General features: G+C 40.0%; 5 protein-coding genes and 1 pseudogene across 9 annotated transcripts; 2 read left to right on the forward strand and 4 right to left on the reverse strand.

Annotated features, from left to right (window-relative positions):
- Positions 1-5,651: 5,651 nt before the first annotated feature.
- On the reverse strand, positions 5,652-65,242 carry LOC139944587 (dynein beta chain, ciliary). 2 transcript variants are annotated; one of them, XM_071941638.1, is made up of 68 exons: positions 64,671-65,242; positions 63,717-63,910; positions 63,038-63,227; positions 61,773-61,872; positions 61,416-61,627; positions 60,832-61,065; positions 60,054-60,221; positions 59,673-59,789; positions 58,642-58,910; positions 57,138-57,152; positions 53,507-53,575; positions 52,778-52,904; positions 51,845-52,345; positions 51,512-51,694; positions 50,835-50,981; positions 50,133-50,387; positions 49,291-49,460; positions 48,425-48,647; positions 47,631-47,747; positions 47,321-47,407; positions 46,670-46,833; positions 46,252-46,489; positions 45,627-45,872; positions 44,681-44,905; positions 43,353-43,444; positions 42,685-42,811; positions 42,179-42,331; positions 41,465-41,698; positions 40,866-40,997; positions 39,748-39,908; positions 38,869-39,025; positions 38,272-38,376; positions 37,735-37,892; positions 37,383-37,521; positions 36,602-36,967; positions 35,766-35,898; positions 35,161-35,288; positions 34,597-34,745; positions 33,736-33,869; positions 33,059-33,207; positions 32,206-32,379; positions 31,405-31,609; positions 30,269-30,537; positions 29,501-29,740; positions 28,732-28,893; positions 27,964-28,157; positions 27,485-27,647; positions 26,855-27,121; positions 26,307-26,468; positions 25,235-25,468; positions 24,393-24,653; positions 23,657-23,800; positions 22,877-23,158; positions 21,948-22,143; positions 21,047-21,159; positions 20,162-20,520; positions 19,546-19,750; positions 18,603-18,908; positions 17,586-17,756; positions 16,552-16,674; positions 15,614-15,807; positions 14,349-14,625; positions 13,727-13,864; positions 12,947-13,228; positions 10,548-10,667; positions 9,515-9,757; positions 8,511-8,693; positions 5,652-7,534 (listed from the first exon to the last, which is right to left on the reverse strand). In XM_071941638.1, the coding sequence occupies exons 1-68, from the start codon at positions 65,016-65,018 to the stop codon at positions 6,917-6,919; spliced, it is 13,401 nt and encodes a 4,466-aa protein (XP_071797739.1). In that variant the 5' UTR covers positions 65,019-65,242; the 3' UTR covers positions 5,652-6,916. The 2 variants fall into 2 exon arrangements, with proteins under 2 accessions (XP_071797739.1, XP_071797740.1); XM_071941639.1 differs by lacking the exon at positions 57,138-57,152.
- Positions 65,243-69,417: 4,175 nt separating this feature from the next.
- Positions 69,418-80,254, reverse strand: LOC139943791 (NACHT, LRR and PYD domains-containing protein 3-like). 4 transcript variants are annotated; one of them, XM_071940601.1, is made up of 5 exons: positions 80,143-80,251; positions 78,461-78,741; positions 74,976-75,263; positions 71,520-74,361; positions 69,418-70,905 (listed from the first exon to the last, which is right to left on the reverse strand). In XM_071940601.1, the coding sequence occupies exons 3-5, from the start codon at positions 75,250-75,252 to the stop codon at positions 70,818-70,820; spliced, it is 3,207 nt and encodes a 1,068-aa protein (XP_071796702.1). In that variant the 5' UTR covers positions 75,253-75,263; positions 78,461-78,741; positions 80,143-80,251; the 3' UTR covers positions 69,418-70,817. The 4 variants fall into 4 exon arrangements, with proteins under 4 accessions (XP_071796702.1, XP_071796705.1, XP_071796704.1 ...); XM_071940604.1 differs by having other exon boundaries at positions 74,976-75,292; XM_071940603.1 differs by lacking the exon at positions 78,461-78,741 and having other exon boundaries at positions 80,143-80,254.
- Positions 80,021-83,668, forward strand: LOC139943792 (4-diphosphocytidyl-2-C-methyl-D-erythritol kinase-like). Its single transcript, XM_071940606.1, has one exon. The coding sequence runs from the start codon at positions 80,035-80,037 to the stop codon at positions 80,911-80,913; it is 879 nt and encodes a 292-aa protein (XP_071796707.1). The 5' UTR covers positions 80,021-80,034; the 3' UTR covers positions 80,914-83,668.
- A 132-nt stretch (positions 83,669-83,800) lies between these two features.
- Positions 83,801-102,015, reverse strand: LOC139943790 (uncharacterized). The gene is made up of 7 exons (XM_071940600.1): positions 101,850-102,015; positions 99,756-100,555; positions 98,288-98,360; positions 92,350-92,494; positions 88,217-88,513; positions 84,627-87,471; positions 83,801-84,152 (listed from the first exon to the last, which is right to left on the reverse strand). Exons 2-7 carry the CDS (start codon positions 100,511-100,513, stop codon positions 84,065-84,067), a joined length of 4,206 nt encoding a protein of 1,401 aa, XP_071796701.1. The 5' UTR covers positions 100,514-100,555; positions 101,850-102,015; the 3' UTR covers positions 83,801-84,064.
- A 1,500-nt stretch (positions 102,016-103,515) lies between these two features.
- On the reverse strand, positions 103,516-112,407 carry LOC139944162 (N-acylneuraminate cytidylyltransferase-like). Its single transcript, XM_071941126.1, has 7 exons — positions 112,242-112,407; positions 109,046-109,204; positions 108,406-108,559; positions 107,250-107,443; positions 105,636-105,722; positions 104,409-104,549; positions 103,516-103,730 (listed from the first exon to the last, which is right to left on the reverse strand). Exons 1-7 carry the CDS (start codon positions 112,405-112,407, stop codon positions 103,516-103,518), a joined length of 1,116 nt encoding a protein of 371 aa, XP_071797227.1.
- Positions 112,408-113,675: 1,268 nt separating this feature from the next.
- LOC139944163 (uncharacterized) lies at positions 113,676-117,262 on the forward strand (annotated as a pseudogene).
- Positions 117,263-118,115: the final 853 nt, after the last annotated feature.

Raw genomic sequence — 118,115 nt, forward strand, 5'->3', positions numbered from 1 at the left:
AAGGAAGTCTCCGGCAAAGAGGCGTGTTCACCCTTGCAGCAATACCGGGTCGGCGAGCCGATGGAACGAGTGGCTCTGGACTTGCTGGGGCCACTGCCACGAAGTGACAGTGGCAAACACAGACGGCTCTTCCCCAGGGACAGTGTCCGAATCTTCGTCCAAGAGCGCTGCTCCCGAGCCAGGCCAAGACAATGGCGAGGACTCCGTGGATCCGCCGGAGGTACCAGCCAGACGGACCCGGTTTGCCCGTGTCGAGGAAACGCTCTGCCGAAAGACCTACCTGGGAGACACGTTGGTCGACGTCGAGAACATCACTCGCGTATTTCTCAAACCAGTGGACCCTTCCCGCTACACTTTGGACCCCTAGAGACGAGCAGTGAACTTACGACTAAATTATCATTATCTTGCCGGCATAACATTTTGTGAAAAATCAGTGCAGTACTTTTGTCAAATTTATATTTTGATTATTATAAAATTTTAAGATAAATCACAGTGTTCTTGTTTAAGTGTTGAGGCCGCTAACTTTTGTATTTTTTGTATTGCTAAGGTTAAGAAACCTAAGGCATTTAATAATTGTTGTATAAATATATGTGATTAATGTACATGCTCTGATTAAGGTGGATTCGATAATGGTGTAGATCAAGACGCTAATTCATAGTAAAATTAATATTTCTATTGTGTAATCCAGACAGTGACCTCACTGGAGGTGTGGGTTACTGTTTGTTCTGTATGACTTGTAATGTAAAATTTTGTATAGGAGTTGGATAAACCTCACCACTGTGAGGATGACTTTTTATCTTTTTGGTTAAATTAGAACAGTAGTTGTGAGGTTGAGGTAGGCCTCATATGACTTTCTTGTGTTAACGAGAAGGCATGGATCTGTGGTGACCAGTACATGTGTTGAGGATGTATAAATGAGTAGATGTGAGGGTTAGTAAACCTCGCATGTTTCTATGGTATAAGAGGTTTTTAATGTTTAAGTTTAGTGTTTAATATTATGCCTGTTCCTGAGGTTTGTTTGTTTTAAGCTGTTTGGACCGGGACGGCCCAAGCTTAGCTGGGGCCTGTGTGGCGGAACAGGGTGTAAGTTGAGTGTAGTTGGTGGACTGTGGCCAGTCTACTGCGCCTTTTCTGCGTCGCGTGGGGTCTGCGCGTTGGCTATAAAACAGGCGGCGCTGAAGGCATGCTCTCTCTCTCTCTGCGGCGTGCTGTGTTATCTGATCTCGAAGTTTATCTCTCCACGTGTTGCTCTTGGGCTAGTCTAGCATTTAGGGAGTGAGGTTACGTGTTGCTGTGTTGTCGATGGATCGAGGATTGAACCGCCGACCGTATAGATAGAAGAGCGAGGTAACTAATAAGCTTGTGTACCGGAAATTTGGGAACGGGAGCGTGTGTTGTGTTTCCTTACGTGGGAACTGCGAATACTGAGGTTGTGTGAGGGCGAATAACCGCATCTCGGGTAGAGAAAACGGTTGAGTGTAGCCCGGGGAATTCACGACTTGTATGTGGTTCGGTGAGGCACATTGTTTATCGCTGGAAGGTTCCTGGGGAATTTCCCTCCTGCTTAGCTTTTGTGGGTTAGAAGTTACGCCGTGTGAGGCATAGTCTGTATTTGAGAAGATTGTGTAACTTGTATGAGGTGTGAGGTTCACCTGTCACTTGGGCCCACTTGTGTATAACTTTTGTATGAGGTTTAGTGCATTTATTGATTGCATTGACTAAGGGCCTGATATTATTATAAGGCGAGGTTATTGGGTTGTGTTGTGATTATAAACCTGTGAATTATCTATTGATTATTGTACTTGAAATAAACCATTTAATTGTGCCTTGGAACCTATGAATCCTCGTGAGGTTATTTGAGGTTTCCTAACTGCTCGTTTATAATTTGAGGTTAATCTAAGTCTAGGTGGTGGTAAATCTCCACCAAACGAACCGCCCGCAGGCTTTAGCCGCCGCTCGTTATTAGTCCCCCCCTGGTGTTTGGGTAGCCGCTCACCTGAGCACCAGGGCTCATAAATATATTTTGGGGTGTGATAATTAACCCGGGAGTCGGTGTCCCCGTCGAACGAGACCAGACCTTTTGGCCCCAACCCCCGGTCCCGCCACAGTATGTTCCCTGGACCCCCACAAACTGAAATGATTAAAGCATTCTGAAAATTTACACACTATGTGAAGATTAAATGTGTTCAAAATCAAAGGATAACATGTTTTTCTTTGCACATTATAGAGTCAGAAGGATCTGTTTGTGCATGTTCGGGTCCCAAAAAAAAGGAGATGAAGAACTCAACGTCTCAGAAATTGTGGTTCAATAACTAGACGACAATCACATTGTGTAGCTCTAGACTATTTTCTAGCATGTCTAGAAATGAATTAGACCCAGTAACTGGGAGCTGAACTACTTTTTTTCGAAATCCCTCATTATCGGTCATGTCTAGTTGCAATATTAACCCTCCTCCCAACGGTGAAGCCTCGGCTATGCCGTCGGGGGGAGGGTTACATTTTTTTTTTAAAGCGCAACCAGGTCATGTCCGTACTACACTAACACTGCGACCAATATTGACAAATTTTGAAACGAGCCTTTCTCATACAGCTAACAACAATGGCTTCATTATAGTCTAGCCATGGAGGAATTGGTATAGCTAGTCTAGTTATAAATAAGTTATTTCTACGAGTAGACTAAGATTAAGAAGAGATTAGAATTAAGATTAAACAACTACTACAACAACCCAAGAATAGAACAACAATTTGCAAATAAAACTATAGTTGCGATAACGTAATCCTCCTCCCGCAAGCTTCAGGCTTCGCCGTCGGGGTTACGTTATAAAAAAAACTAAATTAATGTAATGGTAATGTATACTATTGTCCACACAAACAGCAATCAATGAGGAGACTGAGACTGGAACAACATGTCTACTTACTCCCTCAGTCTCACTCATTAGATCTTAGAGTAGGTGATACCCGTAGGTGACTGATAGTGATAGTGACCACCACCAATACTCCGAAAATAATATATTGTACTTAAGCTTTACAGGCTAGACTTACTGTGTTCTCAAAGAATCGAATGGCTCCCGCTTAGACCATTAATTTTTCGACATTTATGTGAACAATGTGACTCATGGCAACTACTGCACTGCTGGTAACTGCATGGCATGTTGTAGATGATACAAACAAACCACGCCTCAATACTACAAAAAAAGTACAACAGCGCCCTCTCTCTGTTTTCATTTTAGAGGAATCAATATTGTCCTGTTTTCATAATCTTTGCAAATATTAAAGCAAAAGTTTGTATGGTGATTATAAACCAATACAGTAAAATTTATTACAATTCATAATATTTCAAATCATGACAAGGGGTAGGTCCAGCATTTTAATCAAATTTGGGCCAAATTAAAAAATCTTAAGAGGTCCAGCATTTTACAGAATTTTGGTTAAAGATTTTGGTATGGTCAGCTTTTTTTTAAAAATCAAATCCAATTTTAATAGAGTTTCTGTTAATTAAATATTGAAAAACTCACAAGTTAGTCCAGTATTTTTATCCAAATTATGATCAAATATTGAACAAAATCAAAATGTGTACCGTTAAAAGTCTAAATGCTAACAAAAGATGAAAATCTAGTTGTTGACTTAAATATTTAAAACCCAAATTAGTCCAGCATTTTTGTATTGCATTTGGGTCAAAATTCAAACAAATCACAAGGGGTAAGTCCAGAATTTTATCAAATTCGGGTCAAATTGTTATTGAATGATCGCTCCAGCATTTTTTTTTTCAACTTTTTGTCAAATATGGAATATTCACAAGGAGCAAGTCCAGCATTTGAATCAAATAAGGGCCATTCTTGAAATTGCGATATTATGCTCTTAGATATTGCAGAATATGCTTTACTGATGCGTTTTTAGTTTTAAGGATATCAGCTTTATTCTGGGGAAATATTGATCTTTTTGGTTATGTTTTTGAAAAGCCTTTCTGAATGGTACCAGAGTTCAAGTCAAACGAAATGGCTTCTTTTTGTTTTGGGGGCATATTAAAGGCACTGGACACTATTGGTAATTACTCAAAACAGTTTTGTATCAACGAGCAGTTGAGAGCTGTTGATGGTATAACAGATTGTGAGAAACGGCTCCCTCTGAAGTAATGTAGTTTTTTTTATAAAGAATTAATTTCTCACTAAAATATTTGAAGTGAATTCGAGACCTCAGCTGAGGTCTCAAAGTTCAAGGCTTCAGAAAGAATACAAGGTCGTTTTTCCTTCCATTCTCTCGCAACTTGGACGACCAATGAATGTTCAAATTTTCACAAGTTTGTTATTTTATGCATTTAATGAGATACACCAAGTGACTGGTCTTTGACAAATGTCCAGTGCATTTAAGTATGGTGAAATAAATCCAACAATAGTATTTTTTTTTAAATAACACATTTTAATAGACACATTTTATATCTTCAAACAAAACATTCTCTAAACATTATACACAGAATTTGCTAAACAACTGCTCAGCAACAGATGGTTGTGCATTTTTGAAAATATAAAATATATAGAAAAAATATGGAATGAATAAGAATCAGTCATTCCTGCAGAAAACTGGAAGAGTGTATTTTTATTTCTAACTGGACGGATCAAAAAATTACTCTGAAAACCAACAAGAAGTTTTTATTATTTTAACGTTTGAACGGACGGATTGTCTTAAAATACATTAATTTTTATTAAAATATGTTTGGAAAATGCGCTGAGAACAGCTCTTTGGAAGAAAAAAATCACAAAAATGTAGTTTGCTGTGTGCCCTAAAGAAGGTTTGGAGTTATAGCAACCTTTTCTGTTGAACAAAAAGTACAACTCCATACACCAAAAAAAGCTTTTTTGAAAAGGGGAGTAAAAACACCCCAAAACAGTAGAGCGTGATTATTGGTTTTTGTTGCTAGAATTACTCCTGAGAAATAATTTTTTCCATTCCCATGCAAAATTTAACTTTCCTGATGACATTATAAACAAAGATACTTTATTCATACTCGTTTTTAAGGAAACACAGTTTTGAAGAGCAACAAACGGTAATTATTATTCAGGGCACACAACGATATTGTGATTATTGATTTATAAGTTGTATAACATGTACGAAACTGAAACCAACTTAAAAAGATTATGTATGAAATTCATACTGAATGAGCAAAATGATTAAGCATATGGACGGCATTTCTAACACAGAACAAATTAGGCATCAACTAAAAGAAGATAACCTTTTAAACGCAAATATTCAATTTGTACAATGAATGGTCCAAGTTTGTCCTTCAATATATATTTTTTTATGATTTCAACAAAGACAAAAAGTTAGCTCGAATAAACCACAAATATGGATGGAGTTTTCAAATGACTGCATCTTGAACACATTTAAGATTTTCTTTATTTTTTTACAAATATAAAACACGCAAAAAAGTACCCATACATTTCTGGTAAAGAACTGCTACTGAAACCTGTGTAAACATGGCCGCCTTTCTTAATACCCCAACCACCTCACCCCTTCAAAATCTTACTGCATGTTTTGTTTGATTTAGTTGGACTGATGAGGATTGCACTTCCTAAACTGACACATAATTACAAGGCATACCAACCACCTTATAGTTAGAGTTGAACAGTTTGGGTGTTTAGTTTACCATATTGATGTTGGGTTTTATTAAAGAGCTACAAAGGATCCCAGTAAATGGCTCAAACCTAGGGTTAATTATTGCTTTTCAAATTTTCAAAATCGTGGACTCGACATACATTCTCAGGTGTAAAAAAATTCATTGTTAAAAATTTTAAAGGCACAACTGGGGTGCTAGAATGAAGATACAGTATCATTAGGCAAGTTTATTCATGTACAAGAGAAAGGACACTTTTTGATAGAAAACATTGCAATTTAAATTCAGAAATTTGGAATGATTTTTTAAAAATGTTTTCGGATTGAAGTCAGGGCTATAACCCTGCTGGCAGAATCACCTTAATTAGTTTAAAAAAAAAACCATGTGCATATAAGTCACAAATTTTACATTTTTGAATTGTTTTAGTGTAGCGACAAACTTAACATTTCATCCCAAAACTGCGATATGGAAACTTGTTAAACTCAAGAGCATTTGGAATATTTACATCAACAAATATATACATATAACCAAAGAAGTTCTAGAATTCATTGAATGTTTTAAAATGTTTTAACATTTTTATTTACCCTTTACATGGGTAAGAATGACGTGTATCTCTGTTTTTTCAATAATGCTGTCATCAAGCACCCCAAGATAGGCTGCTTGGAAGAGAGTTTTGCTGAATTTGGTCACACAAAATGTTTCACAACAATCTTCTGAAGGTGATACCTGTGTTGGTCCTTCTCAGGTTATAGCGTAAACTTGGGTAAACTACAACTATATAAACAAAGACTACCAACATAGGGCTAGATAGTTTGGTTGGTAGAGCACAGGGGTAGATTTCAAAAAGAGTTAGGACTAGTCCTAACTTAGGACTAGTCCTAGGAGATATACAAATTGCATGGATAGTCCTAAGTTAGGACGAGTAACTGGTCCTAACTCGAGATAAGAGTAGTCCTAACTCTTTGTGAAATCCACCCCAGGCCTGTTAATCTGGAGGTCAATGTATCCCTTCATAGTCAATTATTCCCTTGGTCACCTAAAAGTTAACATCAAAATGTTAAAACTTGCTAGTTACAAATCCTCCAGTGATTGTGAAAAATCTGATTCAAGAATTTAGTTTGTATTTTTCCTGTATGTCTAAATTTTGTTGTGTTTGTTTGTATTTGTTTTATGGCAAAGTTGGAAGTAAACATGGCCATCCCCTCTGTAAAGTAGTTTTTCGTTAATATGCTAATATATCAAAGAGTTTATTTATTTTGTACCTCCAAATTTAACATAGCTTTTGAGAAGTAATGATTCCATTTCTCTCTAGACTTGGAGCAGAAGAGCTACACCGGCTAGAGTCCACTTAGCTGGCTTCTCCTTGGACTTGAGATTAAAGGTCCAGACGAACGTGGGCCCACGCTGTTTTGTCTTGTAAACCGGGCACTCGTAGATGTTACGCGTCTCCTGTTTGTCGACCGATATACCGCGAATGAAGGTGACGGGCATACTAGGGGCTAGCTCCTTAAGGCGCGCATCGGCGATCATGCCGATCTGGGTGTCCCATCTTGCGCCCTCCATGAAGAGTCCGTGAACGTAGGCCCCCTCGCGGGGTGGGCTGCTGAAGTCTTCCTTGTTCTTCTTGGTGACGTCGCACTGCAGACACATCTTATCCAGGGGCCACTCGTTCTTGCGAGCCATGGACTGCATGATAGCGGTCAGGAAGCTCTGAGGGTTGAAGAAGCCGCCGAGCCAGACGACGGTGGGGAGGGCAAAGTCGGCCGTCCAACTTTCCAGCTCCTTGATTCGCAGCAGGAGGTCGGCGTACCAGGCCGACAGACCCAACATGCTTGGGTAAGCACGCTTATTCCAGGTCTCTGGTACCTGGTCCAGGAACAGCGCATTGCTCAAATCTTCCATGTCCGATGTAATAGTGAGCTCGCCCTGTAGATTAGAAATATAAAAAACGTGCACAATAAACACAGGCATAATGTACAGCTTTAGACATCATTCACTTCATCAAACCCCCCAAAATGTTCAAGATTTTTATGTACTTCATATTGTTGTCTAAACATAAATACAACAAACTCTCCTCTCTGGCTCACTATAAACGCATGAACAACATGTGTACATTTTACCTTGAACATAAATATTGCTGTGCATAAAGTTTAATCCATGCTAGATACATATTTTTTATACCTGATATTCTAAATTAATATTTTCATCTGTCTGTTAATTGTAAAATAATTTTAAGCGTTTTGTTCTGTACTGTTTGAATCATGGCCTGTTTTAATTTCCCCAGTGTGGGATAATAAAGTTATTATCTTATCTAATCATATCTTAACCTTGTAACCAAACAGGGGCACATCCCCAAGTGATGTCTCATTATCCCCTGGGACATCTCATCAGAAAACGGTTGTAATAGAAAGGGAGGGGTAACAGGAAGGACTGCACCTTTAAAGCCATTATACACTTTCGGCCACACTTCCTGTATCACAACTTATATATAAAATACCAAACCTGTGAGAATTTAGGCTCAATCGGTCATCGGAGTCGGGAGAAAATTAACGGGGGAAACCCACTCTTGTTTCCGCGCGTTTCGCCATGTCATGACATGTGTTTGAAATAAATCCGTAATTCTCGCTATCGAGAATTGATATTGTTTTAATGTTCTCTCAAAAGGTGAAGCATTTCATGGAACAATACTTCAAGAGAAGTCTTTCACCATTACCTCCTGTAAACCCTGTAAATTATGTGTAAATCTGTGATTTTTTTTTTCCCTGTACCGAAAGTGTATAATGGCTTTAACCCAATGTCAAGCTCTATGAGTGTGCATCTTATGTTTGGGGTGAGAACATCCATAGGTCAATATTGAGACAGAGGTTGTAAAGCAATGGGGGGGGGGGGAGGAGGAACTCACCTTCAACCCGAGGTCCAGCTCTTTGAGCGAGCGCCTCATGTCAGAGGTCAGCATGTTCATACGTTCACATTCCTGGAAGGCCACCACGATGTACGGGGTTCGCTCCTCTACCTTGCCCATGATCTCCAACATGTTGAACTCATCCGGCAGCTTCTCCGTCATCTCGTCCAGCAGGGATTTGATCTGTTTATAGGTAATAAGAATAATAATAATAATAATAATAATAATAATAATAATAATAATAATAATAATAATAATAATAATAATAATAATAATAATAAAAATAATAATAATAATAAAAACATTTATATAGGGCCAAAACCATTTAAAAGATAAACATTCACAGGCTCTGAACAAGAATTTTAAGTACAGGATCAGCCAAATAAAAAATATAATAGAACCAAAAGTCTAGACCAGCCAGTTTAAAACTTCATTAAAAAGCATTTACAAAGTAAGTAAAAACAGGCATACATTAATAAACAATTAGTAAAGAAATCAATAAACCAACCAAACAATTGATAAATCAATCAATGCATCAACCAAACCTATCAATCAACTGATTAAGCGAGCAACAGCATTCAATAACCCATCAACAGAATCAAGGTTTAGGTAGAATTTCAAAGGAAGGTTTGATTACTGAACAGTTTATCCAAATCCCACCAAAACGCTCACACAGTACATGAGATTGTTTTAAATTTGTCTAGGCTACAAAGGTTTACTTCCGACTTCATGGACAAGAGATCAATTGCAATGTCCCTTAATTTTGACTGCCTGAGCATACTGCAAGGTTAGGATTAATCCCATCTCAAGTTTAGGAAGAGTAACCCGTCTTAACTCTCGTCCTAGCTTAGGATTGGTTCAAATGCGTCCTACGCCTTTGGATACAGAACTTAACTCGTCCTAAGTCCTAAGATTAATCCTAAGTAAGGAAGAGTTTGGTGAAACCGACGGCAGGTCTTTAACCAAGCATGTTTTCAAGATGAAATGGCAGAAAAGAACCTCACCTTCTCCTCTCTACTGCTTCCACCGCCTGCTCCAGCACCGCTGTCTCGAGGCTGCATCTCCAACACCACCTTGAAGAGATTGTCTGAGGTGGTGGTCAAGAAGCCGATCTCAGCATTGGGATGAAGCCCGTAGAGGTAGGGGCTCTCGGGTGGGAGTATCTCATCTATGTACTGATGGTAGCCGACGTAGTCCGAGTTGGGTGGGATGGGAAAGCCTGGTGCCAGGTATACTTCACCGTCGAGCTGTGGTTTGAGGTCAGAGTGGAAACTTGTTATTCTATTCGTACAAAGTATTTGTTATTTTGTATTTATATGTAAAATTGCCTAATAATTAATTATAAGTTTATTTCTGGTTTTTGGGGGGATGAGAGATGGCCCCCCCAAAAAAAAAAAAAAATCCACGGATGGTCACTACAAGGAAAGGGTGACACTTAACTGAGTTGGGCTATCACTCCAAACCAAAAGCCACCAGGGGCATGTTGCCACCTACTCCTGGGGTTGAATAAGGGTTACTCCTTTTCACAGCTTACAGGGATGTAGACATGGGTATTACCAACTAGGAGCCTGGCTGGTAGAGCAGAAAGCACTACCTTCAAAACTTTTTTCAAAGCAATTATGGTTAAGTAATTGTGAGTGTGGGTTCAAATCCCGGTCGTGATACTTGTGTCCTTGAGCAAGATACTTTACTATAATTGCTTCTCTTCACCCAGGGGAATAAATGGGTACCTGCGAGGGTAGAGGTTGATATTGTGAATGAAAAAGCCCTTGGAGCGATATAAACTGTTGCCCAGGTTGTATACTCACAAGGGAGCTGAGAAACATTAAAAAGGGATGTTATTGGCCCTATGACCAGGGCACTAATGTAAAGCGCTTAGAGAATGAAGTGTTAGTTATTAGGCGTTATATAAATCAAAAGTTATTATTACTATTAAGTACCTTACTCAAGTTGGTAGAGTGCCGACATGTTAATCAAGAGATCATTCTGGTAAATTTGTCTTTGTTCAACCCCAACTATGTAAAATGAATTACTTACCATGTCCGGTTGCATGTATTCCTCAAGGTAGGTTCTACACAGTCTTCTGTCCCAGTCATCGGTGATATGACCTCCGTACATGATCTCACCAAACAGATAACGAAGATCCTCCCATGGCACCTAAAAGTACAGTGAAGAGAATACACAACCACGGGGATAAATATCTTGTGGAATTACCAACGTGTACCAAATTGGGAGCAATTCTCGAATTAACCCAAGGTTTATCTTAAGTGCCCCTTGGCTTCACCACAACGCTCTTCGTATTGGTCAAATGGAAACCAAAGGATCTTGGTTTAGCTTTACGATTGCATCTCTCACAGAGAACTTGTACGTATCGGTGGCATTGGTACAAAAGGAGATTCTGAAATAGTTTGGGTGACAGAAACATAATTTCTTGCACTGAAATATTTTTTTTATTTTTTTTTCAAGCGGAAAAAGGCCTGGTGGAGTTTAATGCTTGACTGCTCTACTCCTCACCTCTCCACAGAGCAAAAAAATAATAATGTGACCCGACAAGATTGGTTCTTTATACAAGTATTTTATTCACAAGCACAAAAGATAAAAAAAAAAGGTTGATGCGTAAGTATAACAAGGATGGGAATAACTCTGAAAACTGGAATAGCTCTGAGACTCTTGGAAGATGACTTGTACACACAATGATAACTTGAAATGGAATGACTTAGTTGCACAATAGCTACACTATACCTGGGGTAGAGCTGGGGCTGACCACACTGACCATGCCCTGGGAAATAAGACCCTCAGCAGGTGGGCTGCTGCTAAGTCAACAATTAGTTAACTTAAGAGGGGGCAGTCACTTAAAGTGCCTGGTCACAATAAAAAAATATAATAATAATAATAATAAGACTTGTAATGCGCACATATCCACCCTGCTGGGTGTTCAAGGCGCAGTAAAACCAAAAACAAAAGAAAAACAAAACACAACACAAAGAAAAACAGACACAACAAAATTAGTCATTGAAAACCTGTGACATAAGGTAAGTTTTGAGAAGAGACTTGAATTTTGCAGTACAAAGACAAGATCGAAGATTAAGTGGTAGAGAGTTCCAGATGCGTGGCGCGGCTGAAGAAAAAGACCTGTCACCCCATGAGTGTCGAGACTTGGGTTCAATGAGGAGAAGCATAGAACTTGATCGAAGATTCCTTGATGGAGTGTAAACTTGAAGCAGTTCAGAAATATAGTGGGGAGCCTTGCCATTAAGAGCTTTGTGGACAATGAGCATCAGCTTGAAGATGATTCGTTGAGAGATAGGGAGCCAGTGTAGTTGTTTCAGAACGGGGGTGATAGAACAGGATTTTCTAGACAGTGTCACAATGCGGGCAGCAGTATTTTGGAGCCGTTGAAGTCGGGAAATCTGGTTGTTAGGAAGACTGTAGAGAAGAGCATTGCCGTTGTCAAGACGAGAAGTAACAAATGCGTGAATGACCTTTTCAGTGGCACTTTTGTCCAAGTACTTGCGAATCTTACCTATATTCCTGATGTGATATGATGATAAACGAACAATGTTGTTGATGTGTGGCTGAAGTGTCATCGATGAATCAAAAATAACACCTAAGTTCCGAGCTTTCAGCGAGGGAGCTATCCGAGCATCACCGATGGAGATGTATGGCACTGAAACCTTAGTTAACTGTTGACGTGACCCAAATAGAAGGAACTCTGTCTTATCATCATTTAACTTCAGGAAGTTTTGTTGTGTCCAACGTCGAATCTCTTGGATGCATTTCTCAAGTCTTGCAATAGATGCATTGGCGTTTTCTTGAGAAGATTTAAACGTGATGTATAGCTGAGTGTCGTCTGCGTACACATGGTAATTCAGATTAAATTTCAGGATGATGTCACGAATCGGTAAAGTGTATAGCGTAAACCACTGCGGGCCGAGTACCGACCCCTGTGGCACAGAGTAGTTCAAAACAACAGGGTCGGATATTGCGGTGCCAATACATACATGCTGAGTTCTATTGTAGAGATACGATTTGCACCATGCTAGGGCTGTGTCCTCTATGCCAAGGTGATTCTGGAGCCGAGAGAGAAGGATGTTGTGATCGACAGTGTCAAAAGCAGCACTCAAGTCTAGTAGGACTAGTGCTGTTAGGTTACCATTGTCCATTGCAGAGAGAATAATGAAAATCCTCAATTAGGTGAGGTTTGTAGCAGCACCATGTGTAAATCTCTTTTGAGTAATGTTGGTTCTGAAAAAAAAACCAGGTTGTTGACAACTTAACATTTTGACGATCAGAGCAAACTGATCGAAACTTTAAGTTATCAACCACCGATTCTTCTCAGAACCAACACTTCTATAAAGAGATTTAACACACGGTGCTACCTAATTATACTCCCACCATGCAAAGTTTCAAAACCTCAAGATAAAAAAGCCACAAACCTTAGAGTTAGCCTCCAAGTAGTTGTAGAGCACGTTGACCGAGATCGTCAGATCACCGGTGTTGAACGGGTACACTCTGTTCCAGCCCTGGGGGCCGAACTTACGCCTCTCTGCCACCACGGCGTGGAAGTAACACAGAGAGAAGAGGATGGCTTTGAACTCTGCCTCACGGGCACACATCTCTAGAGTGTCCTGGTCAAAGTTATAGAGGGCCTTGTGGAGGTTGGCGAACATACCGGTCGGAGGCTCGTTGGTGATCTTAATAGAGGCTTGAAGGATACCCTGAAATCAAGATACAAAAATAGTCAGTTAGAGTTTTTCTTCATACAATTTTATATTAGATTCAGTGTGCCTTTACAAATGATGTGAAATTTATACTATTATTATTAATATGATTGTTAAACTCCAATTCAATCTAGTTTTATACTTTTATAGGAGAAGTTTTAATGTCAGTATTGCATTATTGTTGCATTTTCCTGAGTATTCAACCTGAATATAGCTTTCACTTTTTAATATAATTATTGTATGTATTTTCTTGTGGAAATATTTTTTTTCTTTTGCATTGGATTTGCCATTTTTACCATATTAAAATCATGTTATTTTTTTAATTACAACTCAGTGCAATGGCGTCTAAATAAAGTTCACCATTATTACAACCAGAGCCATATTTAACAGTACTTCATACATAAGACCTTGAAGTAGCGTTTGTAGACAACCGCAATTTAGACCAGATTCCACCCACTGCTACACTAGACATAACGGGTGTGACTAGGTACGAACCTGTGGAATGATATGGCTTTCTGGGGTGCCAGCGGGCTCAGCGCTCATGAAGACACGGTAGTCAGGGTGGCTTCCCTCACCGGTAGCTTCCAGCTTCTTCTCAAGGGTACTCAACCACTTGGCCACCAAGTGAATGTTCTGCAAGAAATAAAAACAGAATTTAATATCAAATTTTCTAATTTGGTTTTTCTCTCTTTTTGCATGAAAGTTCTCATCCAGAAAACAAGTGAAACGGCAGAGGCCAGTTTTACAGTAAATCAGGATGACACAGCAAATTGGACATGATTAAAAGTTGCACACTTTGCAAGTTATTATTTAAACCAAATATAAAGGTTTGCAACTGTATTTTTTTACTATAACAAAGGAGGCTACATGTACTTCCTAAAAGTGGCCGTGTGCGAATTGGCGGCTAAAGCTAATATAAGGCTGGGTCACTGCCAAGCAGATATGAGCTAGTTACCAATCGCAAATGGTACATATAACATGGTAGTTTGGCTTATAACCTTATTCTGATAAGCATAATTTTGTTGTGTTTAGTATTTTTGTTGTGCTTAAAAGCAGCACTATGAGATTGGGTCCTTGTTTTTATCAAAAAATTGAAACAAAATGCGATTAAACTGACCTGGAGGATGACCCAATGACCCTCCTTAGCGGCGAGGTCCATGCTCTGCTCTGCAACAATTTCCTGGCCCTGTCCAAGTGACACATTATGGAAGTTCTTGTTGTCGAACGTCCAGCCGATCTTCTTGCCGAGAGCTTCTACGTCCTTCAGCGGGTCCACACCCGGAGAGAGGATGAAGAATACGGGAGTGGCCGGTCCGGTCTCCTCAAAGGATTTGGAGAATTCCACGGCGCGATTCTCAACGTACTTAGGGCCGAGCTTCTCCTCAATGAAATTCCTGAAAATCAGGAGGAAACAGAAAAAACACAAACCACATGAACAAAAAGATCAAAATAATAATTTGGGGGGCTAATCATCCTTACTCGCAGCAAAGAGCTGAATTGCGAAGGACGCGGCTACAACGTGTTCGAGAAGCAGGCATACAAGGGCGCATTCAGCTGCCAGCCACATCAACCCATTATGACCACGGAGCACAGCCAAGATCGAAAGTGTTTGATTTTTTCCTGAGGGAGGAAAGCCGGATAGTCTGGAAAACCCTCATGGCACAGCAGAGAACCAACGCACAACTCAACTCAAATATGGCCCCGACCGGGAATCGAACCAGGGTCACCTTGGTGAGAGGCGAGCGCTTTACGCACAAGCCAACCGTGCCAAAGAAGGATTAAAATCTGCAACCATTGGATTAACATTGGTACTGTACCAATTGAAACCTTGAAACAACAAACGCATGGTAACATAACAAAATTTGACTGGGAATGTGCCATTAGTACTGTAAAATACTCAACAGTCGTGCACTATTTAACATACACTATTTTGTTCTCATAGAACCCTAAAGACTAAAAGCCTTTGAATACTGACATCATCACACTGATATCTTAGAGATACAAAACTTGTTTTTTTTCCTGTTTATTCATGTGCCTTGAATGCCTTATGGTAAATACTTGTGGTACTTCGAGTTACCGCTTGTTTAACCTTTTTATGTATCATTTATATCAGTGATAAACTGATCATATGTAGTGCGTAGACACTAACTGTTTACCCCCCCCCCCCCTCAAAAAAAAACCTCACAAAAACCCATGCCACAACGCACAACGGGAGTCCTCTTTCAAATTCTGAAAGTTGTGTGGCCATACGATTTATTATTTTCATGTTACAACTGTTTTTTTTTTTTAAGGGATTATAAATTGTTCCCTAGCGACCGATCAACTTGTGGAAGAGTTAACTTCTCCCTGACAAAGACACGATGAGGGTTCAATGTTTTGTACCTGACGGCATATGACATTCTGTCCGAGCGCAGAGCTCTCATCATGCACAACTTCTGCAGGGACGACTTGTTCTTCCACTCCTGGGGGAACTTCTCCTTCTCTGGGCATTCACTCTCCACGAACTTCTTCCATCGTTTGGCCGAGCCTTCGATGTCACGATCCAAATTACGGAACTCTTCCATTGCAGCTAGCGACTATCATGGACAAAGTGAGATTAGGATACTTTGAGTCACAAAGATATTAGTATTATTCTATTTCACGTTTTGTGCTTTGTTTAAAGGGTCAGAGTACATTTTGTTTGACACAAAACACAACGTCAACAGATTTACATTTTAATTACACGGTTTAAAGATTATGATGGTAGAGAGCTTCCCTTAAAATATTATCTACTAACGTGCTGTATTTCTTTTTAGAAATGATTGAAACAATTTTACAACCAAAACAATTGTCTCAGATGGATTGACTCTCCTGAAAACATTGCTCCGTGATTTACACTTTTGTTTTCTCAAAAACTTGACAACTATGAGGCTGACACTTCTACCATGTCTACAGGTACATTATATGACATACATATTCATTCACAGTGAGTAGGGATACATTTCATGACCAAAAACTTGATCTACAAAGGTACCAACATTCTTTAAGGGGGAAATAAATACTATGCCAAAGAAACTGACACAATTATGTCAAGTTCTTCTAATTCTACACTTAGTTTAAAAACAACAACATTCATGCAGTCGATGAGGAGCAGGGAATAATGGCCCTCCAAACCAATGGTCTTCCATTGCTGTACGCAGCTCCTCCTGTTACAGGCCAGAGTCCCGGTACACGGTGTCCACAGGTGGTTTGTGGTCTGCCACGGGAACAGTGCCCTGAGTAAGGACCCGTAGCACCAGCCTGAAAACAACAACACCCTCTCGGATATATGTTTGGCTTACCTTGATAGCACCCCAGGCTGGGTTGGAGAGGAAGTCCACTGGACTAGTGACGTTGACTTGAGACGGGAAACGAAGCAGGAAGTCCAGCTCAATAGGGTTGATCTCTTTCTTCATCAGAAGAATCTAAAAAAGGCAAAAGTTCAAAAAAATATAACCAAGGTTTTAAAAACCCATCTTAGATAAAGTTCAGGTGGGGAAAAGGGTAATAGTATTCTTTGAAACTTATGTTATCGCATGTTTTGGTTGCCCAGGATGAAAGGACTTTTCATTGGTTGTTGGGGCGCCAGCGCCCTGATTAAACTGCGATACGCATTAAATTTATTTGTTAAATTGCATATTGCGTAGATTCACAAAAGGGGTTTCTTAACAAGTTAAGAGCAAGTAAATATCTTTGTCCCAGAGTTTTAATTGGGTTTCAATAATAATCAACAAGTTATTTGTACTTCAATATATAAGCTGTAACTCATTTTAAAAGAATTGTAATGAGTATTATTATTTTTTACATTTCTTCATAGGTATAATTATTTTGTTTAAACCATTTGATTTCCAGAAAAAATATGTTCATGAAAAATAGTTGTAAAGGGACAAATTAAGATTGCATAGCCACTCAGTTTTAAGAATGTGAAACAGGACTTTTTAAGATGCTACATTGTATTGTGAGCTGTTTCTGAAAGGGTATCTATGTGCAAAAGGAGCAATTGCACAATTAATGTCTAACTTCCCAGGTCAAAATTCCAGTTGAACCTAGTTAACTGGGGTCAACTGGTTCAACTGGAAAGTGACCAAACTCGTCCATTTTCCATATTAACCAACTGGTTTGGACTAGGTTTAACTGTGTTCAACTAGGTTGAAATTATAAACCAGTTGGTTTCTGTCCATTTTCCATATTAAACCAACTGGTTTTAACTGTGTTTAACTAGTTTATCAACTGGTTTCAACTAGTTCCAGTTAAACCCAGTTTTACTAGGTTCAACTGGAATTTCGACCTGGGTTATGATTACTCAAATAAATTGTGCATGAGAGGGTTAACTTACTTGGAGAGCCACTTGCGTTGTGAAGATGAGCTTGTCTTGTTCAAACAGACCTCTTGTGGTGTAGATGAAGACTGAGTAGGTGATGAAGTCAATAAGATTCATCACACGTTCCTTGACTTCATCCGATGGTTCTGCTCTCTCAATAGCCTTGGAAAATACTACGTTGAAAGCCTGTAAAGGTTGGAGTAGCAGAAAAAGAATTAAACATTGGTGTAAGGGTAGAGCAAAAATTAATATTCCTCACCCCCCGATGCAAACTTAACATCTGTATAAATCATTTCGGTACCCGCTGCAAAAGTAAAGGATTCAAACTGCCTCTAGCTACTGGGCAATCTCAGTGGTCTAAATGATAAGACACCGCTCTAGAATTGCAAAGGTTGTGGGTTTGAATCCCACCAGAGTAACATGCCTGTTATTTTTATGTTTTTTTTTTTACATAACTCAGGAAAGTACACAGGGAGTATACATTGCTAGCAAACATTAGTGTAAATGAACCAAACATTAAGATGCTTTATCCCGTTGAAAATTTAACATTTCTAAAGAATTAAGCGCACAACTCTAAAACTACCCGAGGTGTATCACACTATCATCCACGTAGTGCACAGAGCTGCCAACAACTGCATCTTACAGTCAGGGAGATTTCTTATAACAATCAGAGAGATATGTAGAGTTACATTCAACAAAACAGGGACAAAGTTTACATAATTAGAAGTTTTTCAAATTTGCTGGTAATCTTATATTTGCTCAGCATAATTTTGTTGTGCTAAGCTACTTTTTGTAATTAAGCATCTCTATGAAAATGGGCCACGATTTAGGAAGAAACTATCAGTAAATAGAAAACTTGCGGGTACAACCGTGTGTAAATCTCTTTTGTGCGAGTGTTGGCTCTACAAAGAGCCGGTTTTGTATTGACGTTTCGTCTGGGCAAGATTTGTTTACCCCTTTACTAACAGCACAGGTATGGACCGCATCTTTCCACAAGTTGGTTTCTTAGATCAGAAAAAAACAAACACCCACCTTGAGCGAGAACTGGTAGATGGGATTGATCATGTTCAAATCGTTCAGGATAAAGTACATGAGGGATGCCCTGGCGGCGGCTGGACGATACAGCTCTCTCGCCTCGTTGATCTTCACCTCCGTGATCTTGGCCTCATCTACTTTGACCTCGATCTCGGCGGCGGTGCGCTTTGTCGTCTCCAGATTCTCAACGAGGGCGGTATCACCCAGGAAGTTGCCCTCGGCCGAGGAGAGACGGGAGAGGAGATTGTCTTCCAGCTCCTTCAGGATGATCTTGAAATCATTCTGCTGCTTGGTCAGGTCCAACTGATTGGGAAGAGAATGAGAATTTTCTTAAATCCAAATGAGAGAACAGTCAAAACTTGATATGTGGTTGAGAATTTGTTCAATGTTTAAACTGCACATGTAATTTATTTGCAAAGTATTGTATACCTAGCTTTGTGATAAATTATTTGGTTTTGCCTTTTGATTTGTTACTTGCTTGGCTTTTAATTCATTATTGATTTATACATTTTATTACACACCCAAGCCCCTGTGCCAATAAACGAAATGATAAACTTTAAAGAAATTATCTGCTTCAGATTTGGGAGGAAATCAAGGAAAACCCAAGTGATCAAATATGGAATGAAAATCCACTAGCAAGGCTGCACAAGGAAGGACTTAAACTGGGGTCCAACAAGGTAACCCAAAAAACGGAGAAAAACCACCGAGCTAACCTGGAGCCATCTCAAACCTCAGCTTTGCCCCGTCGCCTGCTTGGGTTTCGCACGCTATGTATGCAGCGGAAGCCCAGCGAGTATAAATGAATCGACCTTGTCAGGATTGTCAAATTCCCTGAAAATAATTATTATTACTTTTTTGGGGGTGGGGGTTAAAAAAAAATAAAAAAAGATTTCCGGTTAAAACACATAGAAATCACATCACTGTAAAGTTGGTTTTGTACCTTAAGTTTCTCCAGATCAGGTCTTTCTTGGGCCACCACGTTAGCGAGGAGCTGATCCTCGAGGCCGTCCCGGGTGACAGTGAAATTGATGAGTGTCGTCTGGGCCTGCATCTCTGGTTTGTAATGAGGGTTGGCCAGCTTGGTGTGAAGGATCAGACGGAACAGAGGGTTGTATTCAACCTCTTTGTCACCAATCTTGATGTATCTGCGAGAAAAAAAGCAAAGCCAAAATGGATTGGAAGTGTCATGGATTGTGTACCTTGTGCAGGATAGCTTGAAGACAGTTTTGGACACTATTGGTAAATGTCAAAGACCAGTCTTCTCACTTGGTGTATCTCAACATGTATGCATAAAATAACAAACCTGTGAAAATTTGGTGCGCTAGACCGCTCAGCCACGACATTCTACAGGGTGACAAAGACAATTCTCAAATGGTTCATGCACATAGTGAAATTACCATTCCTGAATACTGGAAAAATCTACTCTGCGGCAGTAGAATATATAGCAGGACAGTTCTCTAAAGAACATAATCTATCCAGCAAGTAGTGTTACCGCAAAGCAAATATACATTGATAACTCACAACGCAATGCCTCAAATCCCACATTAAGTACTCGCCTTCCTTTCTTGATGGTGTTACGTCCCAGTACCGGATCCAACACCGGATCAACCGATTCCTCCATGTTCTCAATCAGTACTGTGTCTCCGTTGGCGATCGCTCTCTCGATCACGTCCAGGTAACCACGCGTCCCGAGACGGACGGTCCTCAGATCCTCCCCGTATTTGGTCTTGATCCATTTGACACCCTGGAGTTGGGGATCGATCATCAGCGGCCAGCGTTCACAGCTGGACAGGATGGTGGCGTTCTCTGTGGACATACGATCGCTGGGTAGACTCTCGTTATTCCAGCTGGCGATGGTGGCGTCGTCCGTCAGCAAGCTGAGTGGGTCAAGGCCCTCGGTGGTGGGAATCGGAGTCTACGGGAAAAAAGTGGAAAGAGAGGGTGGTTAAAGGAAGTGTACCTCACTGGAATTGTTATATGAGGGAAATTTTTGGGGGGTTTTATGTTCTCTAACACAACCAATAAAAAAAAACCCAGAGCTTTGAAAAACACAACACCGTTCAAACAAACTTGAAAAGATGGAAAAAGAGGGTGGTTTGATGAAGTGGATTTAACTGGAAATGCACATGAGGGAAATTTCTGGGATTTTTTGTTCTCCTAAATTTTCTTTAACAGAGTGATACAAATGCACTACAAAAATGTAGTGAAAAAAAAAAAAAGCTGTCAAATAAATCTTGAACAGAGGAAAAAAAAGTGTGATTTGACAAAGTGAACTTATTTGGGGATGCACAAAAATGCTATCAGAATAACAGCGAAGACCCTTAAATTTTGTCTGGGGATGCTCACATTCTCTCGATCACCCCCATAAAACTACAAATACAAAAGATTTGAGGAGAAAGACAAAGTTGCTGTCAAAAGTAAATGAATTCCTTGCAACTTACCTTTTGTGTTTTGATGAACGGCAGCCACATCTTGTCCATCAGTTCCAGACGGAAGCTCTTAGTGAAGCATCCCATGTAGGAAACAAAGGCAGTAATCAGAAGCACATCACCAGCTGAATATTACAACAAAAACATTTAACAGATGACTAAAGGGAAGGTAAACATTTCAAAATCACTCTTAAAATGAATGGCAATAAAACCTTTGGTTAGAAGCGTTACAGAAGCCATCGACAGCATGAGAATTTTGAGAATTATTTCACTCTAAAGTTATATGGTTATGTAAAAAGGTTTAAATTTTTATGCCCAAACATTTTAATTGGAGAAGCGTTACTGAAGTCTCCTGAATTCTGAAAAATCTACACTGCAGTAGTTGAATATATAAAGCAAGACAAATTCTCAAAAGAACATAATGTACCCGGCAAGTAGATACACAATCTGTGCTACCACAAACCAAATATAGTGCGCAGTTGACTTTATGTCACCATTGGGGCTCAAGCAAGGGTATAGTGCACAGTCGACTAAAGTTGCCGTTGGGGCTCAAGCTGGTTTAAGTGTCTTGCTCAAGGACACAAGTGCCATAATCTGAACCCAGGACTAGTGTCTCGAAACAAAGACCCACACTAGCAAAACCAGTCCAGTCCAGTGCACTAGACCACTCTAAGCCACGACACTCCCAATAGACCGATCCAGTAAGCCCCGCCACATTACGTATTGACCAATCACAACCATTACAGAACCAAAAGTCTGACAAATTAAGGTCCGACATGCGTGCGTGTATGCTTGGCACGCCCGGCAGAGTTGTGCAGAAAGGCATTGGAGAGGCTCACGTATTCTTGCTCACACGTGCGCCATGAGCGGAGCCTAATGGATTAGTCTATTCCTGAATACGTGTCCAACTTACGCAATGTCTTCTCAGCTTCCTTAAATGCAGCCACGGCCTCTCCCCAGCGGACATTCTCAGAGGCAAGTCCACCCACTAAGCGGTTAGCCAGTGTGATAGTGTTGTTGGTAGCCTCTGCTTCCTGCTGGCACTTCAGTTTGTCTCCCGTTGCCTTCTCAAACTTAGCCGTCAGCTCAGCCAAGTTGGAATCCAACTCCTGGAGGGAAATCAAGACAACATTTGCGTCATTTTAGTTTCATTGCTGTACTCAAACTCATTGTACTTACATTGCCTTGACATTGCAAAATCATTGTGATTTCCCAAATAGCACGTGACTTAAATGTGTGTTTGGAAGTGCAGAAACCTTGTACACCGAGTGTACACAAACGGTTAAGGGAATTCAAAACATAATTAAGATCTACTGTGCAATGTGCAGCATATTAAATGGTTCATGTTAAAGTTTTTTTGTCAATTTGACCATAAATCTAAAAGAAAAAAATAGGGGAAAAAAAAGCTTGTATATCGACCTGCAATTTGTGAGTATCTGCCCATAAGCTAGCTTGTACATGAAAAGAACACTGTAAACGCAAGTGCCAAAGATCACTCAGCTATACTTTTGCTTGATGAAGGGATGTGACAGACAGCTGAAGAAAAAAACAATCTAAACTCTGAGCGCAAAGAGTGAGTGCTTGCGAGCGAGAAGCTGTAGGGTGCGAAGTCTGCCTACGTTCATTTATCTTTGGTTTTGAAAGTCTTACTCTGCAATCTGGGGTGTTCCATATGGTTTTATCTTAATTTTCTTATGAATTAGATCAATAAATATTTATTTTCCCCTTTTTTCTTTTTAATTTTTTTTGTTTTTTTGTTTGGGAGGCGGGGTAAAAAAAAACCCCAGATCTTCGATTTAAAACAGAGAAATCACATCCCTGTCGATGCCTATTTCCACCTACCGCAATCTTAGCCTTGATGATGGTGAGTTTGTCCTGGGCAGCCTGCAGCTCATCGTTGGCCTTCTGCAGAGCCAGACGCTTGGGCTCCACATCGCAGTACACCTCGTAGAACTTGACGATGTTGATGGCCCAAGAGCACAGACCAGCAGCGGCATTTGACTTGCTGCGGATGAGCTCGGGATCAAAGTCTGGGTTATCGATGTAGGGCCTGACGGCCTTCAGACTGCTCTCTGGGATGTGCTCTTTGTCGTAGTTGATCAGCTGATCCAAGAAGGCGTCCACCTTTAAGGGTTGTTAAAAAAAACCAAGACAAGAATGTCAATGCAGTCAAGTCCAAAGAAACTTGAAAACTTAGATGTTAAAATAGTGGTTAACTGTTGATTGCTCGTAGATTGTACCCAGCAATAATATAATATTACTAAAAACAAGAAGAGAATTTGCATTGTATTACATTCATGAAACTGATCAATCACACAATACATATAAAACATTTGTATAAACATTAAATACAAATGCACAATTGAGAACAACAAGCTAGGACAAAAGTGATAGTAATAGTATGACTTTAACTATCTCGTAACTACAATAAAGAAATAATTTTTTGAGGACAAGACCCATGTAGGCTATTTTAGAAATTTCAGGCTATTTAATCACAAATTTGCATTCCATGTACATGGTGTGACTGCAGAAATTATGGAGAAACAGCAAATAAAGTTACAATCTGTATGTTTCTGCCCAACCTCCCTTGTTACATTTTATTACTTCTTTCTCACTAATTACCTTGGCCATCATAACCTTGGCTGCCTTCCAGCTTCTGTCCTTGGGTACCTTCCCATTGGGAGCCAGGAGTACCATCACTCCAGCAGACACAAAGACTACCTGGGACGGTGGCGAACCGAAAGACTTCAACTCTGTCAAGTTGTTCTGGAATGGAAGAAAACATAGGAAGTTATGGAAACTGTACTCAGTGGACTTTAGTTTGTGGAAACTTCGCTGTATATGTTATCTCTTTAGACCCTGGTTTAGAATCCACATTCACACTTAATACTGGATCATTCATCCCTCGTAACTATCAATACTGGGTTCTTATACTTAGCACTTGCTTCATCATAAGAAGGGCGTATCAAAGCACTCAGTATGTTTGCTTGCAAGGTATGTGGAGCTACATTTTGAAGTATGAGACCTGTTGCTTTCTAAGCACCATGTAATCATTTACAAGGTGTGAACTTCTTTTTGCTGTTTTCTCAGCACGCAGGAACCGAGTTCAGCTGAAATTGTCCAGGGATCTGAGATGGCTTTGGAATGAATGAAGTTTGAAGTTTGAAGCGCTTTGAGACGCCCTTCGGGTGTGAAAAGCGCTCTATAAAAACTGGTTATTATTATTTTTAAATTTCATATGACTTTTACTTTATCTTGCTTGATAAATTAGCTATAAATCAGCATATCGGTGACATACACCAATCTCTAACCCGAACCTTTCAAATGAAATTTGGGAGTAGGGGAAGAAGGAGGGTACCTTATTGAGGGTATTCAGAGCCTCCTGGGCGGCCTTGAGAGCAGGTTCAGCCTTGGCCAGATCTTCCTCGCATTCCCTGGCCTTCTTAGAGACGGCCAGGTTGATAGCGGCCACTTTCTTCTCTTCCTCATCAGCGATGGCCTTCTCCTTGCTGACCTTCTCTGTCTCTACTCCGACGATCTGGATCAGCTTGTCTGCATCCTCGTTCTTAAGCTTCAGCTCGGCTTCCTGGGAGGCCAGCTTGGCTTTCAGGTCGTCCACCTGGTGTTCCAAAATGAATCCAAAGGAATCGTTTAAAGTGACGGATTGGTATTTTCATGACAAATGTGTCCACAGGGATCCATTTCACAGAGATAGTCCTATTTTTAGGACTAGTCCTAGGAGTTATTCAACACTTAGGACTAGTCCACTAGGAGTTATTTTTTTTCTTTTTTTCTGGAGACTTCCCAGTTTTAAAAAGAACTGTCCTGCTTATTTACTACTACCTAAGCGGAAGGTAGGACATCAGCAGGACTACCACTCAGTGGATCAAGAGGACTTCTGGTTATTAACTTCTCTGCTGTGGAGTGAGCTCTTAATTGGTCTCATTGTTTTGGCTAGCTTGCTCTATTCAACTTATGGTCCTGAGGCCACAATATATTTCCCCCCTTACAGTTTAAAATATTTATTGTCATGATAAAATAAAAAACATGAAATTTGTCTTCTCTGCGTAAAGAAGACTATACAATACATACAAGAAAGGCATAGCAACAATATACGACAAGAATATAATCACAATTTACAGATATATACAAATGCAAAGATAGCCTCTTAAAGATAGCCTCTTTCAGTTTATTCCCTACCTGTTGTGCTGTGCTCTGAAGCTTGGTCAGACCATTCTCCAGACGTTCCATCTTAGCAGTCAACTCTTTACTCTTCTGGCCCAACAGGTTCTGGTACAGCTTAATCTGCTCCAAGAAGCTCTTGGGCGTGGTGTAGTTGTAGCGTCTCTCGTTCTGCAGGTAGATCTTGCTCATCTCATTGACGCTGGTGTGCACAAAGGCCATGAACTCGGCAACGGAACCCTTTAGTTCAGGCTACAAAGAAGAGTTAACACAAAAACATTACCATGAAAACTTCATTGTTGCTTGTTTAGTTTTCCAGACAGAAACACGTTATGTTTGATTTTTCTTCGTAAAATTTGTTGTTGATTTACAATTTGAGGGAACTGCTGATGCAGAAAATCTTGCTTTAGCTAAAATTGGACAGGAAACCAGTTCTACACAGCACGTGTGATATGGTCTTTTGGCTGGTAATCTAACTTTGGTAAGCACAATATTGTCTTGTGCCTAGGTAATTTGTGTCCTTGAGCAGCCATGAAATTGGGCCATTAGGTGACAACTGGGGACATGTGTCTGTTTCAAGGGGCCACGTTTGTAACAAAACTTATATATGTTTTTTTCTTCTATTCAAAAAAAAAAAAAAAAATATTATCTTCAAGTTCGCGCTAATCCTCCAATCAGATTGGCAGAATGGAGTGGTGATAAAAACCTATATTGCACGGCTAATATCACTACCATGCGTCTTGTGTGTTCTATATCACGCACCAAGTTTGCTTGAAGATAAATACGTTATTACACGCGCGCTCGTGGAAACACAAAAAAATATAGCGCGTCTGCGTCCCATATCCATCTCGGCCTTCGGCCTCGTTGGATATGGGACGCAGAAGCGCTATATTTTTCCGTATTCCACTCGCGCTTGTGTGATAACTTATATAGTTAACATATTTTTCTAAAAAGTCAGACACATTCTTTTCACCTGATGTGTATTTCTTCAACAAAAAAACCCCTCAAAACATTAACAAGAAGAACAACAACACCAAGAACAAAAACAGCAAAAACAACAACAACAACACAAATCCAAAAGTAAACCTACCCCAAGGAGATCCACTTCCTCCAGGAATCGTTTGCTGACAGACACCAAGGCCTCTTGTGGCCACTCATGGAACCAATCGATGCTAGTGCAGTTAGTGATGGCTGGGAACTTACGACCTCGTACACGGAGAGTGTTTCCCACGGGGGAGAAACAAAGAACCACCTGGTTGGGAAAGGAAAAAGGGTATTTTAAAGGTTAGCAGGGAATGTTTGCTAGTGTGCGTGTTTTATTTTAGGGGTACTTTTCATATGTTTATCTTTGTGGTTTTTATGATTGGCTGATCTTTTAATGAGCTCATGCTTCTTTTGAATGCTTTATTCATCTATTTGTATAAGTAATATGTAATTTGGGTGTAATTTTGAATTGTATAAACTATTATTTTGTTAATGTCTCAATAAATAATGTTTTCCTTAATTGTTAACAATATTTTCTGTATTTTAATGTTAGCATGAGATACAAGGCAATTTCTATTGTATACTTGTATATAAACAGCAATAAACAAAATTACAATCCTCCCCTATCCTTTTGAACATTTGATAACTCCCTACCTTCAACTGACGTCGCAACCTGTCAATGTAGAACTTCCAGCAGTTCTCACGTGTGTCTTGCAACCCTTGACCTTTGACCTCATTGCGAACACCTGCGATGACATTCTCAATCTCGTCATCAGCAAGCAGGCCCGGGATCTCTCCCGAAGCAAGGAGATCGTTGATGAGGACCAGGAACTTTTCATCGGCGACCTGGGCGTCTGTCATTAAAAAGACCGTTCCAATGTTCTTCAGGCCGGCCTTCAGGCAGGTCTGTGCCAAGTCGAGCTAATGGGTCAAGACAAAAATCAAATTTTCATTGCAAATTTTTGTTTTTACTTTGATAACAAAAGAACTGCAGTCTGACCACTGACGTGCTCGAAAGGAAAAGCTTTATCAGAAAGAAAAAAAAAGTTAAAAGTTGTTAACTGCTTATGAACACAAACACCTGTGGTGTATTTATAAATCACACATATTGTAAACAACCCAAATCTGGCTTTCTCAAAGGCCAAGTGGCAACACCTAACAAGATAAAACATAGTGTTAGGTTGTTGCTGTGTGTCAACTGTTACCTTTCAGAACACTTTCAATTTTTGTTTTAGTGACTAAGAAGTAGAAATTATTATAAATTATAGAAATGTTGAACTTTACCTTGAGATCTGGAATGCCGTAACCTTTCCTCAATGTAATCTGATACACCTCCAAGCTGCTGATGTACGCAGCCAGACGAGCAAGACTCTGCTTGCCGCTGCCTCCTACACCAACAAGAAGAGCGTTACCTCGGGGCGACTCCAGGATACGATTGATACGACAGCTGCAAAGAGAAAAGCACATTGTTGTAACATGGAATAAAACATTGACAAAAAAGATTTCACAATGACTCATGTAAGTATTTGTATCCCAGAACACCTATAAATCAACTTTCACGGAAGTTTGTTACACTGATATTGATAATGATAGTCAGTTCTTCTTTTCCTGATGAGAAACACAAGAGCTTGAGTCCGATGCGGTTGACCGCTCAGCCTGGAAATGCACGCCACAATATTGGGCTTGAAAAATGACTCGGAAATCTTTGCGTCTAGTGACTTTTTGAAAGTATCAACAATTTCAAATGCAATTTTAAGACTTACACATGCTGCATGGCGTCCTCAAACAACACCAGGCTCATGACAGCATTGATTTCGTTGTAGCTATCCAAGGCCTCGACCAGGAGCTTGCTTAGGTCTGGCCAGTCTGGTACCGAGAGGTACTTGGGGTCACCGATGCCGCTGGCGAAGTGGCAGTAGATGTTAGGCTTGGCCATCATCGCTTGCTCATCGACATCCTGGGCAAGAGTGAGATGATAAAAAGGAAAATGATAATTTAATTAGGTAATATTGTATTGTGTAGTGAAGATATTAGACAGGATTGGTAGAGCTGACAAAATAGTTGTAGACAGTGTTTATGTTTTGGTGTGATCAACCATCATGAAATAAGAAAGGTGAGAAAACTTGGGCTTCATCCTTTGTGCGAGTCAGGAGAAAATAGGTGAAAACCATGAACTATTTCTCAGCTACCTGGGGGATTATACAGCCCGTGCTAAGAAGTTTGTAGCGCTCTAAGCTTTCACAGGAACCATCTCTGCCCTCACATATACCAATTCAGGCCTACCCCTGTGTGATGAGAAGCAATTATAGTTAAGTGTCTTGCTAAAGGACACAATTGCATGACCGAGATTCGAACCTCACATCAACAAGAACTTGAGTCCGATGTACTAAACTGCCCAGCCACGACACACTAATTACATTGTGCAGAACTAGAGAAAGTAAGAACATACGAACAACCACCCGCATGGTATTCAAGGGTTGTTGCCACTTGTTGCAAGAGTGCTGGATAACTAGCAGAACATCCCGACTTACCTCAAAATACTTCTTGCTGAAGTCATTGATGGTCTTGTTGAACGTCTCAATGTCCTTATCTTCAACAAGCTTGTCACCGTAGACACGAGTGGCCTCGTGTTGCCATAGGCGCACAAAGTCCACTGGCGCCTTCAGGCAGTCGGAGGTAGAGTACAAAAGACCCTGTGGAGTAAATCAGAACACACATTTCCCAGGTCATTCTTAAATATAATATTTATCAAAGCAGGGCCTAATTTCAGGACCTAAATTACCCAGATATTAAGATTACTGCCAAAATACCATGTAACGTGTACAGTCTGTATTTTGCGTGCGGTGTTGTGCACTGTTTGTAAAGCCAAGATGTACATGTCAGACAAGTTTATCGAAGTTGGACCAGTTTCTATGAAGCTGCTACAGCACATCAGTGAAATTTATATGTACGGCCAGCATTCTAGCCATGCATACAATAGCATCTTTTCAATAACATGCTTAACAAAAATTCGGACACAATTTTTTTCCACAAAATGCTATCGATCTGATTTTGACAATCATGACCATTTTCTCTTTGTTTAATTTGGATTAAAACATCTTGTTTCTGCTTTCTTATCTTTCTTTTTTCAATCCAAAACATTTTCGCACCACACATTTACAACTTGGCTTGCCATCCTGCTGTCACAACAGCGTAAAAAATCATTGAAAAATAACCAGGTATTAATAAAAAACAAAATTTGAGGTCATAGATGCTCTTTGTCAGAAAGAGCCGCTAAGCAAACAGAAACACAATCCTAACCTGGAAAATATTGGAGAGGTCTCTGAGGTTGAAGACGTAGTGGAACTTGATGGCAGTCGGCAGGAAGGTCTGGGCCACCTTCTTGTGGAGGTCCAGGGCCGCCTGGACGACAGTGCCGCACATCTTCTGGACTGAAGAGGGCGCTGTGATCAGCCCCAGATGCTGGGAGAGGATGCTGCTGTAGATGTGCACGAGGGCGTCCGCTCCGGGGAAGCTCAAGGCAAAGACGCAGAAATGACGCTGTTTGTAGATAAAGAAGAATCAGTTTGTGACCATTGAAGGCACTGGACACGTTTGGTAATTGTCAAAGACCAGTGTTCTCACTTGGTGTATCCCAACATGTGCACAAAGTAACATATCTGTGAAAATTTGGGCTCGTTTCCTCAAGATTCGAATATTCATTTCAAGGGATAAAAACATGAAACAATTTACACATCAATGTCAGTAAAAGCTAAGCAAATGCGACTTCTGCCGCTTCCCAGGTTGTATCTTAATTTGGGTGTGATCCCTGGTCACAAGGCAGTTAACCGTTAATGGCTTCTGACTGGCACCCCTGAACAAAGATATTGCCAAAAATAGGGAGACCGCCAACATAGGACTAGACAGCTCAGTTAATGGTAGAGCGCCGGCATGTTAATACAGAGGTCATTGGTTCAAATCCCACTCTTTCTTTGTTCAACCCCCAAAATCATTTAAAAATTTACCCAGTGAGTTTCCCTTGTGGTTTATATTGATAAAATACAACTTCTGCCGATTCTTCTTCTTTACCTGAAGTCTGGAATTGATGGTGAAACTACCGGCCGTTGGGTTCATGCACGACACATACTGGCAGTTATGAACCTCCTTCAACGACAGCTTAGTGCGGTCGTACCAGCACTTGTAATCCATGTGCTGACGGATGAGGGTGTGCGGCTGCACGGTACCGTAGGTGTCTACCTCTGGCATGTTCATGTCGTCAATGAAGTACACCAGCTTCTTGCTGCCCGGCGGACCGAAGTTACGGCCGGCCTTCTTCTCAAGGGGCTTTTCAAGAACACCTAGAAACAAATTAAGATGGAATGGTATAACTAAAGTCTCTTTGTTTTTTCACGAAGGCCACGGCCACTCGATCTGGCTGAGGGACGGGGTGCAATGCCATCATTCACTGGATCTGTACCAAAACGTTGTGTTTCAATTTTTCAAAGTGTCATATCTAAAATCTATGGCAGCAATGGTCAGTAGAAAAATAAACTTGCTCAATCTGTCTGGTTGTAAGGCAAACTATTATGGGACAAAACTCTATCTAACTAGAAAAGAATGATCAAGTTTCTAAGAGTTTTTATTATCAATGTCTAATGCTTATAGACCTTCATGATGATGTGGCTATCTTGATTTTCTTTCAAACGAGACCGGAAGAAAAACAGTCTGGTTCATTTTTGTGAAAGAAATATTAGCATTCATTACTCTTTATGGATTCAGGGAACCAAGATGATGACAGCATGATACAGGATTCATAGGTCGTGTCCGAAACAGTGATTTCAGCTACAGCTACATGTAGATCAGCACGTCTGTCAGTGTTGAAGGATAGGCAGAGCGTGCAATCTAGCCATAGCTGTAGCCAAAGTCGCCGATTCAGACCTGGGCCCAACTTCATAGAGCTGCTAAGCACAAAAAATTGCTTAGCATGAAATTTCGGCCTCAATAAAAACCGGATTACCAACAACATTTCCACATGATTTTCAGGATGAGCAAACATCAGCTGAATACCTGTAACAATCAATATGCAACAAATGGATATTTGGATTGTAATTCTGTTTTTACCGAGGAAGAAATCTCATGCTAAGCAAATTTGTGTGCTTAGCAGCTCTTTGAAATTGGGCACTGGCCTTATCAGCCCCCAGTTCCAATACACCCTAGTACTTTACCTTGCAACATCTCTGACGTAGTGTAGTAATTGAAGGGTACATTGGCCACCATGTAGTCCTCGGACAGCGCATTGAGTTTGTCACCGACGAGTACGCTCTTACCGAGACCGGCGTTACTGACGAGCATGACCGGGCGACCCTTGGCCATCAACAGATCCGCAAAGTACCGAACACGCGTTGTTTCAGCGGTGTGTACTAGGACAGCCTGCGGATTGAACACATTCAAATCAATGACATTGAACTGAAAAACTTCATAGCAACAAAGGGGCAAAAAGATGGTGTTAACTTTACTGGGAAAGCCTCAACCAATGGGCCCTTCTAAGGCAAAACAGTGAACTTAAAGAAAATTGTTTTTTTTATACAAGATATTTCTGGTATATTGATGTCGCTTTTCACATTTCAAAGTTTCGAAGGCAGACTCTGTATGGATGTGAATATAACATGTCTTACTATCTCAGCCTCTTGTTGCAGTTGCTTTCAGCAACAGCTAGCCTCTGGATTACATACAGCGAAAACAATCCAAAGGTGTGAAAACTCAAATTTTTCAACCAGTGGTTCTTTTTTGCAGAGCCTGCACAACAGCTCATAACAAGATAATTCCATGTTATGGTTTTGTGTGCCTTGTCCAATGGATTGCGTATCTCAACTGGCATGCACTCACTGTGCTAACATTTAAAGTGTATTAATGACCAAAGCTGATTACAAATTTAAACCTGAATTTGGAACATTTACCACTCTTTCCCCTAAATTGCTTTAAAATATATAAACAAAAAACTTTGAGCTGATCGGACACGTCCCTACCTGTAGAGGAATTTCAGGGTCCAGCTCAAACTTGGGCACCATCTCAGTCCATGGGATGAACTTCTTGGAGCCGGGATCAATGTAGTAATCAAAGACGGTCCCTTGGCCTGGGAACTTGATGGTCTTGAACTCAGTCACCCACCACTTACTGAACTCCACACGGTAGTCGACCAACTGCGTACAAAAGAGTGGATTATTAAAAGATGGACATAAAAGTCAATAATTATGGATTGATTTGGGATCTATGTGATTATGCTTCTTGAAACGGAAGAAAACTTGATATCATTGTTATAGATTTAGATAAAGTTTTAGAGAGTAACCTACTTGGCCAAAATCGGCAGAGCTGCTAAAGCCCAAAAGTAGTTAAGCTTTCTCATGTACTAGGGGCAAAGTTTCATAAAACTGTTTCAGCAGAAAAGATTGCTTAACAAATTGCCACCAAGCCAAACAAAATTAACAGGATACCAGTCAGAGATATGCATATGTGAGTGATAACGTTTCTTCTCTGGTAACCTGAGTCTGGTAAACACTATTTTGTTGTGCGTAGCTACTTAGCTTAAAAGTGCACTAGACTTAGATTAAAGTTACCAGCCCAAACACCACGTCACCAACACCTTCTGTGACTGGTAACCCACATTTTGATGCTAAGCAGAACATTTTAATTCAATTTGTTGTGCATGGTAGCAGCTCTTTGAATATGGGGCCTGGTTTGCAAGACCAGGGCTTCATTTCTGTGTTTTGCCAGCATGTAATGGATTTCCTGTAACTAGTTGTTATTCGACAGAAATCGCCCCAGTTGAGGCACATTATGGGTTACGATATTGTTTTCAATGAACCAGCTGTTAGCACTGACCTGATCCTGAAACATGGCACCACCGAAAGCCCAGACGCAGGCAAAGACAAAGTAGAGCTCGTAGAGTTCCTTGGAGCAGTCTGGTGGGGTGGTCTCAGGCGTCAGTAAGACCTCCAGAAGGTAGCACAACATCTGCACCATGCTTTGCTCTGTACGGTGCAAGGTCAACAAACATTCATCAATAATGAGTTTATAACAGTCCTTGAGGAAGTAATTTTCTGATTGATTTACAAAATTTGGCAGAGAAACACTTGATATTGTACCATCAGGATAAAAAGTGAGAGGGAATCCTCGACCAGTTTAATTTGAACAGAAGATTAACATAAATTTTCATAAATTATTTGAACTGTTGCAACAAAAATGTTAGTTATTAGTTGTAAGCTCAATTTATTTATATAACCCCTACAGAGAATGAGAAAATAGAATTAGCTGCTGCAAACTGCTTAACCACTCAACTAGACGTTATGCATAAATGCAAAAAAATAGCTATTGGCATGACATTTCGACACTAGTCTTTCTCAAAGGCTTAAAAAAAAGAAGTTTTTTATTAAATGTTTAACCTCCCAAATGTAATGTAGAGTTAAATTTATTTTCAAGAGATATTTTAATAACTACCAATCCCATACAATATATGAAATGGTCTAACATAAGGGAGGGGGGGTGGACTTGATTATTACCTGGAATTGGAATGATCTTCTTGAAGCGTATTCTGAGGGTATCAAGCACCGGTGGGAGATATTTATCGAAGAGGATTGTGAGGTTGGCTCGCTCTGACTGCACCTCTCTCGTCTCGATCCAACTGGTTACAATCCTGGAGACAGAAATAAAAAAGTTTATCCGATTGGATCATTTAATCACACACAACATCCGAGCTTGAGAAACTGTTTAAATTTGTTACCAGGGAAATTACAAAATGTTTCGACTGTTTCGAGTTTCCCTGCAGTTTGTTTTAAGAACAGACAAATAATCCTCAATGCTGGGACAAATGTGAAGCCATGTTGTTAAGCGCAAGCTGTCACAAACAATATTATAAAATCCTTTACATACAAAACATCCATGCTTGAGAAATTGTTATTTGTTACAAGCCAACGATGCAAGACTTTTCTCAAGTTTCCTGTAATTTGTTTCGGATTTGATAAACATTCCTCAATGCTGAGACAAATGTGAAGCCATGAATAATAGTTTATTAAGTTTAACTTTAAATTATTTAGCAGTCCAATATACCCAAAGGATCTTGGCTAAGGGCGCATATAATGGTAACCCCTCCCCTATTGTATCTTTTGGTATCTTTGCATACGTTTATATAATTATAATGATTATTGTTGTTGCAGGATGTCGCAAACGACATTAACCTCAGATGAAATGTGGTCTATCTCTGTATATTTTTTCTTCCCACATCTAAAGGTAAAAACTTCCTTGCTTTTTCTCCATTGGATTCTTGGCAGCATATAGTGATTAAGTTTCCTTTTCTGGGAGTCATTGGCTTTACAACCAGTATTATAAAAAAGAAAAAAGAAAAAGAAGAGTTTTGTACTCACGGGTTCCAGCCCAGATCAGATGGATTGATATACAGGATACCAGCTCTGGATACAGTGGCAGGAGTGGCGGTACGCAGATGACTGATCTCAAACAGTAGACGCATAGATGGACTCAAAGGAATGCGTTCGTTACTGGCCAACGTCAAAACCTGAAAAGAAAACAGTAATATAATAATGGAAAAACAACTGGGTTTTATAGAAGGGCTCCTTCCTGTGAGGAAAATTGCTGTGGATCTTCAAGAGTGACAATTCAAGGCCTGTAGTTTCTAATCATGGACTGCTTGCGAAAGATATCACTCCGTGAAATAAATTTATAACCCCCGTTAAATTCAATTTGGTTTTACAGTACAACACCTGGTTTCATCAATCCATGTTTTAAAAACAAAAACTAGAATCACCGCAAGGAAATGAATATGTTGCCACGCACTCGCTTGACAACAGATTGTTAACATTCTACAAGGTCATAAAAACGAGTTAACCCCCAAAAAGTAAAAAGAATGAAAAACCAGAATGAGGAACGAGTGTGAAACCAGTCAGGACGATTTGCCGAGATAGAATAATTACCTTGTTGTCGTCCATGACGGTGTTGAGAGACTCGATCCACATGGGATCAATGTCACCATCCAGTACGATCCACTTGTTGTAGTCGTGAGTAATGTTACTCATATCTCGCATGATCACAGAGAACAAACCTGGACAGTGAAAAATGGAGATTTCATCAAATTATTTGAATTTTGCTGGAGAGGATGAAGGGCTGAAAGAGAGGGATTTCAGATTACTTTCTTGTCAAGTTGATTTTCTCACTCCCACTTTTTCTCTATTTTTTAGTTTTTTGTTTATTTATAGATGATCTTCCCATCAAGGGAACACGGCAAAGTCCCACAAGGGGATATAAACACCTGGAAAGTGCAGAACAAGTCCATCAACATCGAGCAAAACCATGAGATGAAATTCACAGAAAGTGGTGAAGCTTGAGTTGCTTAAACTTTAACACACAAAAAGTGAATTCAGGGAAAATTTAACTTACGAATTTTTAATAATTTTAACAGTCAAGCCAGTCGGTAATAGTATTTTAGACAAAAGGAAATTTGTTTCAGAGAGGACAATCAGTTTTTTGTTGTCAACAAAACTTGAAATCTGATTAAAATAGGGCAAGGACATCTACTGACCATCTTTCCATTCTCGTGTAGCAGGGTTGATGATTCCAAACAACTCGTCGTTGGTCACTGCTTTAGGATTGAGGATCTGCATGACAGGTTTCTGCTTCATGTTTGTGTAGGTGCGGTTCAGAACCTTCAAAACCTGATAATCAAAAAGACAATTATAAAACAGTTAGCTCCTTCAGAATGACAAAATATTTATGGTAAAGTATCTTGCTCCAAGGATACAAGTGCAACGACTGGGACTTGAATTCTCACTCTGCTGATCAGAAATGAATAAAAATGTCAAGGGTCACATAATTCAAAGGCCATCTAATGAGCCATTTAGAATAGTCAACAATTAGTGAAAAAAAAAAAAAAATTAACCAAATATTTCTTAAATGGAACCAGATATTTAAGATCAGAGGTCTCCAACATCAATAGTTTATAATGGCTTTACATGGCTTTACAACAAACAACTTTTACTTTGTAGTTTAATCAGGAATAAAATTAATGATCTTGGCCTCTGGGTATTTTGTCTTCTTTTCTTCATAAAAAACAAAAATCTCTTTTCAACCCACCCACAATTTTGAAGAAAGAAAAACAAATCAAATTTTGTATACATTCTCAGTTATTTATGGCCCAAAACCAGTGATGTTTGGTTTTTATGTTGGGAACAAACTGTCAATACAAGAATTGTCTTCAGAACCAGAGTCCATAAATGTCTCTTATGTGTCTTTTTACAAATAAATTGTTATCTTGTGTTTATCTTTAAATTTTGACCTTCTTTTTAAATAACCGAGTGTATATTTGCAACATGGAAAACAAATGTTTAGCAACCGATGTTTTATGCACCCTGCTTTTACCTTGCTTTTCCCTGTTCCAGCGTTTCCGATGACGAACACAGAATGTCTGACGGCAAGCAGCTCCTCAAGCTGCACCACCTTCAAGATGAAATTATCCTCAGACTGGAGCTTTAGATCCAGCGTGGACTTCTTCACCAGAGCCTCGAAGTCTGGGGACCTCTTACGGGGCACGTCCAGGGCTGGGAACAGATCCGTGATCAGACCCATGAAGACAGGAAAGTCGTCCGTCACAATCTTGGGGATGTTGAAGTCCCGAAGGGCTCGCATGAGGACCTGGTCTTCTGGACGCTGTTTATCGCCACGTTTCAGGGAGCCGGCCACCACGAGTACGGACTTGATGGCACGTAAGCCCCAATCGTAGTGGTCCTGAGGTATAGACATAAATAATTAAGGGCGTTAGATGAAGCATTGGGAGGTAATTCGTGATTGAAAAGAGTAAATGAACCTTCAGCAAAAAGAATCTTAAAAATATTAATAATTTCTAATTTCAATTCAAAGAGCTGCCAACATTTGTAACTTGCAATCAGAGAATTTTGTAGAACAATTAGGGAGATATTTAGAACTACATTCAACATACTAATGGGGGAAAAGTGTCCATAATCATTCATATCTGTTCATCAGAACATGGCAAAAAAGGTTTATTTTCAAAGAACTTTCTGCAGAATCAGGGGAAACTGGCTAAAGTTTCAAGAACAGTCCAAGAACAATGTAATTACCAAGTCAAGTAATAAGATTGCTGCCCCCTAGTATCCCGTTGTAATGAACTTGTAACAAAATTTACCTGTTTTGAGAGCAGTTCTTTACACAGTGTGTACAGTGTGATGAATTTACGGGCAAGTAGACGAGCCTCCAGGAAACCTTCTGCCACCAACATGATCTCACAAATCAACTCAAAGTCAGGGACCACCATGGCACATGGTCTGTACATAAACCAGAAACACAAAAAGAATAAGGTATGAAGCTTTGCATGGACAAGTTTAGGGAGCAAGAACGAAGTCAGTTTGTATGTAAATTAACCCAGGTGTTAGAGCACCGACAGGTTAATCTGGAAGTCGCTGGTTCTATTTGCGCTATAGTTGATGTATTCGTTTAACCCCAAAATCGTTCCAGAAAACTAGTGTAAAATGACCAACCTGAAGAGAGCTTTGAGGTTCTCAGGTAACTCAGTCCTCCCAGCGTAGCCGGGATTCATGGTGATGAAGATACCAACGGTAGGAACCATCACGATCTCCTCCCCTTGGAAGTTAAAGTTGGTCTTCTTGTCACGAATAGCGTCCTGGACACACTTCACCTGTGGATGAGGGAGAGGGGTGGGGGTTGTATAAATTAAGATAAGTTAATGAGTTTTTAATAGATGTTAAATTTGCATGGGGTCTTTGAAATACCTGTTAATGTTACCCTTCACAAAATTCAAGAAAACAAATAAGTGTAAAAGCAGGGTAGAAACAGCCCGCTCACACTTGCTTATATTTTACAAGCAGCATAATTTGGTTCTTAAGGAGCTGATTGGAAAACTCATCAAACGCTACATCCATTTTATACGACCTAAAATAAGTCAATACTTTTGAATGCTTTTGGAGGCCTTAAATTTGGACAGCTCAATTTAAGACTTTTAAATACTTTTTAAGGATCTGCAGAAACCTTTGTTTCACGAAGAATGAACAACTTACCTGGACAGCCACCACAGACAGCACCTCAACGGAGATACGATTGAACTCGTCAAAGCATCCCCAGGCTCCAGTTTGAGACAGACCCTTGTAGATGTTACCACAGGACTACATAGAATAACGGAAATACAGGTTTGAAAAGTCAATAATAAATTAATATAGTTGTTCATTTTTTTTTTTTTTTTGGGGGGGGGGAATTATTTTCTTGTTTATCTTGGTAGAACCTTTTAGTAAAGCACTGTTTTTCAAAGGTGCTTGGCAAATACAAACATTCATATTAACATAAAAACAATGTTGCAACTACCCACTCGTAAAACACTGGATCGATTTCACAAAGAGCTAAGATTGATCTTTACTGCAAATCACTCTTAATTGACAACTTATCTTGAGATGAATCTTAGCGCTTTGTGAAGCCAAACCGTTATCTGTTTCACAAGATTACTAGTCACATTAATTAAGAATGCAAGATTCTTTGTCTTGAACAAGTTAATATAAAATTTTTGTGCTAATAATCTTTTTTTAATAAAACAAAAAGGTGCAATTTTTATGCTTAACAACAAGTCATGAACATGGGTCAAAGTCCATCGTCAACCCTCTCACCTTGTAGTCCATCTGCTCGGAGCAGTTGAAGACGTAGACCATGATACCCAAGGCTCTGCCAAGATCCTTAGTGGTCTCAGTCTTACCGGTTCCTGCTGGGCCGGCAGGAGCACCGCTCATCACTAAATGGAGTGACTGAGTTAGAGTGATGTAGCATCTGTAAAAAAAGAAATCAGAATTACTCAAGTTTAACATTTTAAAGTTATTGAAATCACTTTAAATTTACTAAAACGTAAAAGTTTTTAAAAACCTTTTTAATGCTACCCTTAACAAAATTTAATACAAAAAACATTTGAATACAGCAGAGAAGAAACAGCTGTACCCCCTTACACATGTCACACGTAATTTGGTTCTAGGCTGATTTGAAAATTCTTTAAATGCTGCATCCATTTTTCAAGACCTCAAACAACTGAATCTAAACTCAGGAATAACTGTGTGGGAAGCTGGCCTTCACTGCATGGTAATGACTGGGTTGATAGCTGGACCGCCAGTTGTAATGGACCGAGCTGTGAAGACCGGCTCCCCACATTGTCATTACCATTAATAAATACCTCTAACAAAGAAAACGGTAATAATCACCAGAAATGTGTCAATAATACTGTCGATATTAACTTTAGAAATGTTTCACTCATGTTCAAGGGCCATTCTTTAGGTTCTTTAGGTTCTTTATACTTTGCCTTTAATGAGTTGAGTATAATTGCAAAAGCGGGACAGTTCTTTTCAGAACCAAGAGGTTTCCAGAAAATCCGAAAATCTACTCCGCGGTAGTAGAATATACAGCAAGACAGTTCTACAAAGAACAAACTCTACCTAGCAAGTAGACACACACATTGTGTTACCGCAAAACAAATATATACAATTGCAAAGTTTGAAATGTACCTGTCAGTGAGAGGGGTGATGACCAGACGAGCCGTGTTACCGAGATACTCGTAGGAGTAGCGGAACTGGGCATCACAGATGTTAGCGTAGCAATGTTTGCCATCATCATCCCAGCGATGACGTAACTGACTCAACCACTGGAAGGCTTGAGCGTTCTCAATCTAAAGAGATAATCATTCAGCAACAATTAAAGAAAATGTAAAATAGGTTGATGGCTAGTGGTTTTGATGTTAGCAGTCTTTTAAAAAAAATATTCTCTGAGAAATGCTTTGCTAGAATGAAGTGTCGGATTTTGACAAAGACTCTACTTGGGTCAAAAAGTGTTATCTTTAAAGGCAGTGGACACTATTGGTACTTACTCAAAATAAGCATTAGCATAAAACCTTACTTGGTAACGCGTAATGGGGAGCTGTTGATAGTATCAAACATTGTGAGAAACGGCTCCCTCTGAAGTAACATAGTTTTCGAGAAAAAAGTAATTTACCATGAGTTTGATTTTGAGACCTCAGAATTAGATTTTGAGGTCTTGAAATCAAGCATCTGAAAGCACACAACTTTGTGTGAAAAGGGTGTTTTTTCTTTCATTAATATCTCTCAACTGAAGAAAGACTTTGCTTGGATCAAAATGTCTTATCCTTTAGGAAAGACTCTACTGGGGTCAAAAACAACTAATCTTGAAAAATCCTCAACAAGGGTCAAAACGCATGACCATTTACCTTCTTTATGCATACCCTGGGTCATTTTGGTTAAGGGAACATTTCAAAAATCGAATGGTAAAAACATTCTATATGGAAGTATAGTAGATCGGATAAGTATTGAGCGTGTATTAACATAGACCATTCATTTTCGCTTAGAACTTTCAAAATACTAATACGGCTATTCAGTTGTGTAGGACTGCTCAAGTGCCTCGGCACAATTATGCAGTCTAGAGAAACATTCTGGCAGGAGATGGACTATGGGTGTGTGCCCACAGGAACATTCTTTTATGACTGGAACATGACATGAAACACCCCCCAAGAAGGTTTCTTATTTCATTTTGAAACTTCACTTCTGATTAATTCTACACAAACAAGAAACAAGAAACAAGAGTTACATATAACTGAAAGGACTTATCTAACCTTGTTAAGGACGAGTTTTGCAACCACATCACGGGCGTGTACATCGATGGTACAGATGGTCATAATCTTTTGTCTGTCACCCCTAGACAGGTCACCAACCAGAAGCAGGATCAAGGTATTCAGCTGCAGGATCTGTTTAGGCAAAGATTTAGGAAGATAAGTCAGGGTTCTAGATTTGAAATTCATGAGGCAGAAAACAAATACGAGAATTTCTATTTTGAGTTTGGATGTGGCTTTTAAGCCAAAGGTGTCCCCATATATCTTATTTTGATTCTGCAGTAGTGAAGTTAATAATAAAAAAAAATCTCTTCGATCCACACGCAGAAGTAGATGTCCAGCTGATTTTCTACCCTCCGCCCAGGTAGTAGTTAAAAAGCAGGACAGTTCTTTTCAGAACTGAGAAGTCTCCCGACATAAAAAACAACAACTCCGCGGTAGCAGAATATAAAGCAAGTTCTCTGAGAACATAATCTACCTAGCAAGTAGATACACACATCTTCTTCTTCCTATACGAATACAAGCCTCACATGTGAGTAATATTGTACTATGAAGTGCAAAAGTAAGCAGGCCGTTAACGTAAACCAAATATATCTCCATACCTGTTTCTTGTTGTATTCCTTCAGGGCATTCTCATGGCCCTCTTCCAGACGAGCGAAGGCAATATTAACCTCTGTTGACCACCAGACCTGGGTAGAGGCCAGGGCCACCTGGGCAGGGAAGTCATAAAGCCACTGCTCTCTTGGCTTTTCCTCGTAGGTATTCACACCCTCGTTGAATTGGTTCCGGACCGTGGAGCGGGAGGTGTCCATCAGACGGTTCAACCAGACCTCAACCTGAGTAGGAAAAACAGAAACAAGAAATAATAGTAGCAGGTAAACCATGTTGGTCTGTAAGGAGAAATAGGAGGTAGCATCTGCATCTACAAAGGAGGACAGTTAAACTCAGGGATGAGATGTGACAAAATGTGAAAAATCCTAGAATAATGGATTGCAGGCCAGGGTTCCCTCTAATTCTAATAGAACCCAATTTCATAAAGCCTGTAAGCATTAAAACTTGCTTAGTACATTGTTGCAACTGGTGCCCCATCGGTTTTTTTTTGGTTTTTTTGCTTATTAACAACTTCATGAAAGTGGACCCAGGCTTACAGACTCGGTGCATCACCAGAAATACAAAACTGCAGGCTTGAACACAATGTGGATTATTTCTTTAACTCTTTCAAGAAAATTGAATGCTCAATGACGGTTTTGAGAAATTTTAAGAGCAGGAAAAACCCTGAAAAACACACGCCGAAAAAATTATTAAAAAAATCATACCTGTCCAGAGCACTCGCATGGACTGTCAAACTCCACGTACTCTCCTTCTTTACTGTACATTCCCAGGGCTTCCTTAGTGTCGTTATCATCATCATCCTGCTTAAACTTCAGCTTAGCAGTGTTGTCAAACAGCTTGGCAAGATGACGTTGCACCTATCGGGATGAATGAAATATTGATGCAAATGTCAAGAGTGTTCAATGTTGTAGGTGGCCTAACTTATTTGTTGTATATTTGTTGTCCATTACAGCATCCAGGCTCGGGAACTCACTTCCTGAACGATAAACTCCAAACGCGAAGTTAGATTATTTATTTATCAACATTTCAGACAGAAATATTTCAAGGGATGTTTTCAACTATCATCATCATTAGACGGTGTAAAGTTTTATGTCAATCTGTGATCTTCACAATTTTTGTTTCTTACCAATTCTGTAACGTTTGAATGAAGGGTAAACCCTAGCACTAATGATCCAACATAATTCCAATGAGAATTGTAACTGATTCTTACCAGGGTTGGATTGTTTCCTTGAGACAGAATGTCCAGCAGATCAGCTGAAGAGACAAAGTAGAACCTGGGGAAGGCGAGACGCTTGGTCTCTAGATACTCCGCGAGGGCCTTCTCACAGATGGTCAAACTATAGGAAGAACAAGTCAATCATTTAACAGGGGTAAGATTGTGTAAAAATGTAAAGTCATGAAACTTGGAAGAAAAGTTCCCTTTTCGTATGGAGATAAAGCAAATAGACTTGACTTTTGTATTCAGCCCAATTGCTGGTCTTCCTCAAGAGCCACTAAATCGTCTGCTGCATATTTTGGAAGTCACTTCTGGAAGACCTCAGACGATTGCACAGTTATCACTCTCTTCCAGCAGAAACTTAAAACAAACTAGTTCATGTTTGCTTTTTCAACAATGTGACAACAATTTAACTTAACTTAAACTTCTACTTGACCCGCATCTTTCCTTTCAGGAAAGTTGTTTTCAGGAAAATGTGCCTTATAAATGCTGTATTATCGTTATTGAGTAGATTTCATGTAGAGATCACAGACTTTCTACATAGTTTTAACTAGATATCTGATGGTTTGATCACATCAAGGGCCAAGTCTTTCACCTCTGTGATAGCAATCTTCGCCTATTTCATGAAAATCTTAAGGAGCAGGGAGACATTTGATACGTACTTTGACTGCAGGGCTTCTAGTCTCTCAAACAAGCCGTCTTTGTTCGTTGCCTGTACTGTATTGGGAGTCTTCTCGGCTTCTGCCATCAGATCCTGTTCAAAAATAAAAAGTAAAGTGTTAGAAAAATCTTACTTTAAATTGTGATTCATAGGAATGTGAAATCTTCAGCTGGATAGGTTAAGAGGAGATATAAGGGTAAAATAAATGTGGATCTGTGAGGGCTGAGTTGGTATTGACCCATTTCACCTGACGTCATCAGCAGAAAAATCTTGAATGCGCCATACTGGTGGGCAATTTCACTGTGCGTTTTTATATATAACTCTATGCTGCGCATTATGCAGTGAAGTGTGCATTTTAGGCTACGCGGCGTTAATACACGTAAACCTAACTGCCCACCAAGATGGTGAGCGTGGCATTGGTCGCAGCGTGTGATGCGCGTGCAAGGGGTCAATTGTGTTCAATCCATCCCTGAGCTACTGAAAGACCGTCGAGGTTGTATACTCCAAAGGGAGTTGAAAAGGTTTCAGAAATTATTTGAAAATTGGCCGAACGACTAGGAATTAAGAATGTATAGCGCCTTGAGCACTTTATGGTGAATATGTGAGCTTTGAAAGGCTTCATTATTATTACAGTACAGCAGATTGTTGGTCGAATTGTGCCTTTGATGATGCAAGCATGGCATTTGGCATGCAGTCAGACTATTTCATGAGAAAGATAGTTGGCTGTAGGACCGCCATAGATCTGCCTTAAAGCCATTATACACTTTCGGAACAAAAAAACAAAAAAAATCACAGATTTACAAATAACTTACAGGATTTACAGAAGGTAATGGTGAAAGACTTCTCTTGAAATATTATTTCATGAAATGCTTTACTTTCTGAGAAAACATTAAAACAATTATCAATTCTCGTTGTTGAGAATTTCGGATTTATTCTGAACACATGTCATTACACGGCGAAACGTGCGGAAACAAGGGCGGGTTTTCCCCGTTATTTTCTCCCGACTCCGATGGCCGATTAAGCCTAAATTTTCACAGGTTTGTTATTTTATATATAAGTTGTGATACACGACGTGTGGGCCTTTGGACAATACTGTTTACCGAAAGTTTCCAATGGCTTTAAGACAAAATTATAACAAAGAATTGGCAGCCATTTTTAAAGTTTTGAAGATTGTTTTGTACTTATTTTTTTATTCGAACCAAAAATGGACCTATAGCTGAATACATTTCTTTCCATGATGTTCTAAAACAGCTTTTCAAACCGAACTACAACCATGTAATGTTTCAAATCATATTTGTGATATTGAAAATATTAAAACTGCAAAAGCACCTTGAAATCTGTGTCGATTCCATCAAAACGCTTGGAGTCTTCAGGGAGCTGGTTGCGGATGTCCTCTGACCCGATGAAGATACTCTCCAAATGAGACCACGTCCTCTGCACCTCAAACCAGATGCTGATGACAGAGTCTGCGATGGAGAGCTTCTTCTGCCAGCCGGAGACCTCCTCAAGGAAGTGGGCAATGTACTTGGAGGTCATCAGGTTCTGAAGTTGGACCTGTGAGGGAGTACAGAAGAAACAAGGTGCTAACAAAAAGTGGTATATGGAAAGTGGTGTCAGAAGCTTTTTATGGTGTGAAAAATAAGAAGTAACTAAAAAAAATTAACTTGAGGGACAACCATGTATTGAATCCCTTTTGGGCCAATGTTGGATCTTAAAAAAAGGCAGTGTGGTCTTGCCGTTTTGAATAGTATACGTCTCTGCTTGCCTTCAGGAGTATACTCATGTACATGTATTTATTTTATTTCCCCAGAAGACTAGCATAGTATGCTTTTCAAAATGTCAAGACCATTGGCTCTTTTCAGAGCCAACACTCCAAAAAAATGATTAAATACATGTTAATTTTTTTCTTACTTACTTCCAGTATCTACAAAATTAAACAGTGTCTGTATATTTAGGCTCTCTTCTACAAGCCTTCTGGCTTTTGACAGCCTCAAACTCTTTTTTTGGATGAACATAGATAAAATCTCCCCCCCTTCTTCTGTGCTTATTATTTTGCACAGTTATATTTTGAGATAAATGAAAATTGGCTTAAATTAATTTTAAAAAATCAATTGAAAAATGTATAGTAAATCTGATGGGCAAGTCATGTAATCAAATCTCTCTGAAAAGAGTTGTGTGAATACTCTAAAATTTAGGTGGGCGGTAGGGGAAACTTTCTTTAAAGAGCTACAAGACATCCAATTTCAAAGACCCATGTTAAGCCGATCAACTTTACCTGGTTATCCTCAAGCGTCTCAATCAGCTCCTCGCTGGAGCGCAGCAACGGTATCCCCGTCCGTGGGTGTTTGTCGTACTCAAACTCCATGGTAGACCAGGTGGTATCCAACTCCTTCAAGACCTTCTCCATGCTCATCTCCTTCACGGCTTTGTCCACGATGTTGCGTACCTCGTCCTCAAAGTTGTGCAGGTTGAGGGCCAGGAGGTCGGCTAGGGTGGTCTCCTCGTCCATGATGAACTTCACCTGTATCAAAATAAATGTTTGGAATTTTAAGATTTACTGTCTTGTTTGCAATATTATAAAGGGAATTTTTTGTTTGATTTGGGGGTTTTTTGTATGGGAAGGATTCGAAACTTTGTGTGTTGGAAGTCTAATTAGATCACCATGTGTAAATCTCTTTTAAGAAGTGTTGTTTCTAAGAAGAACCAGTGGTTGACAACTCAATGATTCAATAATTTTATTCATCCTGTTATTGGCGCTTGCTCTGTTTGGATGCTTCATAAAATGATTGTCTCCAAGAGAATGCTGGACTCTGTTTACTCAATACTGCTTTAAGTATTGCATACAAAAATTATAAATCGCAAATTCAAGATGTGAATCAAAACAAAAACTGCCACATTACCTTTGTGGCCTGCATAAGTTGTTGCCAATGCCGATCCCTGATAGCCGGATTCTGCAGCTCACTCACAGCCCGGAGTGACGTCAGCATGTTCTTAACGGTCGACTCCAGCCCGCCGTAGGCGTCCCACGCTCTCATCTCTTTGTCCAGTGAGCGGATGTCCTTGGCAAACTTCTTACAGTCGATCTCCATCTGCTCTACGTTGATCTGTTGCCAGAGGGTTGTCTTCCAGTCATTGATACTGCAGGGGTTGAGAAAACATGAAATATATGACGCTTATAGCAATGATGTGAGAAAATGGATTGCCATGCTCATTTGAATGTTTCAATCACTGACGAAAGGGTAGCTTTTATGTCCAGTAGTCATTACTGTTAATGCCAAAACTTCAAAAATACAAAATATTTCTCTTTTAGTGTTTTACCTTGAGCGGACAATGACGATCATGTCCCACAGGATTTTCAGTAGCCTGACCTCCTTGCGGCAGGCCTTGAGCTGTTTGTAGTCAGTGACGTTCACCTCAAACAGACTCGCTGATTCTTGAAGCTGCGCCATGAGGGTCTCCATCTCAAAGATTGTCATGTGACACTACAATGAAATAAAACAACAACAAACGATTTGTAAATTCCATCAACATAAAAAAGGCAGGGTTTGATGGTATACTTCTATATTGTCTGTAAAGGATCAATTGCCAAGAGATACTCTTGCTTGATATCAAATCAAAAATCTTGTCTGAACACAAGTGTCTAGCTCTGGCAACATCCTCAAATTAACTTGACCCATACTTCAGAAGCGAAATTGTAACATTAGTTAAGGAGAAAATGGTGCTACTTTTTCAGTTTTTATGTCCCAAAATTTGAATCTGATAAGCCGAACTGTCAGAAAAGTTTCTCAGATTGCATATTCCAAGTCGGATTATTCTTCCAACGTGGACATAACCGCTCTGAATTTTCAGCGATATCTCAAAAAAAGCTACCATCTTTTTAATTGAGATTTTTACAAGATTTTGTTTTATTGTATACATATCTACATTTTTAAGTATTATAACAATCAATTTTTTTTTATGTTAACTTACTTCATCGAGAGCTCTGTACGGATCATTGAAGTCAAAGATGAACGGTGCCTCCTTGCGGAATCTCTCTCTGAACTCATGCTGCTTGACCTGAGAAACAAAGACAAAAAGGTTCCTTCAGTTTCAGAAAACCGACATGCTAAAAATAGCTTAAAAAGGGAATTATGCAGAGGACCGTTTCAATGGTCTGCGCATGATTAACAGCAACTTTTTTTATATTTTATTATAGAATGTGATCTGGTTTCCAAAATGTAATCAATGTGAAATGGTTTTAAACATTGGTTATAGAATATGATCTGGTTCCCAGACTTACGTCAAACGAGGTGCACTTCCTACGGATGATGGAGACCTCATTGGCCTGTAAGGGCGCAACCTGCTGCTTGACAGTGATGGCAATCTTCTTGGTGTTATTCCACTGTTCTGGAAGCTCCTAAATTGGTATCAAATGACACAATAACACTGTGGTTAAACCTTTGAGAAAAAGCACCCAAGCAGCTTCAGGTTTACTTTAAATCAATCAAACACAGGCCAAAAAGCATCACCCAAAACAATTTTATTTTTTGTTATTGGTTGAAAGAATCAGGGGTGAGAGCCATTACTTACAAAAAAGTCTGAAACTTGAACACAAATTCAACGGCACGTTGAAATAATGGCATTTTCACCTCTTGGTAACCCCTGGGGTTATAGATTCCGCGGAGTTTTTGGAAACAGTGTCCAAAGCACTAGAGAAGTAGACCAATGAGCAGGATTTCTTTATTTGTGGACAAAAATATTGCCTGATTTTCTTCACCAGGCCGACATAAAAAGTCTGAATTCAGCCAAAAGTCTGAACAATCTCATCCCTGAAGAATTATCAGTGTGGTTGAGCAGCACTTGGTCTTCAAATAGATTTTGACAAAAACTACCATGCAGTGGCTGAGCAATCTTGTGCATGATACTCAACCACAATTGCTTGTGGGATGTTTACTCGATCAAGAATTCCATAAAGTTATACATTGTTGCAACTGGTGCCTCACTCATTTGTTTCCATAGCAACGAAATTTGCTAAGCAGTTATTTATGCTTTAAAGCGCTTTATGAAGTTGGCTCCTGGTCAAGGAAGTCTAACCTGTAGCTGTGTGTGGACCTCCTCAGGCATCTCCTGGTCATAGATCTTCAAGAGCTCGATGGTCTGCTTCAGAGGCTCAAACATCTCATCGGTGGCCGACTGCCTGTCCTTAACGGCCATCAGATGACCCATACAATCCACTAGACCATGGTAGTCACCCTCTTCTACCGGCGTGGTCAGGCCGGAATTGGCTGACTTGATGAATTCTTGCAGCTCGCTCAAGCTGGGGGTTGAAAAGGAATAAAACGCGAAGTTGGAACCTTTTAGTCTTTATTATATTGCAAGGCAGTTTATTAACACCGCATTAGAAATAAAATCATCACAATCTATGCGTAAACATTAGTTTCTAACTGGTCATTTAAGCAAGGCAACAAGATGAGGACAAATTCACAGGGCGGCTGAAAACAGTAAGCAAAGTTTTCTGCTCATTTAAGTAGAACTGTTTCTTTGTAACATGAAGATCAAATTAAAAACATACAAGCAAGAACTTATTCATAAACATAAGCCTTCAAGAAATCTCTGCTCCCAATTACAGTCTCTTCTTGTCTGTTCATCGGCATCGACAAAGTCATATGGCCAACGTGCCTTCTCTGTCTTCTCCCACTCTTTGGAACAAACTCCCTCGAAACATCACTGACGCACAAACTCCAAATCAATTTAAACACTTTCTCAAAACTCACTTGTTAAACACCGACTAAATTTGTTTCCTTTTTCTCAATTGACTTTGTTCAGAGCATTGGGACTTTTATAACACCAGTTTATTATTTTTATTATTCAAAACAAATACATTTTTTTTAAATTGAGATGGGGGCATTAATGCCACGGACAAGGCGGATTGAGGTTGACAAATGGATAATCAGACTAACCTGTTGGTGACATGATCAATGAGATGCTGCTTGAACATGAAGCTCCATTTCTTGATGATGTTGAGCAGGGCTTGCTTGAAGGGTCTGCCGTCAACTCGGAACCATGTATCGAAGATATGGATCGCATCGATCTCATCTACCTCGCTGTAAATCTTCTCGTAGGAGTCAACCTGACAGACAAGATCGTACGAGGATAACGTTTTAAAGAAATGGTTCTCAATTATCAATAGTACTGGTTAACTAAAAGAAACCAACGTTGAAACCAACGGTTCTTTTCAGAACCACCCTAACTCATTTAGAGATAGCCATTACATGGTGTTATCGCAAAAATTTCCATATTATAAGAAGCTCCTTGCAGACAGAGGTTAATTTGAGTACAGAGCAAATGAAAACTGTGATGCAACAACGCAATTAAAAGTAAATATACACTCGACTAAAAAATAGCACTCCAAATTTGTTGAATATAATTGAAACGAAAAATACAAGGCCACCGGGTGACGGATTGTGAGTTTACTAGCCTCGACGCTAAAATCACTGACAGTCCAGAGTTGCTCGAAGCCCTGCAATCCCCTGGTTTTCAACAGACGTTATCAAAAATCCCCTACAATGGTTGATTGGGACAGCACATAGAGCTATATAAAAGAACTAGGGGGCGCACCGACCATATTCTATATCTATAACACCGACGTGTACTTCGCATATATTGCGCGTACAACGTTCATCTAACACAATGGCACGCGTGTCTCCTTGCGGTCCCGATGCATTTGTGCATGCAGCATCGCTAGTGCACCCTCTAGTTCTTATATATATGAACTCCAGTGTTCAGTTACAAACAAACAAACCTGTTCCTTAAACTGGTCCAACGTCGGGGGACACTCTGGTACCCCATCCTCAGCGTGTGCCTCGATCTCCTCGGTGGTCAAGACGTGGTTGTACAGAAGGAACTGCCTCATGAACTCCTTACGATCGTCCACCCACAGATAGGCGTAGTTATCAAAGGAGTTACGGTACTCCTGGGCCTTGTTCATGATGGTGTTGACTCGGTCCATCAGCTCCTGCCTCATGTCGGAGAGGTCAAGCATCTCCTCCAAGTCAGTCTGAAAAACAAAAGATAACAATAAAATATTAATAACAAAACTTTTTAATGCGCACATATCTACCCTAAGAGTGCTCAAGGCACCTATATGAATGGATACTAAAAACTTACAAATACATACATGGCAAATGACAATGACAATGAAAATGCAATTACAATGAGCGGGCAAAGGCCTGAGACATCAAATGTGTTTTAAGCTGAGATTTTAAGAAGTACTGTACTTAGGATTTGAGGCATTGCATGGTGAGGTATCAGGTAGAGTTTGTTCTTAGAGAACTGTCTTGCTTTATTCTACAACCGCGGAGCAGATGTTCGGGGGTTCGGGAAACTTCTCAGTTCTGAAAAGAACTGTCCTGCTTTTTTAACTATTAGCCGGACGGATGGTATAGAAAATAGGCGTGATGATCAAGCCATAGCCGCAAATTCAGCTAAGGCATATAAAACTCACCTGGTAGTGCTCAGATCCATTGTGCTCGGCCAGTCTTTTGACGAGGGACGCCATTTTGTAGATATCACTGATTAGCATCTCGACTAGGTCATAGAACCCATCGGCGATACCGTAGTCCAACGATGGCATGAAGACCATGTCTGGGACCTGCGTACAGGGTTTCAATTTAATTCCATTAAATTCAAATACTTATTTGTTTCCGTACTTCCATGAAAAATATCGACAAGTACATGTAACTATGGAGTATAGCAAAAATAACATTAAGTAGCAGTTTTGACAAGCAGAATCAGAGGATGTTTGATATGTGGAGGTCACAGAAAATGGCTACAGAAATTCTCGCACACCCGATAAAATTTAGGTTTTTATGAAACAAGTCAATTCCTCTTTTTTTAATACCCTCCTCTTCGTTCACTCCCTGCTTTCTTTGTGTACTTTCATCTCCATCATTTATTTCCAGTTGACTGCTTTTGTTACACCAGTATGCCTGTTAATGTTTACTGTGTTGTTAGACCACAATCTATTTATTTGCATTGGTTGGTAAGAAGTTTGCAACAGCATATACTATTTTTCATACTCCAAAGAGATCATAAAAATGAGCAACACAAAAGAAAATCGACTATCATTTCATTTGAGCAGGTCATAATTATGTCATGATTCAAAAATCAAACGGCACACACCTGGAGTTCCAGTTTAGCCTCAAAGAGTGGCGACATACACTTGGTGTCTGTATTTTCCAGCATGTAGGTCATGCTACAGTTGATACAGGCAAAGAAGCCATCAACCAGCATGTCGTCAACGTAGTCGATGTACGCCTTCCATGTGTCGGTGGCTGGGTCTGCCTTGAACAGCTCGCAGTTTTCCTTTAAAATAAAAAGATGAAGAATTATTAAGACAGCTGAAGGAGGTCCTACTTAGTTGCCCACAGCAAAAATTAGTAAAGAAATATAATCTGCTTTGAGCAGCCCTATGTAACTGGGCCCGGCACAACATCCTGACGCTCTACAACTTACCTTAACTAAACTGTGTATCTTCTCGCCAGTAGAGGTGATCTCCCCGTACCTCTTGTTCAACCTCTCCTCTCTGTCGTCCAGCGCCAGAAGGGCGATATCTTTCAGCTCTTTCCTCTCGTACAGCGGCGTCTTGGACCAGTCCTCCATGATCTTCTTGATCTGGTCGACGTTATCCTTGGTCTTCTGCACCCTCTTCTCCAGGTCTCGCACCTGGTCCCGCGTCTCCTGGATGTACTCCCAGACCCCGTCGCCTTCCCAGCTCAGGTCCTTCTCGGCCTTCTGGAGCTGCTGGTCGATTCCTGCCAGTTGACTCTCGACCAAGGGGAACTCCACCTCCAGAACTGTCTCGCGTACTTTGTTGTACCAGGCAACGGTCAGGTCTAGGTTGGCGGTGAACTTCCTCAGGGTTTCGTGCTTGGCGTAGATGCCTGCTGCACTCTCTGGGATGCCCTCTTCCCCTCGAATCAGAAGGTATTTTACCTCACGGAGGACGGCAACAAGCTGTCAAGAAAAAGCAGATTTTAGTTTTATACGAATCAACAAAATCAAACTCGACAAAACAGACAAAAACATCTGACCAATTGCAAAAAAACAATTTCTCAAAACCAAAAACCGAGGCGCTTAAGCGAGAAATATTGAATATTAATCATTTTGGTTTTACCCATATACACTGAATAAAATATTGCTAAAATTTTTCTGCTGAGCGATAAGGAGCAGGATACCAGTTGTAAATCGTACATACAACTTTGTGTTTTAGGCGAGTTGAAACCTTTTTTTTTTTTCAGAACCACCCCAACTCAGTTAGGGATTATTATTACATGGTATTACCATAAACCTTACTACAAACCATATTCTGGTAAGCAAAATAATGTTTTTGCTGAGCCTCATTTTTATGTACTCAGGCAGCTCTATGAAACTGGGCGTTGCTCTTACCTTAGGATCAAAGTTGACACTGATGAGGTCTGTGTCTTTGTTTCGTGTCACAAGAGGCTGGTTAAGGTTGACTTTACAGATTTCATCTACTCCTGCTGTCCATTCTTTATATACCATGTCATTGTACCTGTCATTTATTAAATTAAATTCATTAAGAACACTTAGCTTTTAGTAGGATAGGAATTGAACATGGGGAGGGGGTTATTACTGGACCAATGCTTAAAGCAAACTAGAAACTCATGGCTAGTGGTCATTGGTTACTTCCAAGCCCAGCTGTTATTTAGCACTGACTGCTTAAATACAGTCAACCCTCAATATGAAAACCGCTTATATAAAGACATTCCGCTTTAAAGCAATCACACAACATTGGTAAACAGTATTGTCCAAAGGCCCACACTTGTGTATCACATCTTATATATAAAATAACAAACCTGTAAAAATTTAGGCTCAATCGGTAATCGGAGTCGGGAGAAAATAACAGGAAAACCCGCCCTTGCTTTCACTAGTTTCGCCGTGTCATGACATGTAAACCCTGTAAGTTAATTGTAAATCTGCGAACTTTTAATTTTTGTTCTGTTCAGAAAGTGTCCAATGGCTTTAAGAGTACATTCTGAAATCCCAAATCTCATTTGTTACTTTTGTAATTCCTTTGGTTTGCTTTGGTCTTAAATAATAACCTGGCAATGAATGGAAACATTCCCCAGTAACTTCCATCGGAAAGAAACTTACTTGCTCAGCAGATCCATCATTTCTTCGTACTTAGTAAACACCGTATTGGCCTCTTCAGATTGGATGATCCTAAGACAAAGGTAAATAAAAAATAATCAATTTTGGTGCACTACCCTTGTATCATTCTTAATTCTATCTAGCAAAGTGAACTTTTGAGGTCATAAAAACATTACAGCATCACAAAAATATTACATCCACCAGTATTGCCCCTGGCTAATGAACTGAGCGGGATATGCTACAAACTTTACGCATTCTGTAAACTCACACAATATACGCCTCCATCTACACATACAAATTTTCAGGTCTTGAAACAAAAATGCTAAAAATAAGGCTTGTACATGACATAAAATGTGCAGGTCTAGATTTTTCTTTATGATGAATCTTCACAGAGAGGTGGTGATATTGACCAAAAATATGAGCCAGTTGGTCAAAAAATCTAGCGGGGTGGGCTCATGATGTTTGAACGAGCAGGGGAAACACTGACATCTGCAATATTAGACATAAACTTACAAACATCACTATCTTCGATTGTTTACAAAAAACTTCTCTTTGTGAGCTGAAAGGTGGGGTCATAGATTGGTTTTTGTAATCGTAATGCTGATTCATAGGCAAAATTATAAAGAAAGATATAAGAAAAGATCATAAAAGTCACTATGTGAAAGTTTCAGTTGAATAGTATCAAAACTGCCTGAGAGAACAGCGACGAAAATTTCACCATATTTTCCAACTATCTTTGAATCCATCCACATTTATCGAGGTGACAGCTGGTACCAACTGCATCTTTGGCTGTACAGCATTTGCAAACGGACACCAACCCTCGGCAATCTGAGAATCAATTCATGCATGAATCATTTCTCAGATTCAAAAGTTTTGAAGTGAAAATAATCTGACTTCTAAGGGAATCCTTTCTAAAAAATAGTTGAAACTATCAACAGCTTCTCACCAAGTGAGTTTTTACGTTCATTAATTTTTGCACTTTACCAATCTATGACCCTACGTTTAAGTGAATGCACATTTAATTTGGTAAATTTCTGTAGGCCTTTCATAAAAAACATCAACTAAAATGGCCTCTTTATAACAAAGACCATTCAAAATGAAGAAAGAAAATACACAGGTTTGAAAAGATAACAAACAACCCTGTTAACTAGAAAACAATTAGTGAATTTTTTTTATCCATCTCATTTAAAAGACAGGACAATAAAGTAATCATAGAAAAGTGCTTCCAAAGAATGACCTTTTGGGCTCTGTAAACATACTGCAAAAATTAGTACCAACAATATATCAATAACACAAAAATGAACCGTTGTTATATAAAAACCAAAGAACCAGAACACTGTGAAATCATTTCACCTCACATGCATTGCCAATAAGAGGATTAAGAAGTGTGCAGTTATTTTATCTCTATAATTTTAGGTGCATACATTATTACAGTTCATCATTACTGTTTAGTCCACAAAGGTCTTTCATTTGAAAACATACATTGAGATGAATGTCGATCATAAATTCAAACCCAACCACTGTCTGAAGGTATTTTCCCAGCATTGAAACCATGGGCAGAGCACCAAATGTGTGCCTCTTGTCATTAACCCCTGGTAGGGACGTACTGAAAAACAGTGCTGATTGGCTCCCAAAAGTGACTACTTAGCGTGCATGCTTGTTAACAACTTTTTAGCGCTTGTAGGATGCATAGTATGGTCCCATGTGTTGTGTAACGCATGTAAAAGGACCCAGTGCACTTATCGAAAAGAGTAGGGGTTCGCCCCGGTGGTCCTGGTTGTGGCTGCTGTATGGGCCGTAGCACCTTGTAAACCCTTATAAGGTGCTAACTAATTGGGTCTCAAAATTTATCACTGCAATAACCTATCTTTCTGAAAGTTTGTACATACTCAGCGTCTTGAGTACCTTGTTTGGTAGATACGTGCGCTATATAAGACTTCGATATTATTATTATTATTATTAGTACAAGTGTGTGAAAATCGAAGTATTATGATGGAATTCCATTTTTAAAGTATTTTGATGCAATTCCATTTTTAAAATGAATCATGTTTTCTACACAGCCACCCTAAGCTACACACAGTTAGACAACACAAGATCAAAGTTTAATGAGAGGGGATCAGTTGCTCTTTGACTTGAGGCCTCTTTTGCAGGTAAAATACATGAGCGGGCCAAATATAAAAAAATGACGCGGCGAGATAGTTGCATGTAACAGTTGACTCAAGAGACAAAACCAATCAACAAAACAAAACAAAAACACTTATAAAAACTTAAAATCATGAGCTTTCCATAGTTATGTTTAAAGACATCTGTAAAGAAATCCACAGGTCCAACACCCAGCACAAAGTATGTCATTGAGCATACAACCCCAATAGCCTTCCTTGACCAACAGGTAGTTTCCCCCAAACCCTCTTGAAGAAAGAAAACAAAATCTTTAGAAAAGACTTAAACACATTGCTTCATTATTAAAGACAGTGGACACTATTGGTAATTGTCAAAGACTAGCCTTCACAGTTGGTGTATCTCAACATATGCATAAAATAACTAACCTGTGAAAATTTGAGCTCAATCGGTTTAGATGGTTGATTTCAAGACCTCAAGTTCTAAATCTGAGGTCTCAAAATCAAATTCATGGAAAATTACTTCTTTCTCGAAAACTATGGCACCTCAGAGGGAGCCGTTTCTCACAATGTTTTATACTAACAACCTCTCCCCATTACTCGTCACCAAGAAAGGTTTTATGCTAATAATTATTTTGAGTAATTACCAATAGTATCCACTGCCTTTAAAATGTAAACACAAAATGATGAACAAGAAATAACCCAACACAACCAGCAAAATACTTCCAAGTGTTTCTGAATGACCATGGTATTCTCCCCTTAACCCACTGCACTAAAAACAAAGAAAGGTAAACAAGAAAGTGCCAATTTAGTTTAAGTTACTCATACAAAGCAAAAATAGAAAAGTCTGAGCATGTGCATAAACAGTAATACACCTTTAAAGGAGAGCTTCACCTGGATAAAACCGTGCAAAAAGCAAGGAAATACATGCAAAACTGTGCAAAAAAGAATTCAAACAAATAACAACCAAATGACTGCAAACAAAAACCCAAAAGCAAAGACAGCAAGCAAGCAAGGAATAATAAACGCTTCAAAAGGGGATAAACTTGGGAGTCTGATGGTAGGGTCCTGATGAATGAACCATTTGTGCCTCAATCATGTACCTAAAAATTCTGAATCTGAAATTTTTTGATAACTTCTTGCTCAAGTCTGCAGCCCAAATGTGCGATAATGGCATTTTCACTACATAAGCCATTTGAGTAGTCTGATTTTCTTGCATTGATGGTTTCACTGAATAAAATAGCTAGCTGTTTTGTTTAATTTGCATGTTGCACAGTTGCAATCATATTTCTAAAATAATTTTTCCCTGTGGCAAAATCCTGCCACTCAACAACACAATTGTGCCATTTTCAACTTGCAACTTTTACAGGTGAGAAATTAAAATTCATGGTTGAGCACCGAAATGGAAAATGCTTGGACCCCAACATAAAAAAATACCACAAAACAAATCCAAAAAGAACAAAATTAAATCCAAGGAGTGCTTGGTTAATGGCGGATGTCCGTCCGTCTTTCGTTACCTCTTGACTCCAGTTCTGCTCAGCTCAAAGAAGATGAGAGGGGACCGCAAGATATCAATCAAAGAAGCGACATGCAAAATGGTTGGATGCAATGTGAGAATCAGAAAATCAGAAAAACATAGTATGGGGGATGGTACTCAAATAGTTTAAGAACATGCAGTTCACGTCGGATTGCACATCAGAGGGTCTGTACACCGTTGGTTAGTGACACCAAGGTTTAGTTGGCTTGTATTATCAATTGAATAATTAAAAATTTGTATTTAATGGTTACATTTTAAGCAAAATTAGATATTGGGTGTGTGATGTACTTCATTTAAAAAGCCCAACAGGAAAAGCTTCTTCCCCATTCTAGCAGGTTTTTCTTGATAACATTCAGTAAACTTGTGTGAAACTATTGGCAACTTTCAAAACTACCAATATTTGTACCTTGCAATCAGGGAGATTGCAAATTTCCACAATCAGGGAGTTTCCCAAATGTGTTCATCAGAACATGGACAGATTTGTTTTATTTGTTACTGAACTTTCTGCAGTATAAAGGAGATTTGAACTCTATAATATTATTTTGGGGATATTGGAAAACTGTTTCTCAAAATTATCATTCGTGCTGATCATGCTGATAGGGGAAAGAGCAAACTTGAGTTGGGGAAGGGTACAGTACAAGCATTTAGGCATAGACTATTGATATTCAAATGAAACAAGCCTCTCACTATCTTAATGAAGGGGACAATTATGTGATATGCCAAAGGTGTACAGTTCCTTTCACAGTATTCATTCCAAGTGCAAAGGCATGCAGTTGATGATCAGTGCAGTATGAATGGCAAGACTGTAGTAGAAGAAGATATCACAGATATTAAGACTTCGGCTACTGGCATTGTAGAAGTGTAGTTTGAATGGAGTAATCTAGCCAGAGCCAGAGCCAATGCCTGTGAGCCAGAGATGATCTGAGAGTAGCTTCAATGAAACAAAGTGCAATCTATACACCTATGATGTATCTAGGTTCAAAGTCTACATCTTGCCATCTGGCAATGGTAAATTAAGAGTAACTGTCAGAAGTCTTTGAAACCAAATAAAGTGGTTTCACTATCATGGGCCAATTTCAGAGAGCTGCTCGACGGTAGGTAAAATTTCTGCTTAGTCTAGCAGATAAATGCTTAAGTGAAAGCATATTTCACAGGTTAGCTCAAGGTTTTGGTGTACAGCTGGCGAGTCCACTATCATTCGTTCGCCAACAGTAAGTGCCGGAAGTTTAGCATGGCTTTTCCTATGCTTACTGTTAGCAGCGCTTATGAAATGAAATTTCACAGCAAGAACAAAATCAGCCGTTTTGCTGCTCTATGAAATTGGGCCAAGGTCAGAGTGAAAAGTACTTGTTTTCTTTTACTGTGAAAGCTGACTACAATGACTTGAATTATATGTGAAAGTTGACTTGATAAAAAACAAATCTCCATATGATAATTATTCAAATGTTCAAAAGAGATTATTGGGGGTGAATAAAGTTACTTACGGGTGTTCAATGTGCTTAAAACTAGCCATGGGGCTGCTTAGTCTCGAGCGGAGCTCCATGGACCATTTGAGTGCCCCGGCCGCCTCGGGCATGTTTTTGTTGAGTGGGGCCCGACCGTCCTTCTGGCCGATTTGGCCCATCTGTATGTCGTAGATTTCCTTGGCCCTGTCCAGGTCGAAGTTGAACATGGACAGGAGGACGGGGTACTTTGGCTCAAAGTCATCCTTGATAACTGGACGGTCCAGCATCGGCCCATAGCAGTCCAGCATCTGTGGAAGTACACACATACAAACATTAATAGGGCACCACTACATCATAAACACAGCGCATTAGATCGGATAGAACAACTGTTTGTTTAACACTTCCTGAGTTGACAAAACAAGTCAGATTCTCTGATTGAGATAACAAAGTAAAGAAGGGTCCGCAGTCAAAAAAGGAGTAAGCATCCAAAGGGTCCAGCACCCTTGCTCTTAATTCTCTGCTTGTTTCACCCAATGAAGTTTGAGATCTAGGAATCTTCAACAGTAGTTTCTTTGATGATCTCAGATTGTGCCGAGGATGGTATGAACACACTATTTCTTATATTGATCCGTTGCCACACATCACACGCGGCGACTGTGCCACGCTTACCATTTTGGTGGGCATTTTGGTGGGCATTTTGGTGGGCATTAGGTTAACGTGCAAACGCTGCGTCGCCCAAAATGCACACTTCACTGAACAACGCAGTGACATTGGCCACCAAATGGCGCATCCAAGATTATTCTGATGATGACGTCAGGTGAATTGGGTCAATACACTGGGGCTTGATCACGAAGTGCTTTCCAAGTCGACAAGATTAGTTTGTTATAAGCTTATTTGACATGGGAGAGAAGTAAGGCATTGTCCGAAATAAGGCCGTGTCCAACTAAGGCTACGGCTAGATCGCGTACGTCTGCCTACTCTTCAACACTGGCAGACACGCTGATCTAGATGTAGCTGTGGCCGAAGTAGCCCTTATACTCAAAGGAGATGTGCTAGGGCAACCGACTTACCTTAAAGATAGATTCGAGGCCAGAGCAGTCATCAAATCCCTGGCAGAGCAGAGATCCAAGACGTCGATCTAAGTCATAAACTTGCTTCTCAAAGACATTGTAATCATCAAGGAACTCCTGTCATAAAAAAAACAAAAAACAATTAATAGCAGGGGGAATAGCAGTTCCTGGTTGATAGCGCCCTCTATTTGAGAAGCTATCAGTGATGAAAATTAACCTAAGTAGTAAGATAATAAACAACAGAAGCGTCTTGAACCAACACTAGTCGTGACACTGAAATGACCTTTACCCTTCCTAAGCCACATAGTCATATTCCCGTCAACCTAATTTTGGATTAGGTACTTTGAATTAGAATGTTTTTTTTTGACCGAGGCGTCTTACCTGGCACTGTGGGTCCAATCCATCGTAGCTTCTCTCCGAGAAGACCTTGACGTACTCTAGGAACTCCTCATGGATCTTCTCTACCTGAACGCTCAGCATTCTTCCCTTCATGCCTCCCATCTCTGTCTTCTCCAACTTGCTGAACTCAACGGTGGTCTCAAAAAGTTTCTAGAACAAATAAAAACAAAAAATGAGATAACTTTTATGACTTGTATTGCATGTTTTTTTGAGGTACCATTTTTATATTACACTACACATGTTGCCATCTGTGAAGTCATAGTGCATCACATGTAAAACAAAATTTTACATCAAAAATTCATGGCGAAGATCTCAACAGAAAGCCAATCCTTCTGGGAAAGCACAACAAAATTCACTGAAGGACTGAGTAACACTCTGCACTTATGCAAACAATAGACAGATCCATTAGGCTCCGCCCACGACGCACATGTGAGCAAGAACACGTGAGCCTCTCCAATGCCTTTCTGCACAACTCTGCCATGCGCGCATGCATGTCGGACCTTATTTGTCGGACCTTCGTTGCATTGTGATTGGTTAATACACAATGGGGCCGAGCTTAATGGATCGGTCTATTGAACAAGCTCGGTACTATGATCTCAGACAACGTGTCAAGCTTCACAAACGTAAGTTTACTGATGCAACGATTGTGTGAGTGGGGGACATAAAGGTATTTTGTTTGAAATGGTAGTAAACTGGGTAGTAAACTTTTACATTTTTCCAACAAGGTGAGACTTGATTTACTTCATCAATCCAGACTTACCTCCAGTATTTCCAGTCTCTCCATGAACTTGTCCATACGGGCAAACACCATGGAGGAGGCAAACTCCCACAGGATGGGCTCTCTGCCATCCTTGAAGTAGTCCTTCAGTTTGTCACGGTGCTCGGAATAGAGGTTCTTAAACCCATGAAGCACCATGAGGGCACCTTTGACTTTCTCCAGAGATTCTTCACACTCCATCTTGAAGATCTCATCGGGCGACAGGAAATTGCGGCACTGAATTTAAAGGAGAGAGGCAGTTTGTAAAGAAAATTCAAAGGAGAGAGGCAGTTTGTTAAAATTTTGAAGGAGAGGCAGTTTATTAAAATTTCGAAATACAGTGCCTAATACACATCGGTGTAATGGTAAGAGCAAGTAATATTCTAAAAAACCCTATGCAAAAATAACATCTGTAATAAATTTGTTGTTTTACCCATATACACCGGTGTGTGTTAGCAATGTATACTCAGTACTCTCCCGAGTTCTGTGAAATAAAAAACCCTATCCTCGATGCAAATTTAACATCTATATCTATGTAATAATATTTTCCACCAATATCAATGAAATTTAAAGCCCTGCATTTTCACCTGATCAATGAGTGAATTACAGATCTCCTGTAGGAGCACGATGATCCTTGGTGCTGTGTTGTAATACTGGGAGTTACTCCAGATCAGGCAGACTACATGCATCAGAGGGCCAAGCTTAGGGAGTAGCTCATTGAAATCCACTTCCTCAAAGCCCTCGATGTGACTAGCCAGGGGCTTCAGGTAGGTGGTGATGTCTTGGGCCTCCTCGAGTGCTATGGTTTGAAGAAAGGAAAATTGTTCAAAGAAACAATGCAAACAATTTTATATTTCGAAAATGTATAAGACTTGCACCATCTTTTCCAATGAAACAGCAGAAAAGTTTTATGTTGTGTTATTTCTCTCTTTTATTCTACGTACCAGCTTCTACGTCCCTTTCAATATTCTTGAAAGATGGCAGGTAGCTACTCTCTGTCCTCTCCAGGAGCTGTTTCATTTTGCGCACTTTTGGGTCGCGAAGCTGTCAAATTAAAACAAGGTAACATTATTTAGCAATAAAAATAAATAGTCAGAATATCAAATACGGTTGTTATTATTATTATTATCAACAACAACAAAACAATGAAAGTTTCAAAAGAGACCGCACAGACCTCAAAGAAAAAAATAAATTCAACCGAAAAAACAACCACTATCTACTCTACACATCCTCCCTTATACTTCAAAGGAAAAAAATGGGGAATACAAAGATGAAAAAGATCAAATTTCAATCAAAGGTATCCCGTTGTTTTGTAGTTTGAGAATTCATTAAAAAAAATTGTTAAATATTGCCAACAAAATTAGAAGAACATGCTTTATTATATACACAACTATTCACAATGAACAGCATTTGCATCTACGATTTTCATTACAAAAATATCAGACCAAGATTGATTAAATGTCCCCCATCACCCAAATCTTGGTATTAGTCTTAGATTAGTTCTCAAATGTATTCACATCAAATGCTGTGGTGCCCTATGCTTCTGCTGTATTGTCCTATGTAAATTTCCAAAACAAAGTGAGCCTTTCCTTACAAAAGTGCCTCATACCAGAGGAAAAGTACCAGGCTGAAGGCCTGAGAGATAATTTAAAGGGACACGTTGCCTTGGATCGGTCGAGTTGGTCTTTGAAAAGCGTTTGTAACTGTTTCTTATAAAATGCATGGGTAGAAAGATGTTGTGAAAGTAGAATACAATGATAGATCCACACAAACATGCCTAGATATTGCACGGGTTTCCTTTTACCTCGTCGACAAACACGGTCGGCCATTTATGGGAGTCAAATAAATGGCCGACCGTGTTAGTTCGCACAGTAAAAGGAAAACCACGCGTGGATCTTTATATTCTGATTTTAAAACATCTTTCCAACCATATGCATTTTAAAGACCAACTCGTCCGATCCAAGGCAACATGTTCCTTTAATATTTCATCCAAAGAAGACTGCCCGTGAACTTCCTATCTGTTCATATCTGAGGGTAATGCCTCTCAAGGCCCGGTCCCACTGCAGCGATAACAAGAACGATAACGACGCAAAGAGAACGCATTCCATTGGTTGAATGAGCGTGTGCGAATTCCATGTGGAGCGTTCTCTATGCGTCATGATCGTTATCTTCTTGTTATCGCTGCAGTGTGACTCTGCCTTTACTGTACCTGTTGGAAGATGCACTCCAAGTTTTCACATTTAGCCTTCCAGAATTGGATCTCTACATGGGGTCCTGGGTTCAGACCTTCCAGCAGGGGCTGAGCAGAGTCCCTTTTGAGCACATCTCGGATCTGATGTGTCCAATCAATGATGACCGATTCGATAGAGTGGACGAGACTCCTGTCATACGAGTCATCTCTGAAGAGAAAAGGTTGAAAAGGGGAGGGTTTGTAAATTTTAGAAAAAAAACACTACCATCTTTATGTAGCTTACATGCTAAATACATTGGTAAAAACTACTAATTTATTCTGCTAGCAGGACTCAAATTTAAGGGAGAAATCCACAAGACCAAGGTCTGTGGTCCAAAGTAAATATTGAGCCCTGTTGACAATCACTGGTCTGTTGCAAAAAAAAAAGTTTAACAGGTTTCAAAGTTCATATATGCGCGAGACTTGCAAAGTCTGTATGCCTCTCTTAATATTTATGCATGAGTATGTCATAATTCTAACCCAAAGGCCATAGGCGCAGCCACAGCAAGTGGTGACCGACATGCGCCTTTAGCCTCATTTTGGGAAAGAATTATGACGTCATGCATGAATATTAAGAGAGGTGTTTTGCTTGTATTAGGCCCAATTTACAAGCCACAATCAACGAAAAACTGTAAGACTGTAATGACGAAGAGCTCACTTTTCTTCTGCTTCTGCAGCGTACTCCACTTTTTCTGAGCCGACTGGAAGAGGGAGGAGAGTTTTCCCCTTAACCTGACCAGCGACTACGTACACACTGCTCTTCAGATTGTGAACGTGTCTCAAGACATCTTGAGAGACAACATACGGCCACTGCTCATGGTTTCTCGGATTTGACAAGAGTGGTACAAGAACCTGTTGAAAAGGACAAGAAGTACATTGAAGAAGCAGTTAGCAACAGAAGGGAAATGGAAACGCAAATGTAGGATAAAGAAATTAAATATTTGGAAAGGCGGCAGCATCAGAAACATTTATCTAATATTGCAATTTTGTGGAGGTTAAATCACGGATTATTTTCCGCACGTCACCACCAATTTATCCGCCGTTAATTAACTCAAAAACCACTGAAGTTGGTGGCGAGGTCGTTAATTTTTTCCTAAAGCTGTTTAAATTTTTTTTCATGGATGTGACAAGAGGGGTACAAGAACCTGTTGAAGAGGACAAGAAGAACATTGAAGAAGAAATTGGAAGGGAAATGCAAATGGAAATGTAAATTTCATGGGGTTTGTAATTAAATATTTTAAATGTGTGGAACGACGGCAACATCAGAGAATATCTCTAAGTAAAAATTTTGCAATTTTGTTTTACAATTCTTTTCACTTTCAGTTTTAAACTTTTTAAAAAGTTTCTGTATCCTGCCATAGCCAACGCTTTTTCACTAATTTTTACAAAAAAAGGAACAAATAATTTGTTAAGTTAATTAATTTAAATACTCTTTGAAAAAGTAAGAATGGCAGGATACGAAAACTTGGAAACCCTTTCTGGTCCCACATTCCCCCACTGTCCCATCCAATCAGAAATAAATTAGGCCAAGTCCAATTCCAACATGTCAACCAAACAAATGGTGTAAACTAAAATGATTTCACTTTGAATTTAAGACAAATAAAATACAAACCTCATCCACAAGAGCAGAAAGCTGCTCCAATGGTGAATATGACAGATCTCCATACACAACATTCTGCTTGAAGCTGTCTTTACCGAGGGCCTCCCTACTCTTCTTAATAAAATATATTGCCTTGTTGTTCTTCAGCGACTGTGGAAATTCAGAGGACGGTGTGATCAAACCGGCTGCATTTACAGTGAAAACTAGCTGTGGAATGTCTGCTTTTTCAAGGAATTCCAATATTAGAATCCTGTTGTCCTCTACACCAATACATTTTGCCCACTTGTCCGGCTTCAGTTTGTAACTTTTCAGAATGTAATCTGAGATAAATTCGAATCTTGCATCGGCAACGTCTCCCATCTTGGATTTTGAAAGAGTATAATTTTAGTCCGAAAAGAAAAACGATTTTTCTTCCGAATAAGACGATTGTCACAACTTCTTGCTGCAATCAGTAGTGTCTACACATTTTCTGCTTTCGTTCGTCAGCATTTACCATGGGAAATTTGAAAATTTCCAGACGAAATTCGTGAGTTTTAAACTCTTCGGTAGACCCGTTGCCCTCCCGCGAGCGCTCCTACACAAAACGTATCGATTCAAAATGGCGGTACCGTGTAGTAAATTGATCGCTCCCTATGCGGTTGCTAGGGACGTCAACTTTTGTTTACTTTTTTGCCGAGTATACACTTCGGTCTCGTCCGTGCCTCTGTATAGCGCAGTTTTCCGATTAGTCAAACCAGTCTAATTCAATTAATCAATTATTCATAAGTAGAGTGCCGCATCAAAATATAACTGTATTGTCAGTTTATAAACGCGTCTATTGCTTGGCAGTTGACTTTTTTTTTTTTTTTTTTTTTTGGGGGGGGGGGGTCGTTGTTCGCATTTGTCTTCGTTTACCAAAGAATTTTTATTTTATTTTAACACAAAATGTTCTATGGAGGTACAGAATTATGGCCCTCAATTTAGAATAAGGGGGTTGGCAACTTGCAACGGACCTTTCTATTGATAAACACAAACGGCACTGGTTGGCACGGTGGCCGTCCCGTAAGCCAGCAAATCATTCAATTCAAGATGTTCAAAATGTCTCGAATTTTTAAAGGCAGTGGACACTATTGGTAATTACTCAAAATAATTATTGACATAAAACCTTTCTTGGTGACGAGTAATGGGGAGAGGTTGATGGTATGTGAGGAACGGCTCCCTCTGAAGTGCCATAATTTTCGAGAAGTAATTTTCCACGAATTTGATTTCGAGACCTCAGATTTAGAACTTGAGGTCTCGAAATCATCCATCTAAATGCACACAACTTCGTGTGACAAGGGTATTTTTTCTTTCATTATTATTTTGCAAATTCGATGACCGATTGAGCTCAAATTTTCACAGGTTTGTTATTTTATCCATATGTTGAGATACACCAACTGTGTGAAGGCTAGTCTTTGACAATTACCATTAGTGTCCACTGCCATTGTAACAAAATTTGTAAATGTGTCATAACAAAACTGTGGCTATCTTTTTTGTACATTCGTGTTTTCTCAACCTTGGGCATGGCAATAGAAAGGGCGTGAAGAAGGCGTCATTTACTTGATCACACAAACCTGTGGCTACTATACATGGCACAGGGTCAGTTCGTTAGGCTAAGATTGTCTTCTGTGATAATAATACATTGTTTATATATCGTGCGCTTTCAAAATACTCACCGGCCCTTTGCAGACTTCCCTCACTCTAAAAACTAAAAAGTCGAACCCAACACTTGGAGTAGTTCGGTGATACAACACTGTGAAAGTGTGGATCCAGCATTTTGTTTGTTAAATGTATGTATATTTGGTTTGCGGTAACACCATGTGTGTATCTACTTGCAAGGTAGAGTAATTTTGTTCTTATTTAGGGAACTGTCTTGCTTTATTCTACTGCCGTGGATCGGAGTAGATAATCGGAGGTTCGGGAGACTTCTCAGTTCTGAAAAGAACTGTCCTGCTTTTTGAACTATTTCCAGGGCGGATGGTATAGAAATTAGACTGGACTACTACTTTTGCTTATAGGATCGTAATTAACTGTACTGCCGCGAAGTCAGTTCTGAATTGGTCTCAACGTTTCGACTAGCTTGCTCTAGTCATCGTCAGGAGACTTGTTAAATCTAGCATTTACAATTTTTGATCCAACGCAAAGCGTTAAAGCCATTGGACACTTTCGGTAAACAGTATTGTCCAAAGCCCACACTTCGTGTATCACAACTTATATATAAAATAACAAACCTGTGAAAATTTAGGCTCAATCGGTTATCGGAGTCGGGAGAAAATAACTGGAAAAACCACCTTTGTTTCCGCACGTTTCGCCGTGTCATGACATGTGTTTACTATAATCCGTAATTCTCGTTGTCGAGAATTTATAATTGTTTTAATGTTTTCTCAAAAAGTAAAGCATTTCATGGAATAATATTTCAAGAGAAGTCTTTTACCATTACCTTCTGTAAACCCTGTAAGTTATTTGTAAATCTGTTATTTTCTGTTCCGAAAGTGTATATGCCTAATGGCTTTAATTCAACCTTTTCTCAAAAAAGTTCCCTGGAATTGTTGCGGACCAGCTTTTTAAACGTTAAACTGGAACTTAAATTGTTGACTATTTACTTAAAAATGCTTTCGGAACAGAAAAACAAATAGAAGTTCACAGATTTACAAATAACTTGCAGGGTTTACATAAGGTACAGTGGTGAAAGACTTCTCTTGAAATATTATTCCATGAAATGCTTTATCGAGAATTACGGATTCATTTTCAACACATATCATAAACACGGCGAAACGTGCTGAGGGTTTTCCAGTTATTTTCTCCCGACTCCGATGACCGATTGAGCCTACATTTTCACAGGTTTGTTATTTTATATATAAGTTATGACACAATGCTGGACTCAACAATTTCAAAGTGTTTTCACTCACCGAACTCTCGAAAGTGTTGGTGGATTCAACTCTTTAATTTTTAGATTGCTGTATGGGCCCAGCATAAAAACAACAGCTGAGCAGCAAAATCGTCATCATAATCATAATCATCATCAACGACAACGACAACAACAACAGCAACTACCAGCTTACCTACAAGCAACAACAAACAACAAAATGACAACAATTTAACACTAACAAAAACGATTGAATTAAACACACCAAATTAAAGTCCGAAATAACCGAGGCTGCAGAAGTTCATATTTTTGTATATCCGCCAAGTAGGCCTTATTTTTATTTTCAATACTAATGCTCGTTAACAATGTAGAATGCATCCGATTCGTTTGGTTCGAGAACCCGATGCAAACAAAAAGATGTTTGTGTAAAAATCAAATCCACAGAAATTTGTATGGCTGGTCATACACGAACACCATCGTTTTTATGCTAGATTTCGTGACTACGTCATGATAAGTATTTGAAATAATGCCCTTCAAAGTTCCAAAATTGTACACTAGATTTCAGGTTTTCCATAGCACCCCGCTCTGAAATCACAGGGCCCAATTTCATAGAGCTGCTAAGCACATTTTGTTTGGCATGACATCATGTTTGCCTTGATTAAAACACGCCTATAGGCTACCAACCAAATTTCCACGTGATTTTCGCGATGAGCAAAACCGCTGAATACCAGTAACAAGCAATAATAATGCAACAAATTTGGTTGGTAATCCTGTTTTTATCAAGGAGGAAATTTCATGCTAAGCAAATTTTTGTGCTGAGCAGTTCTATGAAGGTATGCCAGCATGAATCACATCACGTTAAAGACGAACTGCATACGTGGCGCGGCACTTTAAATCTGGTACCACGGTATACTGTATAACAAGTACTGCATGTTATAGGTGCAGTTCGTCGTTCAACTTGTGATACATGCGTTACACTTGGGCCCAATTTCATAGAGCTGCTTAAGCACAAAATTTTGCTTAAGCAGAAAAATCCTTGCTTAGTAGAATCAGATTACAGGCCAAGACTCCACTCAATTGTTATGCTAAGTAAACAAAAGCTAAATACCAGTCACGACATGAAAGTTTTGCCAGTAACATGTGAAAAACAAGCAAGCTTTTTTCTTGCTTAAGCAATTTTTTTTGCTAAGCAGCTCTATGAAATTGGCCCCAGGTGAATTCAGAGCGGTGCTCGTAAAAGAACCCTGGACAAGGCTGCCACTTTTAATCGTCGTTTACAGACGATATATAGATTATAGACTATATACAGTTTTGACACACACACAAGTTTTGACAATGTCTCAGCCAGTATTTGTTGTAATATAAACTATCTTCAGATTTAGCTTACAATGAAAATACATTTTGCAAAAATGTTTTATGTTTATAGTACAATATTCAAAACGGCATTTGATTAATTTTGTTTAACTTTTTTATGTGACATCACTCATGATTAATAAAATAATAGAATCTTAGGTATATACAGTAAACCCGCCTTCGGCTCGTACATTCTATCCGCGAATCTACACTTTCTCGTCCATTCTCCTTATATAAGGCACTTTATATATACATTTAAAGATGAATACAAGTTCCTCTTTTTTTTCAAGAGAACTCACAGAAAGTACCAATACTATGTCAGTATAAAAATACCCTATTATTAGGCTGTTTATTGTCTTACCGTAAAAGTGGTATACTGCAATCTCCGTTTATGTCCTCACCCTTTAAATAAGGGAATCAATGTGTGTGAAGAGGTTTTCAACTAGTTGTTTAAACCCGCCGAGGCCTAGTTCTTGATAACTTTACCGAGATGAAGTCGAGGTAAATTATCAAGAACCAGGCCTCGGCGGGTTTAAACCACTAGTTGAAAACCGATTCAACACACTTTGATTCCCATTCATTCTTTGACTCGGTCCAAAAAACATCAACGCTTTTTTGTTCAAAAAGTAAAATAAGTGCAAAAATTATAATTGTTCAATGATTTCTTTCAACACAACACCCCCCTCCAGCTATGAAATGGTAAGGCCCTCGGGTAAACAACTAACTCCTTATAAGGAGATTGCTGTGCGCGTCGCGCGTATCGCGTGATGTGGCACAACTGTTCCAGCTGTTGCTCTCGACCAATAGGAATGAAGAAGCTGTCTTATAAGCACGGGTGCAAGCTTGCGTGTCACGCCCATGTTTCAACACTTTTTTCTGGTGTTATATCATCCGTTCAAACACCCCCACGTGATGCCCTCTCGACCATTTAGAATGGATAAACTGTCTAGTACGTTTAATAAAACCCAAATGTTTTTTTTTAAATCCTACTATAGTCGTAGAAATTTACCGTAAAATTAACCTGCAAAAAATAGTTAATGGCCTGCATGACGTTTAAACTAACCGTGTGACAAAAGGTGGATATAGCGGTTTTGAGATGTTGCCGAAAATCTGAAATGCATTATGTTAGTATCCAAAGCTGATGTGTGTAGGCCTATTAGGCCTACTTAAATATTACAACGCCAAAGTTTGTATTGACATTAAATTTATAGAGTTATCCAAACGCTTATATTTACAGACCCTTTAAGTATAATGTTCTTCTGCATAAAAACCTGAAAGTTTCTCAAATTAATGGCTATTATTTCAGTGTGAAAAACAATTTGCAACTACAGGCAAAGGCGATGCGTTTTCAGATTAATACAACTATATACAGCATTTTGGCCAACAGTTTCCAAATATACTCTAACAAAAATAATTATTTATACATACAGTAAAATAAAGTTAATCAGGTGAAAATCCGCGGCATGTTCTCTCAAAGCAAAAATGAAGGTTGCTAAGGCAAAATTTTGGCTAGAATTTTAGTGAAACTCTGGAAAGGTAAATATCAAAATTACTGTTGTCATAAAACTAGGCTAGTCAGCACACTAAAGGCATGCAGCGTAAAGTATAATATAGTTTAATTTATCTTGTAACTGGGGGTCGAAGAGTCCTACCTGAATCAGGTAAGATTTTACAAGTATCGTAACAAATAATCATGGGCTACGCCATTTTGGTTATTTCATGTGCGATTTGAAAATAAATATATGGCAAGGGTTGCTCACATATAGCCGCACTCATGTGTCATGAGGCAATGGGTTTCATTTTCTAACCTCAAGAATGGCGGCCAATGTTGTCAATAAGCCCAAAAGGTATGTTTCATAAAAATAAGCTAAAACCATGGAGTCTTATTTAAAATAAAATAAACCGGAATAGCAAGACGGAGTCTATACCCAGAGTTGCAGAAATGTCTCCTTCGCCTTTCTACATTCTCGGTCAATGTCGTCACCTTGGGGCAAACAGGAACTGGAATACCTGCAAAGAAATTCGACATAGAGAATTTATTCATGATCGTGACCAGGAGAAAAGGCTGACCCTACAGTGGTATACGTTATAGTCAACCATTGTTTAATATGATTGAGGTTGGCCAAGCACAAGGGTTGTTGTAGACCGTAACTATACTCTTGACAAACTCAACGGACGTTCTTCGAGGCTGAAACAAAAATCAAGCAGATGCCGCGTGAAAAGTGTGCCGGAGGAGACATACACAATCCAGTATGGCGCATACTTTGTGAACCAATGGCTCCATAAGCGGACACACCGGCAGTTTCTTATAAAAGTTGCAGAAAGGAAAACAACTGACAATACTACGGCGTCATATCTCGATTAGTACGGCGATACTTTGGCAATTTTATATTGAGATCTACGCCATTAAACGCCAAACAAATATGAGTTTTCAAGGTTTTCAAGGCGAATATGAGCCAACACCCGTGTGAAATCATGGCGTTATATAGCGTCAATAGGACGCCTGTTACAACCCAATAACGGCGATATAATTACGAGCTCTCTATATAAAAAATGGCGTATGAGAGCCACCGTAAATAATTATAATGTATGAGCCACCAGAAAAATACAATCATTATGCCTACCTGAAAACTTTCAATGAGTTGACATCTCTACAGGCGTTTAGCATGCTGATGAAGTCTAGCGAGGTCATTTTCACGTAGAGGATGCTCAAGAATTCAAGTCTGTGTGCCTTACGCAGTTCTTGCGAGAAATGCTTAACCGTCTCCGACGAACATACAGATGCTGATGGAATAACTCCTGACATCCTAAGGTCCACCAGATTGGGTAAGTCAGAAAGTATGGACGCTGTGCAGCTTATCACTGTGTCTGGTACTGGGGAATGCACGAGGTACACGTGAGTAAGACCATGAGAAAGAGCTAGCTTGTCCTTGAGAAGAACCAGGCTTGCTGCACTGACATCATACAGAGAGACCCTAAACTCTGTCCAGTTGCGTTTCTCGTCAAGGAGTTTACACACTGAGTCCACGACTGTCTCATTCATCTGTTTGTTTCTACGCAGATCCAATTTGGTGAGGCAGGGGTACGTCTTTACTTTTTCGAAGATCTTTACAATCGCACCAGATGACATCTCTGCCTTGTCTAAGATGATGTTTTCAACATCAGTTAACGGTGGAAGCATTTCAACAAAGTCTTCTCCAACTTCGTTCCCGGACACTTTCAAGTACTTCAACTTTGGTGTTGACTCCAGAGAAGATGCCAAGCTAGCGGTTTGGCATGATGTCAAACCGTTTAAGCAAAGTATAAGCTTCGTTATTTCACGGAATAAACCTTCCTTCAACATTCTAAACAGTTCAGACCAGTGGCAGTCTTCTGACTTCACACCATTCAGCACCAACTCCTGCAGTATACATTTCTTCAAGGCAGGAAGAATGAAGCCCAAATTGAAGTTATCAACCTGACGCCGTCGTACTTCCTGACAGATAGGAAGGACTGAGAAATAAGTAAAGTCCGGCCGATCTCTGAAATAACCTGGCCTTTCTTCCCCGGTAGACTGGAGCAGCTGACTGATTTCATGGGGTTTCATGACGTTTCTTCTCTGTGAGTCGATGCTGTCAAACAAAGACCTGCTAATGAGCTCTTCTGCACCGGGGTAACAATTCAGGAACTCCCGGAACTCTGTGCTCGACTCTAACCTTACGAAACTTAAGTCGACACTTCTGACCGATAAGACAGTCTCCACTTCACCCGGCCAGCTGGCATCACTTCCTGTAACTTCATCAGATGTCTTCTTTTGGAAACTATGCAAAAACAAGTAGCCAAGGGTCTTAGCTATGTAGTTTGGTATTTCCACCAAACGAATATGACAGATGTCACCAAACAGACAGTTCAAAATATCGTTAAATGCGCCGTTACTACGACCTTCAAAGTTAAGTTGAAGACATAATTCAATCAAACGCTGGACCTTCTGGCATTCTTTGTAGTAGAGCTTCCCTTCAAGATACTGCTTGATGTTTTCGCCTTGCTGGACTTGAAATATATCCGTGACATGAACCATAATGAAGCGGGCGGCCTTCTGGCTAGCTGCACTCGCGAAAACCAAAATGTTGGCCAAGTCCAGAACTCGCTGATGGTTGTCAACTTTCTTTAAGTAGTCAGCAAACAATTGGCAACTGCTCTCGTCGCGGTCACATAGGTACGCCAGATGCTTTCCAGCAAATTTTTCTTGAAAGCTCTTCAAGACGAATGAAATGTTTCTGTGTGGTGAAAGCGTGAGCGATTCCGTAAGTTCCTGGTAGCTATGTGGTACAAAACTTGAGACCTCATCTCTGTAGAGGAAACCTACACGAAGTCCTTGCTCGATGATCTGTGGACCATTGGAACTTGAGAAGTCACTTTCTGAGAAGATTATCTCTTCCTCATGACCGCCGAGAAAGCCCTCAAGGGCAACCTTCCCGAGCTCAAGGAACAATTCTTGAAGTGTGATGTCATCAACAGTCGATGCCATCTGTTGACCTGGTTTACTCTTATAATGCGCGAACACACTTTCTACCAATCGGTCGTATAACTTACTGATGGTGTTCAATTCTCCAAAATCCTTTCCATCAGTCCATTTTGTCAGTTGACAGAATGCAGTGAGCATGAGTGGTAGGGAGGCCAGCTCAGTCTTCAGATGATTTTCTTCAAGGTACATCAAGAGCTTATCTCCAAGAGGCTTTTGTGGTCCTCGGAATGTCTTATAAACATATTCGTCAATGTCCTTGGGTGAGAAACCTGTTATCTCTATGTGGCGATAGTTTTCGTACTCATTCTGGAAATCCCCAGCTCGTCCAGGCCGGCTGGTTACCACCACACGGCAAGAAGTGAAACACTCATTCCTCAGCATTTTCACAATATTGCCACAATTTTCATGCTTGAGTCCCTTCCCTCCGAATTCATCGTAGCCATCCAGGAGGATCACCACATCATCGGGGTTGTCTTCGCAGAATCTCTCAATGGCACTAGCAGTGAATCGGGTTTCAGATGGTAGTATGTGGTCTAAGACAGCTTGTCCTAAGTTACTGTGCTGATCAAGTTTCCGCATTGGAAGCACAATGACGACTGGCGTATCGGCTAGTAGTGAGCCTTGCTTCCCCATGCACCAATCAAAAGCATACTTGGTCAATAGGGTTGTTTTCCCGCTGCCCGTACGGCCAAGGAGAAGAACTCGCGTTGGGGACAGGTTGATAAGACCCAGGTTTTCGTCTATCAACGAGTCAAAGATGGAATTGTATGACTCCAAGGGACTTATGATCGGCTGGTAGGCAGCGGGAAACTCGATGAGGAGCACAACGTTGGTGAAGACCTGATCTACGTAGACACATCCTGTTGAAACCCATGGAATCAAAGGGAGTTTGCTCATCTTATTCCTTACAAACGTCTTCAACTTCTTGACAAACTCGTCTCTGTTAAGTTCTTCACTCCAGCCTTGAAAAAAAAATGAAATTTACGGTTCAGAAAGGTGTATTGAAAATTCACAGAGACATCTACAAAAACATCCCGCCACAACTTGTTTTCGTTTAACGGCAATAGACGTCTTGCAATGACCGCTATCTTTGATGAAACGTGCACACGGGAACGTTCATTGGCCGAGAGTCGAGCGTAGCGCGTACACACGCATGCAGTTTTCCATTGTTTTACATCAAAGATGGTGGTCAATGACGTCATGTGCAATCCATCTACAGATTACCGGTAGATGAAAACAAGAGCCTGGTATTTACAAAAGCTTCACAATACTATAGTTGCAATTTCCCCCTGTCAAAATTTGATAATTTTCTTTGGACAGTGGCATTATTATCATTTTTAAAATAATCATACAATCGGAAACTCGTGCTGGAAAATATCATCTTAGGATCAGGAATGTAAACACTGAACTACGAGGGAAGTGTAATCTGACGATTAATTTGCGATTAATCATAATATCAATAAATTATCAATAAATAAATGTGTGTGTGTTTTTTTATGACATGGAGATAAGTCATGTAAATAATCACACTGCAACATAAAACTGAAGTTGACATAAAATAAGGAGCTGGACAAACCTTCTGCTCTCGCCCACAATCGAATCAAATCCAGACGGCCTGCCGTCTCGAGTGCCTGCCGTAGCTGTTCCTTCCTTTCGGATTGGCGTGTTTTCTTCTGCCACTGCAGGAGCATCTTGTAACACCTCTCGTGGGAATCACGGGGTACATCCTCGAGTAGGTGCTCAATTTGCGGCTCAGTGAAACCCAGATTCCTTGCGATTGCTTTCCAACTCGACCCGAGCTCACCGGCCAGCTCCCAAAGTCCTGCCGTCTGTCCAGTGCCTGTTGCCATCATGATGCGGTCACCTTTTCATACAGAAAAGTAAGACATGAAACTTGAAGGGAGTTCGTATTTATTTCCATTCGTTTTAACTTATATAAAAAACCAGGCACGTCCAACCAGTGATCATTCGTTTTACACGTTCAAAGAACATAACATGAATATGTATATCGTTTAATAAAGACAACGGTCCGAGTAGGGTGGAGCCTTCAGTATCCAGCTTGTGATTGGGCATTGGCAAGATCTGGACGTGCTACGGTGCTTTGAACGTGTAAAACGAATGATCACTAGTAAGACATTATGAACTCGACGTTATTCGAGTTCGGGCGTCTTTGGCCGGACTGTTGCTTACTGACCCATCACGAGCGACGCGCGTTACCTCCAAGATGGCAGCGTGGTGACGTCATTGCAATAGTGTGGACCGTTACATCCAACCCAGTGATCAAGTTTGAGAGAATACAACAACCAGTGTTTACGGTTTGGGGGGGGGGGGGGGCATTTATGTTCGTTCATTTCAGACTTGTTTCGGTTGCGGCTGTCAAACAAGCAACACTGTTTTGAAAGGTCCGCAAATGCTATTTCCCCATATTGTATTGGATAATAATTATTTCTCTGAAGAATTGGTCTCAGTATTAACAATCAGACACCTGCAATTGGAATAAAAGTGATTATTTCATCGATGAGGTATCAATATATATTTGGTTTGCGATAACACCATGTGTATATGGCGAGACAGTTCTCTAAAGAACAAACTCTACCTGGCAAGAAGATATATATAGGCCTATGGTGTTACCGCAAACCATAAAATTTAATGTCATCGATGTTAGATGTAGGCCTAAGTATAATTCTCTGTTGACTGACTTTAAGATCAGTCAGCTGTCAAAAAATTTGGACTATTACTCCACAATCCTTTCTTGTGTCGTTAAGTTTGAAAGGTTAACATGATAAAGTTGTTGACAAGCTTTAAAACATGTTAACGCGGATAAAACATCATTCGATACAGTTGAGTGTGTATTTGCAAGGGCTCATGGCCCAAATTGCCGTTATAGTATACGCTAGCAGTGCGGTATGGTAAAATGCGCATCAGCCAAATACCTACAGAAAAATGAGTCATTCACTGAACAATGATGGGGTTTCCACTTTTCAAATGTCACACTTAGTGTAGGCTTACCCCTACTATTCCGTGAAAATAATATAATCTTGTTGATCAATGTTGATCAATGTGCAAGGATAAAAACTCATTCGATACAGTGTTTTTTGTGTGTGTATAGCACGGCCGCAGTACAACCCGCCTAGCAGTGCGGCATGGTAAATTGCGCATCATCCATCATAAACATCAACAGACAAAAAATGAGTCATTCACCGAACAACGGTGGGTTTTTCCACTTTTCAAATATCCGTGAAAAGAATATAATCTTGTTTATTTGGTGCAACCTGTACAATAACAAGTGCTGTGCAGCCTTTATGTTTACGGACGTACGCTGAGATCCTGCACATCAAAATACGGATAGTATACATGTATGCGGTCAAAATATCCTGTGAAACTGCAAGGAAATAAAGAGTAATTGCAAATTGTATAGTACTGACAAAATAGCTTTTCTATGGTGACCCGCTGAAGGAACATCGCAAATCGCCAATACTATTTGCGATTAATTTAAAGGCAGTGTACACTATTGGTAATTACTCAAAATAATTATTCGCATAAAACCTTTCTTGATGACGAGTAATGGGGAGAGGTTGATGGTATAAAACATTGTGAGAACGGCTCCCTCTGAAGTGCCATAGTTTTCGTGAAAGAAGTAATTTTCCACGACTTTGATTTCGAGACCTCAGATTTAGAACTTGAGGTCCCGAAATCAACCAGCTAAACGCACACAACTTCGTGTGATAAGGGTTATTTTTATTTCATTATTATCTCGCAACTTCGGTGACCGATTGAGCTCAAATTGTCACAGGTTTGTTATTTTATGCATATGTTGAGATACACCAAGTGAGAAGACTGGTCTTTGACAATTACCAATAGTGTCCAGTGCCTTTAAAGAACACATTGCCTTAGATCGGTCGAATTTGTCTTTGATAAGCGTTTGAAACCTTTTGTTATGAAATGCAAATGGTTAGATAGATAATATTTCAAAGTAGAATATAATGATCCACACAAACATGGCTCCAAATTGCACGGTTTTCCTTTTACGTCGCGAACTAACACGGTGGGCCATTTTATGGAGTCAAACTTATAAAACTTCTTTCTAACTATATGCATTTTATAACAAACGGTTCCAAACGCTTTTCAAAGACCAACTCGTCCGATCCAAGGCAACGTGTTCCTTTAACAACATTGCACATTGTCTGCGCACATTATTTGCGATTTAACCATTATTGTGACGTCACTCTATTGATGAAAGTGTGACTATTTTTACGAATCTATACACTCAACTGTAGATTAAGATTACAAATCTACACTTCATTGTAGATTTGTTACGAATCTACACTAAAACTGTATATTCTTTACAAACTTAAGTGAGAAACTCAACTTGAAAACGATTGTCTTGGTAAAATTGAAAGATAACACAATGTGCAACAAAACACAGCTGATTTCACCCAAAAACAAATCACGATATCGTATACGTCTGCAAGCATACTACGACTAGCGATGTGCGATGCCCTTCAGGTCCGTCATAATATTTGTAAGATGATCTTCCTATCAAGGGAACTCAGCAAACTCCCACCGCGCCGGGGGAAACACCAAGCTGGCAACAGCCAACCTCTCTCATACAAACATTGGTTTAACGTCTATGATGTAAACTGCACAAATCAAGAAATGTTATTTCAGCTAGACGACAAGGTTTATTATAGTCCTTGTGAATCAGTAGTTAGCTATAGAGGATTCGAACCCATTATAACCACTTTGGCCATGAATACTGTCATCATTCCCGTTTTTGGAGTCGCACGGTCGTGCAGGCGAGGCTCTTATAATCTGGTTTTCAATATCAATGCAATTAAACACTAGTTGCTAATTATATATGAGCTGTGTTAGACCACACATGCGTGGCCCAATTTTCAAAAAACTAATTGCCATATTTTCCAAAAAATTGAAAAATAAATTATTTCATCAGAACCCTCATACCTCAATCAAAGCATGATCTCAAAATGCACCCTAGAAGTTGATATGAAACCATGTTGAGGGAAATGTAATCAGACTCTACAGAGTACATGGTCTACTCACTTTATTGACGTTTGAGATTGTTGTTCAAATCCGTTGATTGCTACACAGCCCAAAGCTCAATGGGTCATACACCACACACATGCACATGTTGCTAGTCAGTCCAGTCTGGGCCGTAGTAATGTTTACTTGTGTCATGCAGTCAGCATGGAGGTAGAATTGGTATCAGCAAGGTATGGAAGGACCGTTTCCATCTTTCATGGTCACTCATTTTTGACGGACTCCCGACCGTTTCCTACAAACGTCATGTAACACCACGAGGTCACACATCCGCCACGATCCCTCTGTAATTACCGACATGTACCGTCAATTACCGACAAGAAGAATTGCGATACAGAACCACATAGTAAACAGTTTGTGATGAGGGGGTCCTAAAAATCAACTCTTTCATACAAAATTATTCTGGTTCTCCTAATAGACTTGTTCGCATGCTGATTGATGACATTTTGCAAAACTCATGAACAAACAATCATTGCGTGCGTAATGGGACACCACCACTACGTCAGCTTCCGTGTCTACAGTTACCTTTATTGACCTCTTATCACATGTGTTCATTGGAAATTGTTTACAAAGTGAATAGGTAGCGACGTACTTGTCAAAGGGTTTTTCTCTTGTCGGTAAATGTCGGTAAATCTCACACGCACGCGCATTCTTATGGTGCCCTTTGCCCTGTTTTAAAATTGGGTGTGTGGCATGCAAATTTGTTAACGGGTGACCTCTAATAATATGAACAAATGTACGGCAAAGTGTGCTGCATAACCATCACCCGTGGTAACACTACAGCAATTTTCGAGCGGGAAAAGACCAGCTGTGTCCGCTGTATGACCTACCTCTCAAATGCAGAGCGTGTGGGCGTATACAACTTAAATCGACCGGGGAAAACCCCCTGGATTTACACCGAACGAGAAATATCAAAATATTGGCCAACAATTTGTTGTGCTTGTTGAATTGTTGTTATTTCCTTGATTGGTTCGGCGACATAACTGTTTGGAAATGGTGGATGGGTTGGTATATAGCTCCATGAGGTAAGGATACAAGAAAGACTTAAAAAACAATATACACATGTTTACCATGAAAACAAACGGATTCATATGGGCCTATATTGTTTACAGTGACACAATCATTTTGGTACATATTACGAGTGTGGATAATTTTTGTAAATTTAGTGCACTCCACCTTTACGTCGAGTCGAGTGGTGGGTTTGCTTTGTGGTTGAAGAGACGAGTGATTGTAAAAAGTCAACTGATTGGAGGACAAGGATAGAATGAAAATCGACGGGATTGTCAACAATTCTGCCAACTTCTTTTCACTTGTGTTTTGTCATTTGTTTCCACAGCAGTATCCGTTCTAGAAGTTTCTACTACAAACACAAGGTTTTTGAGGCAGTGTGTCTAGAGAGGGGAAGCAATTATGCCTGTGGTATAGAATTGCCATGATCCTCGACAGTGTTCCTGAGTTTGTTTAAGGATTTCCTTTTTGGAATCGATTTAGAACAAAATTCCCAATTGAAAGAATCACTACGACAGTGGCAATTTTGATGTACAGATTGCAGACGGGACAACCCGCAAACTAGCACAATGATACGGTTTAACCATCTGAAACTTCCCGCACCTGCCAAGTTAAACCTCATGCTGAACATCATCGGTCGGCGCGAGGACGGATACCACAACTTACAAACCCTTTACCAATTTCTGGACTTCTGTGATGAACTGGCTTTCACCTCAAGACTGGACGGAGAGATCAAACTAGCCACGCCCATGGAAGGCGTCAGTCCTTCCGATAACCTCATCCTGCGTGCTGCTAAACTCCTTCAAGATGAATGCGGCGTGGAGTTCCTCGGTGCCACAATCAAGGTGACCAAACGCATACCCATCGGCGCAGGGTTAGGAGGTGGGAGTTCCAACGCTGCAACCACCCTCGTCGGGTTAAATCAACTATGGCAGACCCACCTTACAATTGGACAACTTCAGCGACTTGGGGCGACTCTAGGGGCAGACATCCCAATATTTATACACGGCCACTCGGCATGGGCAGAGGGAATAGGTGACGAGTTGACTACAGTCACTATACCAGAGCGTTGGTACGTGGTCGTCTCACCCCAATGCCAAGTTCTCACTGCCCGTATCTTTGGACATGTCGACCTTATTCGAAATACGCCCCCTACGACAGTGGATATCATATTAAAAAATGGAGGAACAAACGACTGTCAGCCGCTCGTTAGTAAACTGTACCCCAAAGTTCAGGAAGCTTTAGAGTGGTTGGGTTCTTTCGCCAAGGCTCAAATGACAGGAACAGGCTCATCGGTCTTTGCCAGTTTTACTTCTCGCTCAGAGGCCGTCGAGGTTATCCAGAAACTTCCAGAACGCTTCAAAGGATTCATATCAAGAGGTTTGAATTTGTCTCCTCTTCATCAAGCTGGGACAGTTTTGTTATTGTTTCCTAATGGGAGGCTTTGAACGCTAGGTGGCAGCAGACTAAAGTCTCACTGTATCTTTGCTCTGCGCATGCGTTCATTTTTTTGTGAAAACCTGGTAAATCTGCTGCCACCTAGCGTCACGAAAGACTCTTACTTGGAGCGAACACAACTCAAATTAATAGACTTCAACATCTTCAGAATTGGGCTGCCAAACTAATATTTTGTGCTTCTAAACATGATCATGCAACTCCTTTTCTCAAAAAGCTATACATTGGCTCCCGGTGAAAGAGCGCATTCAGTTCAAAATATTGGTGCATGTGTATAAATTCTTAAATGGACTTGCACCAGCATATCTTTCATCTTGTTTTTCTTTTCACATTCAAACTAGGGCTGGGCTTCGCTCAGCATCAGACAAAACCCGTCTTGCTGAAAATAAACCGAGCAGCAAATCTCTTCAATCCGCTGCATCTAAATCATTTTCTTTAGCCGCTCCAGGACTGTGGAACCATCTTCCCATCACAATACGCACCTCAATTTCACTGCCTATTTTCAAGAAAGCACTTAAAAAACATCTTTTTCCTTAGTGTCTGTTTATTGCTTTATTATTCATTTGTTGTATTACCTGCATTGCTATTGTTCGTTTAAAGCGCTGTGGTCTAAATGAAATGGCGCTATATAAAAACCCATTGTATTATCTGCATTGCTATTGTTCGTTTAAAGCGAGTGTGGTCTAAATGAAATGGCGCTATATAAAAACCCATTGTAATGTATTGTATTGTATCATCTCATTTAAATTATAGGATGGTTTAGTACAATGTTTGGGCCTATTTTGTTAGGTCCAACATTGAACATTCCGAAGTTATGAATGTTTTAGTGAACGTCATATTCTACGTTATCAGTGTTGACCATTTCGAATTTCGTGGGTATAATAGGCCTACTCAAATTTTTCAAGAGATATATGGTAAGCCACCATAGGAATAATGCGTATGCATATTATGTATTTATATGATATGGAGGGTACTACTTTGGTTTGGGTGTGTATAGACAACTTTACCCAAACTGCATAATAGTGCTGCATAGTTATTATTGTGTCCTTACTCTAAAAACTCCCGGGTCAGAATTGACCCGGATTTGGGTCCCAGGGGGCCAGACCCATTTCTGGTTCTGTCTGACCCGGAATCCTTGTCAATGTGTCCCAGAATCGGAGTCAAAATCTCCGCTTTTAACCAAATTTCTGGTCACAATGACACGGATTCCGGGTCACATTGACATGGATTCCGGGTCAAACAGCACAGCAATTCTGACCCGGAAGTTTTTAGAGTGCACACAGCCCACCATACCTCAAAATGGCTGATGGGAAACGTTACGTGACACATCATGTTCAAATAAGCGTGAGGTTTGCAAAAAAAAAGTCGGAATGTAAGATAAAACAAAGACGGCTGTACTGGTTTGATTTCCACTAATTAAAATAGACCAAAATGGGTCGAGTAATACAAATATTATTGAATTTATTTAACAAGTAGGCCTATATTATTTCTGCATAATTTATTCAGACCACATCTTGAATATTCCAATTATAGCTCCTCGTCATTTAAATTTTAAAAATTTTCACAGACAAGTATTCTCACTCGGTGTATCCCAACATAATATGCATTAAATTAACAAACCTGTGAAAATTTGGGCTCAGTTGGTCATCAAGGTTGCAAGGGAATAATGAAAGAAAAAACACCCTTGTCACACAAATGTTTGTGAGTAAACAGATACCCGATTCTCAGATTCAAATAATTTAATCAGGAACTACTCCATTCTCAAAAACTACGTTACTTCAGAGGGAGTCGTTGCTCACAATGATTTATATTATCAAAAACTCTCCGTTGCTCGTTACCAAGTAAGATTTTTATGCTAAATGTTAATTATATGATTACCAAACGTGTCCAGTGCCGTTAATCAATCATAGACAACGTGGATGACTATAGCATGTAGATACGTAACCTTGTTCACCCCGACACGACTTTTCCTCGTTTGGACAAACGGGCAGTGAACGAATATTTTAGAAACGACGCTGCGAAGCGTCCATTAAGTTTCGATATTGGACTCTAATATTAAATTTGTGGAGCGTCGCGGCAGTTGAGCGGCAAGTGACGCGTGTTCCATCAATCGAAAAACAATTATCTGTGTGTGTTGCGGTATAATAACTATTTTGAGTAAACAAAAAACTAAAATGCGGTACCATGAATTCCTCGGTCTTTTCCACTTATAGTAGTTTCACATTCGGGCGTAGATTTACAACGGGGGTTTCAAAATTTTTTAGATCAACTTAACATCCTAGTCCCAGAGTTTTACCTGTGTCCATTAATAGTAATATTTTGTTTTAGAATCGAAACAATAACTTGAAGCTGTAATAATTTTTGATGTTGTTCAGATTTGGCATAAAGAATAATTTAAAGCCATTGGACCCTTTCGGTTCAGAAAAAAAAAAAGTTCACAGATTTACAAATAACTTACAGGGTTTACAGAAGGCAATGGTGAAAGACTTCTCTTGAAATATTACTCCATGAAATGCTTCACTTTTTGAGAAAACAGCAAAACAATATAAATTCTCGTTAACGAGAATTACGGATTTATTTTAAACACATGTCATGACACGGCGAAACGCGCGGAAACAAGGGTGGGTTTCTCCGTTGTTTTCTCCCGACTCCGATGACCGATTGAGCCTAAATTTTCACAGGTTTGTTATTTTATATATAAGTTGTGGTACACAAAGTGTGGGCCTTGGACAACACTGATTACCGAAAGGGTCCAATGGCTTTAAAGCATAGATTTGATTTCATAAAAACTATGTTCTTCGTTTGTGGTGTTTTCTCGCTCCGGTGAGCGCGAGAATTACACAGTCTATTGAGATACCAATGGGTTTTTTTTATTTATAGTTTTTAGCATCCAGGAAATCGGTGGGTACAAAGAGCAAACAAACACATCGACACACCCCAAACTCAAAAAGAAAAACGGATCGAATATTTATAAATCAAACGAATGGCTGCCTTATAATTGAAGGCAGCAGTCCCTTGAAGTTAAGATTTATAGGACTTCTAAAATAAATGTTGACTGATATCATCGAAGAGTTTTTCTTCTGAAAGCCTTTAAAGTTTGTTCTGCGGGTAGACTGATCATCACTCGGAATAGCAAGATGGAGTCTACACCCAGAGTTGAAGAAACGTCTCCTTCGCATTCTTACATTCTCGCTCAACGTCTTCACCTTCGGGCAAACAGGGTCTAGAATACCTGCGTATAAAATAAACATGGTAGTAATCATACGACCGTCTTTGTTTTAGTAATAGGGCTGGTTGCGGGATTGAGTTATATATAGATTGCACAGGATGACGTCATTGACCACCATCTATGATAAAATGTGGACTCGTGCAAGGCTACTATTGACTTAGAGTTGTGCACAGCGCGTACACAAATCAAACACAGAAACCATTTACTTTTAGAAGGGCTACCTCTGGACCCCCCCCCAAAAAAAAAAAAAAAATAAAATAAATAAATAAATAAATAAATAAAAAAAATAAAAATAAAAATAAAAATTAAATAAATAAAAATTCACCAGCCATTATAATCCTGACCACTTTCCCAATGATACCCCTAAATAGTTATGGCAAAAGGTAACCTTTCAGAAAACAATAAATATTTGATGTTCAGCTACGGGACCACGGCTTGGGACCATGATTGTGAGGATCTGAGTGCATCGAATCCTACCTGAAAACTTTCAACGAGTCGACACATCTACAGGCGTTGAGCATGCTGAGAAAGTCCAGCGAAGTCATCTTCACGTAGAGAATGCTCAAGAATCGAAGTCGCTGTGTCTTACGCAGTTTTTGCGTGAGAAGCTTGACCGTCTCTGGCGAGCACATCGATGTAGATGGGGGTATCCCTGATATCCTTAGGTCTACAAGATTAGGTAAGTCAGAAAGTATGGAGGCTGTGCAGCTTATCACGGTGTCTGGTACTGGAGAATGTACGAGGTTCACGTGAGTAAGTCCATGAGCAAGAGCTAGCTTGTCCTTAAGGAGAACCAGGCTTGATGCGTTGACATCATACAGGGAAACCCTAAGCTCTTTCCAGTTGCGTTTCTCGTCGAGGAGTTTACACAGAGAGTGCGTGGCTGCATCATTCATCTGTTTGCTTCTACGCAGATCCAATTTGGTGAGGCAGGGGTACGTCTTTACTTTTTCGAAGAGCTTCACAATCGCATCAGATGACATCTCTGCCTTGTCTAAGATGATGTTTTCAACATCAGCTAATGGTGGAAGCTTTTCAACAAAGTCTTCTCCAACTTGGTTTCCGGACACTTTCAAATACTTCAGCTTTGGTGTTGACTTCAGCGAAGATGCAAAGCTAGCGGTTTGGCATTTGGTCAGGCCATTCAAGCTAAGTGTCAGCTTTATTATTTCACTAAAAGAGCCTTCACTCATCATGTTAAACATTTCAGACCAATAGCAATCTTCTGAGCGCATTCCGTTCAGCACCAACTCCTGCAGGAAACACTTATTGAAGGCAGGAAGAAGGAAGCCCAAGTTGAAGTCATCAACCTGACGTCGTCTTACATCCTGCCAGATAGGAAGCACCGAGAAAAATGTCAAGTCTGGTCGATCTAGCAGATAACTTGGCATCTGTTCTCCACTTGATTGGAGCACCTCACGGATGTTTTGGGCCTTCTTAACGTTTTCTCTCTGAGAGTCGATGTTTTCAGACATGTACCTCTGTATGAGTTCCTCAGATCCATGATAACAGTTCAGGAACTCCCGGAATTCTGTGCTCGACTCTAACCTTACACAAATCAACTCGACACTTCTGACCGATAAGACATTCTCCACTTCACTTGAACAGCTGGCATCGCTTCTTGTTTCATTGGATGACTTCTGGAAACTATGGCAAAACAGGTAACCAAGAGCCTTAGCTACGTAGCTCGATATTTCCACCATACGTATATGGCACTTGTCACCAAAGAGAGAGTTGAAAAGGTGGTTAAACGCACCGTTACAACCAGCTTCAAAGTTAAGTTGAAGACAGAATTCAATCAAACGCTGTGTCTTCTGGCATTCTTTGAAGTGGAGCTTCCCTTTCAGATATTGCTTGATGTTCTTACCTTGCTCGAACTGGAATATATCCGTGACATGAGACATGATGGAGTGTGCAGCGTTCTTGCTAGCTGCACTCGCGAAAACCAAAATGTTGGCCAAGTCCAGAACTCGCTGATGGTTGTCAACTTTCTGTAAGTAGTCAGCAAACAATTGGCAACTGCTCTCATCACCATCACACAGATACGCCAGATGCTTTCCTGCAAATTTTTCTTGAAAACTTTTCAGGACGAATGAAATATTTTTGTCTGGCGAAAGCTTGCGCGATTCCGTAAGTTTGGCCGAGAGCGACTCCGTAAGTTCCTTGTAGCTCCGTGGGCGAAAGCTTGAAACCTCATCTCTGTAGAGGAAACCAACACGAAGTCCTTGCTCGATGATCTGTGTACCGTTGGAACTTGAGAAGTCACTTTCTGAGAAGATTATCTCTTCTTCGGGACCGCCGAGAAAGCCCTCAAGGGCAACCTTCCCGAGCTCAAGGAACAGTTCTTGTATTGTGATGTTCATCTGTTGACCTGGTTTGCTCTTATAATGCGCGAACACACTTTCTACCAATCGGTCGTATAACTTACTGATGGTGTTCAATTCTCCAAAATCCTTTCCATCAGTCCATTTTGTCAGTTGACAGAATGCAGTGAGCATAAGTGGTAGGGAGGCCAGCTCAGTCTTCAGATGATTTTCTTCAAGGTACATCAAGAGCTTATCTCCAAGAGGCTTTTGTGGTCCTCGGAATGTCTTATAAACATATTCGTCAATGTCCTTGGGTGAGAAACCTGTGATCTCTATGTGGCGATAGTTTTCGTACTCATTCTGGAAATCCCCAGCTCGTCCAGGCCGGCTGGTTACCACCACACGGCAAGAAGTGAAACATTCATTCCTCAGCATTTTCACAATATTGCCACAATTCTCATGCTTGAGTCCCTTCCCTCTGAATTCATCGTAGCCATCCAGGAGGATCACCACATCATCGGGGTTGTCTGCGCAAAACCTCTCAATGGCACTAGCAGTGAATCGGGTTTCAGACGGTAGTATGTGGTCTAAGACAGCTTGTCCTAAGTTACTGTGCTGATCAAGTTTCCGCATTGGAAGCACAATGACGACTGGCGTATCGGCTAGAAGTGAGCCTTGCTTCCCCATGCACCAATCAAAAGCATACTTGGTCAATAGGGTTGTTTTCCCGCTGCCCGTACGGCCAAGGAGAAGAATTCGATTAGGTGACACGTTGATAAGACCCAGTTTTTCGTCACGCAATGTGTCAAAGATGGAATTGTATGACTCCAAGGGAATTTTGAGCGGGAGAAATGCGGTGGCAAACTCAATGAGGAGCACAACGTTGGTGAAGACTTGATCTACGTTGACACAGCCTGTTGAAACCCATGGAATCAAAGGGAGCTTGCTCATCTTGTTCTTTACAAATATCTTCATCTTCTCGATGAACTGATCTCTGTTTAGTTGCTCACTCAAGCCTAGAAAATCAAAGTCAAATACATTACAATTATAGATCGTATTGAAAAACGTTCGTTGAAAAAAAAAATCGTCGATTACAAAACCCACACTTATTAAATGATCATGACATGAGTAGACTACTTGAATTTCCCAAAACATAGAGTTTAAAAAAACATGTCCTGTTAAAAATGGGGGTTGTTGGTTAAAGGGGCTATGCCGTCTTGAACAAAGCAGGCCTGTGGCTGTTTAAGAAATTCTGAACTCTCACCCCTGCAGGCGCACGCCCTCCTTCCCTAACACACGCAAATCCACGGAGAGCGCCCGCGAGCGAGCTGTATAATAGGTGAGAACAAGAGTTAATAATTCCATGTACAGCTAATGAAATTTGTTTGGTTATATTATGACGACACAGCCCGTTTAACGTTGGCATGTGGTTAAAGTTGAACACTAGTGGACGCGTCATGGCATGAGCTATAAGAACCCAAACTCTTGAATAAACTTCCAAATCACATCGGGGACACACCATGTTCGAGTCACTTCTGAAAGCCCACTTGTTTCAGGACCATTAATGGCTTAATAATTTCTTCTTTGCCTCAGCGCCTTCGAGCAAACTTTTGATTTAGACGCTTTGTAAATTGATTATGATTGGTTAATAATTGTCTGTTTTACATATGAATAATCTTCTATGTTTTTATCATAATGGAATGGATATTATTCGTTTTCAGACTGCACACTGAAACTGAATTTTTAAAAATTAAAAAGTACCTTCAAACCAGTTGGATTGACGTCCCAATTGAATAAAATCCGTACGGCCTTCCGCCTCGAATGCCTGCCGTAGCTGTTCCTTCCTTTCGTCTTGGTGTGTTTTATTCTGCCATTTCAGGAGCATCTTGTAACACCTCTTGTGCGAATCACGGGGAACATCCTCGAGTAGGTTCTCAATTTGCGCCTCGGTAACACCCAGATTCCTTGCGATTGCTTTCCAACTCGACCCGAGCTCACCGGCCAGCTTCCAAAGTCCTGCCGTCTGTCCAGTGCCTGTTGCCATCATGATGCGGTCACCTTTTCAGAAAAAAAATACAGATTGTTGGTTAAAAACAAAATATTGGGAGATCATAGGAGATGTCCTCGGCTTACATCATGTGTTTGTGTGATTGTGTATGAGGGCTTACGGGAGTGTTCTTGTGGGGTATTTTACCCAAACCAACAATGGACTCCAATAAGGAAATTGTCTGTTCAACCTTGACCCCATAAGAGAATTATTTAATAAAACAACCATAGCAGGACCCCTTACAGGATCGGTTGTGTATGTGGGTGCGTGTAGGTAAACTCAAGACAATGACCTATGACAAAAGATGACATTGTGTACCGGTTGGGCGAAGGTCCCCTGTTGGAGAGTATGCACACAAACCATGAAAAAAACCAATGGGAGTTGTTCCCAAAAGATGGGGTCCCCGATTAGAATGGTTTAACCATAAACCTTATGTGTGTGAGTTTCGTGCCGCGTTTTGGAGGTCGACACGCGGCTGGTCTCCAAGCCAAGTCAATATACTCTAATCGTTTAGACTAAAGCTCACCCAGTGCTGACCAGAACCACTGTCGCAGAGTGGAACCTTGCGCCACTCTACTCAGACCAATATCATACATAAAACCCAGACACAAGAATGGAACACAGTGACACCAGATTAGAAATAATAAAGAAACTACAGTTTAATAGAAGTACCCCACAATAATTTAGCTTTAACAATCTTCCAGTTTTGCACCTTTACATCCTCCACAGCTTAGGGCAATCCGTACAATATGAATTTCATGCATAAGTAAATAAGTTTACATTCAGACTTTAATACAATGAAAGTTTCCCTAAAAAAATAAACAAACAGCAGAAAGGCGACATAGAGTTTGTAGTACGGCTGATTGAGTCTCGAAAATAAGTTCGCTCAGAAGAGTGGACCCCGTCCCCTTGTCACCATCGGTAGCCCCACGTAAGTCTTCCCGCTGAAGGTTGACCACGCCCCAGAGGACCGTTCAGACCAAGTGTGGTTTAGTGTCACGGAAACTCCTGTAAATGTTACATTAGGAAGCCCTTTACTAAAAACAATTCTATTTAAACCCGGTAAAGCTACGCCTTCACAAATTTCACAATGGCCATACCCGAAAGATCAATTAAACAACAACAATATGCTTTTATAACGAAAGTTTATCGATGAATCTTTTAGGCAAACAATAATCAACTCTTTAGGCAAAACAATAGTCAATGGCTGCATGCATTTTAGAACAAGGGACATTTTTAGTGAATAACCCTTGGCTTGATTAAATCCCAGTAAAATTAGTTTAAAGTTACTCACAATGCCTTTGGCTTCGACACCGCTTATCCTTGGGTCCGAGATTCTCGGGAGGATTTGCGTTGCTGATGGGCCTTATAAAACACCCGCCGGACCCCTACCCGTGCTAGACGGTTCGACACGACACAGCCTCAACGCTGGCCTAGCTGTCCGCTGGTTCACACCCAAACAGTACCCTTCTCAGCACCCGCAACGCAAATCTCAACCACAATATAAAATTCCTTTGGTTTTATAGTGCACTCTACGAAACCCATTACAAAAGCATGACGGGACATTCCAACCATAGCGATTCACACAATTATTGCCCCTCCAATGTTATGCCTATAACAATGCACATTAACTATCAGCCATTTAAAGAAGTAATTTTCCCACATACTGTTACAACCACCACCAGCACCCCCACCCCCCCCCCCCACACGACGAATATGCATAGTGCTATATACATTGTTCTTCGAAATAAAGTCACTGTTATTAACTTTATTCTGTATGACATCATTTTATTAAACTCAAAGGGAAAGTACCGTTGGTTTTGGGAAACGGGTTCAAAGAACTTCTCAATACTAATTTAAATGCATGCGTTACAGAATGTGCAACTTCCCAACCATAGAGCTTGCCAATCCTAATTGTATTGCATGGAGAGGCCCCGCACAACTTGGACGAGGTCAAATAAACATTGTTATCATTGAGCTGTGCTACTGTTCCCATGGCCACGATTCGCAAAATGCTTTCGTTTAAAAGCAGGAGTACTGTATAACCATGGGGCCATGGTATAACCATAGAGAAAGGACAATTCTCTATGGTATAACCATGGAGTCTACCTCCATGGTATAACCACCTCATTCATGTTAAGGGAACACGTTGTATTGAATCGGTCGAGTTGGTCTTTGAAAAGCGTTTGTAACCATTTGTTATAAAGTGCATATGATTAGAAAGATAATTTAAAAGTAGAGTAAAATAATCCACACAAGTATCACTCGAAATTGTGTGGTTTTCCTTTTACCTCGTCGACACGGGTCGGCCATTTATGGGAGTCCAATTTTTGAGGCAAATATGTTACAAACGCTTTTCAAAGACCAACTCGACCGATCCAATGCAACGTGTTCCTTTAATACATCACCCATGATCGCAAACAAGCCTATGCTTATACCGGACATGGTAACCATACTCAATATAAAACCTGCCTTTTTAAACTTTACAACAATCTTACAATAAGCCATAATTGGTGCATGTACAAATACTATGGCACAGGTTTGGGTTAATTTGGTCTGAATACACCCAAACCAAACAGTGCACTTATAGTGTCCATCATATCTCAAAAAGGCTCATTGCTTTTATTCCTCCATACAAGAAAAAAATATTGCCACTTTTCGATTGTTTTCTTTTCTTTAAATGTGTGCAAAACATTTTGTGTGAAAACGGCTATAATGATTATAATGACGTAGATTGCACCGGGGGCACACATCTAAAATTATTTACAAATATTGTTCTGAACCCTAAAGTTGACCCCGACCCAACGCTCAACGATCGGTGGTTTGTTGTGTACGGAGCAATGCAGGCTACCTTATGAACTCATGATGGTGTGACCCGAGAAATATCATTGATTTCTTGTCATGGGTTAAAGGCAAAGTTCACCTTTGGCCGTTGGGGAACCATACTATAATCCTATATAAATTCAGATGCATACAATAAAACTGAAATGTGTACCTTATTTTTATACATTACGTCGAAGTGAATTGTTTATCAAAATTATTTATAATCGAAAGCTGCTGTAGATCTAACCAAACGTTTTGATTGCAATTAATTTTAAGAGTGATACTAAACAAATGTGAACCCCCCCCCCCTTTAAAGAGGGCACATACCATGGAAACATTGGTTCAAAGTGTTGGTGACCTGTGCCCCATGGTGTCGCAAAGGTTAATACAATATCAACAGCATTGTGTCCAAAGTTCGCCCAAGATATAATAGAGTTAAATATCTAGGTACAGATAAAATATACAGGCCATTATTTGGCTGTTCGGTTTAATTGACTCGTCACTGCCTTTTCACCATTTCACTAACCAAATAGATTAACATTGACAACAAAACATTAAGTCAATCGCACACTTTTTGGGATAACATGTCCCACTGAATAATTTTCACTTTGGAAATTAGCCCCCCCCCCCCCCCAGTATTGTAGTGATTCAGGCCTGGAATATTATGTAAGTCACGAATGCTAAGCTGATGACCTCTGTTGCTCCTAGTCTTTGCCTTGGTGCCCCCTTTAAAAGTTCCCAATGTAAGAATAAATTCAGAAATGGAAGTGGCCTTGCCCTCTCGAAGATGAAATCCAAGGCCTGTAATCGACGCTCTCTACATTGCAAACTAGAATGCTTAGACCTGTATGTTCGATACTGCATGCATGCAGTATCGAAGTGAATGGAAAATCCGGGGACGTCTTAATATCATAATTTATACGAAAATGAAGGGTTTGTCATGAACATTTCTACCTCCGTGAAATAACACAGTGGATTTTTAAAACTCATTATACATGTGTTACCATTACCCCTGTGCACTCACCATTAATGACGAATAAGCCAATTACGGTCCATGCGGCTTTCTTGACTAAGGGTCCACAGTTAAGCAAGAAGTCTCTACAGTCGTTGATCTCTGTGGTTCTTCCAATGAAAAAACTCCGACTGTCTTGATGCAAGCATGCCAATCGCTAGTATTAGAAACAATTGGGAAATGTCATAAAAAACACCCGCTATCAAAATAAATCCATGACTCACCGCACCACCGCAATGTCAGCTCAAAGACGGATAATTTTGTCCCGTTGTTGTGCGAATCGCGTAGAGATTTCGTCTGATAGCGTCCTCTTAGAGTTAGCGCCCGCCGTATGGGGGCACCGGCAGCGCGGGGAAAACCGGTTTCGCAGTAGCCTGAAAATCTGCCGAAAGTGCAACTGTCAAACGTCACCTCGGACCAGTCAAAACGCTGATATAGAAAGCTTACGTCACTGCACGAAAATGAAAGATCATTTTGTCATGAAACTCATATGACATCGAAATCACTGGTTCTGTAAAACTACTTCGGAAAAAGGACAGGGGACCAGTCTAAATCTCTGGGGACGGACAGATACAGCGGCCCTCTGCTACAAACAATAGTATACAAATATTGAGTGGCTCAGAGTGGAATTTACGGTGGCTGATCTCCGCCAACAAATAAACACCGTTTCAGTAGGGCGTTATAACGCCCTATACAGCGTTATAACGCCCTAAATTAGGGCGTTATAACGCCCTATTTTACGGCGTTATAACGCCCTATTTTACGGCGTTATAACGCCCTATTTCTCAATTAGGGCGTTATAACGCCCTAATTTTACGGCGTTATAACGCCCTACTAGTGATCATTCGTTTTGCACGTTCAAAGCACCGTTGCACGTCCAGATCTTGCCAATGCCCAATCACAAGCTGGATACTGAAGGCTCCACCCTACTCGGACCGTTGTCTTTGTTAAACGCTATACATATTCATGTATACGTTATTCAATAGAGGCAGGAGAGCTGATGGAGGCATGTGTAAGCCCCAGGAAAATTCTCTTATTGTCTGCTCCTTGTAAAGCATGCAGGTAGCGGACAATCACTCACAAGACAGTGTAGTGTTAGCATTCATTATTAAGGAAAGATTTACTAAGAATTGCTGTTGTCAACTAGTGCCCAGCCAAATTTAACCAAAGGAAAAAGCGAAAAGGGGAACATTTTGTAATTATTTTTAAGTACCCTCCTAAACTATTTTGCAAAAAAATGTATGTTAAGAAGGGGCTGGGTGAAGTATGTTGGGTGTCACTGTGGCCGAATAACATAAGGATTTATTTTTAACTGTTAAAGCTGATACTCCAGCGTCCTTACTTACTGTTATTATGTGCAAACACAAAAACACCATATTCATATCACTCAGATGTTGGATTGAATCTCCAAAATCCAGTAGTGATCATTCAAAGTAGGGTTTAAAAAGAGAAGAAAAAAGGAATATAATTTTGTAAGTGACCAACTAATCTTATTTGAATGTGAACAGCAGTCCTGAACATCATTACAGATGAACGTTATCTTATTTGAATGTGAACAGCAGTCCTGAATATCATTACAGATGAACGTAATCTTATTTGAATGTGAACAGCAGTCCTGAATATCATTACAGATGAACGTAATCTTATTTGAATGTGAACAGCAGTCCTGAATATCATTACAGACGAACGTAATCTTATTTGAATGTGAACAGCAGTCCTGAATATCATTACAGATGAACGTTATCTTATTTGAATGTGAACAGCAGTCCTGAATATCATTACAGATGAACGTTATCTTATTTGAATGTGAACAGCAGTCCTGAATATCATTACAGATGAACGTAATCTTATTTGAATGTGAACAGCAGTCCTGAATATCATTACAGATGAACGTAATCTTATTTGAATGTGAACAGCAGTCCTGAATATCATTACAGATGAACGTAATCTTATTTGAATGTGAACAGCAGTCCTGAATATCATTACAGACGAACGTAATCTTATTTGAATGTGAACAGCAGACCTTCTCTTTACAAGTTGAGCACACCTACATTGTTAGGATCCAACTGCCCAACCAAAGGGACTTGCACATGTTGGATTGAGCTCACAAGTAGTGGTATTATACTGTATAGGCTATTGTTGCATGTTTTTTACACACCCTGCTTGCTTAGCAATGAATGCTAAAATCACCTTGTGAGTGAATGTCCGCTACCTGCATGCTTTACAAGGAGCAGACAATAAGAAAATTTTCCTGGGGCTTACACACATGCCTCCAGCTCTCCTGCTCTATTGAATAACATGAATATGTATAGCGTTTAACAAAGACAACGGTCCGAGTAGGGTGGAGCCTTCAGTATCGAGCTTGTGATTGGGCATTGGCAAGATCTGGACGTGCGACGGTGCTTTGAACGTGTAAAACGAATGATCACTATTAGGGCGTTATAACGCCGTAATTTAGGGCGTTATTACGCCCTAATAGCGCGTTATAACGCCCTAAAATACGGCCGTAATTTAGGGCGTTACGGCGTTATAACGCCCTAATTGAGAAATAGGGCGTTATAACACCGTAATTTAGGGCGTTATAACGCCGTTTAGGGCGTTATAACGCCCTACTGAAAAGGTGTTTATTTGTTGGCGGAGATCAGCCACCGTAGAAATGGGAGGAATATTATCGCAAGGTAAAATCTGGACTGTTCCATTTCACGAGAGGATAGTAACAGTGAATGTCACGTGAAGTAAGTTCCACCAATCAAATGACAAGGATTTGTATGTCAGTTATATAATAATGTATTACTCACCATAGAACAAGGACCGTGCAGGTTGGGAGCAGAGTCGTAGTTTTTAAATGCTTATGTGTTTAGAGTCAACTAGTTCACAAAAACAAATCTTGAATCTTATTATTTCCAATTGCTCAGTTTGATTACTTATGAAAATGCAGAGGTCAATTAATTAATTATAACTCCTCAAATGACGCCGTTTGGCAGGAGATTCAACTGGGATGGACAAACGTATCAAGCACGCTCATTGGTCTATCAAGAAAAGGCTAATTCCCATCTTGCATCACACCCACGTACCACACCGTAGAAAAAGCGCTGCACGCATGACGTACTTCCTGAGCAAGAATCTGCACACTGGTTAGCCAGTCCCAGCGGTCCTTGATAGACCTGACCGCTGGGGTGGAGCGAAGCCCCGCCCCACCCGCGAAGTGTCTACAAACTAATAATATTTAAAAATGTATATTGCGCCCCTCACATACAAAATGATAAAAGGCACAGAACACATGTTAAAAAGCACAGAATGGAAGAAAAAGACACAGACAAAACACTGGTCACTAGGCCAGTGCCCTAACAGTAGTGTGGGGATTCGTCTGATAAAGCGCCCTCTTGTGAATCAACCGCCTTCAGCTAATAATTATAATCTGCAAAAAATGAGGGACAGCATCTCTCAAGAGAAACATAATTCCCCAATGACATCGGACGTACTTTATTGTCTATGAACTGTTCAAACTCATGGGAAGGTCTGCTTATATCCTTGCCGGGAGGAAGGGAGGGGAGAGGCCCCGCCCACTCCATATAGCATAACTCTTGGCTTATATCTTATAAGATGACCATTGCCAATCCATGCATGTTAAACTTGCATGCAGGTATAAAGAATACTTACTATTTATGTTTTTACACATACACTGTTGTATCTTAAAGGCAGTGGACACTATTGGTAATTGTCAAAGACTAGCCCTCACCCATGGTGTATCTCAACATATGCAAAAAATAACTAAGCTGTGAAAATTTTAGCTCAATCGGTCATCGAAGTTGCGAGATAATATAATGAAAGAAAAAAACATTGTGTGCGCTTAGATGGTTGATTTCGAGACCACAAGTTCTAAATCCGAGGTCTCGAAATCAAACTCGTGGAAAATTACTCCTTTCTCAAAATCAATGGCACTTCAGAGGGAGCCGTTTCTCACAATGTTGTATACCATCAACCTCTCCCCATTACTGGTCACCAAGAAAGGTTTTATGCTAATAATTATTTTGAGTAATTACCAATAGTGTCCACTGCCTTTAAAAGGGATACATTCAGTACATTCCTGAACCTTATAAAATAAAACAAAATCCACAGGCATGATAACATGAACGAGATTCGAACCCACAACATTTGACCATTCTAGAGAACACATCTTTACCATATCTTGCCGATAGCTCCCAAAGGCAATTCAAATCTTTTCATTGTAGCAGCAGTGGGAACCACAGGGTTTTTCAATGTTCCGGGCATTACGCTTTAGGGCAACACCACTGTTGTATTTTCCTAATCCTAACCCTAAACCCTAACGTAAAAAATTACATTTTTTTTTTAACATAGGGGTGTGTAGCCCAGTCAACCAACGATTTAGTATATATTATAATACTTTTCTCCTGTAATACACAGGGAAGACAAATTTCATGTTTTTTTATCAAGACGATAAATATTTTTAATACTAATTTTTAGTCTATACTATTTCTGATTAGTGTTAGGTTTTTAAACATGGTACAAAAACGCAATGAATACACTCCAACTATTTTCTCAAAGACAATAATACATTGAACGGTTTCCCTTCTATAAGTTTGTGTCAAGGAATACCTTAGGTCTCATTTCATGCAGAAAAACACTTGTACTAAACATTGTTCAATGACCAACAAGGAAGAAAACAAACAAAGCACAAAGGTCCATGCCATATTTCAGAGATATTAGTACAGTAATTAATACCATAAAATGCATATCAAAAGCACCAACATGTTTTCACAATTAGTTCTGCTTTTCTAATATATATACATATATATAATTTTTTTCCCCCACATAATTATAAAAAATATGTGCTTTGAGCACTCTACTGTAGATGTGTGCACACGTTATGGTTCGTAAATATCATAATTATTTTATAATATGACAATTAATAATTCTTTAAAGAAAAGTTTGAAGAAATATTCTCTTTACCACATGTCTAGGATAATAAAATAAATATAAAACGAAAACAATGTTCCATGGCGCTAACAGAGTACAATTTAAAAAGAAGAGTTATCAACAAAGGTATACAAAATAAGTTTAAAATCAGCAACAAATACAGGCGAAATATTACAAACAATTAAAGAAATATGCAAGATAAAAAAAAAAAAATCAATAGTATCTGAGAACAGAAGTATGTTTTTACTTTTCAGTGTTTACCTTTTATAACAAAAAGGGATCACACTTTGATGAAATAATTTTGCAGAATACTTACTGCCATTATAAATGTACATAATATCAGGAGACAACTACTTTTTTTCGGGGCTATTACCAAAGTTCATGTATGATCCTACCTAAAATATAGCCTTTTGAATTGGAATTGTTTCTTTGTGACTTTCTGATCCAATTATTAAAATTACTTGACAATGGCCTTGTGCTCAAGTGTTTATTTCAAGCCATGAAACCAGTGGTCAACCTAATTCAACCTAGAAAGCCCTTTCATTGGTCGCTTAGGCGTCGGTTTCCTCTTTAAACTGCGTAATGCGTTGATCTAACGCCCTTGCGACCATCATATTTATATTCCTGGGTGGAGTGGAGCAATGATGCTCTTAGGATACAGATGTTGCCACTGACCATGTCAGGATTCAAGCCCACATAATTTACATTACAGAGCTGGAGTTTGTAGAATAGACTACTCAGAACGACAACCCATCCCCCCTCCCCCAAGCAGTAGACAGTATCAAACCATAGACCGATCCAGTAGGCTCCGCCCACGACGCACGTGTGAGCAAGAACACGTGGGGCTCTCCAATGCCATTCTGCACAACTCTGCTGCACGCGTACCAAGATACGCGCATGCATGTCGGACCTTAGTGTGGGACCTTCATTGCGTTGTGATTGGTTAATACGCAATGGGGCGGAGCTTAATGGATCGGTCTATTAAAGGTGACCCTTTTCATTCTGTTATTACCTGTTGCTTAACAGCATCCTCATAGGATGGGGGTGGGGCTTCCTGACTTTCCGGTTGCGGGGGATATGGTGCTCTGTGGAAATAAAGAGAGCCAATGAGCAAGGAATGCGATAAAACAAATGAAATACAACTACATGAATAAAACACATTATCAAACACAGTGTATGGAAACTCTCAAGAGGCAATAGTATAGACCTTTGTTATGCTGCCTCCATCTTGGTCATGTTCTTCATATCAAATAACAATAAAGAATGCTAATAATAATTTTTCTAATAGGCACCAGACTATTTTGTTATTCCAGCCTCGGTTTGGTTAAATTGATATCAATGGGAGAAATTCAAACTGACTGCACCATGATAAAGGTCCATACAAATATTGACTGCTTCATGTACTACGGTTAAAACTACCACTCATGAGGTGATCCCCAGAGTGTTCTATTTTCCTAAGGCACAGCAGGTCCAAGGAAAAAATGAACACAACGATTTTTGAAGTGTATCATTAGCCATTTTTTTCATTATCCATCAATAATTTGAATTGCTCTTTTGGCAATAGAAGATTCAACACAGAAAAACCTTTGATAATGCAGAATATATCAAACTGATTAAAGCCATTGAGCACTGTCGGTAAACAGAATGGTCGAAGGCCCACACTTCGTGTATCACAACTTGTATAAAATAAAAAACCTGTGAAAATTTAGGCTCAATCGGTAATGGGAGTCGGGAGAAAATAACGGGAAAACCCACCCTTGTTTCCCCACGTTTCGCCGTGTCATGACATGTGTTTAAATAAATCTGTAATTCTCGCTATCGAGATTTATATTGTTTTAATGTTTTCTCAAAAAGTAAAGCATTTTTAATGGAATACGATTTCAAGAGAAGTCTTTCATCATTACCTTCTGTAAACCCTGTAAATTAGTTGTTAATCTGTGAACTTGTTTGTTTTTCTGTACCGAAAGTGTATAATGGTTTAACAAGTTAAAAAATATTGTTTAAAGGGTCTATGTAACTTTTGTAGGACAAAAAACACAATGTCCACAGATTTACACTAAACTTACACAGTTTGAAGATAATGATAGTAGAAGCTTCCCTGACAATACTACGTGCTGAGGTGCTGTAGTTTTGGGGAAATGAGTAAAACATTGTCATGAAAATAATTTTCAGCTCATGAGACGAAAATTATTTTAATCATTTACAAACGTATTTTCATGACATTGTTTTACTCATTTCTCAAAACTTACAGCCCTCAGTAAGTAAGATTTGAAGGGAAGCTTTCCACTATCATTATCTTGAAACCCTGTATAGTAAGTTTAATGTAAATCTATGGAGATTTTGAAAAAGTACCCAAATCCTTTAACAGTGAACCGTACACAGAAAACTTGAGCTGGTTGAGTAAAATTGATGGGTTCATGGTTCAAGACAGTGCCTTCCTCTAAAAAAATCTGTCCTAATAGATAGGAAAGAAACCTTACTGAGTTGGGTAGGGAGCTCCAGCTTGCAGATACTGTACTGGGGGAACTTGCGGATACTGTGCAGGAGGAAATTGCGGATACTGTGCAGGAGGAACTTGAGGATACTGTGCAGGAGGAACTTGCGGAAATTGTACTGGAGGAACTTGCGGATACTCTTGGGGTTGTGCTTGGTAAGCTTGTGGTTGTCCTTGATGAACAGGCGGGCCCTGGTAGCTATTTACCGCCCCGGGGCCATAAACGCCAGTTGCCCCCACCGCTGGCGGATGGACGATAGCCGGCTGTGTCTCTGACGGGTTATATCCAAGAGTTGTGGTCCCAGTTGTTGGTTGGGTCACAATTGCCATGTTCGTCTGTTGTTTCCGACCCCGTATGCAAAAGATGACACAGAAAATGGCCATGAGTAATCCCAAACTGAGGATGATGCTACCTTTTAAAGTATCCCCAGTGACCATCAAGATCCCCCCAATAAATATAAAACCGCCGCCGAACATTCCCATGCACATCGACAAAAAAATGGATAGCCGCCCAGCACGCGAGAACTGGATCCCAACACTGGGTAAACCACCACCTTGGGCTGCATTGTGGTGATGGGTTGCATGGTGGTGATGGGTTGCATGGTGGTGGTGGGCTGCATGGTGATGATGAGCTCCATGGTGGTGACGAGCTGCATGGTGGTGAGCTGCATGGTGGCGATGATGATGACCGTGGCGAGCCATCCGTGTGCAATTTCTTGGTCGGATGAATAAAGTTGGGTACATCAAACGTTTACCAACACTCAATAAGAAGAAGGCCTGAAGTAGCTTTGAAAAAAAAAGAGAGGACAAATTGTTAGAATAGACCTTTACGCACATGAAATCATATCAGTAGGGCGCCTTCCTAGCTAGAGGCAAAAAAACGGCTGTTCAGTGGCCAAACCTGTGTGCCATGCGTACAAATCTGTGCGTTTTGATTGTTTTGTCATCGTTTTACCTCTAAGATGGCGGCTGGATGACGTCAATGTACTTCTAGTATACAAATATTGACTGCTTCGAGTGCTATGGTTAAAACTATGACTCCCGAGGTGATCCCCGTAGCGTTCTATTTTCCCGAGGCGAAGCCGAGGGAAAATAAAACGCTCCGGGGATCACCGAGGGAGTCATAGTTTTTAACCATTGCACGAGTAAAAGCAGTCAATATTTGTTTTATAACACCCCAAACATTTCTAAATACTGTACTATTATTATTAAGTTACAGACCTGAATGCTACAATCCACTGACGACGCGAATACAGATTGCAAACACTTTTACTTACTGTGTTGCATGTAGAGTCGTGCAATCCGAAATGGTTACAGACTATTAATTTGTCATACTCGCACACGCAACGGACGTCTGGGTACTGCACGCCGTGTGCTAGTCTGTCGGACTAGCGCACGGCGCCATGTGCTAGTCTTCGGACTAGCGCATGGCAAACCGACGGCCGTCGTCTAGCAAAACTAAGACATGTCATGTGACGCGCTCTAAACCAATGAGCAGGCAGAATACTTGCAAGGGGTGTTATAAAAACTATTACACCACTATATAAGGGTCATGGGGAGCCTTATAGTTTCCAGAAATAGGGGAGCCTTATAGTTTCTAGAAGTAATGTCAATGCATATATAATAAACCTCGCCTTGGGCTCCGGCTCCGTGCGCTGGTGTTTGAGTAGCCCACCTTGTTGAGCTGTTAATGGCTCCACTTTTAACATCGGTTTTATCACTGTCGCCATTACATTGTAATAGCGACATTGTCATGGCGACAGTGATGAGACCGATGTAATGGCGACAGTGGTGATGAGACCGATGTTAAAAGCTGAGCCATTAACAGCTCAACAAGGTGGGCTAGTGTTTGATTTTGAGTTGACTCCATTTCCACTGTGTACGCACAAGCCCAAGTTGGAGGCTGAAGCCAAGACCGGAGTTTGAGACTAATAAAAAGGCCCCTGATTGGGCGCATAAAAAGCTGCATTCTATTGCAATTCAGTTGTTAAAAAGGCGTGTGAGGCCGTGAGGGAGCTCTTTCTCGCTCTGTTCGGCGTTGAAACTGACCCAACAAAAATACAAAAAAAATGAATCTTACCACACCACAACACACCACCACAGTCTCTACTTCTCGTGAACAAAAAACGGAGGCAGTGAATCTCACAAATAGATGTGTGACTTAAACTCGGTGACCTCAATGAATGGGTCTTGTCATGTCTAAGTAACTCGGTACTTCCATAAAATGTAAACACGGGTGTTAATAAACCGACCGCTCCTCGTTTTATCTTCAATAGCGCCCTCTGTTGCCAGGACCCCCCATAAAGTAACTGTCTGTGTTCACTCTCGGCCCCAACCCAGTGGACAGTCTAAAGCAAGGCGCTGACGAGCTAACTTTCTGTGGTGGAAATTTTTCGACCATTAATGACGTCATGATCCCCCCCCCCCAAAAAAAAAAAACAAACAAACAAACAAAACCCTTAACTCGGGTAGCCAAAGTCGCCTGACCACATCCTGGAGCTGTGAGAAACTTTGTAAAATTGCCAACTATAAAACAAGCCGTACAGAGCAGTGCGCCCTCACCGTACAAATGTAGTTCTTGCGGCAAGAAAGCTTAGTCAAATTCTCATCCACCCTTGGAGCTAAAAAAAATCATATAATGATTAGCCATATTTTTTACTGTGCCAATTTTTTTTTAAATCAATCATGTGGAGGGCTGCATTTGATTATTTTGATCATGCTCAGAACATTTTAATTTGAAGAGTCATTTTGTCAGAATGTTATACATTTTCAATGTCTGCAATCAATCGTTGGCATTTTGTCTCGATTAATAGCATTTAGGCAGTACATCAGCCGCGCGGTACAATGAAATGAGCTGTTGAATTTCTTAGGTTTGTACTGTTATATTATTTTCTATAACCATAGATTACAAATGCACTTACAGTCATTTGGCTATTATTGTAATCAAGTCTGCTGCTCTAAGTTGCATAATAGGCTACAAAGGTATTCACTCCTAGGCTCTAAGAAAATACTTAAAATTTCACTACCTACAAAAAACATTCTGTTTTCCCTCAGAATGTTCATGTAGTATACAAAGGAGCTATATTACGTTATTAAAGTTCATAATTATTCCCGTATTCCCAGTTGTTGACTAAAGACACTGGACACTGTTGGTAATTGTCAAAGACTATAGCCTTCATAGTTGGTGTATCTCTCAACATATGCATAAACAAACATGTGAAAATTTGAGCTGCATGTACACACAAAATGGCGGACAGGAGACGCGCGTGCATGTGCGCTGCGCGTTGTGGATACGTGGAACAGTCCATTTTAGGATATCAATGACTTTGGTTCCAATGGGCACTGCACTTTGGAGAAAACATTGAAATAAATAATGAGGACGTCATGACTAAAAGTGTTTAAACTTTATAATGATGTTTACAGAACAGATACTTACTTGTACAGCGCTATTCCAAAGAACATAGTCATAGCGCTTTACTAGAAATGACCAAACACAATATCAGACAACCCAAACTTGTCGATAGTATAAAACGAGGTTGACAAAGTTTAAGAAAAAGTCGTCCCAGATGATAACTTATCCAACATTTTTTCGCACTTTTTTGCATCAAAAGGGCTCAACAATCCAAATAAAAAAAGTGTTCTTATAAATCAAACCTCTCGAATATTCTGCCGCAAATTGGTGAATTTAAAAACGAAATTATGATTTGGCAAGTTGCAATAAAGATTTCAGGCAACTGAATTATTCTTCAAAGGTGAGCCTCTTCCATCTCCGTATTGTTATTATTTCTGTCCAACAGTGCAATAAGAAAGTTGCAGAATTCCCGGAGTGCTCCCCTTCCACCGGCTTTACGGGAGACGAAGGTAGCCGCTCTGCAAGCATCTGGCCCGGCATCGCAAGGGACAGCCCCGTGTCCATCACTGACCCGCTGGAGGCAGTCGAGATCACCAGCAGAGTTTCCCCCTGTGTAAACAAATCAGAAGATCAGCAATAGTTGAGCTTTTTCAAAAATTCGACTTGGGCCGGTTCGGTTGGTTCCGGTGTCATATAAAGAAATCTACAGTCCCCGGAGATTCTTGCCCCCATTATGGAAATTAGTAATGATCCGAAGAAGGGCGATTCAAAAGAGGGAACTATCAGAAGAAGTTTGTACGTCGTTCGCTGTATGTGGGGGGGGGGGGGGGTGGGTGCAGTGTCTCCACGTGTGAGGGGGTAGAATCCCCTGCCACACAGGCACCTATGAGGTGCGTCCGACTGGTTTCACTGGGTCGACCGCGACTTGCCCTCGCTATACGTTCGATAATAGCTTTGACGTCATTTTAGGGGCTCACCCTGGTCAGCCCCAAGTGCCATGTAGATCGGATCAATTGGGGCTGGCCCGAGGTGCAATGACGTCACCACGAGAGAGTGAGTGATCGTTCGATTAGCTCTTGTCAGGGGCTCACCCGAGTGAGAACCGCAGGGTCGACACAGGGAAGCTAATCGAACCATGATCGAACGCACCCAATCTCGAGGAATAGAGCAATAGATAATGTGACCTATTGTTATAACATACAGCGCTCTCTGTCAAAGGAAAAAATGGCAAAAGTGGTCTATAGAGATGTTTGTCAATTGAATACGACTTTCGACATTTCAACCCACCCATAAAGGCCACACGATTCCAGCCTAGTCTCCTCTCCAGTCTCCACGTGTTTAGTGTCCCTGCTTTATCCGCTGCACACAGCATTGACGTCGTAACTCCTACTTTTTCAGCAACCTTTTCTACGACGAGGTTTTCCGTTTCTATTTTTTTTTTTTTTTTTACGAAATTGATGTCAATAAAATTTGTGTTAATACTGTTTTGGTAATTACATCACGAAGAAATTGGTTTCTTTTACTCATGATACTATGCTTTTCCATTTTATCAGGGATAGATGCACAGAAATACAGAAAAAAACAAGAGGTAAGCCCGGTTTATACTTCCTGCGAATGCGAAGTGAATCTTGACGTCACAAATTCGCAACATTACTAAAATGCAAAATGGGGGATTATTGCCCAGATTTGGCAAAAAAATAAGATTTGGCTGCGAATTATTCGTTGCGAATTTGTGACGTCAACATTCGTATCGCATTCGCATTCGCATTCGCAGGATGTATGAACCGGGTTTAAGATACATCATAACAGGACAACAAAGCACTGCCAATGGAGAAGAAATAACAAAAGATGGACAACAATAATAATGGACTGGCAACCAAGGCAAGAGAAAAGGAAAAAGGAGTATATTGAGGGAAGATGGTTGAGATATAAGAGGCCCTTTCGAAGCGACGGCTTCGGCTTTGGATTCGGCTTCAAGCTCCATCCTCGCGGCTGAAGCACCGATCACGTATATACGCAAAACACGCGCAATTGTCAACCGCGGGGCCAAGCTAGTCTGAGTCGAATCCAAAGCCGAAGCCGTGGTTTCGAAAAGGGCCATAGCTGCAGCTGAAGCCGAAGTCGCTGTTCCAGATACGCTCCTAATAGTCCCTAACGCGAACAGGGCCCAGTTTCATAGAGCTGCTTAAGCACAAAATTTTGCTTAAGCGTAAAATTCATTTCTTAGTAAAATCAGATTACCGGCCAAGACTCCACTCAAATGTTATGCTATTAAGTAAACAACAGCTAAATACCAGTCATAAGCAATGTAATGGCATGAAATTTTGACCAGTAACATGTGTAAAATATGCGAGCTATTTTCGTGCTTAAGCAAATTTTTTGCTTAAGCAGCTCTATGAAATTGTCCCCTGCTCTTATTCGCTGCATTGGGATGCAACTTTGTAAAACAAATAAACAAACAACCCCCCCCCCCCAAAAAAAAAAAACAAACATTTTTTGAGAGTTAAGGCTCACCGGTGATTATCTGCACTTCGATTTCTCTTTCCAGGAGCATCCGGATCCCTTCAACATCACCCACATTGTAACTGCTGTACCGAATACCTTGATTAAATGCACGAAAAGGGACAACACTTAGTAAATAAGACGGTGCAGGAGATTATGTGTTCCCCCCCCCCCGGCGAACTATTTAAAACTTCTTTTGATACATGCCCTCTTTTGAATCAACCTCCTGCAAGGTAGATTGTCAAAGACAAGTATTCAAACACATGCACAAAACACCAAACCTGTGAAAATGTTGGCTCAATTGGTCATCGAAGTTGCACGAAAACAACAACACAATTTGTGCATACATTTGTGTGCTTTCATATGCCTAGCAAATATTAAAGAACTTCAGGCTCGAAGCATTTTAATACTTGAGTAAGAATTTACCCCTTTCTTAAAACCTACATTACTTCAGACAAAGTGTTACACTATCAACAGCTCTCAATTTGCCAAGTATTAAGTTTCTATGCTAACAAATTTGTTGAGTAACTTTCCAATAGCTATAGTATCCAGTGCCTTTGATTAAAACAATCTTTACTATGCCCATCATTTTCACAGATAATATGATAATTCATTGCTAGCATGAACATCTGCCAGCACAATATAATCACTGACTGATATTTTGCATAATATATAAGTTCGCACAACTAAACTGGCGTCTTCTACTGCAGAGGCAAACTAAATTTTACACGAATGCGTAGAAGTGTTATAGGCTGCTTTTTGGCGGGCCGAAAATAGACTTTTAAAAACTTTGTAATTTTTGTTTAGGCGACCTAAACAAGGGAAAACTCGGCAAATTCCCCAAGGGGATATAAAGTGTTTTCTTGATTTCATTTTCACTACCTTGTGGTGACCAATGACAAAACAAAAAAAGGGAAAATAATGAGGACTCCGTAGGGTTATTCTAAAGACATGGGTGCTCCACAAGGAGTTTTGAATGTGTACAAAGTCTATAGGAGGCTCTGAAACTACAAGGACAAAGGAAAGAACAAAAGATGTCTCCACAGGGCCGGATGTTAAAAATGGAATGTGTGTGCTAATTATGTTTCTATGGTACGTCAGCATTTCGACGCCAAACAAAATGTAAAAGTTGTTGACTAACTGATTATGAAATCAATTCAATACACTACCACGTGTATTACCGTAAGGGGTGCAATAAATTATGCATAACAACTGTTGATTTTCACAGCATTATTGACACAATCATTCACAGCATTATTGACACAATCAATCAAGGTCACTCCGTACACAGACAAACCCGCATAGGCCCATTACGTAGTCTGTTGCATGCAATGTGGATTGGACGTCAACAGGTGACATTTGATGAATAGACCTATCCCTTGTTTCCAGTGAAGAAATATGCAATATGAAAAGTTTTACTGTCAGTTACGCTTCTCAGATTCAATCTTTAGGAAATAATTTTTTTTTTTTTATCCAGAGCAGTAAATTTCGAAGTAAAAAGTTTCTCAAAATGCATTTTATTACCCAAAGCTGCTTTACCAAGTTACTCTTTATTGCCATAGTAATTTTCAGAGTAATCACCAATGCATGCAGCCCCCTTAAGGGCGGTTTAACCTTACTGGTTACCGTTTTCTCCATCGTACACTTGATTATCAGTAATAACGCTATCGCCAGCTAACACGACCAGACAAACCGGCACCAGACTATCGTTATCCATACAGCCAATGCGCATGACTCGTTGCTCCATCAGCAGCCAATCGGAGTCGTGGTTGGGATTCAAGTTGGGTGTGTACTTGGTATCGATTTCTACCTTGGCGACCCTTAGAAAAGAAAAAGAGGACGAGTTTTAATGAAAGTGTAAGGTTCCATGTCACACGAGACATGTTCCAGGTCAGCTCTATTAAAGTGACATTTGACACTATTGGTAATTGTGGAAAGGATAGTCTTCTCACTAGGTGTATCTCGACAAACATAAAATAACAGAACTGTGGAAATTTGAGCTCAATCTGTCGTCGAAGTTGCGAGATAATAATGAAAGAAAAAACTCCCTTGTCACACGAAGTTGTGTGCTTTCAGATGCTTGATTTTGGGAGCTGTTTCTCACAATGTTTAAAGGCAGTGGACACTATTGGTAATTACTCAAAATAATTATAAGCATAAAACCTTTCTTGGTGACGAGTAATGTGGAAAGGTTGATGGTATCAAACATTGTGAGAAACGGCTCCCTCTGAAGTGCCATAAATTTTGAGAAAGAAGTAATTTTCCACGAATTTGATTTCGAGACCTCAGATTTAGAACTTGAGGTCTCGAAATCAACCATCTAAACGCACACAACTTCGTGTGACAAGGTTTTTTTCTTTCATTATTATCTCGCAAGTTCGATGTCCGATTGAGCTCAAATTTTCACAGGTTTGTTATTTTATGCATGTTGAGATACACCAACTGTGAAGGCTAGTCTTTGACAGTTACCAATAGTGTCCACTGCCTTTAATATTGTCAACCTCTCCCCATTACTCGTTACCGAGAAAGGTTTTATGCAAATAACTATTTTGTGAAATTACCAATAGTGTCCACTGCCTTTAAGAGAAAAAGGATTCACATTAATTTAAATGTTTACATTTTTTTTAGGGATCGTAAGACACTGTTTGAAAAATCATCTGAGTGTGTGTTATTAATATTGAATAATGCTAAATATTAAATATTATGTTAATATTAAATGTGCTTTCCTACCGAAATGTCCATGGAAAATGAAGTTTGTTTTAAAACTGTGAACATTCCAAACCTGTCTCCTATGATTCGTCCGCCATTTATGACCTCCCGAGTTGCGCAGAAGAAGAGGCCATTCACGTTGCATTTAAACCCCTCTAGCTGGATAACTGGACCCATCAGTGACCCTTGGGGAACCCGATGATCCGACGACTCCATCGCTGGATCCTCTGAGTTAGTTTGAAAAATAGGAAAACAAAATATCAAACGAAGGCTCTAAACAAAGCGTAACTGTTTCACGGCATTGATATAGTAAATTCCTACATCTTGACGACGTTATACGATGTTTACGTCACGACGTTTGCAAAAGAGCCACATAACTTGGACTTCCTAAATGCACAAGTTGTATATACGCAGCTAATTGGAAGAAAGCACAACGTTCATTTTACGGAGAAATTTTGCAACTGAAGAAATCTCGAGTGTTCAAGTTCGACCCTATACTCACATACATTTATACGCTCTATCCTTTTTGCAATGTTGTAATAGCTCTGGAAAGTTATAAACCTTCTCTTAGAGCCAGTGTGGTATCTTACCTGCCAGAATAGCAATGGAATACACATATACATTTTACATTATAAATTTTTGTATAAAACAGGCATCACAGTGTAAAAAGAAACAGAATTATACCCACTGTTAATTCTTTTACAGAAACTCACCTGTTACATTGTCTTCAGTTCGACACATTATTGCTTGGTTACGATTGCTTATGCTCACTACGGAATCGTAGCCCTCACCAATCAGACGACAGGCTTCGGTCACGTGATGCGGTTGAAGGAGTACCGAAGTGCTTGATATGACTACTATTCCATCTACCTCTGGAAATAGAAGAGCAATAATAATATTATTATTATTATTATTATTATTATTATTATTATTATTATTATTATTATTATTATTGTTATTGTTATTGTTATTGTTGTTGTTGTTGTTGTTGTTGTTGTTGTTGTTGTTGTTGTTGTTGTTGTTGTTGTTGTTGTTGTTGTTGTTGTTGTTGTTGTTGGTGTTGGTGTTGGTGTTGGTGTTGGTGTTGGTGTTGGTGTTGGTGTTGGTGTTGGTGTTGGTGTTGGTGTTGGTGTTGGTGTTGGTGTTGGTGTTGGTGTTGGTGTTGGTGTTGGTGTTGGTGTTGGTGTTGGTGTTGGTGTTGGTGTTGGTGTTGGTGTTGGTGTTGGTGTTGGTGTTGGTGTTGGTGTTGGTGTTGGTGTTGGTGTTGGTGTTGGTGTTGGTGTTGGTGTTGGTGTTGGTGTTGGTGTTGGTGTTGGTGTTGGTGTTGGTGTTGGTGTTGGTGTTGGTGTTGGTGTTGGTGTTGGTGTTGGTGTTGGTGTTGGTGTTGGTGTTGGTGTTGGTGTTGGTGTTGGTGTTGGTGTTGGTGTTGGTGTTGGTGTTGGTGTTGGTGTTGGTGTTGGTGTTGGTGTTGGTGTTGGTGTTGGTGTTGGTGTTGGTGTTGGTGTTGGTGTTGGTGTTGGTGTTGGTGTTGGTGTTGGTGTTGGTGTTGGTGTTGGTGTTGGTGTTGGTGTTGGTGTTGGTGTTGGTGTTGGTGTTGGTGTTGGTGTTGGTGTTGGTGTTGGTGTTGGTGTTGGTGTTGGTGTTGGTGTTGGTGTTGGTGTTGGTGTTGGTGTTGGTGTTGGTGTTGGTGTTGGTGTTGGTGTTGGTGTTGGTGTTGGTGTTGGTGTTGGTGTTGGTGTTGGTGTTGGTGTTGGTGTTGGTGTTGGTGTTGGTGTTGGTGTTGGTGTTGGTGTTGGTGTTGGTGTTGGTGTTGGTGTTGGTGTTGGTGTTGGTGTTGGTGTTGGTGTTGGTGTTGGTGTTGGTGTTGGTGTTGGTGTTGGTGTTGGTGTTGGTGTTGGTGTTGGTGTTGGTGTTGGTGTTGGTGTTGGTGTTGGTGTTGGTGTTGGTGTTGGTGTTGGTGTTGGTGTTGGTGTTGGTGTTGGTGTTGGTGTTGGTGTTGGTGTTGGTGTTGGTGTTGGTGTTGGTGTTGGTGTTGGTGTTGGTGTTGGTGTTGGTGTTGGTGTTGGTGTTGGTGTTGGTGTTGGTGTTGGTGTTGGTGTTGGTGTTGGTGTTGGTGTTGGTGTTGGTGTTGGTGTTGGTGTTGGTGTTGGTGTTGGTGTTGGTGTTGGTGTTGGTGTTGGTGTTGGTGTTGGTGTTGGTGTTGGTGTTGGTGTTGGTGTTGGTGTTGGTGTTGGTGTTGGTGTTGGTGTTGGTGTTGGTGTTGGTGTTGGTGTTGGTGTTGGTGTTGGTGTTGGTGTTGGTGTTGGTGTTGGTGTTGGTGTTGGTGTTGGTGTTGGTGTTGGTGTTGGTGTTGGTGTTGGTGTTGGTGTTGGTGTTGGTGTTGGTGTTGGTGTTGGTGTTGGTGTTGGTGTTGGTGTTGGTGTTGGTGTTGGTGTTGGTGTTGGTGTTGGTGTTGGTGTTGGTGTTGGTGTTGGTGTTGGTGTTGGTGTTGGTGTTGGTGTTGGTGTTGGTGTTGGTGTTGGTGTTGGTGTTGGTGTTGGTGTTGGTGTTGGTGTTGGTGTTGTTGTTGTTGTTGTTGTTGTTGTTGTTGTTGTTGTTGTTGTTGTTGTTGTTGTTGTTGTTGTTGTTGTTGTTGTTGTTGTTGTTGTTGTTGTTGTTGTTGTTGTTGTTGTTGTTGTTGTTGTTGTTGTTGTTGTTGTTGTTGTTGTTGTTGTTGTTGTTGTTGTTGTTGTTGTTTATTTGGCAATTCACATAAAAATACAAAAATACAAATAATTTATACGTAAAGGATAAAACTCTTAAAATATATATTTAAATCGCTGTCTAAAGTATGCCAATGACGTAGCCTGACGTCACACTTCGAGGGACGTGCATTACGCCAGATACGAATACACTATTGGGTTTGGGTAAATTTGTTTGTGTACACCCAAACCAAACATTGGACAATATGTCCGCCAACATACCCCAAAAAGGCTAACTACGCCAGATATAAACCTTTGACCTCGCGTTCATTCAATATCACACGGAGATTCGCAGTCAATTCACATGTATGAATAAACCGATACAACAATATGTACATGTAAACACCACATAATGCTCACGTACACTACATGCAGTCCGTTGATAATGCAATCATGTATCATCATCATTGACCAATCCTAACACAGAAAATGGAAGGCTGGTACGTCACAGCACGTTTATCCATTAAAGGAACACGTTGCCTTGGATCGGACGAGTTGGTCTATAAAAAGCGTTTGTGACCGTTTTTTTATGAAATGCATATGGCTGTAAAGATGTTTTAAAAGTAGAATACAATGATCCACACAAGTTTGCCTCGAAACTACGTGGTTTTCCTTTTACTGCGCGAACTAACACGGTCGGCCATTTATGGGAGTCAAAAAATGGGAGTCCAAAATTTGACTCCCATAAATGGCCGACCGTGTTAGTCGACGAGGTAAAAGGAAATCCGTGCAATTTCGATGCATGTTTGTGTGGATCATTGTGTTCTACTTTTACAACATCTTTCTACTCATAATGCATTTTGAAATTGGTAATTGATTTGGTTGTCTGAGCAGAAAAAGGGTGAAAAGCTATAAGCCCTTCTTCCAGACACAGTACTCTTTTCCAGTATGAGAAGGCCGTATGCAATCAGTCCAAAGGCTACTGGCAAAAAAAACAAATATGGCATTACTGTTACATTCTTGTTGCTATCGTGTACACTAAAACGAAATTGAATGTTTGATTAGATACAAAATGCGTGAATTTGAATGCAAGTTGATGATATTTTGCTGAAATTGGCAGGATTTTAGGCAAGCGATTAAATAATTATCTAGCCTGCATAGGACAACGCCTGTGCATGTGCGATGTTCCAGTAATACATTAGCGCAACAGGTTTTCGTGTGAACTTACGCCTAGAGAGAAGCGCCGATCTCACGGCAAAACCTTCCAGGGGCCGCCCGGCGAGCCAGTGGGGGTTCCCGCTCCTCTTCCCCGTGCCGAAGTCTCCATCAAGAGCGAGCACCACCGCAGCAAAATGTCCACCAGCTGGGGAACTCTGAACATCTGAGTTCTCCATTTTCCGCAAAAAAAAATGTACTAATGTGGTGTTTTTTTTGTTTGTTGATAAATTGGGTAAATCACCGTTGCGTTGAAGATGCATAGGAGCGAGGTAATCCTACCCCAACTTTAAACAAAAGAGGCGCTTTCAAATGCTGGAAATAGTCAATTTCAGCGCAGCAGACCGTGACTGTTGGAGAGAACGCCTAGTATTATAGCGTGGGTTTCTGCTGCTGCGTCCATCAAAAAGTATTGAGATTATTCCAAGGCTGGGAAGAATTAGAGAGTGTAATATTTTGTGGGTGATTATTCAGGATTATTGATGATAATATACAAATCAATAGTAGGTAGTGCACTAAATATGGGTTTAATAATAGAGGTTTTGCGGCAAACAGAACCAATACTACTCAAAAGAGATTTACAAATGGTTAACAAATTCATCGGACAATTGAACCCCATTATCAACCAGCTGTCATGACGTGATGATGACGTCATCAGGTGTCGAATGAACAGGGTTTTTTTAAGTTGAAAAAAAGACATTTTTTTCTATGCGCTGTATTTTATTGAATTTGGAAGCTATAGTGTTCATATTTGGGCATATGATAGATCAAGACAAGGGCAACGTTTACAAATTAAACGCCAAAATCGTATGACCTCTCCTTCCGGTCGTACCGGAAAGTCAAAGTTTGTCTTTGTATATTTTCTATAAAAATGTGTTTTGGGGGGCTTATCTACACCAAACCTCAAGATTGGAATTGAATTTAACCTTAAGACTTGTCAGACAACTAAGTCTGAACATCAAGATGATACAAGCTTGATGACGTCATGATGACGTCATAAATCAAAGTTTAATATTTGGAAAAATCATAACTCATGAATTCGCAATGGATTTTTACAATCTATACACTCATCGGGTCAACACTTGTTAACTGATTGTTCAGAAATGATTTGTCTGCTTTCTCCTTCCCCTCCCCTACCCACCCTTTCCCCTTAATCCCTCCCCTCCCTATGCAGCCCCGCCCTCTTTACTATGGTATGTGTGTAAACAAAGGACATAGAGGGCGCTGTTCATATTGCAATTTTTGGTGCAGTATGGCGCAATGTCCTCAAATGAGGACATGTATAAATCGATTGACCCCTCACAAATGTGACATGATTTGAGATTATTATGTTGACAGATAGATTGTATAGAGTATATGAAAACCAATAATATTTTTTTTACCAGCTATTCTTTGCAAGAAAGCTGAAAAATATTCGCGAAAACTTTTGGTTTTCGACGTGCATAGAATGACCACTGAACTAAGTAAACAAGATGACCATTCACTGATAGGTCAGTTCTATCTGCCACTTGATGGCGACAAACAGATGCAGGGGCCTTTACTGCACAGGGTGGTATACAAACTATAGTTCTAGCTTGTTTGGATGTGTTATAGTGAGTGAAATAGTATGTGTCCTCCATTGAGGCCATTGCGCACGAGAGGGCTAGACACTACATAATGCCCAGAGCGCATGACCAAAATGGTAGAGAAGCACAGCCAGCTTTACAGAGCTAATAACTTTTTAAAAGGTTCTATAAGTAACCAAAAATTTGTTTTTAACATTGTTTTTTTTTTAGGTTAAATATTTAGCTTTTACACTATGTGAGACCGCAGTATTTCTTTCCACAGAGGCATGTTGAAAGTGTCGACGGCCAGTCCGTCTTAAGATAAAAGTTTTAACTTTAAAAAGGTTTAACCTAATTTTGCTAAAACAGTACTGGCCTTGTAATGAAGAAAAACTGATTCGCTAGGTTATCCCTACAAGACCGTGCATTGGAGTGAATTTTACTAATTTTGCTATAATAGCAAAGGTCAGATATGGGCCTACCAAATCATAGTATTAGCTTTTCGGTGAAACTTTTGTTTTAATTCAATTTTTACTATTTTACTAGCAGACTGGGTGAATGGAAATACCACACTCGAACCTGATGCAGGAATGGAGTCCTCCTTGCTTTGGAAACCCAAAACTGACGATGTAAGTAAAAAAAAAAGGGGGACAAAAAACTTCAGACCATTCAACCCCCATGGTCTGAACATCCAAAAAGGAAATTACTTATAAACCTTTTGTTTTGCTATCTCCTTATCTCCACAGATATCCCCCTTTTTTCCCCTTTTCCCACCCTTGATAATGTCCTTTGTGTTTCCATCTTCTTGTGGTCAAACCAGCCTCTTCCCTTCAACCGCACCCACTATTTTTGTCTCGCTATATTTCATTGTTTTTAGGCCAATCCCTTGTTTTTGTTTTGCTTGCTATCCAACTCCATTCATTACACGTATTTCCACTTGACTTTTTATGATACACTTAAGCCTTCTTCACGCTACAGGAACATCCCGGGAGTTTTTAGTTAACCCCACCGCCACCCCAGCAACCGTTCTCACTATCCATCCAAGGAACATGCACGGTCGATTTACGAAAAACGTTTTACCCCGGGTTTAACTTCCTTAACCATACCCCTGAGCAGGGTTAATTATTTCCCAGGAATAAGTTACTTCTCGGAAAGTTCCAGGGAGTTGTTTTGTATTGTGAAAAGATCGACCAAAAGTTCCAGCCGGGAATTTCCCGGGAATTACCTACCTATAAGCCATTTTCGCACAACTGAGACATTCCCGAGCTGTAAAATTGTGATTATGGTTTTTTTTTAATCCTGTGTCTGCTATTTTATTATTTGTTTTGTATGAAGGTAAATCTCAAGGTGATTTTCATTCGCATCCCTAAAACTGGAAGCCGTACGATGGGGGGCCTGGTTGAACAACAACTCAGCTGAAAGGGATTTCGTCATGTCGTCGTCAAATTCGCGACGGTAACACAAAATGTTTTTATAGTTGTTTGCGTTATTCAAATTATTGTAGGGCCTTCCTACCAATTTCAGTTAGACCGTTCTGTGCATGCAAAACCATTATTTATCAACTCATTTGAAAAGCTCCTGTATCTGCATTATCCAACAAATTTCATAAAAGCACTTCTCCCTATCTCAACGTGAGGAACACGTTGCCTTGGATCGGACGAGTTGGCAGTATAAAAAGCATTTGTAACCATTTGTTATAAAATGCATATGGTTGGAAAGATGTTTTAAAAGTAGAATACAATGATCCACACAAATTTTCACTCACAAAAATGGCCAACCGTGTTAGTCGACGAGGTAAAAGGAAAACCGCGCAATTTCGAGACATAATTGTGTGGATCATTGTATTTTACTTTTAAAACATCTTTCCAACCATATGCATTTTGTAGCAAACGGTTACAAACGCTTTTGAAAGACCAACTCGACCGATCCAAGGAAACGTGTTCCTTTAAGTGTTGGCCACAGACAGAATAAGCTCCATGTATAGTTTGAAAGGTACTTGGTGCGTATGCACAGCCCAAACGCAAATTTGTGTCTACATGGACTAGCAGTTAGAAGGATTTTGTAATGCAGGTTTCGCCTGATTTTGTTCTCTGCTGTCAGTACCACTTTGTAAAATTAATGAGCGTTCTTGGTAAAACCAAATAATTTCGCACCAGCAAGACGATCTTAGCAATTAATAATAATAATAATAATAATAAACAAGCATTACTAAAGCGCCCCACGAAGAACGGAGCGCTTTACAAAGAAGAGGAACAAAGAAAACAGTGAATCACGGAAACAAATGAGCTTCCAATTTCCGCTTGAAAACAGACAAAGACGGCGCTTCACGAAAACTGATCGGAAGTTCATTCCAAAGACGAGCCGCGGTAGATGTGAAAGTCATGTCACCAGCTTTCTTGTACGATCTCACTGTTGGCGAATAGGGGCCACATGATGTATAAAGTAACATGGTGATAAGTAGGTGTAACTCATAATAATTAGATGTTGCTAACTTTATGAAATTACATTCCCTAAACAAACTCAATTTCGTTCATGCGGAAATTGTTAAGCTGATTCCACTGTAACTGTAGATGTCATTTTCATTATATAGGGTCATAATCCTGTTTTACATTCTTTCTGGCAGGTTGAAGGTGATAAACGCAGAATCTTCAGTCAAAACGGGAAGGTTCTTTTTTTCCGGACATACAAGACATATGGAATTTTAATGGTAAATGAGAATAAAACAATGGATGAAATATGGGACAGTGAGGGGGCCGTCACAAGTTTTCAAAATGTTCAAGTCGTACAGACAATACTACTTTTGAGGACCTGCCCTGCCCCAAAGTAGGTTTCTTTTAAAATGTATGCACATAACTCAAATATAAAAATGTATGTACATAACTCAAATATAAACATAATCTTATGGTTTCTGGCCCCCCCTCTCTAGCATTGCAAACTTTGGACATCTCCTAACTTAACACCAACAACTATACTGCGTTCGCAGATTTGTTCAGCAATACATATTCTGCGTATAAACAGCCAATATCTAAGGCAGGTTAGTTGTGTCTCGCATTCAGGGAACGATTTCGTCCAGCAATTTTGCAAGAAATGTAGACTGTACTTTATGCACGATGACTACTGATATGCATGCACCTCATTCCTCATTCAATTGAGAATACACTCATTTCACGCCCAATTACACGCGCGTACCGAGTATTTGCCATAAAGTTAGTCTACGACACGACACAAACTATGGGGACACAAAATTTAAAATACTTTGAAATGCCTTCTTGAATGACACTCACTACGTTAAGTTAGGTATCATTATAATTATTTATTGAATTTAATATTATTTTCAGCTAAGCAGACAACTGCGACCAAATCGGCGCATAAGGAACAACTGACGTCAGAGGCTGAAGAGAAGCTACGAGGACTGATGAAGATGGAGTATCGTATCTACAACTATATTAAAGACCGCTTCCATCAAATAAAGAAAGAGTTGTTAATTTGATTAACACAGCCAAAATGCGCAAATCATTTTGTGTAGGTGCCTGGATCGGTTTTCTGGAGAAGTGCGCATTATAAATTCATATTATTATTATAGTTATTATTATCATTGTTTGTCTGCGCATTCTTAGAGAACTTGTATATAAGTGCATCGGTGCTTTGTGGTTGAAAGGGGGTTAGGTGATAAGAATAAACAGCTCAATTGATGCTTTCATAAATATGATGACAAGCCACCAAGGTTTTTTTTCACATTCATTTACAATGATTCAGAGCACCAGCCGTCTCCCGAAAAAAAACCTTTGCGGAAAATACACACCAAAACAAATCCTTGTGCCACTTTCAGAATGAGTCTCTAGTGTTCAAATTTTAAATTGTTTCTTGTTGATTGTTCTGTATTTTTAAATAACTTAAAGGTAGTGGACGCTATTGGTAATTATCAAAGACTAGCCTTCATAGTTGGTGGGTCTCAACATATGCATAAAATAACGAACTTGTGAAAATTTGAGCTCAATCGGTCATAGAACTTGCGAGATATGAATGAAAGAAAAAAACATTCTTGTCACACGAAGGTGTGTGCGTTTAGATGGTTGATTTCGAGACCTAAATCTGAGGTCTCGAAATCAAATTCGTGGAAAATTACTTTTTTCTCGAAAACTACGTTACTTCAGAGGGTGCCGTTTCTCACAATGTTTTATACTATCAACCTCTCCCCATTACTCGTTACCAAGTAAGGTTTTATGCTAATAATTATTTTGAGTAATTATCAATAGTGTCCACTGCCTTTCGTTGTATAGAATAAAGAAATAATAGTTCTTACAGTAAACAATTGTTTTTAATACAAAAGTTGAGCCGAGTAG

This window comes from Asterias amurensis, chromosome 11, assembly GCF_032118995.1.
Source record: "Asterias amurensis chromosome 11, ASM3211899v1".
NCBI lineage: Eukaryota > Metazoa > Echinodermata > Asteroidea > Forcipulatida > Asteriidae > Asterias > Asterias amurensis.

Excerpts from the sequence above, each read along its gene's own strand:
- LOC139944162 (XM_071941126.1), bottom strand. The coding sequence starts at position 112,407 with ATGGAGAACTCAGATGTTCAGAGTTCCCCAGCTGGTGGACATTTTGCT. Across the intron at positions 109,205-112,241 it reads ATCGGCGCTTCTCTCTAGGC|AGGTAGATGGAATAGTAGTC; the intron begins GTAAGTTCACAC and ends TTCTATTTCCAG. Across the intron at positions 105,723-107,249 it reads AGTGTACGATGGAGAAAACG|GTATTCGGTACAGCAGTTAC; the intron begins GTAACCAGTAAG and ends CATTTAATCAAG.
- LOC139943792 (XM_071940606.1), top strand. The coding sequence starts at position 80,035 with ATGATACGGTTTAACCATCTGAAACTTCCCGCACCTGCCAAGTTAAAC.
- LOC139944587 (XM_071941638.1), bottom strand. The coding sequence starts at position 65,018 with ATGGGAGACGTTGCCGATGCAAGATTCGAATTTATCTCAGATTACATT. Across the intron at positions 39,909-40,865 it reads CAAAACTCGTCCTTAACAAG|ATTGAGAACGCTCAAGCCTT; the intron begins GTTAGATAAGTC and ends TTATCTCTTTAG. Across the intron at positions 9,758-10,547 it reads AATACATGCAACCGGACATG|CTCGACGGTGAAGTATACCT; the intron begins GTAAGTAATTCA and ends CTCAAACCACAG.
- LOC139943790 (XM_071940600.1), bottom strand. The coding sequence starts at position 100,513 with ATGTACCCAACTTTATTCATCCGACCAAGAAATTGCACACGGATGGCT. Across the intron at positions 88,514-92,349 it reads TGGCTTATTCGTCATTAATG|GTGACCGCATCATGATGGCA; the intron begins GTGAGTGCACAG and ends TTTTCTGAAAAG. Across the intron at positions 87,472-88,216 it reads TCAATCCAACTGGTTTGAAG|GCTTGAGTGAGCAACTAAAC; the intron begins GTACTTTTTAAT and ends TTGATTTTCTAG.
- LOC139943791 (XM_071940603.1), bottom strand. The coding sequence starts at position 75,252 with ATGATGGCAACAGGCACTGGACAGACGGCAGGACTTTGGGAGCTGGCC. Across the intron at positions 74,362-74,975 it reads ATTGTGGGCGAGAGCAGAAG|GCTGGAGTGAAGAACTTAAC; the intron begins GTTTGTCCAGCT and ends TTTTTTTTCAAG. Across the intron at positions 70,906-71,519 it reads AACTCATTGAAAGTTTTCAG|GTATTCCAGTTCCTGTTTGC; the intron begins GTAGGCATAATG and ends ATTTCTTTGCAG.